The sequence below is a fragment of the Notolabrus celidotus genome, chromosome 7 (assembly GCF_009762535.1).
Source record: "Notolabrus celidotus isolate fNotCel1 chromosome 7, fNotCel1.pri, whole genome shotgun sequence".
NCBI classification, from domain to species: domain Eukaryota; kingdom Metazoa; phylum Chordata; class Actinopteri; order Labriformes; family Labridae; genus Notolabrus; species Notolabrus celidotus.
In genome coordinates this window covers 19,157,201-19,262,430 of record NC_048278.1, presented here as the reverse complement: position 1 = coordinate 19,262,430, position 105,230 = coordinate 19,157,201, and the positions used below count along the sequence as shown (strand labels likewise).

The 105,230-nt window shown below is 40.6% G+C and overlaps 10 protein-coding genes and 1 long non-coding RNA gene across 20 annotated transcripts; 6 read left to right on the top strand and 5 right to left on the bottom strand.

The window, feature by feature from the left end:
- Nucleotides 1-6,249: 6,249 nt before the first annotated feature.
- LOC117816261 (interleukin-8-like) lies at nucleotides 6,250-7,884 on the top strand (the record flags this gene model as incomplete). The annotated part of the gene is made up of 4 exons (XM_034688450.1): nucleotides 6,250-6,277; nucleotides 6,392-6,521; nucleotides 6,610-6,696; nucleotides 7,294-7,884. Coding segments are annotated over 4 exons (261 nt in total), but the record flags the coding sequence as incomplete, so codon positions are not given.
- Nucleotides 7,885-10,543: 2,659 nt separating this feature from the next.
- fbxo10 (F-box protein 10) lies at nucleotides 10,544-17,589 on the top strand. Of its 3 annotated transcripts, none has more exons than XM_034687225.1 (11): nucleotides 10,544-10,886; nucleotides 11,287-11,916; nucleotides 12,538-13,359; nucleotides 13,544-13,693; nucleotides 13,838-13,974; nucleotides 14,429-14,499; nucleotides 14,660-14,812; nucleotides 14,893-15,243; nucleotides 15,326-15,636; nucleotides 15,764-15,951; nucleotides 16,425-17,589. In XM_034687225.1, exons 2-11 carry the CDS (start codon nucleotides 11,332-11,334, stop codon nucleotides 16,603-16,605), a joined length of 2,949 nt encoding a protein of 982 aa, XP_034543116.1. In that variant the 5' UTR covers nucleotides 10,544-10,886; nucleotides 11,287-11,331; the 3' UTR covers nucleotides 16,606-17,589. The 3 variants fall into 3 exon arrangements, with proteins under 3 accessions (XP_034543116.1, XP_034543119.1, XP_034543117.1); XM_034687228.1 differs by having other exon boundaries at nucleotides 10,647-10,886; nucleotides 15,329-15,636; XM_034687226.1 differs by lacking the exon at nucleotides 10,544-10,886 and adding an exon at nucleotides 10,940-11,037.
- Nucleotides 13,749-16,636, bottom strand: LOC117815485. Its single transcript, XR_004631829.1, has 2 exons — nucleotides 16,173-16,636; nucleotides 13,749-15,521 (listed from the first exon to the last, which is right to left on the bottom strand). It is a non-coding gene; the product is annotated as an uncharacterized LOC117815485 (long non-coding RNA).
- polr1e (RNA polymerase I subunit E) lies at nucleotides 17,543-21,725 on the bottom strand. The gene is made up of 12 exons (XM_034687233.1): nucleotides 21,593-21,725; nucleotides 20,307-20,410; nucleotides 20,092-20,168; nucleotides 19,908-19,993; nucleotides 19,652-19,707; nucleotides 19,412-19,556; nucleotides 19,174-19,278; nucleotides 18,951-19,047; nucleotides 18,730-18,860; nucleotides 18,562-18,643; nucleotides 18,204-18,335; nucleotides 17,543-17,788 (listed from the first exon to the last, which is right to left on the bottom strand). Exons 1-12 carry the CDS (start codon nucleotides 21,666-21,668, stop codon nucleotides 17,623-17,625), a joined length of 1,257 nt encoding a protein of 418 aa, XP_034543124.1. The 5' UTR covers nucleotides 21,669-21,725; the 3' UTR covers nucleotides 17,543-17,622.
- A 387-nt stretch (nucleotides 21,726-22,112) lies between these two features.
- Nucleotides 22,113-31,183, top strand: LOC117815483 (zinc finger and BTB domain-containing protein 5). 4 transcript variants are annotated; one of them, XM_034687229.1, is made up of 5 exons: nucleotides 22,113-22,374; nucleotides 22,483-22,620; nucleotides 24,443-24,656; nucleotides 25,907-26,746; nucleotides 27,100-31,183. In XM_034687229.1, exons 2-5 carry the CDS (start codon nucleotides 22,613-22,615, stop codon nucleotides 28,246-28,248), a joined length of 2,211 nt encoding a protein of 736 aa, XP_034543120.1. In that variant the 5' UTR covers nucleotides 22,113-22,374; nucleotides 22,483-22,612; the 3' UTR covers nucleotides 28,249-31,183. The 4 variants fall into 4 exon arrangements, with proteins under 4 accessions (XP_034543120.1, XP_034543122.1, XP_034543123.1 ...); XM_034687231.1 differs by having other exon boundaries at nucleotides 22,114-22,374; nucleotides 22,483-22,874; XM_034687230.1 differs by having other exon boundaries at nucleotides 22,335-22,365.
- Nucleotides 31,184-31,188: 5 nt separating this feature from the next.
- grhprb (glyoxylate reductase/hydroxypyruvate reductase b) lies at nucleotides 31,189-34,080 on the bottom strand. The gene is made up of 9 exons (XM_034687224.1): nucleotides 33,718-34,080; nucleotides 33,185-33,318; nucleotides 33,025-33,097; nucleotides 32,772-32,888; nucleotides 32,600-32,688; nucleotides 32,408-32,512; nucleotides 32,030-32,165; nucleotides 31,653-31,783; nucleotides 31,189-31,514 (listed from the first exon to the last, which is right to left on the bottom strand). Exons 1-9 carry the CDS (start codon nucleotides 33,888-33,890, stop codon nucleotides 31,393-31,395), a joined length of 1,080 nt encoding a protein of 359 aa, XP_034543115.1. The 5' UTR covers nucleotides 33,891-34,080; the 3' UTR covers nucleotides 31,189-31,392.
- A 2,642-nt stretch (nucleotides 34,081-36,722) lies between these two features.
- Nucleotides 36,723-47,186, top strand: uba6 (ubiquitin like modifier activating enzyme 6). 2 transcript variants are annotated; one of them, XM_034687316.1, is made up of 32 exons: nucleotides 36,723-36,818; nucleotides 37,340-37,431; nucleotides 37,568-37,662; nucleotides 38,183-38,211; nucleotides 38,359-38,453; nucleotides 38,573-38,684; nucleotides 38,832-38,912; nucleotides 39,055-39,177; nucleotides 39,374-39,497; nucleotides 39,708-39,811; nucleotides 39,924-39,986; nucleotides 40,070-40,146; nucleotides 40,310-40,376; nucleotides 40,473-40,616; nucleotides 40,785-40,931; nucleotides 41,022-41,102; nucleotides 41,208-41,285; nucleotides 41,816-41,997; nucleotides 42,163-42,268; nucleotides 42,431-42,520; nucleotides 42,621-42,701; nucleotides 42,989-43,117; nucleotides 43,229-43,280; nucleotides 43,414-43,477; nucleotides 43,562-43,631; nucleotides 43,708-43,779; nucleotides 43,867-43,990; nucleotides 44,127-44,320; nucleotides 44,696-44,823; nucleotides 45,031-45,118; nucleotides 45,237-45,331; nucleotides 45,518-47,186. In XM_034687316.1, exons 2-32 carry the CDS (start codon nucleotides 37,391-37,393, stop codon nucleotides 45,657-45,659), a joined length of 3,078 nt encoding a protein of 1,025 aa, XP_034543207.1. In that variant the 5' UTR covers nucleotides 36,723-36,818; nucleotides 37,340-37,390; the 3' UTR covers nucleotides 45,660-47,186. The 2 variants fall into 2 exon arrangements, with proteins under 2 accessions (XP_034543207.1, XP_034543208.1); XM_034687317.1 differs by having other exon boundaries at nucleotides 36,811-37,217.
- Nucleotides 47,187-47,639: 453 nt separating this feature from the next.
- On the bottom strand, nucleotides 47,640-65,267 carry polq (polymerase (DNA directed), theta). The gene is given in 37 exon segments (XM_034687111.1): nucleotides 47,640-48,460; nucleotides 48,562-48,659; nucleotides 48,939-49,074; nucleotides 49,181-49,305; nucleotides 50,031-50,142; nucleotides 50,230-50,331; nucleotides 50,425-50,507; nucleotides 50,598-50,698; nucleotides 51,304-51,424; nucleotides 51,581-51,755; nucleotides 51,833-51,961; nucleotides 52,048-52,241; nucleotides 52,333-52,540; nucleotides 52,686-52,891; nucleotides 52,979-53,119; nucleotides 53,437-55,069; nucleotides 55,161-56,733; nucleotides 57,765-58,008; nucleotides 58,283-58,407; nucleotides 58,746-58,939; nucleotides 59,100-59,242; nucleotides 59,550-59,739; nucleotides 59,826-59,968; nucleotides 60,090-60,300; nucleotides 60,402-60,523; nucleotides 60,526-60,549; nucleotides 61,315-61,456; nucleotides 61,565-61,582; nucleotides 61,585-61,768; nucleotides 61,871-61,962; nucleotides 62,043-62,219; nucleotides 62,301-62,431; nucleotides 62,512-62,688; nucleotides 63,905-64,131; nucleotides 64,238-64,623; nucleotides 64,699-64,789; nucleotides 64,938-65,267. Coding segments are annotated over 37 exon segments (8,343 nt in total). The 5' UTR covers nucleotides 65,009-65,267; the 3' UTR covers nucleotides 47,640-48,346.
- A 2,949-nt stretch (nucleotides 65,268-68,216) lies between these two features.
- ptpn9b (protein tyrosine phosphatase non-receptor type 9b) lies at nucleotides 68,217-79,415 on the top strand. The gene is given in 15 exon segments (XM_034687110.1): nucleotides 68,217-68,327; nucleotides 71,466-71,609; nucleotides 72,488-72,577; nucleotides 72,760-72,884; nucleotides 73,119-73,224; nucleotides 73,321-73,431; nucleotides 73,533-74,063; nucleotides 74,065-74,432; nucleotides 74,588-74,604; nucleotides 74,607-74,686; nucleotides 75,396-75,465; nucleotides 75,572-75,650; nucleotides 75,841-75,991; nucleotides 76,216-76,423; nucleotides 76,662-79,415. Coding segments are annotated over 15 exon segments (2,337 nt in total). The 5' UTR covers nucleotides 68,217-68,294; the 3' UTR covers nucleotides 76,886-79,415.
- A 929-nt stretch (nucleotides 79,416-80,344) lies between these two features.
- Nucleotides 80,345-93,585, bottom strand: adamtsl7 (ADAMTS-like 7). 3 transcript variants are annotated; one of them, XM_034687810.1, is made up of 15 exons: nucleotides 93,484-93,585; nucleotides 91,377-91,451; nucleotides 87,907-90,553; nucleotides 87,714-87,757; nucleotides 86,782-86,911; nucleotides 86,509-86,684; nucleotides 86,275-86,383; nucleotides 84,205-84,390; nucleotides 83,805-83,934; nucleotides 83,051-83,273; nucleotides 82,020-82,193; nucleotides 81,688-81,861; nucleotides 81,331-81,510; nucleotides 81,102-81,246; nucleotides 80,345-80,849 (listed from the first exon to the last, which is right to left on the bottom strand). In XM_034687810.1, the coding sequence occupies exons 3-15, from the start codon at nucleotides 88,091-88,093 to the stop codon at nucleotides 80,695-80,697; spliced, it is 2,013 nt and encodes a 670-aa protein (XP_034543701.1). In that variant the 5' UTR covers nucleotides 88,094-90,553; nucleotides 91,377-91,451; nucleotides 93,484-93,585; the 3' UTR covers nucleotides 80,345-80,694. The 3 variants fall into 3 exon arrangements, with proteins under 3 accessions (XP_034543701.1, XP_034543703.1, XP_034543702.1); XM_034687812.1 differs by having other exon boundaries at nucleotides 90,414-90,553; XM_034687811.1 differs by having other exon boundaries at nucleotides 93,490-93,576.
- Nucleotides 93,542-104,129, top strand: melk (maternal embryonic leucine zipper kinase). 2 transcript variants are annotated; one of them, XM_034687808.1, is made up of 18 exons: nucleotides 93,542-93,682; nucleotides 93,903-94,015; nucleotides 94,111-94,196; nucleotides 95,571-95,687; nucleotides 95,803-95,946; nucleotides 96,073-96,141; nucleotides 97,730-97,822; nucleotides 98,073-98,171; nucleotides 98,516-98,584; nucleotides 98,854-98,952; nucleotides 99,295-99,381; nucleotides 99,513-99,644; nucleotides 99,758-99,904; nucleotides 100,032-100,323; nucleotides 102,382-102,478; nucleotides 102,703-102,859; nucleotides 102,942-103,045; nucleotides 103,142-104,129. In XM_034687808.1, exons 2-18 carry the CDS (start codon nucleotides 93,937-93,939, stop codon nucleotides 103,317-103,319), a joined length of 2,049 nt encoding a protein of 682 aa, XP_034543699.1. In that variant the 5' UTR covers nucleotides 93,542-93,682; nucleotides 93,903-93,936; the 3' UTR covers nucleotides 103,320-104,129. The 2 variants fall into 2 exon arrangements, with proteins under 2 accessions (XP_034543699.1, XP_034543698.1); XM_034687807.1 differs by having other exon boundaries at nucleotides 99,758-99,922.
- The last annotated feature ends 1,101 nt before the right edge of the window (nucleotides 104,130-105,230 follow it).

Sequence of the window (105,230 nt, the reverse complement as noted above, 5' to 3'; positions counted from 1 at the left end):
TACAGTAAGTGGAACTGATGCATCAAGAGCTCATTCATTACCTTTGTGTTGACATGTTTCCCGCACAAGAACAGATAAACAAGCGTTTAAGAGCTACAAGAACACTTTCAAGAGATATTCAATACTTCCCCGCATGTGCCAAAAAGGCATGTTTATTGATCTCTATCATGGCAAGTCAGCAGCCTGCAGAAGTTTATTAAGGTTTGTCTGGTGTCACATGTATCTGTCTGATTTTGTCCGTCTATTCCTTGTTGCTTTTTTCTATAAACTAAAATTATTAAGGCAGATGGTCGTCCACTTGGTGCCAAGATTTGAATGAGGTTTCCATTTATGAAAAATCTGTTTTTCCAATGGTAAATGTTTTGTATATGTGACCTATAGCTGTACTATATATGTAAGGTGTAATTGTATAATTTGAGTTGTGATTTGACACAATTTACAAAAAAAGAGGTGGAGAAGTGGATTGAATATTCTTTACATAACATACACGCACCTGCCTTCCTTAGTGTGCCCTAAAATGCATAACAAAACAAGTCACAAACTTTCAGTGGTGTACTCAGAGAGGGGAAGGGGGTGTAGGGGAGCAATCCCCCAGGGTTCCCTCATGCTTGAAAACAACCCAGGTGAATGACCTCTTAGATCCCCCTGTATTAGATCAAATTCCACAAATAACCTTTTATGGTGCCCTTTCAGTGAAAAACACATCAAAATGTTTTTTGTGGTCCCCCTTTCCGGTGGTTAATACATTGATAAATGCCTTCTGGATGCCCCTCCAGCAGATAAAATCTAAAAAAAGTGCCCTCTGGGTGCCCTTCTACAGAACTTAATGTAAAAAGTGTCCGTTGGATGCCCTCCCATGTTGATAAAATGTAATAAAGTGCCTTCTGCATGTCCTTCAATAAGATGTTAATAAGTGCCCTCTGGGTGCCCCTCCAGTGGATTCAATGTTCAAAAAAGTGATGTCTGGAAGCTTCCCCATTGGATTGAATGTTATAAAGCAATGAGTGGATGCCCTTATAGAGAATAAAATGTATTTGAGATGTTTGGTTGTCATGAAAGGTTTGTGAGTTAAGTTTATCAAAGTGTTTAATCAGTTCATTTTACCATTCCATTTATATTGAACTATTCTACTAAATAACATCAAATCTTCCTAGAATGTGAGGGCCATACAGGGAGTTGAATTCTTTTTTTTTTTTAACATGTCTCAATAATTTTGTGTCTTCCTTTTTAGATATTGCTTGCAATAAAATGAACATTTGAATGCAATCTGTGAATGAGTGGCTGAGGAATGTTTAACTCAGGTATAGTCATCTGAAGTGGACAGGAAGTGGAATTGATGCATCAAGAGCTCATTCATGACCTCTGTGTTTACATGTTTTCCACACAAGAACAGCTAAACAGGTGTTTAAGAGCTACAAAAACTCTTTTAAAAGATATTTAACACTATTTCATAATTTAATTTCTACCACAAATGGTCACACAAAAATGCACCATAATATAGGGAATTAAGTGTTATGGATCAAGATTACCTGGGGGAGGACCCCAGGACCCCCCTCTTGTTGCCTCTGCCTCGACATGTTTAATTTAGCCCTAAAGTGGGATTTATTGTGTTTTTAACACCACAAGGCAAATATGACACTCATCAGAAAGTCCATGAACTGCTGGCTTATGTGTTTGACATTCCTGAGGAAACGGCAGGAGATGTGCCAAAAACTTTTTCATGGGACTTCACCCTGACACAACCTCAACAAGCTCCAACACATCTTTCTGTCTGGCAGTCACCACTTCAAGTCAGCCATTCTCACAAAGCAGAATCCGATGGAGTAACTTCTGAAGATGGGGGGGGGCTAAGCTTGAAGAGTTTACACATTATTGTTTAATTATTGATGCCCCGTTTCTCTATTGAAAAGAAACTAAGATGTAAAACCCTAAGCTGGACAGAAGTAATGACCAGATATCACAACCACACAGTTCTTTTCCTTTAATTGTGACATCTACTTTAAATGTGCAGCAATAAAAACAAGAAGTGTGAAAACCTGGTGAAAGAGAACACGTGAGGCACTTCACTGGAAAGTTTTTAACTTAATATTAAGGTGAAATGGCATGACTGGCAACATGTGTCCTACACTAAATGGGATACATTTTTTGTGGAAGTGGTTTTCCCCTAATATCACTTGTTGTCACTAAAAGTGGAGTACTGGTATTAGATGGTTTAGGAATTAAAAATTTCCAGAGTGCAACATAGTGAGGAGAAAATGTTCAGAGGTTGTGCATTTGTTGTATTTCCTGTTTTCATCTATATCAAAAAGACAAGTCATGAACACCGGCACTCCTGTAGAGATAAAGAGAACATTTTATAGAGCAGAAGTAATGTCAAACTCACAAAAGGGAAATCATGCTTTGTGAGAAACTCAGGGGAAGTAAGATGATATCATGTTTGACATCATGACTTCTGTTAAAATCAGCAAAATGTGTTATCATTGCAAAGCATAAAACTGCAGAAATAAGGAAATATTCAAACTCAAAACTAAACAAACGCAAGTGGCCCTGCATCGGGGTCATGGTTCCTCAGTTATGAAATCTAAGATGGATTTCGGTAAAGAGATGGCAAGGTCATCATCAGTAGCATTATACCACATTGGTGCATACTGAAATGACTGTAACACTAGACGTGGTAATGCCTTCATACTAAAAACAGATATTTAAGATTGTAAAAAGATAAACCAGTTATGTTTTGGATTCCTTTACACTTTCTCTGGTTTAAACGTTCAAACTTTTCCTGTGAAATTTGAAACATTAATCTAACAAACTGGCACAAAGATCTGGTTCAGACATTAAGGGTTTTCAGACATTGTGTCTTTATAACTTTGGTGATCCTCTAACATTTCATGGGCTTCCTCAGGTCCAAGTTTTAATTTCTTTGCTTGTTTGCTATATTTTTCATGTTTAAGTAATTCAGAAGAGAGAAAAGTCTATAAATATCTGCTAACCTTTGACAAGACTTTGCAACTCTTCTACTACTGGTTCGTTCTGGTATTCTGGTATGTTAAAAGTGTCCTTAGACTTTTTAAGTCAAGTGCTTTGGTCCATATTGCCATCTTCTTACCTTGCATAGTGCACTACAGAAGTGTATAGCATTTAATAACTTGGCATAAACACAAGAGCATAGTGTGGTGAGGTGCAATGGAGAGAGGTTGTTTTATCTTGAATGGCTCATGACTGATAACATTTACTATCACTTATCCTTACCCTATAGTAGCGTGCTTTAAAAGCAGGCACACACTGCACACCGAAACCAAATACAAAGACGGAGTTAATGAGGGTGTAAACAGCAGCTGGGAAAATCAGGAGTGAATCATGAACTTGCTAAGCGCTTTCCCTTCCTTGAGAGGTAAGCTGATAGGTGTGCTCAAGTACTGCTAATTAAGCAGGCTCTTTTGTAATAACTAACAATAAGTTTCAGCTGCATTTAATACAGTTGTTTGTATTCAATATGAGGAAGTGAGAGTCAGCAAAAAGGAAGAGTCACAGGCAGCTAAGAACTTGTGATTACGGGAAATTAGGGGGGACTTCTTGGATTGATAAACAGACACACACACACACACACACACACACACACACACACACACACACACACACACACACACACACACACACACACACACACACACACACACACACACAAAACTTTGAGTCGGGGTATATACATGTGACGCAAGGCCCTGAAAGAGTCAACATTCCACATGTGTAACTGTTGCTCTGACGTTTAGCATCATGTTAGAACATGCTGACTTGTCTTCACTTTCTCCTATATGACAAACATACATTAAAGGCCTAAACTTTTTTTCTTTGCATGCATAGTGCATGGCTGTACACTGCACACTACATACTTGTATTTGCAATAGAAATCAGGCAATATCTTTTCTCATACTTGTATTTTGAAAGGTTTATACCCATTGTGGTTTTAAACCCTAGACATATTTTCTTCAAAATTGTAACTTGTTTGGACGAGAACAGATGTGAATGTACTTGTTGACTTTGAAAGGCTTTTTTGAGGTTATATAGCAAAAACAAAATATTTCAAAATACTAAAGTAAAACAATAAAAAGACAGATAATATAAATAGTGTGTTGTTTGGCACACACTGTTGTATTCCAGTTATATCCATGCAGAGTGACCTCTGCAGCACCAGATAATTTGCATTGGCCATTGATTTTCATTTTAGATCAAATCTATTGAGAAAGAGATTCTGGCCTGTAGGCTTACAAAGAAAGCTATTGTTTATTTGCACAGTCTCAATTCCAGAGTACTTCCAGTGAAGTGATATCTGCTGCCCCAATGTGGAAACATTCCCATGCATTCTTTTTTTAACAGTAGTCTACAAAATGGAAAGCTTGTACAGTCATGGACAAAAGTTTTGAGAATGACACAACTATTAATTTTCACAAAGTCTGCTGTTTCAGTTTTTATAATGGCAATTTGCATATACTCCAGAATGTTATGAGGAGTGATCAGCTCAACTGCAATTAATTGCAAAGTCCCTCTTTGCCTTGAAAATGAACTTTATCACCAAAAACACATTTCCACTGCATTTCAGCCCTGCCACAAAAGGACCAGCTAACATAATTTCAATGACACACAGGTGTCACACACATTAACACAGGTGTGGGTTTTGATGAGGACAAGGCTGGCGATCAATCTGTCATGATTGAGTGACTGGACACTTTAAAACGAAGATGGTGCATGACACCATTGTTCCTCATCTGTTAGCCATGGTTACCTGCAAGGAAACACGTGCAGCCATCATTGCATTGCACAAAAAGGGCCTAACAGGGAAGTTTATAGCAGCGAGTAAGATTGCACCTCAGTCAACCGTCTATCGAATTATCAAGAACTTCAAGGAGAGAGGTTCAATTGTTGCCAAACAGGCTTCAGGGTGCCCAAGAAAGTCCAGCAAGCGCCAGGACCGTCTCCTGAAGGTGTTACAGCTGTGCAGTGCAGAGCTTGCTCAGGAATGGTAGCAGGCAGGTGTGAGTGCATCTGCACGCACAGTGAGGCCAAGACTTTTGGAGGAAGGCCTGGTGTCAAGGAGGGCAGCAAAGAAGCCAGACTGATATTCTGCAGAAGGTACAGGGACTGGACTGCTGAGGACTGGGGTAAAGTCATTTTCTCTGATGAATCCCCTTTCCGATTTTTTGGGGCATCTGGAGGAAGGCTTGTTCGGAGAAGACGAGGTGAGCGCTACCATCAGTCCTGTCTCTTGCCAACAGTGAAGCATCCTGAGACCATTCATGTGTGGGGTTGCTTTTCGGTCAAGGGAGTGGGCTCTCTCACAATCTTGCCTAAAAACACAGCCATGAATAAAGAATGATACCAGAACGTCCTCCCAGAGCAACTTCTCCCAACCATCCAAGGGCAGTTTGGTGATGAAGAATGCCTTTTCCAGCATGATGGAGCACCTTGCCATAAAGCAAAAGTCATAACAAAATGGCTCGGGGAACAAAACATTAAGATTTTGGGCCCTTGGCCAGGAAACTCCCCAGATCTTAATCCCATTGAGAACTTGTGGTCAAGCCTCAAGAGGCGGGTGGACATTAAAAAACCCACAAATTCTGACAAACTCCAAGCATTGATTATGCAAGAATGGACTGCCATCAGTCAGGATTTGGTCCAGAAGTTGATTGACAGCATGCCAGGGAGAATTGCAGAGGTCTTGAAAAAGAAGGGTCAACACTGCAAATATTGACTTATTGCATGAATTCTGTGTAATTCTCAACAAAAGCTTTTGATACTTATGAAATGCTTCTAATTGTATTTCATTATACCATAGAAACATCTGACAAAAACACCTAAAAACCCTGAAGCAGCAGACTTTGTGAAAATGTAATATTTGTGTCATTCTCAAAACTTTTGGCCATAACTGTATGTTGACTAGAACACAGAAATAGTATTACATTACAAAATGAAGACTCATTTTCTGTGGAAGAGCAGCTTTGAATTCAGTCCAACAATCATGACTCCTCCTTTATCTTCTCATGTTTTTATTCTTGGATTTATGGAAGGAGGAGAGAAAAAAGGAGAGAAACAGGCACATAAAAGCAGACTTGCGTCACATTTTTTACAGCTTCGGAGGAAAGAGCTGAACTTGGTGTGACTGTTATCAGTCTGCTGATTGACACAAGTCCTGACAATTAGACAATTTCTCAGACATCAGCAGAGAAGATATGTCTGCCATAACTTTTTTTGGCACTTTTGGTTTTCCTGGTTATCCCTGAGGGTAAGTCTTTGTGCAATATATTTAAAATAAAAGAGAATAGCTTGGAATTTTACATTTAATATATGCAATCTGTGTTACATTGAGCATCTTCTGCAATACCTCTCACAATCTCAGGTATCAGCTTCAGTGATCAAGGATTGAATCGATGTCAATGCATAACCAAGGAAAGGAGATTCATTGGACGATTAATAGGAACTGTGCAGGTGATCCAGCCCAGTTCCCACTGCAAAGAAATGGAGCTCATGTGAGACAACTCTTTATAGTTTATCTCCTATTGTCAGGAAAGCTTCAGAATGTGTCTGTTCTGTTATAACCTGTCTTTGACTCTGCAGTGCCACTCTTAAAAATGATGGGAGAAGGATTTGTCTGGACCCTAAAGTTCCATGGGTCAAAAAAACATTTGAGAGACAGCAGGCACAGTAAGTTCATCTTCACTATGATTTTTGCGATTGATAGATTATGAAGAGACCTTATTCAAACGAGAGTAATATATATTGTTAAGGTTAAGGGTCTGCAGTTGACAGCAATGCAATGCACAGAGGCATGTCTGTATTCACAGGGAATCTAACAACCACATTTATTGCAGTTTAAGGCAGTAATATAAAAAGCCATTCCTAAAGTATTCAGTTAGAGATAAGGGTGTTTTCATGTGCAGGAAGCTGCTACATTTTGTCTGAATTGGCCATATGAGCAGGGCAAACCAGTACAAACCCAGAGGCAGCTGCTGCTGTCCAGGCAATCAAAAGAAAATGTAATTACCAAAAAATTGATCTAATTTAAAAAAGAAAAACAAGCATAAATTGAGATTTAAGGCAACAAGTATCTTAATTCAAGCCACAGTATTGAATTTAAATTGTGTATTAAAAGTCTTGTTGCTATTTCCTTCTTCAAATCGTTTGTCTTTATGATCAGGTGTCATCTAAATAGTCGTTGTCTATCAATTTACCATATTCAGGATGTTTGATAGTGAAGTGACACTGCCTACATTTAAACATTTGTATTTTTTTTCTCTGTAGGCACCTTGAAAAATAACCTTTTTAGATGTGACTCAGAGAGAAGAAGCTTTGCAACACACATTTTCAGCAACACTGAAGCTCAGAGTGGTAGCATGGATGGCAGAGGTGGAGCACAAGGAGCTTGTTCTGCTTGATGAGAAAGATTTATTTGGCAACTGATGAGTGAGTCAAGAGGGTTTGTTCAAATCACCCAACAAACTTTAAATCTTACAAGTGCCTGCAAAAAATGATGGCAGGGTAAAAGCAACTTGTATTCAAAGCTAAATGTATTACACATAATTTTTTTTTACTTTAGAAGGTGTTGTCTGTTGGAGTTGTTACAGTTGGAAGAAGGTTAGGAGATTTGTTTAAAAAATGTATTGACAATGCTCAATAAAATAATCACATAATGTCTTAATAACATGTACTGTATGCAAATGTATCTGAAATATTCCATTGTACAAATCTGGTCTTCTTTCTCGGTTCTTGTCTTCTGAGATTATTTTAAGAGTTCAATGTTTCTACTGAACACTGCTCTGTTCTCTATATTTTAAAGACATGTGTAAGTGTTCTTTTCTCATTCTTCTGCAAAGTTTTTTGAGAGGTATTGTTGTTATTTGTCGAGGGGAAACACAATAAATTGACTTAAAAGCACAGTTTGTCTTTAAAGTACTCTGTGTATATTTCTTTAGGACAGCGTGCATCGCCACAGGGAGTTCTCAGTGGAAGAACATTGCCACCTATTGGACAAATATGCACACCAGCAGGACTACAACTAGCTCTCCTATCACTGACTTCATATTGTTTTAGTCCAGCATGCCCCTAATTTAAATACACTTTCAATGTGTAATGTCTCAGAAACATCTGGTTTCTGTCCCTTAAAGTGATTAGAACAACAGTCAACAGCAACAGCAGTATAATATTGCTGTTACTTTCCCAGCAATCAACAATGCAATCTGGGACTTCAGGAATGAAGGCAACAAAATTCAATGGGTATTCTTGCTTTTCTGGGGTCATTACTCAAATCAGTACTGGTGCCTTTCGCAAAGTCTATCATGTAAAGGTCAAATTATATTTTGTTTCTTTGAGAAACTTAGCTTAATTTAACCTTTACTAAGAAGCAGTTCCCTTTTATATTGATGTCTAAGACTAAATACTTTATTGGCAAATCATTGAAACTTTGCTCTGAGCTGTAAAATATGTATTTATCAACTGCAGAGATATTGCTGTATGTGGGAAAATGTAAAACAGAATAAGGAAATTATTTGGATTGATAATACCAGTAAAAGCAATGAACTCTTGAAAACTGTTTAAGACACTGGGTCCAAAAGGGAAGTTATTTCCTGTCTGTCTATCTCCACCTATTTAGGCAGTGATATAAACTTACATAGAGTAAGACAAAGAGACAAAGGAAAAGAGGAAATGAAAATGCATTAAGATGCAAGCTGGTGTGGAATTGGGAAATGATTCAAAATGTTTTGAAATCCAGGGGTCAAAGCACTTCCGTCTCCGCATCATCCTTTTATTAATCCCATGTCTGTCTCATCTGGCACTAACTCTCCAGCCACTCCCACCCGTCCTCCATTCACTGTAGTTTTCCCACCATTTACTTGACACACGTGACCATCAACACACCTGATCCCTTTCATCAGTTAAGCTGGAATTAATTCCAGCTCATCCTTATGATACCAGCCAGACAACATGATGTTTCGTCACAGCTGGGTGTTGATCACCAAATAAGGCAGACCTATGTTGTTGTCAAAATACATGTTCAACAGAAAACATTTTAAGGACTTCAAAACCGGGTCAGGAGACACAAACAGTGAAGAAAAGTCAGGCATTTAAAACAAAGGTGTAGATGCCTCGCCTGTGGTCATGAGCTTTGAGTATGAAAGTGTAAGTCGTCAGATATGATGCCTCAATGTTGAAGCAGACACATATCACTGCAGGGGGAAACATACCAGTTTGCCAACTGTAAATGTTTCCTTCAGGATTTTTTAAATTTGTAACACAATTTTTTAGAGGTTAAACATTTTTCATTATTTCCTATGCCTGTCATCAATCATTTCTGATTAATCATAGCATTTGAACCATTACAAATGATTGATGACAGTCTCTATATCTTCCTATATAATGCAAATTGTGCGAAGAATGCATTTCAGTTTTTCAATTATTTCTGTATACTTTTTTATAAAGTCTAAATCTAAGAGATATAACATCATATATTGTATTAAAATACTCTGATTTTCCTAAAGCGCACTGAGTAGCAGTGTAAACATAATATGTAAAGTAGCTATGAAAATGGGAGAGTAGGCTACATCATTCTGTTGGTTTAAACCAACAGAATATATCAAGGGTTAAAGTGCTCATGTCTCAGCAGGGTGCAGAAAAACTCGTCCATGCATTTATCTTTAGAAGACTAGACTACTGTAACGGGGTCTTTACAGGACTCCCTAAAAAGTCCATCAGACGGCTGCAGCTCATACAGAATGCTGCTACTCGAGTCCTAACAAGGACCAAGAAAGTACACCACATCACTCCAGTTCTTGGATCTCTACACTGGCTTCCTGTCTGTCAGAGAATATACTTTACAATCCTGCTGATGGTTTATAAAGCACTGAATGGTTTAGGCCCAAAATACATTGCTGATCTGCTACTACTTTATGAACCACCTCGACCTCTGAGGTCATCAGGTACTGGTCTGCTTTCAGTCCAGGTAGAGTCAGAATGAAACATGGTGAAGCCGTGTTTAGTCGTTATGCACCACATATCTGGAACACACTCCCTGAAAGCTGTAGGTCCGCTCCAACTCTCACCTCTTTTAAATCAAAGATTGATACTTTTTTATTTATCACTGCCTTCCTATCTTAGCTTATTTTAACTCACTGTAAATTAAAAAGGTTAATGTAATTTTTAATATATTTCTAATTTTCCTTTTCTTTTCTGTTTTATTATATTTGTCATTTTAATTGTGCTCTTTTATGCCTGTCTAAATGTTTCCAATGCTTCTAATGTTTTAATGTAAAGCACATTGAATTGCCTGCGTGTATGAAATGCGCTATACAAATAAAGCTGCCTTGCCTTGCCTTAAACTGGGAATAACATAGCCGTGTTTTTCAATAAGCTTTGTATGAAACGTATGAGTCATAAAAACATTGGGGGCACTTGGACGACAAAGATTGTATTGGGAAAGACACTCACTGTATTGTTTGTTGGGCTAGACTGGATGCAGATGTGAGAGGTAAGATGGGAATGAGGACAAAAGCGCCACCCACTTTCCTCAGCATCAGGTCAGCATAAAAACATATAGGCCTATATTACATGATGGGTTTAAAGTGGTTAACAACAATGTTAACAGCAGTCCATGCTCATGAGGTAAACGCCCACTTTTGGAAGCGGAAAACGGACCAGCTCTCTGGTCGTTTCCAGTGTCTGTAATCTGGAAGCTCCTGAACTCCATTATGATGATACATCTGCATTGATCAAGGGTTGTTATGGACCCTGGAAGGAAGCAGTGAGAAAAAGGTCGCTATCGTAGACATGTAAAAACAAGTAGAAAGATCTGGACCTCTCCCATGTGTTGATGCATCTCACAATGGCAAGCTCTTGAAAGGGTAAGGCTTTTTGTATTTGATGGCTGCGATGCTTTCCTGTGCTGGATGAGATGGCATGCTAACACCAGCAGGCTAAGTTACGCAGGAGCAGGCTAACAGTCTTTGCAAACGTTCACCTTATTTTGCGGAGGAAAAAAACACGATCAATAACGTAAATGCCAAACATCATGTTACTGAAATGACAGCGTTATTTTCACTATGAATATTTTGCTGCGAGTCGTTTTCCTGCTAAATTGACCCATGCTTGCATATCATAGCAGCATCTGTCCACAGTAGCAAAGATAATGTGTCTGTTTGTGCATTTAAAACTCATGTTTGCATGTTTAACTGTGTTGTTGTGTAACAGCAGCGGCTTCCTGTTGCACTTACTGCGCCTGCGTGTGTGACTGACTGTTTCCAGGTACCCCTCCCGTCACGGTGCTCTCCAGCCGGTGTCTCTGCTACCATGGAGGTGGGCATCCTCCCGGTGGAGCTGTGGAGGGTTATCTTAGCCTACCTGCCTCTCCCTGACCTGGGCCGCTGCTGCCAAGTGTGCCGTGCCTGGCGGGAGCTCGTCATCTCTTTAGATAACACCCGCTGGAGACAACTGTGCCTTGGCTGCCCAGAGTGCCGACATCCCAACTGGCCCAGTCAGCCTCATCTGGAGCCTCCATCCTGGAGAGAGGCGCTGAAGCAGCATGCGCTGGCTACCCGGACCTGGACTCAGAACGGGCCAGAACCTCAGTCCTCTGCCTGTCTCCTCTTCTTCCGCCGCCGGAAAGACCGCAGGGTTTGGCATGTGGGGCCAGGGTGTGAGTTTGAGACACTGCGAGGTGCCCTTGGAATGGTGGGACCATATGACCGTGTGGTTCTCCATCCAGGAGTTTATGAGGAGCAGGCTGAAGTGGTGCTGAAGGTTCCTGTGGAGCTGGTTGGACTGGGACGATTGGGGGAGGTTGCCCTTCTGGTGTGTGTGGAGCAGCAGTGCCCTACAGCCAGGCTGTGTAACCTGGTGTTCATGCCACCCTGGTTTTCTACTGTGGTCTACAAGGTAAAGATAAGCTTGTTATGACACTTTTTAATTCAGCACTATTCAGTAGTGAGTTTCTGACCAAGAAATTTGATTGGAAGAGCATTTCATGAGTGCGTATGTAGAGTAACAGTCTTTGATTATATTACTTCAGCTGTACCTGGAATCACACCAACCACCAAAACAACTGTCAGAGTTTTTTTAAGTTTTTAAAGGGAACCATGAATAAAGTGCATGACAGAAAGGAGGTGGTGTGGTATAAACATGGGCCAAGTAGTAAAAGTGCAGGTTTGTGTCGCTTGGCAAGCTGCATTGGTGGACTTCAATGTATGATTAAATAAACAAAAAGTAACAATTTATTGTTGTCTATAACTGTTTACTTTGTGCCCCATTTTCAGCTGCTTCATGAAACAGTATATGGCTTGTAATATGAACTGAGTCAGGACATCTGTCATTATCTAAAGATTTGCAGCCCTGACAATATTCAGTCAAACAGCACTCCTGCTTGTGCAAAAATGCTTAAATACGTTATTAACAGTTGAAATTAAAGTCTACAGTATCTTAAATTCAGATCTAACTACACTTGTTTTTTTCTCTTGCACATCTTTTCTTGATTAATTGTGTCTCCTTGCTTTGCTGTAGACATCATGGGGCCATGTCCAACTCGACAACTGCAACTTTGAAGGGGCTCAGTTACAAATCCGTGGCCCAGGAACCTGCCAGGCTCGCTTCTGCTCCTTCTCACAAGGCAGCTCTGCCCACTTGCTGGGTGTTGTCCTCAGTTTGTTTGACAGCTGTGACTTCTCTGGTAGTGACACCGCTTCAGTGACCGTTGAAGGTCCTCCAGTTTCAGAAAGGAACTGGGCTTGTAAACACTTAGCTGCCCTGGCTAGGACGTTCCCATCTTGTAGCGTGTCTGGGAGTTACAATTGCCCTCAATTTGCCGGTTCCACTGGTGGGCATAAGAAAGTTGGAGCTAATGCCAAAAAGGAGTCTGTAAGTCCAGAAGACTTTCAGAGGAGGACTGGGGTAGGCCCAGCATGTCAGGGCACAGTCATTGAAGATTGCTGGAGTGATGGTGAACACAGTGAGGGAGAGGAAGAGAAACAAGATGGGGGAGAAACTATCAACACAAAAAACCTATGGAAATTGGATTACAAACTCCCATGTGACCATCATGGCCTTTCCCATTTGCTTAAACCTCAGCTGGATGGCTCTCTGCCACTGGCCTCCTCCCCAGATCCTCCATCTGCAACCCCTGAACCTCTCACCCTTCAGCAGGAATTAGACAGGGACCCAGTGGCTCAGATGTTGGCAGCATCCACTCTTGGCTGTATCCTCAGACGCTGCCTCTTCAGGGAAGGGAAGGGTGGTGTGCATTTGTCTAATTACGGACGAGCTCGTCTGGAGGGGAATGTTTTCCGTGGGTTGAACTATGCTGTGCGCTGCATCCAGAACTCCACGGTAAATAAAATCTCATTTATATTTTTTAGAATAATGAATGTCACTTCTAATTATCTTAAAGCAGCATGCATTTTTAAGAGCTGTATCAAGTGAAGGAAGAATACCAGATGATGAGTAATTAATCACCAGTTGCTTATTCAAAGAGATACCTGACCTGCCTCTGTTTCTTTCTCCCCTATTTTAGATAGTGATGCTGAGAAACGAAGTGTGTGAGTGCCGTGCCTCAGGTGTGTTCCTGCGCCTCTCTGCTCAGGGCCTCATTGCAGAAAACAACATTCACTCAAATGGCGAGGCAGGACTTGACATCCGAAAAGGAGCCAACCCCATTATCTTGGTATGGCTGCTGTCCATTGAAGCCAAATGTACTAAAAAGATCTCACAGTTAGTTGTAACGTCATGAAACTTTAATGAGACACAATTAAAGTAATGGTGTACAGAGCTAGTTCTCTCAGTCTGTCTTCTGTCCTTCATTCCTCAGTGCAACAGAATACACAGCGGTTTGCGTTCAGGGGTTGTTGTCCTTGGCAATGGGAAAGGTGCGATTCGGAGCAACCAGATCTTCAGCAACAAGGAAGCAGGCGTTTATATTCTCTTCAGTGGGAATCCTGTGGTCAGGTAGGCAGGACTGTACAAACTTGGTCAAGAAAGTGAAGTACCTACTTTCCTCAATTTTACTCACTGTTTTCATGTAGCATATAGAGGTTTTTAACTAAGAGCGAATCATGGGATTTGAGCTGTTTTTTTAATGCATCATGTTGATGCTGTCTTTGAAACCATCACTGCAACAGGCTGTTCAGACTTTTTTAAGGGGAACAGTTCCTTCACTGCAAACCACAGTGAGTTTGACTGCTGTTGTGCAGTGGTTAATTTTTTCTGCAGCACATAACCAAGCACTTTATCATTGAGGTGTGATATAAGCAATGCTGTGTAGTGTTGTAATACCTGATTTTAAGGGTTCAGCTGGGAAGTATAAATACATCAACCCAGCCAAGTGTTTCTGCACAGAGACCAAGCCTGTTCAGTTTGTGTCCCTGTTTTACTTTATTCTCTGTTTGCTTTCTCTCCTTAGTGGGAATCACATTTTCCAGGGCCAAGCAGCAGGGATCGCTGTAAACGAGAATGGAAGAGGGATGATTACAGGTGTGTGTCTACATCTGTCCCACCTCCTCTAACACGGTGCACATCAGCATCTGAATTATGTTCTTGATTTCCCCCATATTTGAAGTACCATTTATGGAAAATAAAAGCACCATCTAGTGTTTTATCATTTTTTACAATTAAAAAAAAAATCATTTTTCAGAAAATGTGATAAAAGAGAACCAGTGGGGAGGAGTGGACATCCGACGAGGAGGTGACCCCATCTTGAGGAACAACTACATTTGTTATGGATATTCAGATGGTGTTGTGGTGGGAGAGAGAGGCCGCGGACTTATTGAGGGAAATCATGTCTACTGTAAGCACTTTCAGTCTGACAGTAATAGCGTCAAATATTTCTCTTGACATAAAAAACTCATCTTTGATCCCATCTTTCAGGTAACAAAGGCTGTGGTGTGTGGGTCATGTCATCCAGTCTTCCACAGCTCCTTGGAAACTACATTACCCATAACTGCATGTACGGATTGGCAGTGTTCTGCAGGAAGGACCCAGAGAACATCGAGGCTAGGGAGGGGAACTGGCCAGCGCAGGAGAGGATCGGTGGAGACGAAGGCAGTGGGGAGAGGAGGGGGGCGGAGGGAGAAGGGAGAGAAGGGCAGGAGAACTTGAATGAAGAGGGGGAACTGTTTGCATGGGAGAGTGATCTGGACAGTGAGGATGAGCGACACTCTGCCCGTCGTTCCATCAGTGTGGCCCTCGTGGAAAGCAACTGCATAAATTACAACGGAGGTAATAAATAAACCATATAGTTTCAAGTACAAAAAGTCTCTCTCTCTTTGTCTCTAATGTTTTCTGTATCATCCCTCCTTAGCAGTTGGTCTGTACGTGAAGAGCAGTGAACCCCTCAATGTTTTTGCTAACCTGGTGAACAGTAACCGTGGCACTGGAATTGCTGTGCTGCAGAGCAGTCAGCTTACCCGGCTGGTCACAAACTGCATTCTTGAAAATGGTCGAGGAGGGGTGACTGTGGAGAAAGACTGCAGGGTGGAGCTTCGTGGTAACGGCATCTATAAAAACAGTGGCCATGGAGTCAGTTTCAGTGGTAACGGGCAGGTTTTGGAGAACGATGTGATTGGAAACAGTTCTTATGGGATCCAGGTCTCTGGCAGCGCTGACATTAAGGTGAGACTGACTGTGATACAAGCAAAGATTGCTTACTGAACATGTATAATATAATATAATATAATACAATATAATATCAGCACATCTCCTATGTTTATTGTACTGGTTTCTTTTTTCCCCTCTTTAGGTTTTGCGCAACCGTGTTCAACCGGCACAAGGCTGTGGCATTGCTGTGCTGGGGCTTGTAAAAGGGAATGTCCATGACAATCTACTGTTCCAGGGCCACCCTAAAAACAATAAAGCGCTGCTACACATGGATCCTGGCAATGAGGGCTGTGTGCTGCGCAACAACAGTGTCCTAAGGCATAATAACAGGTAACTAGGCAACTGAAAGTAAGTGCTAGATTCAAAGACCACCAGGAGTTTTATGGTCTTTGTCGCCCGTTTCCCTCTGCTGTTCTTACACTTAAAGCAGATGTCATATCCATTTATCTTGATGAAATACATTTAATGAAAAAATGAAGACAAACTTAATGAGGTCACCTGTAAATGATGAACTGTTCACCAAAATTAGCCTGGATGGATTTGTAGCTTACCTCAGTTGATATCCTGTGCACTGCTCAGCACCAAAAGCCTGGGTGAGCAACTGGCCAGTGAACACTTAGTGGTGCCTGCAGCAGCCAAGAAGTCAAGCATCATCTGTCCTGACTTTAAAAGATCAGTGACAGAGCTAGGAGAGTGAATATTTGACATGCATGGTCGCTCAGTGGCCAGAAAAATTACAGTAGCACCTCTCCTAATATGATTTACATTTAATTAATATCGCTTTGTCTTTTTCTTTTTTTCAGCTGTACATCCGCTCCTCCCTGGGTTTTGGAAAACCCTCCCCCTCGTCCACTGGCCAGTTCCCCCTCTGGTCTCGCCTCATCGCAATATCCTTCACGACTTGGGATTTCCATGACGACCAGGATCAGTGCCACAGTAGAAAGTGGTTGCCACAGTGGCAGCATGTTCTGTACCATCCTGTGAACTCTGGCCAGCCCATAGAAGTCAATTTTACAAGAAGCTACTTTTGAACTGGGATATATTAAACATTTTGAGCACTCTAATCGTCTTCAGAGAAGACCCTGCAAAGTGATTCCCTCCCAGTTAGGTGGAGTTGCTGTCCCAAGATGGAAGAGGAAGAATAACCACTGAAGGGTCGCACAAGTCATCTTTTGTAATCTTATCATGTAATTCCTGTGCATCCATACAGTGAAGTGAAGCTGGAGAAAAACATGTTCTGGCAGCATCCCCTTTTTACATTCCCATACTAAAGCTTTAACTCAATCATGTCCTTTTTCATGCAGATTTCATATTCATATACAACTGCTGTAAACTTTGTTGGTTTTGTAAGTCTGCTTCTGAGACTCCTTGGATAGGAAGTGCACATTTATAAATACTAACAGGAGTCTAAGGCTTCAGAGATGCCAGCTCCAACCATGATACAAAGTAAAGCTGTGCCTTGTTTGACTTTTTGATCAATCAATGATTGTAGCTAGAAGAGGATTGTTACAGTGTGAGGTGTTTATGCAAAATAAGCCAAATGGAAACTTCTGCCTCTTGCACAGAGCAACCATTTCCTGCTGAGTCTGTGTTTTTGTGTCACGTCCATCATGTTGTTTTAACAGGATGCGCTTGAGCCTTTTTGGACATAAGGAGGGAGAACTTTAATATCATTCACAACTATTTTCACATGCCAGGCGGGGGCGTGTAACCACATAGACTCACCTGGTTACAAGCAGCTAGAGAAGGATTTTCAGTGTGCAATATGTGCTGTCTACAAATGTGCCTACACGCTTTGACCGTCAACGCTAGATGTTTTCTCTCATCTAGAGTTTGTTTACAACCCCATTTCTCTGCTTTTTTGTATCTTCCACAGTAAGCATTATGTAAAATATTAATGTATAATTAAAAACATCACCACTTTATTTGTCTACAAAATGCTTTAATAAACAATTCTTATTTGTTGTATTTCCACCACTGAGCCTGGCCTTATCTTTATCTTCATCTCATTTTCTTGCGTTTCCGTGTCTCAACGAACTTATCCTGTTTGACCAGAGGTACAACCAGGAAGGCCTGTCTGTTTTCCTCACTCTGCCCAGCGTCATCCCCCTTCCCCCGGGCATGCCTTGACAGCGTCAGACCCATCGACTTTGCTATATCAATCATCCTGTGGAACAACACGAAGGATTAGTTACTATATGCAGGCATAGCTCCTCTAATAGAACTCTTGATAAGTGTTCATCATTTTATTAATAATAATTTTATTTATAGAGCACTTTCATCCAAAGTGCTTGGGGACAGCCAGAAGACCAGTCCCCTGTGCAGGCATATGTCAGTTTATCTGGTCCAATGAGTACGATGGTTCACTACCATTTACTATGTAGGTTTCCAGCAGCATCTTAAAGTCTGCTCTAGCCTGAACAAGAAGTCAATGAATGGGCCAGCACTGGAGTAACATGATCATATTTACATGTTCCAGTCAGAGAAAAAATTTCCCTTCCTCTTGCTTAAAGTGAATGACAGGTGTACTTTTGGGTGCTATTCTGTGCTTGTGTGACCCTGCCCTTAGCCTTTCCTCTTACCTGGCCTCAGTGATTCCCAGGTCACGGTGCAGTAATGTGAGGTCAGCAGTCATATGACCCATATGAAGCAGCAGGGCAAGAGAGAAAGCTGCTAGTTTGACCCGCATTGATGAAGACACCATGTTCTGGACCCTATGGGCAAACAGGTAGAGTTAAAAAAAACAAAACATTTATATCCTTACATGCAAGCCAAAGAAGAGAAAGTATAGAAACAATAAAATCAGTGCACAGATACATTGATAACAACTTTTTTTTTCCAAATTTGATTTCTGCAAATGTGTCTGCAAAACACTTTTAGACAATTGACTGCTATAGATATTTCACATTGTGAAGGAAATTTACATCATCACCATCATACCTTCCATTTTTGAAAGACTCCACTGTGAATGTTCTGAGCAGTTTGTTCTGAACGATGCGAGGGCAGCCTTCCTCCTGGCCAACTGTGCATATAGATATAAAAAGCTATAAGCATGTTTGTGTGAGCAACTTTGACTGGTGTATTGTAAAGACAGAGGCCATTACTCACACTTGCGGTTGATGCTTCTTTGGTGTGCCAGATTGAGGAGCATAGAGAGATAAAAGGCACAGCGCACTGTTTTATCTCTGGCTTCACTCGCAGACGGCAGGTTCCCCAGGAACTTCAAAACACTCAGGCACCTCAAGAAAAAGTACAAACAAAGATCTAAAAGGGCACAAAATGTAGCTTCAAAAAGTATCTTAGCAAGAGTAAGTATTTTTTCAGCATACCCTCCTTCTTCTCTCATCTTCAGCAGCTCCTCTGAGGTAAGTGCTGCCATCTTGGAACCAGCCTCTTCTAAAGCTTCAAACTCTACTGGACTCAGGACTGCATATATTGATTAAGGAGAGTGACTGTAACACACTGTCGCAGCTTTGAACTCAAACCACACCATCTGTTCTAACATTTGGAGTTCCTTTAATCCCTTATTGGCACACACTTGATAAAAGATACGGTCATCAAATGGGTAGACGTCCTCAGGTTCGTCAGCACCTGCATTGCAGGGAGGTAAGTGGAGTGCTAGGTCTTCCTGTGACTCAGCAAGTTCTTGTTGTAAAACTGAGGGGAGCAAGATGAGAACAAGTTTGAAAAATAAGACATAAAATCAGAAGTTGTGTCAAGGGTCAGTTATTACTGACCAATCATTAATATAGATCTTATTATTTTGCTATATCTAGACAGTGTGCCTTACCTTCCAGGCCTTTCTGTTCAATCACACTAGTGGCAGCTTTAGCCACAGCTTGATGCAGTGTATCACTGCCCACCTGATTTAGCCTGCGAGAGCTTAGGGCTCTCTTCTGTTTATTGGTGCCAAACGCCTCAATTAAAGAGTCAACCTGAAGAGAAATTGTGGCATAAGATTATGTCATTCAAGTTTATTATTACTTGAGCCTTTTGGTTTTTCATAAGATAGGATGGAACATCATGCTACCTTGTCTCTGTAAGTCTGAGTCATGTCCTGGGCAGTAGCAGTCACCGTCTCCTCTCCTGATAGAAAACAATGTTGATACATGTTAAAATTTCCAAACCGCATTTTTAAGTAAACCATACAACATTTTTGTTGAAGATATTATTTTGTTTTGATCGTTACAAGCAACTTCTATTCAGAACACTCCTCACAGGTAGCCATAAGACATTACTGTTATATTTAGCTTTCTAGTAATACATTCTTGATGTTTTCCTTTTACCTGGTATAACAGGTTGCATGTTGAACAGCTGAGCACTGTGCACTTCCATCTGCATAGTCTGCTTGTTCAAAACTCCTACATAATATCTAAAGAGATAGCAAACAGTAAATTATATAAATCATTCTCTTCTCAGAGCAGTGATTACCACATTCACAAGATCTCTCAATATGCTTAAAGAACCTACTTGCAAAGGTTGTTGCATTTCATGGATCCTGTTCGAAAATTATTTCCAACATACGACAGTCTCTCTGTCTCAGCAACCTATTCAGAGGAAAACATGACCCGTAATCTATAAGTATCATCAAAAGTAATTATCAAACCAGTAAGTTTGTCAACACATGCTAAACAAGTTATCTCAACATATTGTTTAGGAGATAGAAGACGTATTTTCTCTCTCACCACTATCCGTCTGCTGCTTTTCCTGGGGTTTCTATCATCAGTGTTTTTGTACATCGAGAAATCCAGTTTGTCTGCATTGTTGATGATTCCGTTAGTAAAGCGGACTGTAAAAAGTAGAAACACAATAAAATCTTGTTGATAGTAAAATTCAAATTCAAATTAGCCTTATTGGCATGAACAAAGAGATGTTATTGCCAAAGCACATACAATACACTATATACATTCACAACACACTACACTCACCATATATACATTAATCACACACCATATTCATTACATATTATATTCATCACATACATATCAACCATATATTACATATATTACATATTCTATACGCATTAATGTATGATTACCCATACAGCATATCTCAATGTCCTCACCCGTTGCGGCACGCTCACAAAACCCCCACCCAAAATCAAACACCATGGGATGGTTCGTCCCTCAGGCTGTGACAGACAGACAAATTTAGCAGCTAGAGGAGCTGCTGACCCTTCCCCCAGGAGAACTGACAGTTTCTCTTCTGGGGTTAATGTTGGGAAGTTTGGTACCATTTTAGTAATGTCCCTGTAGTGGGCATCTCTTAGAAAAGAGAACTTGCTGCAGTAGAGGAGGAAGTGCATCTCTGTCTCTATCTCCCCTGTAGAGCAGTGAGCACATAGACGCTCCTCTCTGGGCAGCCATGTCTGTCTGTGTCTCCCCGTCTCTATAGCCAGCTGGTGGTCACTCAGCCTGTATTTGGTCAGGATACGTCTTTGTTTTGTATCTCTGACGCTGTACAGATATTCAGATAGTTTATAATCCCGGTTTAGGGTCAAATAACAATTCATTCTACTTTGGGTCTTTGTTTGGTTTCTCCAGTGTTCTAAATACAGATCTTTGGAGTGCTTCGTGATGAGTTTAATTTGGTTGTGTTTTGGATCAGTGCTGACTGAAGTCTGGCTGTATCTAGTGTCTGTGTCATAATAACACAATAAACACATTGAGAGTAGATTTACAAAAGAAACTTGTGCAGACAACATTGCAAGCAGACATATAACAACATTGAACGTCATTTATAAATAACATTAAAAAACAGAGTAAAATATTGAATACATATAGGATTAAACTTTAAATCTCTTGATTAGTTGGTCTTGTTGATAGATAGCAGTCTATGAGAAGCACCCACGTGGGTGGTTTAAATAGCTGATAAAAATGGAAAGCAAATGCATGACCACATTTTAACTTGCAAGATCTTACGTGGAATTTTGTTCTAAATAATTGGTAAGAAAAGTAATAAGTATGGTTACCAATAACAGCTTTATCGGAATCGTTTTCCTCTCCACAACACACCAACGAACAGGAGGCAGCCATTGCTGTTGTCATGAATATACAAGTGACGCAAGAGGACTCACTCACTGGTACTTCCGACTTCGCTGAACGCTGAAGGACGACGTGCAAAACACGGATTATGACATTCAATAAGTACGGAAGAGGATTAGGGCCACTGAAAAAAAAAACAATTAAGGTCAAAAAATGTTTTTTAATTATTATTCTGAGATTAAAGTCAGAATCCTGACTTTTTTCTCAGAATTCTGAGATCAAAGTCAGAATTCTGACTTTTTTCTCAGAATTCTGATTTTCATCTCAGAAGTCAGATTTCTGAGAATAAAGTCAGAATTCCGACGTTGATCTCAGAATTCTGACTTTAATGTCAGAATTATTTTTTCTCAGAATATTTTTTTTTTTCAGTGGCCCTAATCCTCTTCCGTAAATAATGAAACCGTATATACATAAAATATCCAAGTCTCCAATGACAACGGAAGATAATACAATATTTCCTTAAATGAGTTTATCAAGAGGGACGCTGGATGAGTTTCGACCATAGGTTTCGACATGGGAATGAATTAGTACCAGGGCATTCTCTTGACACCTTGTTCTATCTTCGGGTCCACCAGCTCTGAGGCTGCAGCAGCGACAGTCTGTGGTTAAAGTTTATATTGCAGCCTTTTACCCATTTTATACAGTCTATGCTTTTACCTCGTCCAGGTCATGGGCACGAATTGACGCACAGCGCCACCCTGTGAGTCTGGTTAGTATTACCCCGTCTGAGTAGTATAAATAACTAGAAACCATAACCACAGCATGTTAAACACCGATTGGGATTGAAAGTTATCAGTATGTATCTGAATTGTTACAGGACACTTTACATGACCGTGTGTGAGAGTCACAGACGGACGTGTCCAGCTGCTTGAGACAAACATCCACCGTGAGTGACCTCACATCACAGCAGCTTCCGCCCCCACAGCCAAACCATCACACGCGTGTGAATGATCAGGTAGTGTGGACCGCAGGGGATGAGGGACGTAGCAGCAGAAATGTCTGTAAGCTGAAGGCTAAATTTGGTATAAAACCTTCGACGTAGACTCGCGGTCCAGCCAGGTGACTGAATGCTAGCTGCTATATCCCTTTTGGCTAACTTAGCTAATCAGACAGTTTTCTGGTTAGTAGCCAGCTAACTTTAGCCTTGTCAGTTTCTGGCCAAGGCCCCGTTTCTACCTCTACTTTGCCTACGATTCTGGAAAGTTCAAGGTAATATTACACATCAATGGGTCTCCCGATCCAACATTATGACGTGTTTTTTGCTATTTAAAGATAGTTACATCAGCTGACTGGTCCTGTTTGAGCCAATCTTAAATAGCCAGCTGATTGTCTATTATCTCTTTAACTTCACGCTATTGCGATGAAAAGTACGCCCTCTGCTCTTGTAACGCTATTTACTGTGTTAATGCAAGGACCACACTAAAGCCTGAAGCATAATAGCCAGCTGGAATAGCTTCAATGCAAGTTATTTTTCAGTTTTTGACGTATCAGTGGAGATGGGAAAAGTGTAATTCTGCTCTCGCATTTGTCCCAAGTTTTGTTGTTCTTCCACAGTCCCTTACCCATACGACAACTTTTTGGGGGGTTGTGGGGGATATTGTTCAAATAACATTGGAAACTCATCGCACCCTGGTCACATTTTTTTTTAACTGATGCCATCAGGCAGGAGGTATAGGTTCATGAAAAGTAGGACAAAAGGACTGTTCTACACCACAGCCATCACTGCACTGAACGCTGCTAAAACATAAATTCAGTACTGTGATATCTTGCCTAAGGGAATTGTGCAATGAATGTCCAATGTAGATGTTAGGGATGCACCAATCCTACTTTTTAGGTCCCGATACCGATATCGATACCTGGGCTTTGGTATCTGTTGATACCAATACTAGCCATTCGATGCCTGTATTGATTTAACAAACTCTATTCCATGGTGTGAGGATAGAATCCTGTTTTGGCAACTTCAGGCTTTTCTGACTTGATGGTGAACTGTACCTGGGTTCCAAGTGCTGAACCGCAGGGTGGAATCCCTTCATTTCAAGGATCCGGAAGAGTTAAATCCAATAACCTTTTTCACACTTTGAATCCATTAATAAAAGTTTTTTTCCTTCTTTGCAGTAGGCTACAACTGACATAAACTTCTTCGTGTGTAGAAGAAGAAGAACTCATAGAACTGAGAAGAATAGATCTGCCATATGGATTGGCACTATATATTGGCCCTTTGTCACCGATATCCGATCTAGCTTTTTGAGTCCGATCTAGCCGATATCCGATACCAGGATCGGATCGGTGCATCCCTAGTAGATGTATGTGTGGGTTTGTCTGTCTTGTAGGTTTCTGTGTTTTCTTAGCACTTATTTGTTTTATATATATTATCTATTGCACTGAAAAAAGATTGCACTTAATTTCGTTGTACTTCTGACAATGACAATAAAGATATTCTATTCTATAAACACCTGAAACAAAACCAGCTCACAGATCTATTTGATCTTTTGTTAAATCTCACTCCAAAGTCTCTCCCTTGCCCACAACTATTCCTCTCTTTCACAAGTTGTAGGCCTATGTTATACTCTCACAGTTGCAGTTATTATTTTAATAATTAGTCAATTTGTTTCTTAGTTGCAGGATTTTATATGAAAATAGTAGAAAAAAGCTCATCACCTCTATGCCTTCAAATTTGAGACGTTAAAAGTGAATATATCTATTGACTAAATGCTGCTGTTTAAAACATCAAACATTTTCCACTCACCTGTTCAACATTTACCTTCTTTTGTCTTCAGCACCATGGATTTTCCAGGCCACTTTGAGCAGATCTTCCAGCAGCTCAACTACCAGCGTGTCCATGGGCAGCTGTGCGATTGTGTCATTGTGGTGGGCAGCCGACACTTCAAGGCCCATCGCTCGGTGCTGGCAGCCTGCAGCACCCACTTCAGAGCCCTGTTTACTGTTGCAGAGGGAGATGCTAGCATGAACATGATCCAGCTGGACAGTGAGGTTAGGACCTTGATAATTTTGCATAAAAGAGAAGAGGATGATGTAATTTCATTATGGGTGTAAAGATACAAAAGTATTTGATTTAGTTTAGTTCTGTTCTCGTCTTTGAAGTCTCTGGTTTACTAATGCAGAATAATGCAGAGGCCAAAAGTAACATCCGCGCCAAATGCAGGTGGTTTTCTGTTTGTGCGTGTACATTTCAGAGTGCTATTTATCTCATAACAAGCAAATATGTATATTAAAACACAGGTGCAACTTAAATACGAATGTGGTAAAAAAATTAAAAAAAATCAGTTCACGTTAAGTTAAGCATTTCAATCCATTTTGATTTAAATTATCATGATTTTGGCTTACAGGTCATGAAAATCAGAGATCCAGTATTTTAAAATTATTGGGACAGTTTTTAAAATCAATCAAATAAAGTATTTAAAATACAGAAGTGTCCAACTTCTGAAAAGTATGTTTACATATACACTCTATAATACCAGTATGAATACGTGTACCTTTACAATCCTACATTGCTTTTATGTTTGTTGGTGTGAGTCTGTGATAATGGTGGTTACAAGAAGAGGGAACTAAGAGGAGAGGGACTTTTCATCCATCCCTCCATCCATTTTCTTCCGCTTCTCCTGGGGCGGGTCGCGGAGGTAGCAGTCCAAGCAAATAGACCCAGACATCCCTCTCCCCAGCAACATGTTCCAGCTCCTCCTGGGGAATCCCGAGGTGATCCCAGATCAGACGGGCGATATAATCCTTCCACCGAGGTCTGGGTCAACCGCGGGGCCTTCTCCCAGTTGGACGTGCCCGGACGTACACCTCTAAAGGGAGGTGTCAGGGAGGCATCCTTATCAGATGCCCCGAACCTCCTCAGCTGGCTCCTTTCGACGCGAAGGAGCAGCAGCTCGACTCCGAGCTCCCTCCGGATGTCCAACCTCCTGACCCTATCTCTAAGGCTGAGCCCAGCCACCCTTTGGAGGAAACTAATTTCAGCCGCTTGTATCTGCGATCTTATCTTTCAGTCATGACCCACAGTTCATGACCATAGGTGAGGGTTGGAATGTAGACTGACTGATAAATTGAGAGCTTTGCCTTCCGGCCCAGCTCCCTCTTCACCACACTGGTCCGGTACAATGCCCGCATCACTGCTGACGCTGCCCCAATCTGCCTGTCGATCTCACTTCAACTATAGGTAAATGGTATTGGTATAAAAGTTTTCAGATATGATCAATCTTACTCTTTTTCTCCTGCAGGTTGTGACTGCTGAAGCTTTTGCTGCTCTGGTGGACATGATGTACACTTCCACACTAATGCTTGGGGAGAGCAATGTCATGGATATCCTCCTTGCTGCCTCACATCTACACCTCAACAATGTAGTCAAGGCCTGCAAGCACTACCTGACCACACGCACCCTGCCCATGTCTCCCTCCTCAGAGAGACCCATCCATCACCATGCTCAGCAGGAGCAGCAGAGGCACAGACAGCAGCAGCAAGTAGCAGATTTGCCAGTGAATTCTTCTCTAGCAGTTAATGCAAACCTCACTGCAAATGCTGCCACATCAAAGATGCAGCGCACCTTCCTCCTGCAGCAGCTAGGGCTCAGCTTGGTTAGCTCAGCTTTAGGTGGGATGGAGGAGGACGTTGGTGGAAATGTAGTGGGAAGTAGAGTTGAACAGAGAGCCTCCTTCCCTATCCGACGCTTTCACAAACGCAAGCCCTCACTGTCCCTTGGCCTGTCAGAGGAGAGACCCAGGCAGAGGCAGCGCCCCTCAGCCCCTAATCTGGGGCTGTTAGCAGAAGGGGGAGGGAATGCAGACCGAGTGGATGGAGAGCTCCTCTCCCCTGATTCCCACAAGTTGGGGGTTGACTCAAAAAAAGATGGCGTTATTACCGGCCTTGTTGGAGTAGTGGCCCAAGATGATCCTCAGATGCCCAGCCAGTCAGACAGCGGACACTGTGAGGGGGAGAACTTGGCGAGACTGCAGGGAGGAGTGCGCAAAGAGGAGGACATGGAAGACCAGGACCATCAAGACAACGGATCGGGGGTTAAGATCAAATCTGGGACAGAGGAGGATGAAGAACAGGAACAGAAGGTGTGGCTTGATTTTGTCGTTTTGATTTTACTTGGACTCAAGGAGTTAAAGGTCCAATTTAGATTGTCTGACTTGTTGTAAAGTTCCATATTTCAATTTGTAGTTGGCAGCTGTCTAACGTTGTCACTGCTTTGAAGCTTGAGCCCACTGTGAGTTTACACTCTTCTTAAATCACTCTTTTTGATGGTGAAGAGGTTGTGGTTTTTGAGTGAGGCCGAAATTCACAAAAGCATTTACACCTGAAACTAAAGCTGCTGTAGTTTTGTTTCCACTTTGCAGTCTTGCAGTTTGACCTTTTGAAAATTCCTGATCTATTCTGGCCTCAGATGAAATTCCTATTTTTCTTTCCACAGGTGGTGGTTAAACGGGAGCCTCTAAGTTCACCTGAGCCAACGGATGAGGTCAGCGACGTGACATCGCAGGCTGAAGGCAGCGACCCAGCTGAGCCTGGAGGCCAGGAGGAAGAGGAGGAGAAGGCAGAGCTGAGTCCAGAGAGCAGTGACCGAAGCTTCACCTCCGAGCCCCAACCCAGCTCTGATTCCCTGCTGCAGCCCAGCCCCCAGCTTCTCCTCAAGAGCAGTTTGGGAGGAAGCAGTGGAGGTAGAGGAAGCTTTGGGTGTACTGACGGACTGGGCGGCAAACCGGGTTTCAGTATCTCTAGCTTTCTCAGCCCTAAGGATTTTGGAAGTGGCAGTGTAGGGATGATTTCTGGAGAGGATGAACTCCCCAACACAACCACTGTTGATGCAGTAGCACATCACTTCCTGCTCAGACAGGAAGCTGCTGGACCATCTGGCTCTGCTTCCTCCTCTATTCTGCAGTCAGGTCCACTTGGTGCTGACAGTCACAACAACTTTGGAAACAACACACAAGCTGATTCTCTATTCCTCCGCCCCCTGCATGATGGTTTAGGGAACCCCAGAGCAAGTGGAGGAGTAGATCCCTTCAGTTTGGACTTTCAGCGGTCAAGTCTGGGGCTTCACTCCTTTGGGCGACCAACGAGAGGGGCTGGAGGAGCAAGTTCTGCTGCTATCGGTTTCCCAGGTTACAGGCGTATTGCTCCAAAAGGGAACGCTGGCATGGGAGGAGATGAAGGAATAAACGGTGTCCTCCAGGATGCTGCCTCCTCCTCCTCAAGCTTTGCAAACCCTATGCTCCCAAACAAGAATGGTGGATATGACATGAACAGTGGCAGGCCCACTTCTCTCCCACCTCAGCTGACCCGGGCTTCAGCAGACGTTTTGTCCAAGTGCAAGAAGGCTCTATCAGAGCATAACGTCCTGGTGGTGGAAGGAGCTCGGAAATACGCCTGTAAAATCTGCTGCAAAACCTTCCTCACTCTGACTGACTGCAAGAAACACATCCGGGTCCACACAGGAGAGAAACCCTATGCCTGTCTCAAGTGCGGAAAGCGCTTCAGTCAGTCCTCACACCTGTATAAGCATTCCAAGACCACCTGCCTGCGCTGGCAGAACAGCAACATGTCTAATGGCCTGCTGTAGGAGCGAGGTCACCTGAATAGAGTGTTCAAACAAGATGAAACTATTAGAGATGTAAAACCCCCAAAATGTTAAGGCTTTTTTTTTTAAGCGGTGGGATCTGATCAGCTGATCTTTCCAAACAAACCGGTTTTGTTCACAGACCAAAGATGGAGATGGCAATGTAATCATGCTTTTGTTTTACAAGAAATCCAAATTTAGACAGTAGAAAGATATTAAGGATGCAGGACAAACAGAGCACCACATATTCTTCATAATGCACTACAGATTAATTATATGCTCTACTGCAGCAGACATGTAACAGTATTTTCCACCTATGTTAATACATGTGGCCCATGGACTTCGTATAAAAAGACTATGGCTCTAGTCTAACCAGAGCTGCCACACTGTTGGCAATCTAAAGTTTCTAGAAGGTCTCAGATGGGCCCTCTTAGGTGAGCTTTGGACCTGTTGAGTTGTGTCTGTTTTGCTTTTGTGGTACGATAACAGGCATATTTAGCTCAGTAGAAGGCAGCTGTGCAACACTAGCATTAAAAACAAATATCATGTAAAATAGTTTACTTATAAGTAGATTTTTCATTGCACATTTGTACAACATGTAGCATTATCTCACATCAGACTGTTGAATCATTTGAACTGAACATATTGACTGTGCCTTGTTTTGTGCAATGGAAGCAGTCATATAGACTGAGAGCTAACAGATTCTGAATCACTTATGGCCCCCAGATAGTTCATTATCACTCCTGTGAATATTTTAAGTTACAGGTCTCATGGTTGTGTTCTCCATACTTTTTTAGTGGAATTTGAATCGGCTTCAGTCATGTGAGGCAGACTCAGGCAGTGCTAAAAACTGACATTTTTTTAACAAGCTCAGCTGAAAGGAAAGATTAAAAAAAAAAAAACAAGTGCCATGTTTTTGGCCCTGTTGTTGGTATGCAGGGAACATATCATTTAAAGGATTTGTGATATGACCTGTAAAATAAATCTTAAGTGATCCAGCTTGAGATGATCGACATTTTGAACAGGGCAGATGCTCCTGTAAAATAATTAGTTCAACTGCCCAACCAATTCCATTGTGACTGATCTAAGGTTTTATGTTGAAAAGTTGCCTTTGAATGACCATCATTGGAAGTGTAGTTGAGCTAAGTTTAAATCCAAACCAGATAAATCATGTTGTACTGATGTGGACTACTTGTATTCCATTTATTCAGTGCTATAGTTTGTGCAATGACAAGTTTTGTAGAAACTTCCACTTGCTCTGATCAACCTCCTGCCCCAATTTGCACTTTCAGACAGAGCTACTAACCCTAGAATAAGTTGCATTGTTTGAAAAAAAACAACGATATCATTGTATTTGAATTAGGGAATCAATCTGCAGTCATTTAAACCTTTACATAAAAATATGAGATGTAAGTGGACTTCATTATGTGTTACGATGTGCAGAACTTGGAGTTTGTTGTGTTTTTTTTAATCTGAATTTGACTGAAGTGCACTAAGTGATTTTCCCTCCATGTTCTGACTTGGAATGGCAGCAAAAAGTCAACCAGGAGCCACCGTCCTTGGCTTCCCTGGCTTCTGGAGTGTACAGATTCAGTCATTTCTTCAAAAAGCAACACTTTTACAGCTCTGTTCACAGGCAGAGCTGAAAAAGTTACACACTTGTGGTCAGTTCCTTACCTTTCTCTAGTAAAATAGACAAAACACCTCACAAGGAATTCAGTATTTGTATAAGTTTGATAATGTTCCTGATATCAGTGCTTTATAAATGAATCTTTATACATCCAATGTTGTATATGTTACAAAATCACTTGGACAAATCATTCTTTTTAACTAAAACGTTAACTGGGACATCTAACTATGTAAAAGAAGTTGCTGCATTGCAATTTTTCAACTCAACCAGCTCTCAAGGGTCCTTGTTTGAAAGCTAAGGGTTGTGGCATTTTTCTAACAGGTGATCTGTTAACACATAATATCCCACAGTTTGTGAAATGAAAAAAAAATACTGTGGGTCAGAGTTGTCAGTAAGAGCAGCTTCATTGCTTTGGGCAATGGTTAGTTGGAATCAGTGTTTATGCAGTTGTTGTATAGTTCTGTTTTAGTGAACCAAGATGAAAAAATTATACTTTAAGTACGTGTTTGCCTTTTTGTAGACTTCTCTGCTTGCTGTGTTGTGTCACCCACACTGTCAATAAGAAACACATGGTCATTGCTTTAATTTCTTGTTGGCCCCTTATTGTACTGTAGAGTCATTACACTGTCAGCCTGTACAATGTCAGTGTGTTTCAATTCAAACACATTTTTATGGTCAACCTTGACTTGTGAGTTCAGAAGAAAAAGATACCTTGTAAACATAAGCTAATTCATGGTTTACCCTGTTTGTCTTGACAGTATGGAATCAAAAGTGAAGTCTTTAAAGCTTGGCCACTGAATAAATGACACTAATAAGTAAATATAAATTCTAATCATGCAGTTTTATCCTTGGTGAAAAGAGGGTATGTCAGATATTCTCTTCATGACCGTAGTTTTTTAAGCTAATGAGAGATATAGTCCTCTAAAATGACTTGTCTCACACATTAGCCTGAAAAGGATTATTATGGTGCTGTTTTTAAAAGCCGTTATGCATTAACAGTTAATGTGAATTTCTGAAAAATGCACTGACTGTGTTACCCCTGTATAAATATGCCGAAATGTAAGAATATCTAAAAGGCCTAAATTCATTTTTTAACTCACTGCCTTATGCCCCAGAACTTGAAAAGCTGGGCTTTTATCGATAATGATGCCAAATCTGAAGTAACTGTGTGTCTGTTTTTGTGTGTACCTAACATAGTGTGACCATTGGAAGACTAAATGTTTGTCTCTTTGCTGGTAAAGGCTATGAAGATTGTATAGTATGTTCAGTTGTTGTAAAAACTGAATTAAAAAAAGACAATGAAATACATTTGGGTTGTTGATTATGTTTTTATGAAATATGGTGGCACAGAAAATGACCCCAATTAAAAAGAAGAATCCTAATACTTTAACTTAGAAAACTTTAGCAAACTTGGAATCACAGTATTAGCTTAATCCCCATTAAGAATGATTAAATACATTAGTAGATTTGATGGTCCAGTATTCAGCAGGTTTTCTTGATGGGGAGGCCACTTTCCTTCAAAGTGGGAGTTCCTTGATCATCGGCTCCCCCCGCAGGCCAAGGAGGAGGTTGTTTGCTGCCAAGCTGGACATGGCATTACGGGTACTATAGGAGGCACTAGCAATATGAGGGAGAATCACTGCAAGAAGATTTAATTAAAAATTAAAAATAGCAAACAATGAGAAATTAGCACATTGATAATATTCGAAACTTACAGGGATTTCTAGAAAACAAAGTTTAAAGGCAGTTAAAGCAACAATAATTCAGACACACTCACCACAGTTTTTGAGGGTAAAGAGTGGGTGGTTTGTGGGCAGTGGCTCAGGAACAGTGACATCTAACCCGGCTCCTGCAATCTGCCCTGTGGACAGTGCCACATACAGGTCTTCTTGGTGCACCACACCACCTCTGACACAACACAAAGACCAGAGTTATGGACCCAATCAGGACCATTTTTGTGAGGATACAAACAAAGCCATCAGTTATGAGAATGAATGAGTGATGAGAATGGTTTGGTTAGACACCCTTAAGCATTCATCCCTTGTACAACTATTCAGGCTTTGGAACTTAGCAATTTTAGTTTTCTATTCATATGTTACAATATGTGTACAATATGAGTTAAAGCAATCATGTTTGTATTGCATATAGATTTACCTGCTGGTGTTGATAAAGATAGCACTACTTTTCATCTTGGAGAAGAGGTCCTTGTTGCAGATTTCCTTTGTTTCTGGTGTTAAAGCGCAGCACACAGCCAGGAAATCTGACTGCTTTGCTAGCTCATCAAACGAGACTAGAAAGTGACAGAGCAGCTGAAGTTCTCACTTTGTGCCAAAATCCTTGCATTAAACTTTTATTTCCTTAAAATGCTTATACAACATAACAAGACCTTAAAAGTCAAAGAAGGACAAATGACCTTTGCCTATGAGTAGCCAGTAGAGTAAATCAGTCATTTACTGCGCCACCATGAGTCTTATTGACATTGGCATGACATTTTTTTTAAATTGAAACCTGTAATGGATCTATAGTCCTTACCGTACTCTGCATTGATGAGATTGGCCAGTTCAGGCCTGGGGGCCACATCTGAGTAGATGAACTTCTTTACTTTAAAAGGTGCCAGCCGCTCAGCAATGGCCACACCTAAAAGAGCACAAAGACAGTACTTATCTCCACCAGATTCACAGAGATGGCCATTTTATGTCACACTAAAGTGCACATTGTGTTTACCAATCCTCCCCAGGCCCAGGATCCCCACAGTGCTGTTAGCTAGTTCATATCCACACAGCCACATAGTTCTCCATGTGCCCCAGCCACCACTGTGACACAAGACACAAGGAGAGATGAGTATTCAATGGATAAACATGAGCGCATGTGTGTATGTGCCAGTAAGAAGCATTACATCTTGGCTTCATGTGTGGCCTCTATGAGCCTCCGAGAGGTGGTGAGCAGCAGAGCTACAGTCAGCTCAGCCACAGAATCTGTCAGAACATCAGGGGTGTAACCCACACGGATCCCTCTAAGGGAAAACACACACACATTACTTACACAGTTATATGCACATGTCACATTTAAAAAATTAAAAAGTGTTGGGTTAGCTTTGGTTTTATCACTGTGGAAAACACACTACAGTGAAATACAAGAATATGATTTACCTTTTCTTCAGCTCCTCCAAATTGAGATGGTCAAAACCCACTGACATAGTACTGAGGACTTTCAAGTTTGGACCTGCAGGAGTAGAACATCAGAAAACTTTGATCTTTATGGTTATATTACAATTGTCATGCTATTGACCTGTAAAGAGTGCCAACCAACCTGCAGCATCCAATAACTCTGCATCTATCTTCTCTGTCAGCACGCAGACTAGACCATCGACACCTTTGACCTTCTGGAGAAGCTCCTTCCTGGGCACAGGGGTGTCATCTGAGTCCCACAGCTCAAACTGCACCCTTTTGGAAAATCAAAAAACATGGCTAAAGATCCCAAATCTTTCTTGTCTGAACCCTCAGCAAAGAGATTTTTTCCGTAAATATTTAATTTTAGCTCCAAGAAATAGTACCTCTTGCTACAACATATACTCTGCAGACCTTCATAGAAACCCTGGGATATGGAAAGTGAACATTTTCTTCTAGCTCTGTTCTGGGGGAATACCCTTCAGGCTACCAGTCTTATCTGGCTAACCTGAGGGCAAACATTTGCAGTCCTGTTTACTTAAAGTAAATGATGAACTTTACAAAACATGCATTTAACATTCAGAAAAGTATGAGTGTTAAAACTTTGTCATTTCTTGCCCTTAGTTAGTCTTGATGATGAATATAAAGCATTTAATTGGGAACTCTATCACTTACTGTCCAGATTCATGGAGGATCTTCAGGCCGTCAGGTGGGATCTGCCGGGTGACATACACCCGCTGCATGGTTGACATTTCCCTCTGCACGTTGCTTGTGAGACCCCCGGTGATATTCAAAGGAGCAACAGCAACCTGCTGGAGCCGCCGCAGTGCCATACGACTACACCACATTTTCAGGAGAGTGTAAATCTGTGGGCAGGTGTCTGAGAGGTAGAGGTGGTACTTTAAGTTCAGAGTCTGATGTGTGAATGTGCAGGTTTTTTGGCTCTGGCTCAGGGGGAGGTTCCTGCCTGTCCTGTCCAATATGATATGAGGGAGGGTATTTCCAAATTCTGGAGTTGAGGGAAAATACAACTAACAAAATTAGTGTGTCATAACTGTACTCAGCTTCAGTGTTAAGAGAAATTTGAGATAAATTGTCCACCTCAAGCAAATGGATTTTGAAAAAGAGAAACAAAAGGAAAAAGACAAAAACAAAAACAAACTCTACTCAAACTCAAATGTTACCTCACATCTTTGGCTCAAACAAGGGTCAGTAGGATGTAAATGTTTCACTTGGTGGTTGACCTTTGTTTCTTCAAACAGTAGAATACCCAAACTGTGTTTTAAAGTTTTCGTTCTCTCTTTGGCATTAACTAGATCAACAGTCTTACTACATGATGAAGTCTCATTTTCCCAATTATTTTTATAGAGTGCTATGTTGTTGGATATTTATCCGAATCGAACATAACACACAACATATTTGATTATCATTATTGAAATTATAACAGGTGACCTGCATCCAACACTCGTTGATTCTTATTGTGCTCTTTAAAAAAAATGTTTTTTTAATTAAACAATAGCCATATAGTGCGTTTATGTGAGCACTGAGTACGTTTGTGAAAGTAATTTTCTTGCTTATTTATGTTCTGAATAAAATATACACTACCGGTCAAAAGTTTGGACACACCTTCTCATGCAATGGTTTGTATTTATTTAAATTATTTTTGACATTGTAGATTAATACTGATGACATCAAAACTATGAAATAATATGGTTTTGCAATAATATGGATTACAACAGGAGTCAAATTGAGCTATCCATTGTGTACTAGCCCTACCTCTGAACAACACAACTATTATTTATTTCATGTATGTATTATTTAAAAGGACCATGCATATTAATAACACATCTGTAAATATGCCAGAGTTAGCCAAAAAGCTAGTTTACATCCGTAGTCCCTTGCCAGATGTTAAAAGGGCTCCCTAAAAAGATCAAGATTAAACAAAAATTGATGGTCTCAAACACATAAAGAAGGTAATAATTCTACAAATTAACTCTTGACAAGGCTCATGTTAATTAGAAACCATTCAAGGAGAGCACTTCATGAAGCAGACTGAGAGAATGCCAAGAGTGTGCAAAGCTGTCCTGAAGGAAAAAGGGGGCTACTTTATAGAATCTAAAATATAAAACATATTCTGGTTTGTTTAACACTTTTTTGTTAGTTAAATAATTTCATATATGTTCTTTCATAGTTTTGATTCCTTCAGTATTAATCTACAGTGTTTCAAATAATTAAAATAAATAAAAACTGTTGAATGAGAAGGTGTTTCAAAAAAGGTGTTTCAAAACTTATTCTAATTTGAAAGTTCTAATTTCATTTTTCCCATTGATATATTTTTTTTTGTAACAATATTTGTTATTAATTTTCAATAAGAACATACAGAAAACATCACCACATACCACACCAGTTGCAAAATAAAATACAAGCCGCTTTCACTGCATACACACAAACACACACAAAAACAATAATAATAATAATAAAATTAAATTAAGAAAATTAAAATAAAATTGTCACACTCAATAGCCTTACAGATAAGTATAATCTACTGTTGCCTGAGAAAGTCCATTAAGGGTGCCCACACCTCTTCAAATTCTTGCATTTTACCCCTAATTACATAGGTTAACTTTTCTAGTGTAACACACATTGCCATCTCTCTAATCCAAGATTGTGCAGAGGATACTTCAGTCTCTCTCCAAGATAGAACAACCATCCTCCTGGCCTGCAGGAGGCCAAAGTTGATCAGAGTCTAACACTTCGAGTTAACAGGAAAGCAATTTGGGTATATTCCTAAAATACAAAGTTTTGCTACACAGGGTACCTGAAAACCTGAGATTTTACTTAGAGTGCAAGCAACCATTTTCCAAAAAGCTACCAGTTTAGGACATTCCCATACACAATGAATCAAAGTACCTTTCTCAGTCGAACATTTCACACATGTATCTGGAATATTAGGGGACCATTTAATGAGTTTCTCAGGTGTTATATATGTCCTCATTTACCACTTGTGTTGTAACATTTTCATTCGAGTATTAATGGTTTGGGATTGAGCTTTTAAACAAGCCGTCGCCCACTCGGCTTCTTCAATATCTTCCTTAAAGGTGCTGTGAGGAACTTTTGTTTTGTATCAATTCTGGCGCCCCCCTTGTGGACAAAGTGATACCTCTTATATCTTGTCCTATACATGCAAAAGTAGTGTTTTCAACAAAAGCCTCATCCTGTTGTGTTCAACAGTCAACTTTATAAGGCAACATGATTATTTTCCATGAAACAGTCAAAGAAAGGCTGTTTCTGAAGCAGGATGTCCATCATCTGGTCTGGTCTGGTTGTTTCAGGCATTAAAAATTACAACAGAGAAGGAGTCAGTGTTGCTGCTGATGGACTTTTTTGCTATTGAAGGTTATAAAGAGGCATCAGTATCATTTTCAGTCTGTTTCTCAGCCATTTCAAAACTCCTCACAGGGTCTTTAATATCTAAACTCCATGCCCTTCCTCTATCATGAATAGATTCCTCATCATGTGAGACAAGTGCTGTATAGAGTATAGAAATTCGCCGTTTCCCATTCACTTGTTTTAACACAATGCCCTCAAGGCATTCCCATTGACATTTAAGGTGGCAACACTCTAAATAAATTAATTGTATCATAAATGTAGTCCTGAATGAAACTGTCAATCTGTTGGATGACCTTGGTCATGTGACTGTGGTAACCCGGAAATAATCCACATTTTTAACCAGTCACAGCCATTCATTCGGTACAGCTCTCCGCGCATACTGACAGGTAGCTACGTATGATTATTTCTCACATTTTAACAACATTCAAAGCGACATTTCTAGTTCATCTGGTACAGGGACAACATTTTAAACTTCTGTATTCTCCAGGATGTTATTTGTGGTCTAACGTTTATGTCATCACTTTTTAACGAGTTTATGTGTTAGGTGTCCTCGCCACCGGCACCGGGCAGCTGTACCGACACAGAGTGCTAGCTAGCTTTAGCTGCCTTAGCTGAGCTTTCCTCAGCAAGTTCTTTATTGAACAAGCATTCATATGGTCGCTATTATCTTTGATTGTTAGAAACTGTCACTTACTTAGTACAAGACAACCACCTAAACTTGGGAAGCGACTGACAGTTTTCACAGCAACAACACTGCTGACAACTACAGTTAGCTGACACTGACTGTAAGTTAGCCATGTAGCTAGCTCACTTACACCGGGGCGTTGGTTTTAGTTCAGGATAGCTAACAAGAATACTTGTTTCTAGAATTGATCATCTCTGTTTTTACTTGTATATGTTTTGATAGGTATAGTCGGTATCTATCAGACAGTTACATTCCCCCTCTTCCCCTCCCGGCATGGCTGCAGACTCCATGGAGATTGACGACTCTCTTTACAGGCAAGTCCACACATTTATCTGTATATATTTATTCAGTGTAGTCTCCCTTCAGAATACATCAGAAACCATATATTGATCTTGATCTTATTGGCACTTTCCCTCACTCTTTCTGTTTGTTCCTTTCTCCTCTGTCCAGCCGCCAGCGATATGTGCTGGGAGACCGTGCTATGCACCAGATGGCCCAGTCCTCGGTCTTCCTCAGTGGAATTGGGGGACTGGGAATTGAGATAGGTAAGAGGAATATAATAATGATAATAATAATGATAATAATAATAATACTTTATTTATATAGCACTTTTCAATACAGGTAACAAAGTGCCTCACAGTGGGCAATGAAAACAAGAAGTGCAAAGCAAAATGGAGCGATAAAAACTAAAATGAAATAAAAACTAACAAGCATGCAAGCTTATAAAGCAGACCCTTAAAAACAGAGTTAAAATTGAATAAAATCACACAATAAAAGCTTTTCTGTAAAAATGTGTCTTGAGTAATGACATAAAACAAGGGACTGATTCTGCAAGCCGGATCTCCTCTGGCAGGCTGTTCCAGAGTGTAGGAGCCCTGACTGAAAAGGCCCTGTCCCCTTTGGTTTTCAGTCGGGTCCTTGGAACAGCTAACAGAGCACTGCCAGAGTATCTCAGACTTATGAATATATGAATATAACATGCAAAAGAACACTGGAGTACATGAAATTCCCTATTGAGTGGCCATGTGATCAGCATTGACTTAAGGCAACTTTCTGGTTTTACAGCAAAGAACATTGTCCTGGCTGGTGTGAAGGTATGTACCCTCACTTAATATCATGACTGTCCATCAACATGACAGAATAGGAAGTTTCAATGTGGAGTTTCTTAAGAGTCAGCCTTTCTCTGTCCTGAACTTTTGCAGTTGGGTGAGTAAGTTATCTTTGTGTACGTGTGTGTGCAGGCAGTCACCCTTCATGACACAAAGCAGTGTGAGACCTGGGATTTGGGCTCCAACTTCTTCATCCGCAAAGAGGATGTGTTGAGCCAGAGGAGGAGGTAATAACATCTGACTTTATTTGTACTCGCATGCAGGAGCAAACCATTACCTTTTGTCTTAATCACCCTGTCTGTCTTTCACAAAGGTAAACCTGTCCTCTTTCATGTTTCTACCACAGGGTGGAGGCAGTGTGCCCTCGGGTTGCAGAGTTGAACCCATATGTTCATGTTGACTTGTCTTACTCTCCTCTGGATGACAACACTGACCTTAGCTTTCTCAGAAAGTATCAGGTAAAGTATTGTTTTTCTAAACCTGGGTTATGACCAACTTATCAAATGTGTGAAATTTTCAGTGGATTTTTCAGCTGTAGTATACCTTTTAAAGGGGCTGTCAACTGGTCACAAACGTGTTGATATCTCCTGTGCTTTCTCCTCCAGTGTGTGATTCTGACTGAAGCCAGACTGAGCCTTCAGAAGAGAGTGAATGAGTTCTGCCACTCACAACAACCTCCCATTAGGGTAAATCTGCAGTACCAAAGCTGTTATAAATTACGGATCATTAACTAAATCATGTCTTTCTAATGTGTAAAACAAACAGTCAAATATTAACTAAATATTTCACATGTGAAGTAACAGATTGTTTTAATTGTGTCTTTGCCAGTTCATTGGCTGTGATGCATATGGCATCTGCGTGCGGGTATTCTGTGATTTTGGAGAGGAGTTTGAAGTATCAGATCCCACAGGAGAGGAGCCAAAGGAGATTTTTATACAAACAGTCTCTCAGGTAATCTAACCTCTTCAGGCATTATTAACAGCCTTGTAGCATCCATATATTGTGCCAGAAAATAAAAGTTATTTCTTTTTTACTCTCATTTTGAGTGGATTTATTTATTCCTATTGGATTTTAAATGTGAAATGTAATAATGGACTACATTTTTTTAAGGTTTCATGTTATCTCCTTTTTAAATTTTGAATTGCAGGACAATCCTGGGGTGGTTTCCTGCATGGACAACCAGCCACATGGCCTACAAACGGGCCAGAGTGTTGTCTTCAGAGAGATTAATGGTATGGTGGAACTCAACGGCACTGTGCGACAGGTTTCAGGTATTTATCTAACATAGTAGGTTATAAGTTTAGTTAAGCTAATGTTTTCTTGAAGTCTGATCTTGTAATGGAGTAAAACCAGAACACATGAATTACATTACTTTTGTGATGTTCTGTTTTAAGGAAAAATGGTCCCCTAATGTAAGCCATGTCTGTCTGCTTCTAAATGTATTTGTGTGTGTTTGTGTGTGTTTGTGTGTATGGGATAAGTCATTTCCTCGCATAGTTTTGCAATAGGAGACACATCTGGACTACAACCATATGCACATGGAGGTTTCTTTGTTATGGTGAAAACTCCCAAAACATACAGATTTGTAAGTGAGCTAGTCGTTAGATTAACAATTGAGCAAAATGAAAGCATATATTTCGAAATCAGTATTTTTCCATTTACATATGTTCCCATCTTTGTACACTTGTTTAATCCAGGAGACATTAGAGAGACAACTGTGTGATCCTCAGGTGCTGACTCCAGACTTCAGTAAACCAGAGGTGAGGATTTAAATCTGTTTCTGGTGACTGCATTTCAAAGCAAGATTATTAAACCACTATTCCTTTTGAATTCTACCCACCAGGCTCCGCTACAAATCCATGCAGCTATGTTGGCTCTAGACACCTTCCAGGAGCAGCACAGTAGACTTCCTAACATTGGGTAAACAAAATACTTCTCCACTTTTCACCATTTTAACCTACAGCTCTACTTATGTGCTCAAAGGCATTCAAGGACAGAATTTGTCATGACTGCGGTTTTCCTTTTTGCAAAGCTGTTAAAATGTGACACACTAGAGTGAGCAGTTTCCCTTTGATGCTATCAGGTGTATACAGGATGCTGAGGTTTTACTGAAACTTACCCAAGAAGTGAATGCAACTCTCAGGAACAAAGTAAGTATTTATTTTTCCTGGTATATCTCCATTTTTTTGTTCATAGATCACCTAACATTTCCTTCTCTTTTTCCCTTTGCTCTCTTGTTTTTCAAGGCTTCTGTGAATACTGAGTTGGTGCGCTGTCTGGCTAGAACAGCAAGGGGAACTCTTCCTCCCTTAATGGCAGCTGTAGGAGGTCTTGCCAGCCAGGAAGTTCTTAAGGCTATCACAGGGAAATTTGCACCACTGCAGCAATGGGTGCGTAAATATTGAACGTCTTTTCTGCTGTAGTTTGTGCTATTTGATTATTTAACCCCAGCTATACATCAGTGTAAACCATTTCTGCAACAGGTGTTTACTCAACTTATCTTTAATATTTATACCACAGACTGTTCATTTATTTCCTCCTGTTCTTCCTGTGTTAAGTTTTATCTGGATGCCACTGAGGTGGTCAGGCCACTTCAGACTCTTTCTACTGAGGAGTTTACCCCACGGGGCGATCGATATGATGGATTAAGAGCTTGCATTGGTGAATCAATGTGTTTAGAACTGCAAAAGCTCAGGGTCTTCATGGTAGGAACTGTGTAGTAAATACACAATTTGTTTGCATTGAACTATTATAATGTTGATATCTGAATATAACCTGAAATCTCTATCCTGCAGGTGGGCTGTGGAGCCATAGGCTGTGAAATGCTGAAAAACTTTGCTCTGCTTGGAGTGGGATTGACTAAGAGCTCAGGAGAAGTGGGTTATTTTGCAAGCTTACCATCATTTGTTTGCATGTTTTTCCTTTATATGCTGTATTCTATTTCTTTGTGATATGTATGAAGTGCGTCTTTCAATTTGCAGGTGTGCGTCACAGACCCAGACCTTATTGAAAAGTCAAACCTCAATCGTCAGTTTCTCTTCAGACCACATCATATCCAGGTGAACAGATCCCATTATCTCCTTTTGATTTTGCTTCACACTTCTCTCCTCCCCTTTCTTTGATCCTTGAAACTCAACACTTTCATATGGTTCTGTATAACCTTAAGATTTTGATTTCCTTGCAGTTCAATGCAATATTTCCTCTCTTTCCGTAGGCGTCAGAAACCTTGTATCTCCATATGTAATCTTTTTTTTTTTTTTCCTTTAATCAATGCTATTTATCTTCTATTTTTCTAAAATATAATAGATGAAAGTATTTTAAAAAGCTTATTGCTGAATCTTCTGCAGCCTTAAGTTATGGTAAAAGCATTCCTTTTTTTAACTTTGGAAAGCAGTGGTTTTGTAGATACACGTTTTATGTGAGTTGCTTAAAATCTGTCTTGTCCTGTGCAGCTAGTAAAAAGTATGGGATCAGCTGGACAAATACCTCAGCTAAAGCACTTGAAATATTTTTGATGTTATAAAGAACCCGATCAGATTCAACCACAGAGAAAGTTCAGCTTTTTTTTTCTGGTTTTCTGTTGTCATAGACACCGAAGAGCACCACTGCAGCAGAAGCCACTCGCGATATCAACCCAGACCTGCAGGTGGATGCACATCTAAACAAGGTGTGCCCGGCTACTGAGAGCATCTACAGTGACTCCTTCTACTCCCACCTGAACATAGTCGTCACTGCGCTGGACAACGTGGAGGCTAGAAGATATGTAGACAGGTTGGTGAAGATGTAAAAGTTAGATGGTCCATACTTTCTGAAGCATTAAGTGGCTTTTTGTAAGTTTTCCTGAACAGTGACCCAATTAGTTTTTATGATACACAAAACGTCTGCTAATTATGTCACCAGCTAATGTAGTATTGATGAATTTATTATTTTTTTCAGCCGCTGTTTATCCAATCAGAGACCTCTTCTTGACTCTGGCACCATGGGAACTAAAGGACACACAGAAATAATTGTGCCAAATTTGACAGAGTCTTACAATAGCCATGTGAGTATCTTTGACAGTGTGTTCATGTAAGACTACGATTATGTTTTATTTTTCTCTAGATTATTAGGTGTCTTTATAGCAGTCTAATACCAGACCTGCATCAAAGAAACAGACTTAAGTCTTGACAATGCTTTTACATGATCCTGTTCCTTTATTCACCAGAGGGACCCCCCAGAGGAGGAGATCCCATTCTGCACTCTCAAGTCTTTCCCTTCTGTTATCGAGCACACAATTCAGTGGGCCAGGGATAAGGTCAGAAATATATATCATTAAAACTAGTGATTATATTTAGGAAATGTGCGTAAATGTACTAGAATCTTACACTTTGCCCTTGTTGGGTTTTTTTTTTCAGTTTGAGAATGCATTTGTCCACAAGCCCTCCATTTTCAACTCCTTCTGGCAGACCCACCCCTCTGCTGAAGTGGTGTTACAGGTAAGACTGCACCACAATTGATGATCTGACTAATATGATGCCTTTTATATTGACCTGTGCCAGCAATAAAATTATTCACTTACTTACTTCACTTAAAAAAAAACACTGTTTTTAAAGATCTTACTCTCTGTGTGTGTGTGTGTGTGTGTGTGTGTGTGTGTGTGTGTGTGTGTGTGTGTGTGTGTGTGTGTGTGTGTGTGTGTGTGTGTGTGTGTGTGTGTGTGTGTGTGTGTGTGTGTGTGTGTGTGTGTGTGTGTGTGCGTGCGCGTGCGCGTGTGCGTGTGTAGAGGATGCAGACAGGGGAAAGTCTGGAGGGCTCATTCCAGGTTATTAAGCTGCTGAGCAGACGGCCTAGCCAGTGGGAACAGTGCATCACTGTTGCACGTCTCAAATTCGAGAAGTATTTCAAGAGAAAGGTAACAAGTCTCTTTCAAAAATATGAATTCATTCCATTGATTGAATCGGTATACATGTTGTTGCAAGCTCCAGGATATTAATGTGTACATATTTCTGATGCTTTTATGTAGGCACTACAACTGTTGCACTCCTTCCCCCTCGACACAAGGTTAAAAGATGGAAGTACGTTTTCCCACACATGCATACCTTTCCAAAACAGTTACATTTAACAATTTATGAGCAATATATGTAATTTCAGTAATGTAATTTGTATTCAAAAGAAACTTATGAAGTTTTTTTTCCTGCTCTTTCTCAGGTTTGTTTTGGCAGTCTCCAAAAAGACCTCCAGCACCTTTTGATTTTGACTTGAACGACTCTTTGTGAGTATTCTCTCATATGACTTCTTAAGCCCTTCTTGTAGCTCTTTCTCTATATCTAAGCTCTCTTACTTTCCTATCCCACAGGCACTTCACTTTCATTGTCAGCACTGCCCGGCTCTTCGCTGAGACTTATAACATCCCTTACTCAGAAAAGGTATTTTCTGACACTCTCAAAAACACCTCTCAAACACAGAAATTCAGACTGACTGGACTTATGCCCCATTTTTCAGGATCTTACTGAAGAGGCGGTTGCCAGGATTCTCTCAGAAATCAGGATTCCTGAGTACAGTCCTTCAGAGAAAGTAAGCCTCTCTATTAATCTGATCACAATCTCTGTCCATGTTGACACATCCTAATCTTGTTGATTGTTTTGGATCCTTTCCATCCAGAGTATAGAAACAGATGAGACAGCAAAGAAGCCGGATCACGCCAAGCTGCCGCTGAGCAGTGAAGAGGAGAGAGAGGCCATCACACAGCTGGAGCAGGCCATTGCTTCTGACAATGTCACAGCAGGTACAAAATTTCATAAAACACAACAAAATCTCAACAGTAAAGAAACACTCTTTTCACATCTTGTTGACAGGACTAACGCTGTGAAACTACACTTACTTAGTAAATATTGCTGATGTGTGTGTGTGTTCCCATGCAGAGAGGTTACAGATGAGTCCGCTGCAGTTCGAAAAGGACGATGACAGCAACGGCCACATGGACTTTGTGGAGTCAGCATCTGCGCTCAGGGCCAGGATGTACTCCATCGAGCCCGCTGACAGACTCAAGACCAAACGCATTGCTGGCAAGATCATCCCTGCTATTGCCACGGCAACAGCTGCTGTGGCTGGATTGGTGAGAAGCATTTAAAATGTTGACATGCATTGATGCACTAACTCATTGCCATTGATTTAAAACCTCTATTGAGCAATCTCAAACTCGGTTTCAAACAGCAGAGTTTGATGTTCAGCTGAATGCTGCTGGGTGTTATTCCTATCAGTATTTCAGCTTGAAGGTCACACTGAACATTCCACAGGACCCTTCAACCCATCCCTGTGGGTGGTTGGGCCCTTGCATATGCTGCTGACATCACAACATGGCAGAAAATGTTTGGATGTTCACATTTAATAGGGAGTCAAAGTAGATGTTTGAAAGTGTGGTTTAATTGCTGGAATTCCCCTGTTCAAAAAATAATTGTTTAATTTTTTACTTTTGTTTTGATGTGCCTAGGTGGCTCTCGAGTTGATCAAGGTGGTCGGAGGCTACGAGTTTGAGTCTTTCAGGAACTGCTTCTTCAACTTGGCCATTCCCGTAATGGTGCTCACTGAGCCTGCCCCAGTGAAGAGGACACACATCAGGTAGGAAGCAAGATATCGACTTCTTTATTCAACTATTTGAAAAAGTAAAGGCCTTAGTAAGTTACACTGAGACCATACCAAACTGTTATTTCAACCAGCACAGAAAACTGATAACTCAGTCAGAAGATGACCCACAAATCAGACCCTGTAGCCACATGTTTTTGTTACATTTGTACTGTAGTAAAATCTCTGTGACTTATTTCTCAGGGACAACATCTACTTCACCATTTGGGACTGTTGGACCATCTTTGGGCATGAGGACTTCACACTCTCTGATTTCATGAACGCTGTTAGGGTGAGAACCATTTAAATTTAAAACAAACCCTGCCATGTTATTCTCATTATGGAAGCTTATGATTGCTCTGGAATTTATTGTTGTCGGCTAATTATCATCTTTTTTTTTTACTCTCAAGGAAAAGTACGGAATTGAACCCACTATGGTCGTCCATGGTGTGAAGATGCTCTACGTGCCTGTGATGCCCGGACACTCGAAGAGACTGAAACTGACGTAAGTGTTTTCTGATTCTCATGTGAAATTGCTTTTTAAATTTTGACTTATTAGAATACCTTCCCTTTGGCTAACCTCAAATCTGTTTGTAGCTGATTTGAAATTGTTCTCCTTAATAACTCAAACAGAAATGGCTCATCTGTTGTCTTACCTGAGCAAATGCCCTAAACCTCTTGACTCCTCTAGGATGCAGAAGCTGATCAAGCCATCAGTGGACCGCCGCTACGTCGACCTCACTGTGTCATTTGCTCCAGAGGCCGATGGAGATGATGACCTCCCTGGTCCTCCAGTCAGGTACTACTTCAGCCGCAATGGAGAGACCCCCTGACACCTCCTTAGATGTCGTCTTCAAACCTCTCGTGTCCTTACTTCGCTCCTCACATGTAAATTGTTGTATCCTGATAACCGGGGCCAGGGCCAAGAGCTTTCCCTCAGGATGTTATTAACATGAGAAAAACTCTTGGCCCCAGCTCAAGCCCCGCCCCCCCTCCCTTGACTTCATGGGGCAAGAAAAGGCAAGACCTACTTCCAGTACTTCTTGCCTCAGATCTAGCCAGTGAAACACGAGACTGCTGAAGTAGCACTTAATTGTACCTGTGTACATATATTTTCTCTCTTCTGTTTTCTACTCTGGTGAAATGCACAGCTCTGCCTGTGTCGATGCCTTAATTGATCAATAACTTGTTTTTTTTCTGTTTGTGACAGTGAGTCTGACTAAAACCTATGTTTACAGAAACCTGCATACTCCCAACACACATCAGTCTCATTTCTGTTTTCAGTCTGCTAGACCCCAAAGGGGGCTGTGTAGGACTATTGGAGCAGTGAAGTGGATCTGTAGTTGGTAGACATCACATCTTCTTCTTCCTCAGAGTCCTCTCACTGGCTTTAGAGTTATTGCCAACCACAGGATTTGCCAGTCACCTCCCCTTTTAGAAACAAGTTAAGCCAAAATTTGGTGTTATTTAAGTGCAAACAAGGTCAGTGGAAAATGACAAACCACCAAAGACACTGATTATCTTTGTGTGTGCAGATATCTGTTTTCTTCATGATCCCTTTGACTGCCTCATAAATCACGTTTATATCAGGGGGGACGGGTGTTACCCAAGTATTCAAAGGCAACACACACAGAGAGCATCTTGATAAACTCCCATCACAAGTTGGTGTTTAATTTCATCAACTCTTTGGGATAAAAAAAAATTGTCTTTCATCTCACATTGCCCCTCAGTCACCTGAACCCATGACAATGCTGACGTGTGTTGCACTTAACACTTGGTAACACTGCTTACTCATTGTAGCTGCTAGTCATACCTAAAACAGAGGTACTGACAGCTTCACATTCAGTATAAAAATGTTAATTATATCAAGTAATAAAATGAGTTCATTGGCTGACAGGATATTGATTGACATCTGTTACAACTTCTGGGATCACAGTCCTTCCATTTTAAAACCCTTTTTTATCAAAAAGAAAATCTTTGCTGTTAATTCTTCATTTGATGCATTTGTTTGTGGATGTGTGTCCATGACATGTATTTATTTACTTGTTTTTCATTTTTGTGTCAAATTGAGCCTGTGTTTATGGGCTCTGTGGAGTGATGGTGCACTGATTTATTGTGCATCAACAATAAACAAGTTATTCTAAAAGTGATTACCCAACAATGTAATTTACCCTTCTGTTCAGTTCCACTTGAAGGTTATGAGGAGTTCTTATTTTTAGATCGTCTGCATTTGCTTACATTGGGTTTGAAAGGAATTGTTTAAATTGTGAGTGGGTTTTTTTTTAGATCCATCTAAAGAGATTCTACTGACATGTTAACATCTGATTCTTCAAAGTAATTAAAACTAAATTCAGACAAAATTGTTCCCCAGACACATTTATTTTTTTCTCTCATTACCAGATGGTTTGCTCCCAAATTGACAAGATTTCTTGTGCAGCGAGTAAGTGTAAAACGAAGCAGTGTTAATGAGTGACTGATGAAGATGTATGTTCTTGTGACACAAATCAACCAATGGTCCAATAAAATGTGAGATTTCAGGATGTCCTCAATACCAAAGCTGCTCTGTGTCTTTCTTCTGACAAACTGAATCATCTGGATGATTGTTTTAATAGTTTCAGTCAAAGAGAAACGCCAAATACTCATGTTCTTGCCTCTAGCAGTCGAGGATGTACTTCTTTCTTGACCTGGATCATTTAAACTGACTATTTGGAACAATAAATTGACTTTATATTAAGTTTTTGGTCGGTAAAGATTGTAAACATTGAATCCCAAAAAGTATTAATACTTTAATTGCTGATTAAATAATTGTTTCTTTATAGCCACATATAGCACAATCAGACACATAAACATAAACATTAAAGCTACTGTAAAGATTTTTTTAGCTGATTATGAAACAGACTAAAACTAATACTAATGCCTCTCTATGACCAACAGAGACCTTTAATCAGGAGATTACTTTAATGTTATTGGTAATTCCTGAAAAACCTGCTGCAGGGTAGGTGTCAGATGAGGTGATGAACAGCATGCTGCATAGACATTATTACATTTTCCTAAGCTAAATATTCATTTGAGTTCCATGTAAGACATTTAAAATGAAAAAATACTCTATTTTATTGTATGAAAATTATTTTTATACATGTACTGGACAGAAGCAACAAAGAGATTAACTTTCTTGCTTTGGCCAGGGTGAAAAATTGACATGACCAAAAAATTTCTCACAGGAGCTTTAAGTTTACACAATTTCATGACATTCATCAGGATGTTTGCAATTATCTTTTCCTTTTTTTCATGTTAAATATTTGACACTGTACTTTAGAAAACAAAAGTTAAATACATTTTATAATTTATTTAGAGTTCATAGCACAATCATAGACTGCAGGCTTTACATATCATTACTGTTAATGTGTTAAAAAATATAGGCATTTTTATTTATTACAAATTATACTATTAACATTCATAAAATATTCTCACACAGTGTGCATGGTATTACATTCTGATACCATATGTCTGATTGTTCAGATTATATATCCACGTCCTGCAAGTTGCCCCAGCTGGGTCCCACCTTGACTTTAGCTTTAAGCTTCACGTAAAGTTTCACTGCCGTCTCCATCTCCCTCTTGACTATCTGAGCAACCTGATACAAACAGGAGTTGTAGTTATGGTTAAATGTGTGGTTTTTTTTTAAAAATGTGTTTCTTGTGATGTTGTACAGACAATCTAAAAAAACGTTCTTACCTGTATGAGGTCTTCCTCCGGGGTTTCATAAATGAGCTCATCGTGCAGCTGCAGTACAAAGTAGGCTCCTCTGAGTTGACCCCTGCGCAGAGTGCTGGCTGTATAACAGACACCATAAGACATCATCACACACATACCTATTATCCGTGATATTATGACCACTTACAGGTAAAGTCAGTCATATTATCTCTTAACAATTGCATCTGGGTGGGATTCTGTATGCTGTGCAGCAAGTGAATGCTTTGGATCTCCTAATGTTATGGCTGTTCAGCAACTTTCATTCATAGACTTTGAATAAAACAGGGGTTGCACAGGAAGTTGTAATTTCCTGGTGTGGTGTTTGTACACAGTATAAGAAATTGAGAGAATCAGGTCACCTGAGTGTGTGTGCTGGTGAGAGAGTGGAGCAGCAGGATACGTTTTTCTGAGTCGTCTCTGTATGTTCACTGTGGCCAGTTTAACAATGTCTGCTGCTGATCCCTGAACAGTTGTGTTCACTGCCTGGCGCTCTGCCTGAACAAGAGGGGAATAGAAAGACAAAAAGGATTAATAAATGATGCAATAAATCACATGTAAACAACATTTGACAGCTTTAATTGAAACCTGACATTAAGCTTACATGTGCTTTGATGTGTGTATTAGTGTTGGTGATCCCAGGTAAGTATCTCCTGCGGCCCATCAGAGTCTGAACGTAGCCGTTCTTTACACATTTCTTTATGGTTTCTCTGAGAAAAGCATTGATTCCTGAAACACAAAACATTACGCACAGGTATTCACCGTTTCTATGTGTGAATTTGAAACTTGCAGTAACTTTTTCATGCAGAAATTCTCCTACATCCCACTGCTTTTATCTTTGATTTTAAGACAAGACAAGACAAAATTATTCAAGGTGTGGAAAATAATGAGTGTGTGTTTGCTTGAGACACCGTGGAAACCAAAACATTTTCTGAGATGGTTCTGTTATCAACAACTACTGCAAAGGGATAGAGGGGCCCTGCAAGTCATTTTGAAATGTGAAATTGCCCTGGAATGTAAGATATTCCCTCGGATGTACAGTAAAGAATGGTTGAAAAAAGAGAAATACTAAATGAATGTACTTCTGGTTTCCTATAAAGAGACTCTCACTAGAAAAGCTCAGCCTTAAATACATGGATGGAAATTACTATGGAGGATAACAGTATTTGTCAATCATAAACTGAAGTCATTTCTACATTTTGGTATAAATTGATTAATTACGCAACTCCCCAGACACCTGATATTATTTCCATGAATGAGCATCTGTGTTGTAAAGACAAGACTCCCTACTTGCACAGTGTTGTATTTTTTTTGTCTTGCTTTTACCTGTTTCCTAATATGCAAACACCTTTGTTATGTACATTTTGGGACTCATGGCAGACAAATATGTTTAACAAATATCAATACAAGAAGAAAATTAGGAAATTAAAAATAATTAAAAGGAAAATGTATACCTTTGTATCTGGCCTTGAAGCTTTCTATGTAGCAGGCTGCATCATTTTCCTCCACTCTCATTTGCTCCCCCAAAGACTTGGCTCCCATCCCATAGATAATGCCATAGCAAATCTGCAAAGACCAATGTATGAAAAAACTAATGAGCTTAATGGACAGAATGCATGTATAGCAAATGCTCTCTGTCCTGCTCAGTTGTACCTGTTTTGCCTGCTGTCTTAGGTTGTCGTTCACAGACTCTGGATCAACACTTTTCCACTCAGCAGCAATGCAGCGAAACACATCTGCTCCTCCGTTCAGCACCTGTGAAAACAAAGATAATCAATTCTTTGTTTTTACAAATGTTTTGGTTAATGTATTTTTTGTTACTATCCACTGGGCATCTAAAACACTGACCTGCAGGAGGCGCTGATCCTTGGAGAGGTGAGCCAACACTCTCAACTCCAGCTGAGAATAATCAGCTGCTAGTATCATCCCACCTACAGTTCAGCACAGTTCAACACAGCTTATAGAGCAGTCAGAGATGAAGTAACAAAATACAAAGGGTAAAATTATATTATCATAGTCACCTGGAAAAGGTACAAAGGCATGTCTCATGCTGACAGAGAAGGCTGGTCCTTGTTCTGTATTTCCAGCTGCAGCTGAATGGACCAGGGAACGTCTTTTCTTCCTGTAACAAAACAGAAAGGAAGATGAAACAGCTCCCTTGGTCATTACTAGTGATTTAGAGATTAACCAACGCTTTAGCTGGCCAATGGAGAGAGCCTCTAAGAGTAAAGTGCATTATTGTGTTCACTCTTTATCTACCATAATCTGCATCTGGCTTTGTAAACCGGCCCTTGAGTGAAACAATTCTTCTCTTGATTATATTCTATTTCTGACTTTTGCTTAAAAATGTACTTTATCTTCATTTTCTTTAATTACATCTTAAGGTAAGACTTAATGCAGTGAAGCATAATGGTTGTATTGTATTTTTATTTACAAGCTATAATGTATATTGCAGTATATGATGCATATTACCATGGAAGAGCAGCCTCATAGCCCAGCCAACCAGAACACTGCATAAATTAGCTCTGATAAAGATATATTTACCCTTCCAAAAATGTATGCTTAGCAGATTTTTGTAAACTAGATTTGATTGTAAAAAAATATATATATTTAAGTATGTAGAATATGCAATATTTTTCATAATGCAATATTTGAATAATCGCACATTTTTGCTTGACTTTCTTTGTCCAATTATAACTAAGATGCCCCTGACCCCTGTGAACCTACCCTGGTTTGGTGTTGCGGCAGCTGTCCTGTGAAGCTGGGCTCTCACCCACCTCTGTAGGCAGCTGAATCTCAAAGTCTTTTGGGACATTCTGTATGTTGGGTTCAGTGAAGCTCACCCTTCCTGACAACAGAATAAGCTGGGTTATTACATGATGTTTACATTTATAAATACATTGTATATGTATTAATGGCATTGCAGAGTGTCAACATGAAACACATCTCATTCTGTAAAGACAGATACATGTAATGTCTTTGTGTAAATGTCTGTTAATGTTACCTGTGGCTGTGTGTGTCTGGGCGATGGGGTATATTCTGTTCATGTTCAACGTAGGGTGGTGCTGCTTCTCTCTCTGCAGGGGGAACACCACTTTGGTCAAGGCGTTCGTGATCCGCCTCCACTCCAGAATCACGCCTGGTAACGGATGCATTTGGCGAAGCTTCTCCAGGACATCCTGTCATCATCACTTTATTAGTAACATAGTTTATTATTACATTGATTACCTTTCAACTCACATAAAAGAAGTTTCACTTTGGTTGTGCTGAACTGCTTCCCAAGTCGGACTCTGCCAGCTCCTCTCCTGGCGTAGCCGAGAGTTTTTTTACTCTTTGATCCATTAATGTCACCGTTTGGAGGCAGGTGGAGCTCCAGAAACAACACCTACAACACAACAGTTGGAGTTATTATTTGAGCAGTTTAAGATGATGTTTCAAACCATGTCAGGGTTAAAGAAGAGGGGGGCGGACCTGAGCGATGTCATCAATGCTGGTGAGGGAGAAGGTGTGTCCAGCCAGACTGTAAGCCTGAGACTCCAGCTCTGTGAGTTTTGCCTGCATCACATGCTTTTGCCTTTCACATTCTTCCACACTGAAGCCGACGCCATTCAGTTCCAACAGGGCCAGACACACCTGAGAAGGCATCTCAGTGTTCCTGAACACATCTGACACATGCAAATAAAACATTACTTCTCTTTTTTTCAATGCATACAATTTTAGAAATATTGTGTAAATGTCTGTGTTTGTGTTTTGTACCTAACATGCCATCTTTCTTAAGCAGACCAGTGAGATGGTTCATGACAGCGTGTACGAGCACACTCTTAGTAGCTGCTCTTACACGAGGACAGTGCGAGTGAGGATTCCCGAGGCCGACCAGCAGAGGTAATTCTTCAGGACAGTAGACAGTCACCATGTTGGGAAGAGTCCTCTCCTCGCTGCCGGGGTCAACCAACCAGCAAGCAACCTTTCATAACAGAGATACTTTTGAATCCCTTGGTGAAGTTTTTTAAGGTATTGCAGTGCCATTCAAAATTCTAAATGTGGTCCAGTTTTAGTTTGAAGCTGAGTGTACATGTATGTAAATTAATGTGAGGTATGATTTCTTTTACCTTGGGGTCTTCACAGTTCCCCTCCAAACTGATACCACAGCTCAGCACAAGCCTCTTGTACACCTGGATTATGTCATACATGACTGTCACGCCTCCTTCTCCATCTCGTGTAGACGGCCTCCTCAAACAGCCCTTCACCTTCGCCACCCTCTCACTCACTGGCAAATCATCATCCAGTGGAGGAGGAGCAAGACTGGCGCTCAAACCTGAGGTGTGACAAACAGGCTTTACTGAGGAAAAACTTTAGGATTAATGCCTGCAGAATACCAATGCATGGACAGTGTATGCTATACCCTTGCTCTGCTCCTGCTGAAAAGATATGTAGTATGCATCCCTTGCTCCCCAGCAGACTGACAGTCCAATCAGCACCAGTCCATCACTGTCTCTTAATGGAAACCCCTGGAGATTGTCAGGTTTCTGAAGGGCTGCTGACGCTGCAAAGAAAATGTCTGCATGGATAAAAGTGCATGCAACACAGACTATGCTGTACAGTTCAACATGAGGAAACTGGGTTTTTTACAACGTCATAGAGTATGTGTATCTGTAGGGTAGATTTGAGGAAATGTTTGAAACCAGGAACTAAAAGTATATAACTGTTCAAAATGAACATCAATCAAATTAAGAGTTGACTTATTGTAGATAACAGATCAAAAACACAAGTTCAATAAAGATGACTTCTTTGCGGCACCTGAAAACAATACAGAACAACATAACTGCAAGTTAATGTGACTTCTTCATGTCTTTCAATTACCTCTCCTGTGTTTCCCTCCTATTCCCCCCTCAGGCTGTTCTCTGTGCTCCCTCTTCTCACAGGCCAAGGCCAGAGAGAAGCGCTCCTTTGTTCTCCACTCAGTGATGAAAGTCTCAAAGAGATGCCTGTCACTTGCCACGTCTATAATGGAGAAGATGCCGGAGTTGCTGGAACAGAGTGAAGCATCCTGGGACAGCTGGAGAGTAAAGCCTTCAACGGTCCCAGGTGATTCTGCATCAGAGGTAGGCTTTGGTTGGGGGGAGGATGGAGAGGCAGGGACTGGTGGAGGGCTGAGATGTTGGTTGGAATGTCGAGACAGACTTGTCTTTGAATCGGAGTGTGAAACAGGTACAGTCTTCATGTTCTTTTCCTGTATGTGTCTTTCATTAGATTTGATATTCGGCTGTTCAAAATTCAAAACAGCTTCTGACATATTATCTCTGTATCCTGAACAAGATTGAAGACCTTGTGTGATTGCTGAGGGGGTTGACTGGTTAAGCGGGCGAGCCATCAGAGGTGATTGGACAGATGAGGTGGTCAGTTTGACTCTGGGAGTGACGGGTGGTGTCTCCTGAGTCGGCGGTATGAGATCAGCAGCAGAGCTTGCTCTCTCTGTTGCATGTGCATTATCATGTCCGGAGTTTTTTTCCTCCAAGGAATCACAGTCAGCAGCAACTACCTGAATGTTTGGCTTTCTCCTTTCTCCACTCACCTCAGGCACATGTGCTGTATTTGCAACAGGTATCAGTATGTTACTGGCTTTGTGGCCTGTTGTTGTGTTGTTGCAGGGCTGGTCAGACATGCTAGGCCAAAGGTCAAAGATCTCCTGCAAACCAGGGCTGCAATGAAGAGTGCTTTCAGGTGCATTCTGGACCTGTGGGTGTTTTAAAACTAAATTATGTGACGATAAGACTCTCGTTCCCTCCCCTTCTTTAACTCTCTTCTCTACCTGCCCTGCATTTTCACCCTCTTTTTGTATCATTCCTTCTCTGACGTCTGCTTTACTTCCATCCTGTGCATTATTATGCTGTTTGATTTTGGATGTACTGCCTTGATCATCGCTAGCTTTGACCTCTCCCTGCTTATTTTGAGATGTAGTTTTAGTTGTAGACATGTGCTGTGCCTGCATGTGACTAGGTTCAGTTTGTGGTTCTGACACCTGTCCCTCATGCACAACACAGTCTGCATTTGGTTGACTTCCGTCTTGGTCTTTTTGAACTCTCGGACTATGTCTGTGCAAGCTCTGCCTCTCCAGAAAGTGCTCTCCTACCAAGAGCGAGTCGCCCCACTCTGACAGGTTAAAGGAGGACTCGCCCCACTGGATCGCCTCCTGATCTTCCGCTTCCTGATTGGCGAGAAGCTCGCTGCGTCTTCGCTCCTGGGTTGATGGAAGAGGGAACTCATCTCTGATCTCCTGACCAACTGATTCCTCCTCCTCCTCCTCTTCTGATTGGTTTAGGACCTGAGATGGACTTAGATCAGCCAGCAGGGAGCTGCTGTACAGGCTGTCAAAGAGTAAGCTGCTGCTCCTATTCACACTCTCAGAGGCCGCCTGGTCAGCAATGAGGGCCTGATTATCATCTGTAACTTCGTTATCTTCAGCTAAATTTTCAGCAGCTTCACCAGGAGAAATCTGTGAAAGCAATGTCATAGATTATGATTTTTAAGAAGCTAACTCCTGGAGTCCATTCCTTTTACTATCATGGATCATTCATGCTACTCACCTGTTGACTGGTGTTAAGGATGAGCTCCATCTGACTGTCTGTGAGAGAAATATTAAATCTGGGACATATATTTACAGGAGCTTCACACCTCCCATCATTTGTATCCATTTCTATCTCTACGGCTTTCTCAATTGTTTCCTCCACTCTTGTCTTTCGTGTTTCAGCCACCTGACTCATTCTCTTATCATTTCCATTTCTTCGTTGCTCTGCCTGCTGAACAATGATTCTTTCTGTCTGAGTGTCCAATTCGAAACTTTCTCCAAAACTGTCCTCTCCTTTTTTAACTTCTCCATCAGCCTGGTCCTCTCTCTCGTTTCCTGCGTACAGCTCAGGAGATGAGAACTTATCCACCTCTGTGCTGTCTATCCGTCTTCGCTTGGCTTCAGGAGAGAATAAGGGAACTGAGGCAGGAGAGGTACACAGAGGAGAGTCTATCATATCTGCGTTAGCTGGTGTAGAAACTCTGGGTGGTTCTTGAACAGTCATAGGTACTTGACCTGCAGGCTCCAAATGTTGGCATACAGTGGGCGTTGAATGGGATGTCTGTGCAGCCTCTACAGTATCTTGTGGGCCTTTGTCGGTCTGTATCGAGTGGAGCACTTTGCTTAGAGCTCTTGAGTGTTTCAGTCTGCCTGGCTGTACAGGTGATACAGTGATCCTCGTTATGTGTTCTTTTGACACCACCTTGTGTTGTTCTTCTGCGCGGGACACTGGAGCTCTAAATCGAGGTGGATGCATTGGGGAATGAGGGGGCTGAGGAAGTAGTGATGGTTGAGGTAGAGGGCTGGATAAAATCTCAGCCAGTTCCTGAGTCAGGCTTCTTTCAGGAACTAGGCGATTTCTTTGGTGTGTCTCTTGACAGGTTGAGTTGATCTCTTCATTTGGACCCTTTTCTTTTGGCTCTGCTGTTTTGCATCCTGTGTGCTTTTGTTTTTCTGCTTTTGCATCTGGATCCTCTGTATTATTTGCTACCAATATGTGTTCATTTTTCTCATCTTTCTCTGATGCTTTACTTCTTTCAACTTGTGCTTTACTGCCTGTTTGTTTGTTTTCTGCCCCTTTCCTGTCTTCCTGTCTGTACTTGCCCAATTTTCCATTTTCTACCTGCTCTTCAGGCTTGGACTTCCCCTCCTCTCTTTTGTCTTCTCTTTTTGCTTCTTCTTTTTGACTCTCAGACATCCTTTCCTCACATTCATATCCCCCCTTCCTCTCCTCCTCATTACTGTCAACATCTCTGCACTCGCTTGTTTTTGCCCTTTCTTCTACTTGGTGATCACCCCTGTCACCTATATGTGCATCATGGGAGCTGATATTGGATGCAGACGATGTGTCTGAGTGCCCGCTGTGTCCATCCTGTGAGCTGTTCACAGCAGGAGGCTCTGGAGGAAGTGTTGCCGGGTCCCACTGGATCCCCAACTGTGCCAGGTCTTCCTGTAGGAGGAGTCGTGCCTCAGACACTATCTCAACAGCTGCTTCCTGCTCCGTCAGGGCTCGACCGCCAGTGACCCAGACGCAGCGGAGGCTCCGTCTCTCAGCTGCCTCCATCTCGCTCTCATCCACTGCTCGCTTAGAGCTGGGGGACACACACAGTAACTATTGGCGTTAGATCTAGGATCATGTTTCTGGGAGACAGTATCATAGAGCACTGATGCTTTTGTTGTAATTACTTAATGCAGGCTTTGGGTTTTTTGATACTTATAAAATACTTTACATGAAAGTACTTTTATCTCTTACAAGCACTTTCTGGGAAATGTGCTCTTTGCTTGAGTGTTCATTGTGCTCTTTTGCTTGAGTGTTCATTGTGCTCTTCTTGATTCATCAGCTTTAATTTAATGAGAAGTTTATTCATTTAACAGGCTAGATGGTTAACCACACATCATCATAAAGCCTATTACACTATTTGTCGAAACAGCTTTAGCAGGTATTCATAAAAATGTTGGCTTCATTGATCCATTAAAGATAAGAACACTGTCCAGTTTTCCGAGTTGTGGTCTGGATTTAATGTGCAGGCTTCACTCTATCCCTTATGGCTGATTTCAAATGCATCTAAAGTAATTACACTTCTTCTGTGGTAGCAGTTTAAACATTAAAGAACAAGCATCCATTTGAAACCACATCAACTTGAAAGACTGAGATTAATTTCGCATTAGGGTGCCTTATACTATATGTCAGCAGCTATGCCAAATGTGCTAGTTCCAATGGGCTGCTTTTGTCTAAGATCTACATTTTGACTTAAAGGTAGAAGGGAACATTGCATCCATTAATATTGCCACATTATTTTTATGTTCCCAAATGTACGTCTACATGTTGAACTCTTCAACTTTTGAAAGCTCTGTAATTAATCAAATACATTGTAGACAGTAGGCTGCATTAATTCACTGTTGAACCATTAAACCCTTGCTTGTAGTGTTTGTTGAGTTGATAGACACAGTGGGACCAAACTAAGGGCTTATTCATTTACTTGTCTCAGGTATTGTCTCAGGTATTGTTTCTTACTTTGGTGTTGCCTGTGTGCTGTAAAAAGACTGGTATTATTGTTCACCATTATCCATAACATATTAATATCCTAATGAAACACATACAAAATAATAAACAAACATCTACCTCTTAAAAGGCACAGCATTCCTCAAGGCTTTCTCCACATCATCTACAGTAGCTCTGGCTAGTTCTGCTACAGTGCACAGGCCTTGAGCGTACAGAGTTCTGGCTCTTGTTGCATTCAGGAGAGAAACTCTGACAAGGTCAACCAGCTCCCTTTGGACTCCAAAGCTCAGCCTGGTCTGGTACTGAGACAACAGCAGCTCCATGTTGTGCCAGCCAAGGCGCTTGCAGAACACTGTTACCATACCTGAAGGGAAGAAGACAAAAAAACAGCTCTTACCAGCCCTCTCAAAGTAACTTGATGCAAGAAGCATTTGCACTTTAGAATGATGGATACATGGCTTTGAAAGAAGCATGCATGTGCTATAACATCAGCTAATGGAGTCTTGGCTGTTTATCCATCAGTTTTAAGTGCCTCTCCTTTTAGGATCCAGTTACTTTACCTGTAACAGCCCTCTCTGTATAATGTAAAGTCTTGTGTTGGATTTTCAGTGTACTCCAAAGTGTAACATGAAACCTACCTGCATATGTAGACGCAGACTGCTGGAGAGATTGCAGCTGCCCACGATTGCAGTTGTATTTGGATGCCACTGTTGCCAAAGGAACCTCATTAACCAGATCCTGGAGCACGAGGGTGGTGAAAAACCTGTGAGGAAACAACAGGATGATACATTTGAGGCAAAGGGGGACTTTTTATCAAAACAAGTTTGGAAACTTTATCTATTGATGAGATCAATCCATGAAGATTCTTTACAGTTTCACTTCTCTGTCAATTTTATCCAATGGAAAAATGTTGGGAATCAGTCTGTTTGAAGGAATAGGAAACAACAGAACAAATATCCGACTGAAGTAACAATAAACTACTAAATTCATAATAATTCATTAAGTAAAACCTCCCTTTACATGCCACGAACAATAGCCTAATTGGGATTTCTTCATGAGCTGTCAGTGGCTATTAAAACATGACATAAATGTGTTCACTACCTCTTATGAATAGCCATCTGTCGCCGCTGCTTCTCAGTCTTGGCAACCAGTTTGCCGCCAACAGACCGTGCGAGAAAACCCTCTTGGATGCCCACCAGCTCTGCCACCCTCTTCATGGATGATGACAACTGTTCCCACAGACAGAAGAACTGGTACCAGTCTATGGTGGTCCACTCTGCGTACAGCGGCGTGATCTGAGGAGCATTTCAACACAAAGTGTTTTGTGATTCTTTGCAGGACTAGTTTGGATTCTGTGTTTTAAAAGGTCTATCAAGAATGTGTTGGTGATGATATAAGGAGTGAGTAAACCAGGAGGAAACTCGTTATATAAGTAATCATGCAACATATGTGTACCAGGTACAGAATGTGTAAGTCATTTTCCAGGACAAAGCCCTTCATGGCTCGCTGGAGGTCTGCAAATATTCCCAGAGCTTCGGGAGGGGAGAGGGACGATGAAAGGGTGGCAGCACCCAGCTGGGTTGGACAATACCACTCTTCTGGACATGCAAAGACACCAAGAGGATTCAAAGTGGTTTTGCAGATGACTTTGTCTATCCATGAGGTACAATTAATTTCAACAGCTATCATCATGTCACTTACACTATATTGATTTGTCATGGCATAAGTGGTACACTTAATAATGTCACAAAAAAGCTTGAGATTGAAAATGAACTTAGTCTATTTTATGAATTTTAAATGAAGTAAGAAAATGTTCTGCCAATGGTTTAAATAGTTTCAAATTACAAGTTCTATCATTTCAAAAATGTTGACTAAAGGTTAAAATCACAGCATTAGATGCAGTACCTTGTTCCTCTTTCTGGATATTGATAAATTCATTTTCCATCAGCCATTCCACACAAGCCTCAATAGCTCCTTTGTCGGTTCCTTCATTTGATTCGTTCTTGCCGTCACATTTCATGCTGGCAGCCAGAAGAGAGCAGGAAGCGTACAACCTCACATCCTGTGGAGTGCTGGCGACACCCCCAACAATAATCTGCAAACAGAGTTAATCTTGATCTTTGTACTTCACTTTTTGAGTTATTTCCAGTGGTTCTCGGGCGGTTCAGTTAACAGCCTTACCTCTAGAATAGCTCTCAGCATGCTGGTGGTGACACCGTCTCCCTCTCTTCTCACCAAGCAACTTTTGATTGGCTGAAGTGAACCTATCAGGAGACTGACACCTTTCTGCCGCTCTGCCTCCTTACACACTAACACACTCTCACCTGAAGGAGGCAATCAAATAAGTTGTGAGACTAAAGCAAGGTGTTTTGTATTTTTTGATAAACTTTTCAACTCATTATCAAGTTTTTGTATTCCACTTTTGGTCCAATCGTCCCTACTTACCTATGGTGTCCACTCCCTTTCTTCCTGCTCGTCCAGCCATCTGTTTGTATGTGAGTGGGTCCAACAGGTGTCCGTTGAAGGTCGGAGTTCGAATGATGACCCTGCGGGCTGGGAGATTAACCCCTGACGAGAGGGTAGAGGTGGCAGCCAGGACTCTGACCATGCCCTGACGAAAGGCTCCCTCCAAGATATCTCGCTCATCAAATGTCAACCTGCACACACAAACTTAATCTCGTTATGTATTTAAAAGAAAATCAGTCCCCTTTGTCCCGCCATTTGTTGTTGTTGTTAAGAAGTTGTCTGCATGTGTTCACCAGCATGATGGAAGGCCACTCCCCATGGCACAGTTCGCTGGAGGATGGGGTCTAAACCAGCTGGAGTTCGTCTCAACTGGGCAATAACGTCCACCAGTCCCTCCTGGTCCAGACTCACTGATTTGGCTCTGCTTCACCCTGAGGATCTGAAAGCATGAGACCAGAGTCCAAAATCATGGATATGATCCTCGTCACCAACTCATGGACTTAAATGTAAGCCATCATTTTTATGTAAGTCATATGTTGTGTCTAAGCTATAGCTCAGCCAGCTGCCAGATCTGTAGCTCCAGTTCTGGGCAAAGTCCCTTAAGTTCTGCTACCCTGATGTAAACAGGCACAGAACAGATGGCATCTAGGAGTGCCACCTTGCTTGTCAGTATTTTGATTTAGAAAATGGAGATAATGTTGTTTTACGCTGTTAAACTGGTACAGAACCACTTGACCAGAGCAATGCATAACTAGCAAAGGCATGTGTACGTTAATCTGCAAGGAGAGGGGTCACACTCTGCATACCAATTTGACATTGTTTACCTACCGAGGTTGTGATTCCCTGTTAGCCGTGTTATATAAAGAGTGATCACTTTTGACTGTTTCTAAATGTTTTCTTACTCTTCCTTTACACACAACAGCTTGTTGGATTTCAATTTGTTTTTTAACAACAAGGAATGAGTCACTCGAGAACATCCCAAAAGATTGGAGTTGTTACTTTTTTTTTTTTAATAGCAAGTTGTTTCCAGGGGGAGATTGGCACTGGGCTCTTCAATTCAACTTGACATGTTAACCAAAGAACAATTCTTATATCACATAAGGCAGCACAAACAGTCTTCAGAAGATACTACAACTTGACCTTGCTCACAATTAAATATAGTATGCACAAAGTTGAAATGATTTTATAAATAAATCCAAAGTACCGATGTGTCTGAGGTTGTAGAACTCTCTTGCAATGCTGTCGGCCAATTTCTCACACCAGTTCTTAGAGGGGCAGAACAGCAGCACAGAGCGTCTCTCTCTCACTGTCTCATAGCACAGGCTCACTATGTGGTCATCATCACCCTAAAGCAAAGTGCAAATTTAAACAAGCATCACATTTTAATGGTCATGAAGGAGAAGGCATCATCACGATGACGTGCGTTGGATCATTTCTAAACTACATGCACTTACCTTAATTTGGAGTGCAGGATGGTGAACGTCCGGACCACCGAGAGGCTCTTGTCATAGATTTTGCAGCCCACCTTGAGGTGCTCCTGAAGGGGTACAGGTCTGTAGTCTGTCTGGTAAAGCTCTGCACCTAACCAGCTGGCCAGGAGGGACAGGTTGGGCAGGGTGGCGCTCATACCTATGATCTGAACACCCTCAGAAAGAGACCTGCAGAGGTAGTTGTAGAGATAGACTTACTCAACCTGTAGCAGAAGACAGAGGAATTAACTGTAAATGAAACTCAAGACAAAGTGAAGTAACTGCACAAACCCGGTGATGTTCTGCTTCTTTGCAATAAAGCGGATCTTGGTTAAGAGCAGCTCCAGTAGGTATCCCCTTCCAGAGTCTCCTACCATATGTAACTCATAACTACCACCAGACCTAGTAAAACACATTACACACTTAAAAATATTATACGATTTCTTCTACATAATAAAGACACACTTATAACTGGTACGTTACCTAGTAGACCCATGCTGTCCTCTTCAATGAGCCTGTTAATGAGAGAATTAGCCTTTTCTATGGTGCAAACAGCCACATCCAGAGCTTTGAATCCTCCTGCAGCTGAGGTGCTGCCCATGTATCCCTCCACACAGACTCCTGCCTCTTCAAACACACTCTATAAGTCCAGAAAAACAAGCCTGTTAGACGAACAAAGACAACACAATGTATGTGTTTGAAGAGGCTACCTATCTCTCACCTGAAGGTAGTGCATCTTCTCTTTGGCCACAGAGACAAACGGCAGAATGAACAGAGCTTTTCGTTTTGTCTCTAGCACACGCTTCAGCATCAGCAGCTCTGACACCAGAGTTTTTCCAGCACTAGTCGGGGCTGTAGAGAGAGGATAATAAAGACTGACTGAAGTGACCGACAGTGTAAATCGCTGTGTAGAGAAACGTTTGGTTTCTTACCAGAGTATACCAGGTTCCCTCCCTGAAGCACCTCTCCCACAGTGAGGCACTGAGCCTGCCATTCAAACATGTGGGTCACTCCATGTTTCCCATATCGCTCAAGGACAGGCTTTGGTAAACCCCAGCTAGAGAGCAGCAACTTCTCAGCTTGTCCTGCAGGAGCATGCAGGGCAATGCCTACAGTGAAGCACAGAGAAATGTGACAGCAATCCATTAACTCATTGAAATCCAATTGTTTTGCAATGTAGGGAGACTTGGACAACAGATCCCTTCTCACAAGGTGCCAGGCTAGACTACAGTATGCCATATGTGCCATGGTGGATGGTCTGCCACTATGGGGCCACACTAGTGTGCCGATCCCCCTCAGAGGCATGCCACTCACCTAGGTGTTGCTAAAAAGTGGAAGACCACTTTCATGCTGTCACACCTGTACTGTCTATGTTCACAATGCATATAATAATTAATACCAGAAGTCTTGCTTTATGACAGTTACTGCCATAAATATAAACTGTACACTTTTTGTCTTTTACAACAACATATGTTTAACATAGTAAGGTAAATAAAGGAATGAACATACGTTTCTCTCATCTGTTCTGTGTGCCACACCTTTGATGTGTGCCTCAGTAAGCTCACGGCACATGCAGTGGCACAATTTTTGGCTTACCAAATGCTGCTTTTTTTCTTTCTTTCATTCTAGGCACTGCAGGGCATATCACCCACTGTGGAACTTTGCTGAGAAAAATGCTAAATGAAAGGCTGTTTCAGGAGCATTTTGTCAATAGCCATGCTCAACTACCTGGTGGCATTGTTTGAAAGCATAAAAATTAACTATAAAGAAAAAAATCTGTCTCCTTGCTGATGGTCTTCTTTGCTAATAGTTCATACAGATTCAACAATATTAATTTCAGTCTGTTTTTTATAAGAAACATACAAGTCTACACCAGAAGTTTAAGGCCATTCATAACTTGTGCTGCATTCCTTTACTGATTTACTTTCACTAAACCTACATTTAGTGTAAAGCACTTGAATTGTAATATAACACATCTATACTTACAGACCTTGCCTTACTTGAGATCATAATTCAAATAGTTTCTAAACACCACTACAACTCAGTATCATTTAACATGGCAGGAGACTATATCAAGGTTGGTCTAAGAAACTTGGATTAATTCTGGTTTTAAGATCTTTTTTACTTTAGTTTTGAGCTTAACCATTATTTTGATGACCAATCAGAGAAATGTAGAAAAGATGTATGCAAGGAAAGAGAAAGTCCATGAAGGCCCAGCAGTACATTTTCATCCTGGTAGCATCCTAACCAAACCATGACAGTGTGAAAGGCAGCAGAAAACAACAGCAGAAGATATCGCCCTTGATTGGACTGTAATTCCCTCACCTGGCTGATGTACGGTGTCATTCAAACCACTGAGGTCTAGCCCACTGGGAACTGTGAGCACAGAGGCAGACTGGTTCTGCATCGTCTGCTGGAGTTTGGCCTTCTTCATGGCCGCTGCGAGGCGGGTAGGGCTGAACAAGATATAGTCCCTGGATACATCCAGAGATGGATTGGCATTCGTGTTAGTCCCACATTTGCTACGAGAAGAGTTGGTTGTAACATTATGCCTATTAAAAGGCATAAAGAAAGAAAAAAAATGAAAATAGAAAAGTATAGCTGCACATAATAATAAACACACTTAAAATGAGCATTAATGTACGACATAAGATTTACTTGAAGGAGAAGCCATGCTGCTGGTCGTTTTTTGTTTCTTGATCCTCACTGAAGAGAAGCCTCTGAGCAAGATCTTTGCAGTCATTTCTCCATCCTGGTCTTTTGCCATCACTACTGTGACTGCAGACTACCTCCTGATTACTGCGGCCTCTGTGAGAACCTGTGGGCTGCAGTTCTTCATCACTCTTCCTTGTATTGTGTGAAACTGATGCAAGAGGCCGTGGCAGGGCGGAGACGGATGATGATTCTGGCTCTTTCTGTTCATCCCTGCCAACTGCTACTGGACAAGCCGCAGGCTTTGCAGGGTCTACAGAGTCTAGCACCAGCAGCATCTCTTCATCGAGGGCTAAAGTGGACTCTCCCAGTGGAAAAACAGGTCCTCCACCCTGCCATTATAGTAATACATGTCATTTGTGAATGGAAATTAGAGAGCTGTAGTAGAAAAACTTAGTCACACTAACCATATCGACTGATCTGTTAGTTTTCCTGGATAGATTAGCTTTTTCACGCTGCGGTCTGTCTCTGTCTGGTGGATCATCAGGAGCTCGGAAGCTGTCAGAAAGATGTATTCATCACAAGATAAGACAGGTAAGGTGTCCACCGATAGGTGAATGCATATCTTGGCAACAGGAGCAATTTAGGCAAAACTAATACAAATTATATATATATATATTTATTTTATTTTTTTATGTATTTTTACCTTTTTTTCTTCTTGATCTGGTGTTGTCCCATGTAGCTTTTCTTCTTCAGAAGAGGTCCCGTGGTGCTCATATTGTAAAAGTGTCAAACCCGTGAATTTGATTTAGCATGACATCAGTTTGTTTCTTTATATAAGTTCATAAACTACATTTAACGATGAGTATCAAAGGAAACGAAATAAAAACACCTGTCACCTTTTGAAGAATTGTTTGGATTACGAACTGTCAACATTTTTCATCAGCTCGACAGCACCGTAAAGTCAAAAAAGCCGCCGCAGCACTGCTATCGTGCTCTACAAAAACAGTCCGACGGAAACAAATGCCACAATACAATTGTTCCCATTGACCGCATCAGTTCTCACATTTTTCTATTAATATACCAGTCAACGAAATGATGTTTTGCACATTATCTTTCCCCTTGGATAAAGGTCAAGTATAACGTACGTGTGAGCCATGAAAAGTCCATTATAAACAATACACCAATAATGTTTATCTATGTTGTGCATTTAAGTTGAAATATTTTTCGCAAAAAAATAATAACAAACATCGAAATAAGTCTGTAAAGACTTTGCTTATTCTATGTCAGTGTATTTCAATGTTAACACCTTAACACAACTGATTTGATCTTAGTTTTTCCGGTTTTGTACAGTAGCCCTGAAGGGCAAAACACAACAACATTTCAGGAAACACAACATTTCAGAAAACACAACATTTTAGAAAACACAACAACATTACAGAAAACATAACAACTTTTCAGAAAACATGACATTTCAGAAAACACAACAACATTTCAAAAGACACAACAACACATCACAAAACGGAAAGGGGAGGGACAACACTTCTTGTTTTTGATTGGACAGATAATAGACATAATTTCCTGTTTCTATTACTACTACTCAGCTGAGTCCCTGCACACATTTAAAACTTAGTTGGAAGGAATAGATGAGGAGATGGAAGTAATAAAATAATAAAATAATATTTTCACAAAGGATACACATGTTATGTAGCCTAATACTTCTATGGTGTAGCCTACATATGAGGATATCCTCAGGTCTCGGAGTCCAACCTCATTTGAAAAAGCATCAGGTCTTTTTCACTTCAGAAGCAAAATTTTCCTCTTTTTTCACATTCTGATTACATGTGATTTGATTACTCTTTGGAAAGTACTCCGATTACATGTAATCTAAATGCTTTTGGGAGAGTACTCTGATTACATGTAATCTGATGATTTAAGGAAAAGTAACAGGATGGTATTTTTTCTGACAGGCATGTCAATTGTGTTGTGGTTAGCACGGACAATCTTTAACATAATAATTCTTGGTTCACATCCTGAACTCAGGGTTTCCATGTGAGGAACAATTTTTTCACAATGTCTAACGTGATTTTAAAGTATCCCAATAAAATGTTGAAATGAAAACCCCTAAATCTTAGTTAGATAAGCACTGCCAGGCAGGCCTGTCGTGAGTGAGAATTTTCAAAGTAGGAAACTTTCCATGAGAATTGATAGGAATTTATGGGAATAAACGGGAATAAACCAGGAATTTACTAAATTGAAGGTTGGCTCTTAATAAGGAGCTTAAATATAGTTGGGAAAATATATTTTAGCATAATCCCGACTAAGACAACCAGATTTCATGCAAGAAGATGCTTTTTTATTTGCATGTTGAATGGGACTTTTTTTAGGAGGGAGAGGGGCTCTTTTCATTTAACATTTGTGTCGTGAGACTGGGTGGATGTTTATTGTTTATTGTGTTTATACATGTATTCTTGTACAGACGGTGACAACAAATCTCCTTATTAAGGACAAATAAACATCTATCTATCTATCATTTTGAACAGGACTTTGTTGGGATTGCATTTTTGTTAATTTTTTAACAGGTTGGGTCAGGGGGATGAGTAATATTTAACTCAACATTCATGTTTTTGTTCTTCAATGAAAGCATTGATTGTTCATTAAAATACTTAACACTTGATAAAGTTCTGCTTACAAATGTAATGAATCTGTTTTAATTGTGTTATTTTGGATGGATGTGTGCGTATAACAAAACAAATATTTATGGCTGGATATGATACCTTTCCGTTAAATTACCCTAATTCTCATCAATTCCCATGGAAAGTTTCCTATTTGGAATATTTCCAAAGTTCCCCAGCTTAACTTCCCATGGAAATTTACCGAAAACTTTCATGAAATCTATCTGAAATTGTCCACCCCTTTGCAACCATACTTGTCATACTGGAAATTTGTATCTTTCCCAATATTCAACTCATTCTGACTAGGACAAACTCTCTCATGGATTACTAAAGCATATTTACTGACAGGACTGCGTTTGCTGTAAATTTCAATTAGAGGGTATTTTTGGAACCTGATTTTGAACTACAGCTCATTATTCATAGTGAATGTCATTATAAACACATTTTTGTAAAGGTCTATGGCAGTGGTGTCCAAACTTTTTTCAAAGAGGGCCACATTTGATGTTGTCAGAATACCTCAGTACCAGTGGCTCCTACTGAGACTTAGGAATCATAAAGTTACATATGAAATATCTATTTAATAACAATTATTTTAATTTTTTTCTCAATAAAACAGTAACTAGTTAGTCCTCAGTTCTCCATAAGCCATGTAAACATTAGAAAACTATCTTCTTCTGGAGGAAAAGTTTTTCATTCAGGTTGGGCAATGTGGGAAAAATATTGTCTCATTATTTTCCTATGGCAGGATCACAATCTGGATTTCATCACTTTTCTTTTTCATGTTGTTTTTAAGACTTTTCTGACCAGCAGACAACATTTTATAACAAAATAATTATTTTCCTGCATTCTGAACAATTTTTATGCACCAAATTTTGCCTTTTCTGCACAATTTCATAATTCTGATCTTGTCTTGTGTCCTCTTTTGTGTCTTCTGAACTTTCAGTGTTCATCAAGAACATTTTCACATCATGATAAAAACATTCATTTGAAAACCTGTCAACTTTAAGAGTTCTTGTGTTTCTTCTTTATTGCCGTCTTGCAGAATTCCCAGTGCTTTGGCTTTACACAGGTAGTCCATATGAAGCTTTTTGAGACGTTTCTGGATTGACTTTAGTTTTGTTTGTGCTCTTGAAAGAAACTGCAAATGTACAGATGACTCAGAATGTGATTAATTTATTTTCTATAAATAACATAATTTAAGATGGAAGCTTGGGGCCATGAATAAATGGACCTTGGGCCGCGATTGGTCCCCGAGCCGTACTTTGGACATGCCTGGTCTATGGTAAAGTGAAAGCACATGGGCGGGGCCTCGGCCTCTTTCCCGGGGTGTAGGGCGTGAATGAAGTGGCTGGTGGGCGCGCCCGATTCGACGTTGCGGAGGCTTCAAGATGGCGGAAGCCCTGACAACTCAGGAGCAGCTGGTAAGGCTCTCTTTACGATTTATTTTCTTATTTTCCTTTAATGCTGGGCGTGTCTATATCTCATCTGCATTTACTCATCAAATCGGTTGTATTTTTGATATATTTCGTGAAGCTGAATCTTTATGGGATCGATGTGGTCTCGTAAACAGTCCTGGCCCGTTCGCACCCTCTTGAGTCCGGACTCCGGTGTGACTGACAGCACTTAGCATGTGTGCTAGCATGATGGCGTTTGCCACTAGCAGGGAACACACAACCGGCTGTGGATCTGAAGAACCTGCACCCTCGAAAACCTGTATTTCCGTGGACCCCAAAGATATACCAGTGTCTCATTTTTAAACCACCAACCCTCGGTCACAAATAGTTCCCCTCGTAACATGTGACTTCTGTAGTCTTTTACGCCATCGTTAGCCGTCCAGCTGCCACATGTAACCTAGCCGCTAATGCTAACAGCTATTGTTGACTTGCAGGGAATTTCCGCTCTCTTGCTAAAGGTTAATAATCATGCTTGACCCGGTGTGCAGGTTTAGACTGACTAAACTCACAATGCTTTAATCGCCGATTTCAATTATTTGCAATGACATCGTTAAATCACACCAAGATCATGAGTCTCCTCGATCAACCTGAGTGTTTGCTGTGAGCCCCTCAGCTAGCAGAGGACTGCCTATCAGATTTACGGTCGGGAATTCACAGAAGCGGTCCTCCAGTTCCTAGCATTGTTGTTGCCATCACTTTCTAGTAAAGGGGTGGGCCTAGCATTGATAGCATATATCAAATGTCATCAGGATGTTCGGCTGACATCTTCACTCTGACTGCTTTGATCTTCATTAAGCTTTCACAAGGTTAGATTATCTGGAGGCGAAGTCACAGGTCACGCTTGAACTCTTACCTGGATTTGCAGATGTTTCTCTTGATAGCATTCTTCACTCTTCCAGATCTACAGACATCAGTCGTTTTATTGCCCCGAGGAAAATAAAACACGTGGAGTTTCAGTCTCTGTTAAAATCAAGGACTTGTTGCACTGCCTTGGACTATACTCCAACAGTGTCCAAGTGTCCTCCCAGAGCTCCCTGCATTTTACCAAAGCTTACTTACTGTATCCAATGAGATGTTTTCCCTCGTTCAGAAAACATGTTGTGCAGTTGGAATATTTAAAAGGAATGGTACCTTCTGCATCACAGATAACTTGATTTGAAAGACAAGGGTGGTACAGAAATATGACTGTACTGCACTTCCGGGCTTAAGCATCTTTTACAATGTAATTGTGTGTCTGCTTTTGACCCATCTTTCTCCTGCATCAAATGCCAGAACTGGAGGGATATGCTACACTTGCAAGTTTGACATTTTATATTTTAACCATCATGGCTAAACTTAGAACCTCAGTTTGAGATGAAGCATATCACAGCACTGGTTATCATCTTCCTTTCTAATCGCAGGTTTAAATCTCCCAACTTGATCAGAATTCAGATAAAAGGGGGCATGGGTAACATTTTCTTTTCTTTATTTTATTTTGGACTCTTCCTCTTCACAAGTTGACGTGATGGCACAGTGTTTACATGTATTAGGTTGTTATACTGAAGAGCTATTAATAATATTTTCAAAACATAAGGAAAGGGGAATGCTGGCAGATGTTTACAAATAATCTGGTTTGTATTTTTTCCTCCCAGTACATGCTCAGTGCCTTTTATTTAAATGCAAGATGGACTGCTCATAAAAAAGCTCTTAAAATATGTCTTACATACACGCATGTTAGGGTTTTTATGGTCTTATAATGCCATGTTTTCCACACTTCTTTTGCTTGAAGCCACCCTCTCGTAAATTCTTAATTCGTTGTATGCTTTTCATGATTTGTTAAATTGAATACTATTCAACTATTCATCAAGAAATATGCTGAACAAAGCAGAGATGTTGTTTGTTTTATATCAACACTATTAATTTGAAATGGGTTTTTTATGCAGACCTCAAAAATATAAATAAACACGAGACAGCTGCTGTCTGGATGGTCCACCAGATCAGACCAGGTCAGCTTTATTTTCTATGTCCTGTTGAAGCAAATGTATGTGTAATTTATGGCAAGTGTTAACGACTGTAGTTATATATATTTGCTACAGTATAGGTCTTTTCTAGTCTCTCTAGACCAAGGGTTCCCAAACTTTTCAGCCTGTAACCTCCAAAGGTGCCAAAGACTCGCGACCCCCCCTCTGTCCCTCAAAGTAATTTAGTGTGGCTTTATTTAGCAGGTCTGCAGAAAATTAGCCTTCCTATATGAGCATGTGGCTGTTTCCTGTGCCGTTATGAATTAACCTGCTGCTACTGATGCTTTTGATAATTAACTGTTCACTAACCCTAAACTTAGGAGTCATCTGGCAACAAAGAAAGGCAGAAAACTCATTACATTTCTATTCTCAAGGTTTTATTTAAAGTTTAGCAACTATTTTTGTCGCTATTTTTACTATAAGTGTAAAATGTACTATTTTTAGATAACTTAAAAAAAAAACATTCCAGAAGACATCTCACGAACCCCCAGGGGGTCCCGACCCACCTTTTGGGAACCCCTGCTCTAGACTCCTCGCAGAACTTTTAACACCACATGTCACCTTCACATTGTATCATACAATAAGAGCAGAGGCCATCCTAAAAAGCAACCATGGTTAAAAACTAAATTGTATTCACATTCATTAACACTGGGGTTACTTTTGGGTTCAAGTGAACTACAGCATGTAGGCCACAGGAGCTGGGGATCGAACTATCATCCTCTGGCATAAAGAATGACCCACCCACGAGCTGATTATATCAAATCAGTTCAACTTTTTCTCTCCTTGTGCTTGTTCCATATTTGGAGGACAGATGTGCCTTGCATGTGCTGATACAGGCTGACTGTTGCCTCCTGGCAGATGATTATTCTCATCCAGGGCATCTTCCAGGATTACAGCCTGCTGCTGCCATCTGTATCACACTTGATTGTAACATTGGCAGTTAAGGAACTACAAAGTAGACATCATACCCCTTGTCATTCCAATCTCCTTGTCTGTATGATCCTGATGCTCTACCTTATAAATTCCAAGCTTTTGTTAAACTCTGGTCTCTCCCTTGTGTATTGAACCCTTTTTTTCTAACACCTCACCTCTCATGTCTGTCCAGGCTGTGGAGGAGTTCCTGAGTGAGGTGCGTAGCAGGGAGCAGCCTCACAGTGCTGGGCTCGTCTCCCAACCGACAGCTGTAAAGTTTCTTATGGCCCGCAAGTTCGACGTCACCAGAGCCATCGACCTCTTCCAAGCATACAAGGTACAGCCGTGCTTTTATTGGAGACAAAACTGAGATCACTGACCACAGGGTTTAGCTGAGGCTGAAAGTGTGTGACTGAGGGCTTCAGCTGACATAAACTTCTTTTATTCTTCTTTTGCTGCTGTCCTTAAAATCATGAATAGTTTCATTAGGTTTGTATGCTTGTAAGATACACTTGATAGGTTTGTATCAATAAACACAAAATTGACTTTTTGTAAATTAAAGGAGTAAAATAAGTTAATGCAGCAGCCTGTTAGAGATCAGCAACCTGTCAATCAACACTAAATAATCTCATTTGGCATGATATCACAATCACCCCTAAAATCCAATAAAAAGTCAAACAAATAACCATCAACAAACACTATCTTTTGGAAGCTTTTTGCACATGTTTGACTTCATAAACCCAGGTGATGAAGTTTTGCTATTTGAGTTAATATTTGCCCACAGTTCCCCCTGCCACAACTATCCAAACAGGATTGGCCCCTGCTCTAATTTGACTGCTAGTAAGAGATGGGCAACACATTAGTAAAATATGATCAACAATTTCAGTCTTGCTACCAATCATGCAAATAATGTAGTTTAGCTTTTTTTAATGTACATGGGATACTATCTATGCCAGATTATCAGTTGCAGTAGGCTGTGATGATGCGTCACATCTACCTCTATACTGTAGATACAAAAAGGAAAAGCTTGTGACCATTATTAACATAAATGTAATAACGGTCTCCCATCAAGATTTTTTATTGCCCAGCCCTAATGAAATACTAATGAATCAAAGGCTATTGTAATCAGTTTTTTATGCTGTTTGTTCAAATGCTATTTTAGTGACTAATGGCTGTGCCTGTGTCTCCTGTCTCTACCGTCATGACTCAAAATAGAACACAAGAATCAAAGAGGGCATCATCAATATCAACCCTGACGAGGACCCTCTACGCTCTGAGCTGCTGAGTGGCAAATTTACTGTCCTGGTGAGTGTAGAAGCCACAGAGGTACTGCAGCTTATCATATCTCAAGTGCACATACTGTCCATTACAGAGTAACTCATTGTCTCTTTTATAATAGAGGTGGTTATTCTATTTGACAGTTTTACATACTTTACCATTTTGTCTGAATGGTTTTATATAAAAGTACCTGTTTATGTTCCTACCAGCCTGGCCGTGATGCTAAGGGTGCTGCTCTAGCACTCTTCACCGCTCGCCTCCACAGGCCAGACGTCACCACTCACAAAGCTGTTCTGCAGGCCATCATCTATCAGCTTGACAAAGCCATAGAGAGGTGAAGCTAAAACAATTTACACAGAAACTGATTTTTGCACTTTGTCCATATCGTCTTGACAGCATGCTCCTTTCAGTTTGTCATTTTTCTTTACTTTACTGTTTATTTTTCTCTTTCCCATTTTTGCACAACATATTTTATTGTTACAATTTGGAGATTTTATGTATTTATATGACAACATTTTGATCTACCATGTCGGATTTTAATTTAAAATTCTTGTTCATCTCTTCTCAGTTTACAAACTCAAAAAGACGGGCTTATTTTCATCTACGACATGACCAACTCCAGCTACGGCAACTTTGACTACGAGCTCTGTGTCAAGATCCTCAATTTGCTAAAGGTAAAAGAAGGAATATCCTATAAATGTTTGGTGTCAGACTTTATCTGCAATTAGAAAAACAATCATCAGTCTTTCTCTTTGATGCTTGTTTCCTAGGGAGCTTTTCCAGCTCGTCTAAAATGCGTCTTCATCGTGTCATCGCCTCTTTGGTTTCGAGCTCCTTTTGCTGTTCTCCGCCTGTTTGTGCGTGAAAAGCTAAGAGAGAGGGTACGTATGTATGTTTTCTTTAGAAGTTGTTTTATAGTGTCCACAGTGTTTAGAGGTAATTTGTCATCTGAGTTTTGTTTTGTGTTTCCTCTGTTGACCAGGTGTGCACAGTGAAGGCTCATGAGCTGGCGGGTCACATCCCAGTCTCCTCCCTCCCTGAACACCTGGGTGGGACATCTCAGTACAGCCATGTGGCTTGGATCCAGTCCTGTGTCAACACACACACAAACACTGTTCAGGGCGATACACAAGACCACGACACACACGATTGTGTGGGAAACTTGTTGCGCTCCTACAGCTTGGAGTGCAGCAACACAAGCGCAGGCGCTACACTGTCCCACACTCATATCAATACACAGTTGGGCTCTGAGCAAGCCGTGGCTAACTCAAACTGCTATGATGATAGCAATGCTAACCCACACAACCACTGTGGTGTGATGGAGGGCAGGACTCGAGGACAGTGCCAGCAGAGCCCGCAGTCTGCTGCAAACAGGCCGCAGGGGAACCACCAATACTGGAACGGCTCAGCAGGGATGGCTAATGTTGCTGTAGGCAGCTCTAGTCCTAATGCTAATATGAATGGTCGTGGTCACCAAGCCCCTCCCCAGTCAGACACACCCCCTGACACACCGCCAGTCCCAGATAGGGGATGGGGATTCTGTTGATGGAAAGGCTACAGACTCTGCAAACATGTCCCAGAATGAAGGTGGAAAGGAGGAGGAGGAGGATGGTGAGGAAGAGGAGGGGGTCCCTCCCTTGCCCCAAAAATCTTTGCCTCGCCCCCCTCACCAGCCTTGCTCCCAATCCCCGCCCCTTTCTTCATCATGGGGTCCTGATGATGAGGACCACTGCATCGAGGCGTCGGTTCACATGCCAGAGCAGGGAGGCATGACAGTGCGTGAGCTGGTGGAGCATGTGAAGAGGAAGAAGAAGAAGGGGATTTATCAGGAGTATGAGGAGATCCGCAAGGAGCCGCCAGCAGGCACCTTCGACTACTCCAAGTAAGAGATGTAAAAATATATCCCATATTCCACCAGGCTGCTTCTTTGACTTTCTAATTTTCAGATGTTGATTACAAAGATGGAGGAAAATGACACAATTGAAAATACATGAGTGAACTTCGTAGTTTACCTAACTCTGTTCTCTGCTGTTACAGAAAACTGTCCAATCAGATTAGAACAGGTACAGCGATGTTCTCTGCCTGGATCACTCACGGGTGCGGCTATGTGAGCTCTGTGATGATGAAGATGATGAGGTAAAAATGAATAAATCAAACCACATTTGTCTCCCATTTGTATTGACCTGCTCATTAATTTCATTCAACAACGTTCTGTAAAAGTTAAGATTGAGGAAATTATTTTGAGTGTTTGATGCACAATTTAATGAAATCCAGACAAGGAGTGTGTTTCATCTTCACAAGGACAGGTTGCGTTTTGTTTAATATCAGCTTGGTGAAAAAATGTTATCAGTTTAACTGCCTTCAAGACTAGCATTTGTGTGTCTTTTCTTTGTGATTTATCTCTACTGAACCTGATTCATGAGATTGGAAACTGGAATGTTTGACTATCACACGCAGGCATTTTTATGTGGTTTAAAAGGGCAGGCCTGGATTTTTGCAAGCTGTTATATATTTTTTTTAAAAACAGCCCAATGTTATGGTAATCAATGCTGAGAATGGCCCAAAGTATGAATACACACCAAGGTTGTAAGAAGTCCTTCAGACAAATAATGGCAAATGTTGATATTGGCAAATAAATGACTCTCATGAACTGGAGGATCCAAGGATTGACTGAATCTGTGTTGGATTAATAATGTATTGTATAAATTATCATTTTTATGTTGATTCTGTCTGGATGTAAAAAAAAAATGGATCCACAGAGTAGTAGCCCCTCTATCAATAGAAATGTTTGATTTCCTCCTGCAGGAGGCAGTAGATCCTATCTAACCTGTTATGTATTTCACAGACATCAGATTACATTAATGCCAGTTTCATGGATGGGTACAAGAGAGGCAACGCCTACATCGCAACTCAGGGTGAGCAACTGTCGACACACTTTTGTCCCACTCTTCAGATTATTTTAAAGTCCTCATGATGTCAAGTTTGTTGTTACCGTCCCCTGAAAGACTGTTTGTCCCTCAGGTCCTTTGCCAAAAACATTTGGTGATTTCTGGCGCATGGTTTGGGAACAGATGGTACTTATCATTGTAATGACCACCAGGTGAGACATCTTTCATCAATATTCTAATAGTCATATTGCCAGCAAAAGGTGTGACATTTCCACCTCTGTAAAATTCAGTTGCTACTGTCAGCGTTACTGTCGGGACTCAAAGTTGGTAGCCTGGGTATTGAAATATCATTGATTGGCTGATGGTGAGGTTTAAAATGATGTATGTGGTTGTTTACCTCAGGGTGGTGGAGCGTGGGCGTGTGAAGTGTGGTCAGTACTGGCCTCTGGAGGAGGGCAGGACTGAGCAGCATGGATGTTTTTTAGTCAGGAACACACACATCCAGACGTTTCAGGACTTCAAACTCTCCCACCTCGAACTTTACAACACACAGGTAAGTCATGACGTCCACATAAGTTCATCTTTAATAGATCTGTTGATTATGAAAGTTTAAAAAAGAGCCTTCAAATTGTCTCATTGCTTTGAGAAGTACACAATTCTGGTAGGTGCTGATTTGAACTCATTCTGATGACTACATTGTTACTTCCCTTTTAATATTACACATTTTTATGTTTCCTTTTATTTATTTTTCTGTGAATCTTTTTGCCCTTCCCTCAGTCTGGAGAAAGACGGGAGGTGTACCACTACCTCTATCTCAGCTGGCCAGACTTTGGGGTGCCTAAAAGTGCTTCAGCCATGTTGGACTTTCGTGAACACGTACTTCAGAGGAGGGAGGCTGCAGTCCAGAGTCTGGGCGCCAGCTGGACAGGGCCTCCTGGGGGCCCCCCTGTGGTTGTGCACTGCAGTGCTGGCATTGGCCGAACAGGTAAACACACAAACAACAAAACTCTGTTTAATACAAAAATGTAGTTCTTTTGAATTTGACAAGCATCATGACAGCACACTGAGGAGTTTTTCTAAAGATTCTCCAGAATAAGGCAGTTCTGAAAAGTAGTCTGTGCCAAAACGTTTCTGAATGCAGTTCAAGCCAGTGCAGTTTTTTACTTGGAACTTTTGTAACTGCTCCTCTCATCTCACTCTGTCCTTCCCTGCTTCCTGCCCAGGCACGTTCTGTACACTGGACATCTGCCTGTCCCGGCTGGAGGACATCGGCACAGTGAATGTGCGTCAGACAGTGCAGCGGATGCGTGCACAAAGGGCTTTCAGCATCCAAACCTGGGACCAGTACTACTTCTGTTACACAGCAGTCATTGAGTATGCCCAGCGCAATGGGAAACTGAGCCCTGTGCAGTGGTCTGACTCAGACCTGGAGACTGACAGCGAGTGAGAGACACACACATATCTACACAGATAGAAAAGCAACATGGGATTGCCAACCCAAACCGAAGTCATCGGAACGAGAGAGAGGAACAGCGTTTCTGAGTAGAGGAGGGAGGGGACTCTTCTGCCGTAAGGTTCAAGGAGACACAGATCTAGTTTTGGCTCTTGATGTAATGATGCAGACTCCCACAGTTCTTTACATGAGCAGACAACCAGAGGATGTGATGCGCTGGAGAAAAAAATAATACAGGGAGTGGAGACTGTGCATTTTGTCACTTCTAAACAAGCTGTCCTGCCAATATCCGAGCCCCTTTTTATTTAGCAAAGTACAGGGGGACTGGGCCTGTCTTGACCTGAACCTGTCTTGTCAACGAGAAAGTTGTACGACTTGTAGCATTTTTGTATTGACTTGCACATGAGGAATGACAAACTTGAACTTTACCCCTTGATGCCCTCTAAACCCCAGTCCTTTTTATTTTTAAATTTCTTTTTGTTCCTTTTTTACCCTGAACGAGTCTGTGAACACAGACCAAATGTGAAGGGTATGACAGGGCCACACTTGAAAAAAAAAAAGGTTTTCCTTTGTCTTTTGTTTTTTAGAGGAAATGGTTTCTGTGTGAGCAAATGGTCCTATGTGACAGTAGATAAGTGTGTGAGCCATTAAGTCCATTTCTTTTTTATTTTCAATTACCATGTCCTCTTTTCTATGGTGCATTTTCTACGTGTGTTTCATATTTGTGCATATGTAGACTAACTTTTCAAAGCCAAAGTCCTCACCCTGAATGCTTGGATGTACTCCTTACTGAGATATTCTACAGACTGAAGCCCATGTATATTCGTGTAACATACATTTATACATTATTGTGCATATTAACAGCCTCTGACATAAGAGCAAAAGAAGCCTTGTTTAATATAATTGACTTAACCGTGACAAGAAATAACTTTGTAGCAAGCCAGTCAATGACAAGACATAGTAGAGTTCTGATATTTAAACCGATATGTCATAGCAGATCTGTTCGATTTGTTAGGTCTAACATCCTCATTACTGTCGGAGCGTTCTGATTGGACAATCTTAAGTAGTTTGGCCTTAACTTGATTCACTGCCTCGTTGTTCTCAGACCTACACCATAACTGAAACTTTAAAATTATCTTCTTCCCTTTTGTTCTTTTCCATGTTTTGAATCTTACTCCCATGATACCACAACTGTTGTGTTTGATTCCTGAGGCTTAGTCGGCCTCAGATGATTGTGCCTTCAAGTATTCCTTAGCTTAACGTCTCGGTAGTGTAGTAATAACGCCCAAGCCAGTGCACTTGAAAAGTACACATTGACTATGTGTCACACAGGACACCCACATTTTGCCTACAGTCCTGTGCATAGTTCACTTCTTCTAAACAACATAGAAGTAGTGTGTTACCTGGGACTAAGCTCTGGTTTGAGACACGGCTATTCTTTTATCATTTGACCTCAGGGGGTAATTCTAGTGTTTTTTGCCTAGTGTCAAAGATCTGTTTCTGAGTTTGCCTCTGGTAAATTATCATTTAAGAAAAAGAAACTATATCGACTTTATTTTGTATTTTTTACTGTATTGTAACCTACTATATTTATGTCTTTGTAAAACTTCTACAATATTGAAATCAGTGAATGTTGGTACGATGCTACAAAGAAAAAACAGTTATTGCATTTGATAAGCTGAACAAATCACATGGGGATTGAAATATATATTTTTTGTTCACAATGAAATTTTGGTGGAAAATGTGCTTGCCAATGTATTTTCAGAAACTGACTTGGGTAAATGGTGATTGTTCAGTTGTTGGACAGAAGAGGGGGTGGGGGGAAGCTAATGATTATGTTTTTAGAGAGCGTATTGTTAAACCCTTCAGTAACAATTACATTAATGTCTTACTGTCTGGTACTCAATGCCAAGGACAAAGCAAAAAAAGAACTATCAAGGAAAAAAAAGCAAAAAAGACGAGGGGCTGCCATTTCTGTTCACAAATCCCCAGCTTGGTGTCTTTGATGAAAAAAGTATATATAAATATATGTAGAATGAGTTAAGGTTTATCAGCATGGAAAGAGAGCCTTGAATGTTTTTCGGGGTAATGGTGTCCGATCAATTTTAGGTGGAGACAGTCACAGATATTATTGGTGAATGTGGAACCTGCATCCCTCAAAGCCAAAGGCCCAGGCTCACCCTTAAGATTTCTGCCCTGTTACACATCCTCAACAGCCTACTAGCATGGACCTACCAATGCAGCCTTGCATCAACTGACATGGAAAGACTCGGGAGCACCTCGGGAACATTACTAAAGATTATGTATAGTTACACAATGGGAGAGTGTGTATGTATGTAAAAGAGTCCCCATGTGACTTCTAATATGTTTTATGAGTAACAGAGAATGCAATGTGCATTTGTCATCAGTGTTCATTTAATGTTCCTGTGCTTTAAGTTCTCGTGATTGAATTATGGCCTTTTACATGCTGTTAGCCCGGCTGTCCCATTAAAGCAATGGTATTACTATCTCGGATGAGTACAAAGCTGATGTGATCACTTCTTGACTGGGTTGAATGGTACATAGTTTAAAATTAGAGATTGAACTTAAACTTTTATGTAATTTTTTTTTTTTTTTTTTGTCAAGACCACATGAGCTGCAGTCCTGAATTCAGGGCTTTAGTGTCCGAGTGTCTGTGCACACACTTTAATCACCTAGCTAGCCAAGCTAGCGCCCTATGTACACCATATTTTGTATCCCTTGAAATATCAAATTGTCTCTGGCCTGCACACACTAGGATAAGAGATGAAAGTAGGTGGTAATTGTTGGAGCCCATGAGAACACTATGAACATTTATTCCAAGGAAACATATTTTCATCCAAAGTCTTTCATGGTTGAAGAATGTTCTGTCCCAGATCAGCATAATAGGCGTGCAGCTATGGTTTTATAGTTGTCCAACTTGTCAAGTCCTGCATGAAGTAAATATTTAAGATACTTTACTTTTTCATTGGATGACACCTTAAAGGGATAACTAAAAAAGCAACACTGATTGCTAGGTATTGACTAGTGACTTCTCAAGTGAAGATTTCAAATTGTAAATCGTCTAATTGGGTTAAATAAGAGGCATTATTGAGACTACACAGTGATCTTTTAGCAGATAAACTCATGAAGATATAACAGCAAAACAGCCAAAAGGGGAATTTTTCGGCAAAGATACTTAGAGCTGTGTAAATACCAACAGAGACTGAGACAGGCCGGCCTCCAGACTTTATGCTGAGTTTAGCTTACCATTTCACCAGCTGCTGTTTAAAGGCAGCTGGGCTTTACATACGCAAATAATTAAGTTATTTGCTTTCGCTAAAAATCAGTCAGGAATCATTATAAATTCATATTGAGAAGAGGTCAAACGATATGAAGTTGAAATTCAGTACTTAAGCTTTCTTTGCAATTATTCACAATAACTTAAACAGAAGATGAAGAATACAGCCTTTATTCAGAATAAATACAAGCATAGCATTAGTCCAGTTAAAAGTCACAATTAGAATGAAACATACTTTAAACCTATACATAAAGAAATCCTTATCAAAAAACTGCTTTATGTTTCTGTTTTCCATTCCTAATAGGAATGTTTAAGTTAACTTTGGTGTCATGTGTCACTCCTACAGAAGTGTTAGTGCTTTGCTGGTGCGTGTGGCAGAGTTCAGAAGGAGGCAACTGATTACTGGGTTGTGCTTTTGACTGAAATCACTCTTCACTGTCATTTTCCCAGGGCTGTATTATTACTGAGTCTAAGGTCAAGGTGCTTTAACCTTTTGTTGGCATCATCACCTGTGTATGTAGTTCTTTTGAAATGATTTGGGGAGGGATTTCTGGGAACGGGAGCAGGAGGCACAGCAGACACTTCTGTAGTAAGGGTAAATGCAGAGTCGAGCTTGAACCACCACTACGCAGTTATGATACTGGTCACTGCATGATGGGTCTGTGAATGAGGAAAGGGAACAGGTGAGAAACACTTCGAAAATGGGAGAAGCAAGTCTATTTGGCCTACTTGTTGTAATTGTTTTGATTTGGTTCACCTCAGTAGCATATCATGGTTTGAGCTAGAATAAAAGTCCATGTTGGCCTGTGGTTTCATAGCCTTCACCCATACATTCAGCTACATTAAGCTCATTCTGATGAAATGCATGATTTTTAGGTAGTAACCTAATACAACCTCACTCAGTAGACTTACTGATCTCAGCTACACAAGGTTGTTTGTTGCATTCTTCTCGAGTCTCTGGAGTTAAATCTGGGTCACACTGGTCGCTTGGGGTAATGTTGTCTGTAAGACAACGCACCTCACGTACTCTGTATCCACTGTTGCAGGAGCGTGAACACTGAGGTAGAGGAAGAAGAGATCAGGAGGCAGAGATAAAAAGTTAATGATTCAATAGTTTCAGTGCAGACTTTGGGATACTCACTGCGCTCCAATCTGTGACATACCACTGGACACCACATGGTTTCAGATGGCAGTGCTGAGTGGTGATTGGCTGAAGGAGACTGGAACATTTTAACTGGTCCACAACCTCCTTCACACCGTTGTTGTTAAAAATACAAGCCACACTCCGGGTCTGTGTACCATTGCCACACTCTGCAGAACACTACACACACACACACACACACACACACACACACACACACACACACACACACACACACACACACACACACACACACACACACACACACACACACACACACACACACACACACACACACGTAAGGTGACTCTTCAAATTGTCAGTATTTCATTATGTGTATGTGTGCATGTAAGTTACCTGACCCCAGGGTCCTGTGTACCACTCAAGGCGGTCCTGACAGGGGCCCGAGTCACATGATGTCACCTCTGGTGGGCGTTCCCCTTCACAGCTGCCCAATGGGAGATCAGTCACATGATCTACCAGGCACACTATTGCACGAGTTTGATTGCCTTGGCCACAATCTGCAGAGCACTGGGGAATATCAAACACACACACACACACACACACACACACACACACACACACACATAAATAAACCCCTCAACACTACCTCGTCATGGATTTATTTTTTCCCCAGCACTTTATCACATTCCCCTTCCACACACAAAAACTAACAGTTTTTACTTTACCCGTTGGCTCCAAAAAGAGGTGAACCAGCTGCGTGCACAGGCTCCCATGTCACAGTTCTGTAGTGTGTCTGGCCTTAAGTTCATGTTACACTCCTCATCCTCCTCCACATCACCCTGGTTGCTCACACACACAACCTCCCTGCTACGCTGGCCTACCCCACATGGCACCGAACACTGGGTGACAGGGTGGGAGAGAGGAAAACAGGGAGGTATAAGTGGTGGGCTCTTCTTTTTTTGAAAAATGTGTTTAAAAGCCTGATTGTATTGATGAATCTGTTGCAACATTACTTTTGGTTGCATATGCTACCTTGTATCAGGGGCATCTCCAGACTTTTTTGACTGGGGTGGCCCAACCGGGGCACTGACATAGGCAGTGTTGACCAGGGCTATCAATGTGTTGTCCCACACATACATTAATAGCATTTGCACTTTATGTCTTTGCTGTCTACTTTCACAACATTCATTTAAGTATAAGTCAGCTGCTACATCCTGTGTATCATTTTTTGACTTTAAAAAGAAAGACAACATAAAAATAATGTAAGCTTAATTCATTCAGGGCTCAAAAAGATACCAGCCTGTCATTAAACAGTCCAAACAGTTGATTTTAACATAATTCCTGCCTCTGATGAGACAAATAGCTGATCATAGTTCAGGATTTTGGAGATGGCCAATCAGATTTCAGGGGGCCAGTGCCACTCCTGAAACATAAATAGAGATCAATCTGCAAAAAAAGCGGTGTATTACATCAAAAGCATCTTCAATGTTAATGTAATGTTTAAAATAGTCCTATCATCAAATTAATGTGTTTAATTATTGTCTTGAAAGGGAAAATGTAATACAGATATTTAAATATTGGTTCTTAAAGAACAACATTAATATTCTTTAATGTCTTTGATTTTTGATTGCAGACTCCTGTTTGTAATTAAGATAGATAATTATCTAATGATGACACTGATGTAAAACAGAGGTAAATTATTTTCATGGTCAGGCATCAATGATACTGAGGTGTGTGTTTGTGTGTTTGTTCTCACTGGGCTCCACTCAGATCGGATCTCCCACTGGCTACAGATCTTTAGCTGACATGTAGACTTGGTTACTGGCATATCAGACAGCCCACACATCTTTGGTGCCACAGTAACTGAGGTCTCCGTCCCATTGCTGTGAACATGAGTGACATGGCGGCAGATGACCTGGCGCTGCTGATTGCCAGGTCCACACCTCCTGCTGCACTCTGACCACTCCCCAACATCCCAGCTGTCAGCCAATCACAGGTGACGGAGATGCAATCAGAAGAAACACATAACAGATGTAGTCACAGATATTAGTTTTGCATTGACTTTACCAGAGTTTTTTACCTGGTCAGTCCTCAGTTTGGCCACTTATTTGTTGTTTTTCCTGTGCTTCGTTACTATAGAAGTTTCAGTTTTGCAATTATCTGATGATGCGCTCCCAATTGGGAGGTCTCACACAAACATACTGTCAAGGATCACGGACACTGTGGGCAAAATATTTTTGAGATCCACAACCAGACATGCATTTAATGCACTAGCACCCGGCTACATTAATATCTAATGGTTTTTACCACAAGTAATGGAAACCAAAACCACTACAAACTGATTCAGTGTGGTTGACTTTGACTGACTTATGACTGGAATGTGAGAGAGAGATGAAGGTTTCACCCTGAGATTCACAGAATCAAATGAACCTAATGTAATGTACACACAAATGTTGCTCTGTATATCTGTTCTGAGTATGGGACATAAGCGGTGTGTGTGGTTCGCTCACTATGGGGGACATGGCTGAGTGTTGCATTCTTCTTCCTTGTGTGTTGGTTGGAGGGTTGGGTTGCAGAGGTCAGCAGGAACTGTCACCTGGGAAACTCTCTCAACACACTCCCACATTATCTGCCACCTGCCTAGCAAATGTACATACACACACATAAAGAAAGAAGTGACACTAAGTGTGTGTTTGTCTGCAAAAATATTACAAAAATGTGCACATTTTTTATCACTCAGGTCTTTATCCTTAAAGCATTCTAAGATATTTGTTTAAATGAAGGGTTCAGTTCACATTGAATGACCCTCGTTGTTATTTGGAAATTGTTAAATAAATAAATAAGCTGCATGCAGATTTAGAAACCTAATATTTATGTTCACTGACACTACAATTACATGTGTTTCCTCACCAATGCCACATGTTGTGCTGCACTCTGAGTGTCCTCTCTTTGTCCAGGTGTAGGTGGTAAAAGGAACTGATGTCACACTGGGGTCCGAGGGAACCTGGTTAGGGTGGGTTCCCTCTTTGATGTCATTGTTAGTGTTGTCACCTTGGTGGACCTTCTCACCTGTGTTGGATGTAGTTACTGCTGTCACTGCAAGAAAAGTAAAGATTGTTATGACGCCACTTGACACTGAAGTAACAGGGGAAATGAGGTCATTTGAAATGTTGAATGAAGGTCAGAAAACAGAATGGAGCCGTAAATCGAATAAAGCAATGTTGAGAGCCCTGTTCTTACACTTGCACACAAACTCAGACATTAAAGCTGAACTGATCTGTTTTCAATAACCTTCATTCTGTTTCAGCAAAAACAAGTATGTTTTGGCCAGAAAAGGTTATTATTGTTCCATTTGGGATGTTGTATTGTGGAGTGAAAGAGAAAGGAAATATTTTGTCATGAACAGAAAATTCAACAACACTACAAAGTGAATAAATGCCTTGAATAATTGGAGCATGAGATAGCCTACCAGGGACTTGTTAGAATGCAGTCTATTATAATTACAAAGTGAGGTTCCTTTGTTAATACAGTCTGGTGGTCTCTTGTAACTAATCATACTAAGAAGGCTGCCAAGTTAATATATATATATATATATATATATATATATATATATATATATATATATATATATATATATATACCAATGTGCCATCATTACACAACAGCTAATATAAACAAAAAATCATCATATGCTAAAAAGTGGCTGAAATCTAACAATTTCATAACGGTACATCATATAAATGGGTTAAATGCTTTCATAGCTGTTGTGTTATAGTAGCTAACTGGTTGTTGAATAATTTGTTCTTACAAAGTGGATTCTTTTAAAAAAAAATTCTACCTTACCTTACCATATGTAATGGTACAATGTTTGGCAAATTCCTTTGTAATAGAACTGTTAGCTGAGAAATGGCTTAATGCTAACTTTACTTTCGACAGCATTGTGCGGCATAAAAGGTGTTACTTCCTAATTGGTTTTGTCATTTACAAGGATTGAGTGCATCTATGCCCCTGCATTTTGTGTGTGACCAACAATATCAAAAGTATTTTATCATTCAGCAACCTCCTAGCCACAGTTTTGTCTGCTGGTAAGTAGCAATGTGCTATACTTGTCTTTAAGCTGTAAACAGATTATTTTATCATAAAATAGAGTGTAACCAGATGTCCCTCCAGATGTTCACTAGCCTTCACTATCTTATCTGTTACTGATCAATTTGGAATAGTAAAATAATAATGATCTTAAGCTTTTATATATTTATTCAACTAACAACCTGGAACACAGAATTAACACCATCTGAGTTTTCCACCTTGAGTATGATATAATTGGAAAAATGTCCACCATGTTAATATAATCAATTCACAGCAAGGCTTCATCCAACCTTAACCTGATCAGCTGCCATGGGTGTTCACATCTATGTGATGCTCTGGGCCGTTAATAACTTTGACTGTTTTTGTGAAAGTTTTTGAGAAATATCTTTCAATTAAAGAAAATAATTTCCAGTGTCAGCAGAAATTTAAACAAAGTTCTTATCTCTTCAAGACTAGATATTAAGTAATTAAAAAAATTCTGTCCAAATGGTTATTGTCTAAGTGTGAGGTAAGGAGCTTTTTGCCAAAACAAAGATTGGCTGCTTTAATGTATCAAATATCATCAAATTCCTAATCAAATTTTTAAAGGGACTATTTTGCTGAAAATAATGTAATTTGGATTTACCAAGAAACTGGAGTGAAATCTGAACTAAACTGAACACACACACACACACACACACACACACACACACACACACACACACACACACACACACACACACACACAAGGCTCTGTACTGTACACGCAGACACAAACAAAGCATCTGTTATGTGTTATACTCCCTGATGGCAAACCAGAATATTAAGTCTGAGAGAATGACACTGTGGTCATTTAAGGTCACTCTAATAAAGTTTTAATTGTGTGTTCATGCATGATAGTGTGTGTTCACTCACCCGAGGGTATAATATCAGTAGGTGTGACTGGCTTGTGAGTTGGATGTGTGTTTTGTAAAGGCACACTGTATTCATAGTATACACTGGGACCTGGTTGCTGGTAGATCAACTGTGGGATATACAGACAGAGAGAGACAAAGAGAGAGAGAGAAAGATAGATGAGGGTTATGTTGTATGACAACAGGTAGTATTGTAGCTCAAGTAGTGTTGTTTGGCACAGTGAAAGTATCTTACATAAACATGCAGGTCCTCAGTGAGTGGTCCAGGTGCAGTGATAGACTCTCCGTTGCGAGAGCGGATTTCATTGGGTCGTTGGTAAACTAGTTGCGTTCCCAAAGCAATAAAGAGCCCTGGCCTGTCAATCACCCAGTTTCCATTGATGATGGAGACACCAGTTTGTGACCGCAGAGCTGAAGGAAAACCAAAGGTACATCCATCACTGTTGTGCTTATTTAAAATGTGTGGTTGCTTTTAGATGTGTGTTTCCTTGTGTTTTTGTGTGTGTACCTAGGTAGTTTCGGCTCTTTATCGTCTCCTGTATGCTGATGTTGCGTGCTCCTGCAGGAATCTCTGTAATCTTATGGTAGCCAACGCGAAGGAAAATTTGAGAGAAATTCCCCTTCACCACCTCAAATCCCTGCCAACACACACACACACACAGACACACACACACACACACACACACACACACACACACACACACACACACACACACACACGAACATTAACTCACCTAAATTCACACAATGACAGAGGTACAAAAGCTTGGCATTACATGTGAACAGCTACCTGCACAACTGCACAGCCTAAGAGCCACCATCACAGGCTTATGTTTGGACAGTATAATCCTCAGTTCCGCTGTTTCACATTAGTTCTCTTTCCCCCTAATTTTCACTCATACATCATACTCTCTAACTCTCTCCCTCTCTCTTGCTTGAATTCCCACAGCCCCCTTACTTAAGTCCAACAGTTGGTTTGAGTTGGAGAACTTTTCTGCTCTATTTTTCTGCTCTCAATGCAGTTCTTTATTTTGGAGTATGCCTCTTCTGTCCTCTGTATGTCATGGATTTTAACAGCCCCTCAAGCCACTATGATTTTTTTTTTCAAAATCAGTTAAAACTGGATGTTTGTGATAAATTTGCCTAGGTCTTCCAAATGTATTCATTGGCCGGTTGTGCAGTAATTCCTCAAATATCCTTGCCTGATTTTAGCATTAAGGGTGTAGTTTTTAAATGCAGGGCAACTGTTAGAAAATTAGATCATTCCTCAATGTTCAAAAGATTAAGGTATGACTTGAAAATATTTGGGAGGTTTTGCAAATAATCCACCAACACAACCCTAAAAGCTTGCCTAAAATTAAAATACACCATGTGACATGCACATAGCTTTGTAAAACTGTTACTCTTCTATTATTTCTCATCGTCTTGTGGATGTCTTACCTCGAGAGGGTGCTTGCTGGTGTTTGTATCCCAAGGAAGAGCGCCTGTGGGCGGGTAGAGAAGACAAATGAAGTAGTGGAGAAGAGCCAGCGCTTGGCCCTGTCGCAGGGAACCGAGCTGCTGCCACAATCCAGCCATGGAGAGACTGAAGAAGGAGGACACTTTACACACACACACACACATACTTACTCACATGTTTCATGGGGGAGTGTGTGTTTGTGAGGCAGGGCTGGCTTAAGGGGTGGGAGGGAGAACAGACCAAATTTGGGGGAAATGTTTGGAGACAGTGTTGGATAATTGTAGAGGCATATTTCTTCGAGTTGTTTCCAGTCGCGGCCACTTGTATTTTGCACCTCAGTATGAATGTTGTGACAGCTCATGAAGTGTGTTTATGGCAAGAGAGCAGGCCCCTGAAGTGTTTGCCGTAGCCTTATCCAAAACTAATAGGTCTCCCTGTGAAGCTTTGGACACACATCACTCTTGATTGTGCTCTGACATCTCCACCCTTTTCTTGTTTTCACTTTCTAAAGCTTGCTCTGAAGTTTTCTTTTCTTTGACAGACTATGGAAAAAATGAAAGTTGAAAATCTAAATTAAAAATACCACAATAGCCTGGACTGATGATAATCCAAAAATATGTCAAATGTATTCACAACATATCACTCCCTTCTTTGTCTCTCTCTATAAAGAACACAATTCATTTATAATGGAGTTGATTTCAGTGGTGATTCAATACTCTTTCATCAGTGATTCACACTCAAGGGATGCCAATTTTATTGTGACTCAGATTAACACCATACTATGTCGGGAAACTACAAAATCTATTCAGACATGACTGTAAATCCACTGGCCAAAGATCAAACCCTCAGAGTGACACACACTCAGATGCTTCATCTGGATAGGTTACGGTAATATTTGCATAAACGTTAATGATCTGGGGGCATTCACACACATCTGGGTGTAATATATTCCCCTCACTGGGTGTTTCAGCTCTTGGCAAAGGACCCTCTGAACAGACAATGAAGTGTAACATGTCTGGGTCTTTAACTTTCCACTGTTATATGGTGCAAAATGAGATGTGAGTGTTTTAGATATCATAAACTACCTTGAAAGTTCACTAACTTGGCTATGCAGTGAAAGGCATTTAAAGGGCGGGAGTAGAGTGGATGTGTTTTTCCTACCTGTTTTGGGCTTGTAGGGAGTCACAGAAACCAAAACATGTCCAATCTTACCCTTGTTGATCGACACTGCAGCTGTTCAGAACATGAGTGTGAAATTACCAGCACTGTGAATTTTCCCAACTTATCTAAAGTACCTCTGTTTCTTTGTGATTGTGTGTGCGCTCGTGTGGATGCTTATGTTTGTGTCTGGAGAACCACAAAGATATATGAGGCACATATGTGTGAATAAAGCAATAAAGGATGATGCAACGTCTGTTAAACAAGGGGAAATGATCAGGACTGTGAAAGCAGCATAGTGAGTAAGAAAAGTCTCATAAGGACATCCTAAGACATAAGGGGAGAGACAATTCGTGTGTATTTCTTGGACCACTCTTTTGCTCTGTATGCATCCATCTTGACCGCTTGACCTGAAACACACGAAAGGACTCTGACCTTGCACCACAAACCATTATTACTGTATTCACCTATACAACTTCTAGACTACACTTTAATGTTTTCTTTTTATACATCTCTATGGGACACAGCCAGGTCTCAGACGCCGGCCCCCTGCAGAGAAACGTCACTGAGCTATGACACAGGCACTCAAGGAGCCTCCAAAAGTCTGTCAGGGAATACCAGGAATTCTGTCCAAGACAGGAACTGTATGGGCTACAACGTCTGGTTTCCACTGGGACAGCTTAATAGCTGATTCTATACACACGGCATGAGTTCCTGAGAGCGGCTTTAAGTGGTGACTCCTTTACACACTTATTTGTTAAATAAGTGACATGTAAGAGCAAGAAGCCAGACATTCATGCAGTACACGGACAAACCAAGCCCAATTCAAACCGCGAAGGTGCAGGTTTCTCACGACACATTTCTCAAATATGTGTAGTTTTAGGCTTTCAGCTTTTTGTGGGATTAGTACGGATTTAGCAAAACCAACTGAGTCCCCCTAACTGCAAAGACTCAGTACTAAAGTTTGTGTATGTGAAACTGAACAGGCAAACCCTCATCCAAACCCAGGCTGGCCATGGCCATGGAAGGCCTGTGATGTCTGTTAAAACCATTGACTGTAACAGAACTTGCCCTCCCAAAGCATTACAACCATTTTTTTTAACTTGCGAAAGAAGAAAAACATTTTTCCTGAATTGCATCTTATAAAAGGACCCAGCGGGGGAAACACCCTCTGGCTTACACGTTGTTACAGTTCATTGAAGATATGTTTTAATGTGCAGTAAAAATTGTGAGCTCATGCAGATTTGGGAATCAAGGAGCTCTTGCTGATGGATTTCAAAAAAAAATTATACAAAGCCTACAACAGTGCTTTTTAGAGGATCAAACATGTGTGAGTATTCAAAATGTGTTTAGTTAGTGTCTCTCCTTACTGGCCACTCTGACCACAGAACAGTGAAGAACAAAGGAAGATGAAATAGAAAAAGACAGTGAGAATGAACAATACAGTTTAAAAATTTAGCTCAACACTAAAGTTAAAGACTTATCCGGACATTCCCTGTTTTTCTACTCTTTTCTCTACTTTCCTAACTTTGACATCTTCCTCTTCACCCCTTTTCTCCCATTTTTCTTGTCTCCTCTCCTCACAGTCTTCTTCTTCTCCCTCTTTTTTCCCTCCAGCTGTGGGTTGTTTGATGTCCTTATGTCCCGTCCTGGCCAGCTGCCTCTGAAACCAAATGAGGGGTTCTGTCATACCGCTGACACCTGGATGTCCCTAAACCCATGGTTACTTCCCTAACAACCAACCCCTTCCCTAACGACCATGCGAAACACTGTTCGACCACCGATCAATCACGGAAATTCCTCTGCAGCTGTCTGTCAGTGTTGGCAGAGTGTCAGAATGTGATATTTCCCCTTGATAAACATGCCTTCCTGACTTTTTACAGACTAAAGCATGATTAGGACATCCTGTTACAAGACCTAAGGCGCAAGATGCATTACTACTCTTTCAAAATTTACAAAAACAGATACAACTAGCTGTCCCTTAAAATGCATCTATGTAAGATAATAACCAAGAGATAAGAGTAACCTATAGCCTACAGCCAAAAGAGTACTGTGACAGTGAGAGTGGTTGTTTACAGTCATTACAGGTCTGTTAAAATGCATCTAGTGGTTTCTAGGTTAACCTCTCACCCCTTCTTAATTACAGGCTTGAGTAGCTGCACAGGTGAAGGCACACACACCTTCTGAAATGAAAAATACACCTCTCTGGCCAACTGATGCAACCACATACTTTTGGGGTCAACAGTCCCCACAATGACACACAGGGTTTGCTTTCCATCCAGGGTTTATATGCCAGCCTATGAAAGTATATTGAAGTAGGAACTACAGATAAAAATTCTGCTTCATAAATGTTTATTTATGCTGTATGTGCATGGAGTAAAACATTATGAAGAATTTAAAACATTTCATTTCGGGAATTTTGTCAATTAGATCAGCTATGGCCGTACCAAATGCTTTAAATAGCAGATCGAGGGCATTTAACCTACCCACTGTTTGGTTATGTGGCCTCTGCTGAACTGTTCTCTGTATGTACACCACGTTTCCAGCAGTCTGCATTTCAGCTAAAAAGGACACATTGACAGAAAAGCAGTTGCAGTGTGTGGAGTTGTAACATTCATGCTGTAATTCAGCTCATCAAAATACCCAACAGTGTATCAACTAAAAACAAGCTCCCACTTCACCACATGCAAACTCAAAATTGTGAGGAATTGGTCAAATTAATTATATAATATAACACATAATAATGAAAAGGTTTAAGATAGTTCTTACTCTCTACAAATGTAAGTTAATGGTTGAAAAGAAATCTTATTAACACTCTTAATTTTGTATATTTATCATAGGTGGGGGAGTTTAATTCTTGAAGGGCAAAAAACATGTATGCCAGTGTAGGCTATCTATTAGCAATTCATTTTATTCTTTGATTTAACCTTCATCATTGAAAGTAATACACAAAAGATCTGCAATAACTGATTGTATGTTTGTTCTATCAGTAATGATTTATCTTAATGTATAAAAAAACGTATCAAAATGTAATCATTGTAAAATTCACAAGATTTATTCGGATAAAACCTTTTCAGTTGGCCCTCGTTAGTTTCAATAGGATGATATGTTTTATTATGAAACTGATTCAACCCTAATGGTTATTAGGGTTGTTAGGGCAAAATTCCCGGAATTTTCAGAGTTGGAAACTTACCATTGGAATTAACGGGAATTTATGGGAATAAACCAGGAATTTATTAAATTGAAGGTAGGCTCTAAATAGGGAACTTAAATATAGTTGGGGAGAATATATTTTAGCATAATCCTGACTAAAACAACCAGATTTCATGGAAGTACAGTTGAATTTCTATGCTATTCCTCAATCACATGCACATCGCACACTGCTTCAAGAGTACCCTACTGCAGGGCTATTGAGACCACGCCCCCGACATGTACTTTTTATTTGCATGTTGGATGGGACTTCTTTGGAGGGAGAGGGGCTCTTTCCATTTAACATTTTGAATGGGACTTTGTTGGGATTGCATTTTTGTTAATTGTTGAATGGGTTGGGACGGGGGGATGAGCAATATTTAAATCAACATTCATATTTTGGTCTTCAATGAAAGAACTGATTGTTCAATATAATATTTAAAACTTGATAAAGTTCTACTTACAAATAAATCTGTTTTAAGTGTATGATTTTGGATGGATGTCTGCTTATAACAAAACAAATATTTATGCTATAATTTTGATATAATACCTTTCCATTAAATTACCCTCAATTCCCAGTTAATTCCAACAAATTCACATAATTTCCAAATATAATATTTCGAAAATTCCCCAGCTTAACTTCCCATGGAAATTTACCAGAAACTTTCCGGAAATTTACTAGACATTTTCCACCTCTTTGCAATCATAATGGTTATTTGGGGTTTTTAATATACCACTCCAACCCATCTACATTTATGGTAGTTTGACACCATAGTGTCTGCAATCAGACTGTTTAACACCAGCACTGCTGTGTCCCGTTAATCATCTGTTCTCATCTTTCATTCCACTACATGGAAGTTACTATGTGAATTGGCACATTCACAAATAACTACTGTATCCATCGAAGTCGCACTGTTTCTTCATACTGTGTATGTTTGTTTTTAAATAACCTGGTGCAATTTTTATCGTGCAATAACTTACCTTATCTATTTATCAGATAAAATTGTACATAGTGTGTATATATCTGTAATAGCTGCCATATTTTATTTAATTTTTATTTAATTTAATTTAATTTAATTTAATTTTACCCTTGTCATTGCTATTATTATTGTTATTATATTCTTTAACTATGTTAGTACAGTTTTGTATTCCCCTGTCCCGTGTTGAAGCTGCTTTAACAAAAGAATTACCCCCAACAAGGACAAATAAAGTATATCTATCTTATCTTATCTTAGTGGTGGGATTTATTTCGACAAAATACTGCCACTTAGACCTCATCAAATTAAATCCACATCTTTCTAAAAACTGTAGACTACATCAATATTTTTTCTTGAGTGACTGTTTTACCCACAGATGTCTATGGTTTTGGATTTTACCCATAGACTGTAAATAAAAAGGTTTTACCTTTACCCATGGTCTTGCCTATTTTCGTTTTCCACCACAAGAGAGCAGGCGACGCACAAACCGGAAGCAGGAAGTGAAGTCAACGTGCGAAATTCAAACTTCTGTAACAAACATCTCGTCCGGAGGGTTTTTCTCTATGCTTGCATATGGTTGTTCACTGAGTTTATCCGCTTCCTCTTCAGTTTTCAAACATATTCAGGTACTTTTTTCAACGCCGACAAGCGTCATGAAGTTATCTTGTGGAAACATACGTAACTTGATGGACTATTTAAATTATTAAGCTGAATTCAGTTTTCTGCTAATTGACGGTAGCTCACGTTTATCTGCAGACGAAATGTTTTTTTTAATTATGTTTGTTTTTAGTGTTTTAGTGAGTAGATGCAAACACTGCTGCTCTAAACCCCATTCTCTTCTCGTAGGGAGCTTTATCTTTGTGCTGCTGAAACAGGGAGGATGCCTGTGGAAAGGACTGAACACCGTGGAGTCGATGAGCTCTACAAATACTATGAGGTTTACGAGACTATCGGCTCAGGTAAACTTTGACGTTTGTCACTGATTAAATAGCTCAGTCATTACCATGTATTACTATTTTCCTATTTGTGTTATGAACCTTGTCTGTGTTTTCAGGAGGCTTTGCTAAAGTCAAACTGGGTCGACACATCCTGACAGGAGAGAAGGTGGCCATTAAAATCATGAACAAAAAGGATCTGGGAGTAAGTCAAAGAGCTTCTGTCCACTATATGTTTGCACTTCACAGTTGGCCTGACACAATGTGATATTTTCATTAACAATAAGTACCTAAGTTAGAAGAGTCCATAAAATATTTAGTCTTTTTATAAAGTTAAACAGAGTGATGAATGGCTTAGATCAGGCAGGATTTGCTCAGATGCTGTGGTCAGCAGCCCCATTCCTAAGCACTGACATTTATATGGTATAATGACTAGGGATGCACCGATCCTACTTTTAAGGTCCCAATATCGATACCTGGGCTTTTGGTATCTGCTGATATGGATACTAGCCGATCTGACCCTGGTATTGATTTAACAATCTCTATTCCTTAAAGTGAGGATAGAATCATGTTTTGGTAACTTCAGGCTTTTCTGACTTGATTGTGAACTGTACCTGGGTTCCAAGTGCTAAACCAGAGGCTGGAATCCCTTAATTTCAAGGATCCGGAACAATCAAATCCAATAACCTGTCTGTTTTTTCACACTTTGAATCCATTAATAGGAGGTTTCTTGCTTCTTTGCAGTAGGCTACAGCTGATGTAAACTTCTTCCTTTGGGCTCCCATTATATTTTTCAGCGCAACTGCCATCCGTCGAAACATTAGCACTGCACATGTTGCAGGTTTCTGGCAGAGTTGTTAGCAAAAGAAGCATGCACCCAAACTGCAGAGCCTCTGTAGTTATCCTCCATCATGCTCCACTGGGCAAAAATGCACAGACCGGTCGGCGCTGATGACGTAGGAGATGCAAATGGCTGTTTTAAACACAGAAAAGCATAGAACTGAGATGAATAGATCTGCCATATGGATCGGCAATATATATCGGCCCTTTGTCACCGATATCCATTTTGAGTCCGATCCAGCCGATATCCGATACCAGGATCGGATCGGTGCATCCCTAATAATGACCAAACAGAGACGAGCTCATTACATAGTTCTCTAAAGTGTTTAGCTTAACTGAAACCTTGGAAATAATGCTGAAATATTGGTGCTTCAGAACTGGAGTGTGTTTTTATGTAATATCCAGCACCATATACAAAATCTGTGAAAAATCACAGCAAGAAATAATAAAAGTTACATTAAGCCAGAAACTCTTTGTCATAAAACAAATATTGTTGTAGTGCCAGATTTTATAATAATACATTTTTAAACAATAGGGTTTCACTGAGAGTTAAAAATGTGTCATTCAATATGTCTCAAACTCTGTTCCTTACTACTCTCATCAGCCTCATTTCCTTATTCTTCATCATACATTTGGATGGCAGTGATGGTCTGCATGAAAACATTATGGTTCATTCATTATTAAAAAAAGTTGCACTAAATAGATTGTGGAGCGTAAACAAAACTGCTCCTCAAACTAGGATGACCTGCCAAGAGTGAAGGTGGAGATTGAGGCCATGAAAAACCTGAGTCATCAGCATGTCTGTCGTCTTTACCACGTCATAGAGACCTCCACCCAGATCTTCATGGTGCTGGAGGTAAGTGCACACACCCAGAGATTGTATGTGTGTTGGTCAGTGTGAACATGAAATTGCTCTATCCACTTATTTGATTCTACTTTTATTCTTCTTCTATTCTCTCTTTCCCTCTCAGTACTGTACAGGGGGGGAGTTGTTTGACTACATCATAGCAAAGGACCGTCTGTCAGAGGAGGAGACCAGGGTGTTTTTCAGACAGATTGTTTCTGCTATGGCCTACGTCCACAGCCAGGGATATGCGCACAGAGACCTCAAACCGGTAAGAACAACAGCTGATTACTGAATGAAGGCGTGATTGAGAGAAACTACAACAAAATGTGTGTACTTGTGTGTGACAGAATATTGATATTAATGTCTGCTGCAATGCTATTTTCTCTGAATTTAGGAAAATTTGCTGATCGATGAAGACCATAACTTGAAACTGATTGACTTTGGATTGTGTGCCAAACCCAAGGTACGTCTTACTTCACTGTTTCGTTGTATTTGTGATACAATTATTACTTCAAGTTATATAGTAATTATTAATCCAAGAAATTACAAAAATAAACACACTGGTAAAAATGCCCCTCCAAAAACAAGAAAAAAACTTATTTCAAGGTACTTTTACCTTGAAATAAGCAAAACAAATCTGCCAATAGAACAAGTGAAAATTTGCTTGGTAAGATTTCTTAAAATAATATGTAATACTTAAAAAACTGTGATCTTAAAATTAGCAGGGAAAACTTATGTGCTAACAATCAGTATTTTTTCACTCCAAAAAAGATTTTGCACTATTACATTTCATGTCAACTTCTTCATTTGAGATATATTCACCTTAATTTGAGTTGTATTACAGCGGCACTTCTCTAGGTTCAAGACCATCTTGTACTTGACATAAGATTACAAAGTTTAATTTGAGCATTGTGACATATAATGTCTTCTCAGTTAGCTGAATATACTAACATTCAGTCATGTTGTTTTTAGGATAAGCCAGCTATGCCCATAAGTAGGTGTTTCATTGTGTGCATGCAGTTTGAGGATGTATATTTTCATCTGATTTAGAAGAAACAGTGCCTGACCACTGTAACACACCCTTAAAAAACAACTTTTCTTTCTTTCTTTTATCAATGGAGCCATTTTCTAATAGATTCTCCAATGAAATGCATTTACTTAAATCAAGTAAAGTGTTTGTCTTAAATCAAGATAATCCATCTTCTACAGCTAAGATTTCAGCTTGAAAAATATTTCAAATTTAAAATAAACCTTGTTTCTTCTAAATTACAACTCAAAACAAGATAATTTTAAGATTGTTTGACATAACAAGATATTTAAGATGTATTGCCTTAAAACAAGTCCCTCTATCTTGCTCAAATGTTACTTATTAAGTACATTTATCTTAAATCAAGTGGGATAAGACATTTTGACTAAAAATGAGACAATTTCATTTTGTAAGATTTTGAGTTTTTGCAGTGCAAATATAGTGTTTATAGGAAAAGTTTGAAGTAACAAATGGCAGGGAGATACACTGATCAGCCATAACATTATGACCACTGACAGGTGAGGTATCATTGATTGTCTTTTTTCAGTGGCACCTGTCAGTTGGAGGGATATGTTGGGCAGAAAGTGAACAGTTAGTCCTTGGAGTTGATGTGTTGGAAGCAGGAAAAATAGACAAGTGTAAGGATGTGAGTGACTTTGACAAGGACTAAATTATGATGGCCAGAGGGTAAGAGTATCTCCAAAACTGTTAAATGTTGTTTGGTCAGCTGTAAATTAATTGCCTTTCTTGGGATCAATAAAGTTGTCTGAATCTGAAAACTGCAGCTCTTGGGTGTTCCCAGTCCACAGTGGTCAGTGCCTACCAAAAGTGGTCAAAGAAAGATCATACTGAAGAGCTACTGGAGCCCAAATAGCTGAAAATGTGTATGCACGTTCTGGTAGCTGTTTTTACCCCCACCTGATATTGGAGGGCTGACATTGTTTGGCAGGCGGTCATAATGTCATGGCTGATGGGTGCACATATATGTCATGTCTTCACATGGTGCTCCTTTTTTTTTCCCCAGGGAGGTTTGGGGTATGAGCTTATGACATGCTGTGGGAGCCCTGCGTACGCTGCTCCTGAACTCATCCAGGGAAAAGCATATATTGGTTCGGAGGTGAGGGACCCACTGTTTACCTTTCATCCAATCAAGGTTGCAAATTCAAGATTGGTCCATATTGAAGTCCCCAAAACTTGCATTTGTTTTTCACTTGAGGCTGCGATTACCACTCTGCTCCACATTTCTACTTTTTCATGGTCTCCTGATCATATTTGCTGGTGCATGACTTGGTGCAACTGAGCTGTGAAATCCTACCTGTGACACTTGAAGCTGAAGTAGTGCTATGTGCTGATGTGTGAACCTCCAGGCTGATGTGTGGAGTATGGGAGTGCTGCTGTTCGCTCTGCTCTGTGGATACCTGCCCTTTGATGACGACAACTGCATGGTCCTCTACAGGAAGATTACAGTAAGAGTGTTGGTATTTTCCCCATGGCCTGATATTTCAGAAAATTATTTTTGATATCTTGAATTGAAATGCATTTTCACTCTTCGTATTCTTTGTACGCTTCGTATTTATTATTTATCATTTAACCTGTGAAAGCAAAATATACTACAACAGATTCAGACAATAATGATCTAAATTGGTGTTTTGTTAATTTTCTAAAATTGTATATGTTTTTTAGTCAGACATTTTTTGGAACTATTTCTCATCAAGGCAAATCACAAAACCAAGGAATCATTGTTTGTTTCTATGTTCAGTCTAATAATGTCTCATAATGTGTTGTTTTTGTTTGTCCTTTTTGTCTTCAGAGAGGTAAATATGATAACCCTCAATGGCTCTCTCCAGGGAGTGTCCTCCTCCTCAACCAAATGATGCAGGTATGAAAGAAGTAATTTATACCCTTTTTCTTTCCACTCAGTTTCCTCTTGTATTTTTCAGTCTATAAATCAGTAGTTAATTTTGCACTCTTACCTTTCTGTCTCAGTCACATTGATTTAACCTTATCAATGAAATAAAGTAAATTTGAATTTAAAGTGAAAATGTGATGTTAATAAAGCGTGATTAGAGAAAATTGTATTAATTTGCACAGCATGACATTTTGTAATCCTTTGCGTACTGAGTTGTAGTGTCTGTGTTTGACCTGTAGGTGGACCCCAAGCGGCGTCTTACTGTTCGTCAGCTGCTGGACCATCCCTGGGTGATAAAGGACTACAATAGCCCTGTGGAGTGGCACAGCAGGCAGCCGGTACACACACACACACACACGCACACTCACGCAAATACATAGAAACATGAAAACACTGTCTTACCGATCTCATCAGTTGTTCCTAGACAAATATTATGGCTTTGAAGCATTTTTGTCCACTTTTATTTCTTCAGAATGACTCTAATGATAGAAATCTAACAATCTGATCTAATTTCCATTTGTCTGTAATTAGCTGTAGCCACCACAAAAGTAATTTCCCTGAAACGATTCCATTATCTGTCATATTGCTTCTGTGTTTTAATTAAAGAGTAGTTTGGGTTTCACATATAAAGGAGAATCTGCCTCGTCTTTGGTGTGCTTTACGGGGTCTCTTTTCTACAGCTTGGCCACATAGATGAAGACTGTATCACTGAGATGGCTGTCAATATGAAGCGATCCAGGCAGAGCACGACAGCGCTGGTCAAGGAGGTGCTTTGATGTTCATTATGATGATCAGTTGATGTTATTGTGATTTAGATCTTCTTGTTTTTGTATCCTATCTAAACATCTTAACATAGTTTGTATCTTATATGTAGTCTAATACATCTTTTCTCCCACAGTGGTGTTATAATCAGACCACAGCCACCTACCTGCTGCTGCTGTCGAAGAAGCAGAGGGGCAAACCTGTCCGCCTGCGCCCCGAACGAGTGGTCTGTGAAGACTACTGCTCTCCGCTGCACCAGGGATTACAGGTTAGTCAGAACCACAACTCCCAAAATGCTGTGGGCTTTTGACTCTCTTTAAAGCACTGGTTTGATGTGTTGCAATAAATCATCTTGTTATTTCTTCTCTACTTCTCTACCAGACCAGAGAAGCCCTTCACTTCAGCGAGGATGAGGATGCAATGATTGTTGGTTCTCTAGAATTTGGGTCGGAATACATTGATGATTGCCCATGGGTGTCAGTCACAAAGTGTACACCTCAGGGGGTCAGAGGTCAGCCAGATGGAGCTGTAAGCACCAAAGACACAGTATGTGAAAGTGAACTGATTGCATGTCTTCGCTGTCTACCTTGATGATTCTTTTACATCAGAGAAATGTACTCATATTAACATTTATCCCTTTCTGTTGTTTCTAAAGAGAGTAACGTCTCCATCGGTGGAGAGAAGATATGGTCACAGCGGAACCCCAGAGAGAGGACGAGCAACGACACAGCAGCGCCAGGAGCGGAGGGACAGAGACCAGGAGCGAATCAGTGAGAACAAGGAGAATGTGACAGTGCAAGAAAAAGATGATGAAATGTTCATGCTGCCTCCTCCACGAACTCCTGCATCCAACAAGAAGAGTTCCCGACCCAACAAGAATGTGCTGACCACACCCAATCAAAATGCTAACGTGAATAGCATTAAAACCAAACCAGTCACACCTAAAGGTAAGAGAAACGTCTCTGTTACTCAACCAATGGGAATAATGATGTACGGGCTGCAGGGTTGGGCTCATCAGTCAGTTTATTTGTACACTGTAATTGTTTTTCACTCGAAACAAGGGCTGGAAGTAAAATCTCTATTAGATTATTTGCATTAGCCAACTGCCCCTCTCAACGTTGCTCTCTTTTTCATTTATCTGTCCCTCGCTCGGTCTCATGCAGCTCTCATAATCACAAGTGCCACATCCACATGCCCCACATTTGCAAGTAAATTGTCTTCTGGTAATAAACTCATTTATTGGTCCAGTTTTTTATACTCCAAAGCCACTCATATTTCTATGATTTAGCTGTCATAGCGCTGCTGCAAAGTGGACACACACACACACTCGAACGCATACTCACTTATCACTTATCTCTGTCAACACAAAGGTGAGGTTATAATCAGGGACCTAATTCTATTCACTTATCTATAAATGAAGGACGCTAATATGAATAGAGGATCATTTATGTCTTAATTATTTATCAGAGTGACAGAGACGTACTGCTTTATTGGATCTTCTTTAAACTCGGCCTCAGGGAGACCAAGTCCTGCAGCTTACCTAGCTGGTGTTAAACCTGCTGGAATCTGGCTCATGCTCCGTGTTCACCCCCCCTGCTTTCAAACCTAGAGTGCAGACATGCTGCCTCTGAAACACACACACACACACACACACACACACACACACACACACACACACACACACACACACACACACACACACACACACACACACACACACAACATGGTCTGTGTGTGTCTGTCCCTAGGCGTGTGCTGTGACAGGTGTAGCTGTCTCTTTCCTCTGCTCACTGTCCCACGTGGGCTGTAGTGACATGTGTTCTCTTGCCACTAAAGCCTAGCTCTGTCTTTGTGGTGTGTGTGTATGTGTGTGTGCACACGTTTTTGTCAGGCTCCTTGTCTCTGTAAACCAAACCTTTGTGTTCGCACCATCAATGTTAAATCAGGCCAGTTCCACGCATAAGAGCAGAGGACCGTGCTGGTCATTTTCTTTTTGAGGCTTTGATGTTTACAAAACATTTCAGTAAGTTTTGTTTATTTTTAATTCCATCAAATACAAAAAGATTCAACGGTGCCAGACATACTTATTTCATATATGACATACACCAACTACTCAGTTTTCAGTGACCTCTTCTAGATTAAGAAAAGGATCTTTGAAAAACAGGACCTCTAGGCCATGACCAAAATCTAGATCTCTAAAGCGACAGTCATGCCCACCTTTCTGTACAGATCAGAAACCATCATTAGAGATGGCTTTTGAGAGAGAGAGAGACCCACTAACACCAACTTCCTCACTGAAACCCAACACCAGTTTAGATGGATCGGTGATGTCATCTGTATACCCGCCTCCCTAAACAAGTCCTGTATTCCCAGCTGCTCACAGGACACTGTGCCCCAGGAGGCCAAAAAAAAAAAACTATCAAAATGAACATCTACATAGACACCTGGGAGACCAAAGCAACCAACAGAGCCTCTTAGAGAAAGCTAGTCTGTGAAGGTGCTGCATTATATAATGATGACCTCCAGAATGCTACAGAGATCAAACGCAGACTGAGAAAGAAGAGTTCCTTCATCAAGAAGGTCCATACGAATTTCAACACCACCACTGCTCCCCCTACCCACACTGCTCTTTAGTATATGGGCCAAGAATCGCACTCTGAAGACCCAGATCGGCCAAGAAGGACAGTCATAACTGACCCTGAGTGACCACAGCTGACATATTTTTTCACAGATTTAGCTTTCGATTATATATTTTCTTCTATAAAACACCCCCAACATGCCAAATACCACAGTTTCTTGGAAACCATAGATACTTAATCATGGTTCTTCCTCTCTGATCAACAGTCAAAACCAAACACTTCTTAATGTGTTTTACCATTAAACAAGAAGAAAAACTGCATTGAATGCGTGAAATAACTGAACTAAATTGATTTGATATAAAATACATTGTGGAATAATTTTCTGTCAAGTGTGTTAAGTGTATGCTTCTGTCCTGTGTGTTTTAGGTGGTGACAGCACCCCCAAAGAGCAAAATAAGAAGAAAGCAGCAGACAACATGGAGAGTGCAAACATTGAAATCATGGCCTTCAGTCCTGAGCGAAGGTGAGGGTCCAGCAGCATGTATGGAGGTCCTGAGGTGCAAGAAAAGAAGTCAGAGGAAGTCACAGTTACATTTAGATTGAGATTCAGTATGAAAAGATAATAACAAAGATATTTTTTTCAAAAATTGAGACTCAGCAAAAGAGGGTCACATTATTGTTTCCTGTCCTAACACTAAGTTGTAAAATTCTCAGAGGGCTAAACATCAAACCTTGTGTGCTCTCCAGGTCTCGGTCTTTGGACATGGCTGTAACAGAGGACAGTGGAAGGAAAAAGAGAGGTGGAAAGGTGTTCGGTTCTTTGGAGAGAGGTCTTGATAAAATGATCACTATGCTCACTCCCAACAAAAAACGAGCCCTGCGAGACGGTCCACGCAAGATCAAGGTAAACACGAGTTTCATAGCTCATATTATCGATCCTTGTCACACATGTATTGTACACAAAACATTTGTTTCTTTTCTCTTAGGTTCAGTACAACGTTACTCTGACAAGCCAAACCAACCCAGACCAGGTCCTCAACCAGATCCTCTCTATACTGCCAGAGAAAAATATCGACTTCACACAAAAAGGGTAAATGAAAAACACAAATGATCCCCCTCTCTAAATAGCAGACCAAGTTTTAAATCCAGTCCTGATCTTTCTGCATCTTCTTTCCCCTTCATGTAGCTATACACTAAAGTGTCGGACTTATGGCGACTTTGGGAAGGTTACTATGGAGTTTGAGCTGGAGGTGTGTCTGCTACAGAGGCCGGAGGTGGTGGGGGTCAGGCGCCAGAGGCTGAAGGGAGACGCCTGGGTTTACAAGCACCTGGTGGAAGATGTCCTCTCCACATCCAGCATCTAAATAATGCACTTCCTGGGGCTATCACTGTCTGATTCAGAACCCATGATTGTTGGCTCTCTGCACTACATTTGTGAATGCCTTTTTCAGTTTGGGAGTGTGCACCACAAAGGGTTAGAAGTCAATGTCAGATGGAGCCAGAATCAGAAAAGACAAAGTGTGTGAAAGTTGGTAGAGATGTGTATTTTTGCTGTCTTTTTGACAGATAAAGTTTGCATCAAATAACCGTGTCTTAAAGCTTGTTGTTAGAAGAGGTGGTCCTCACGCATTAATGATCAGTCTTTGATTATCAACTGTAAATATTTAAAACTGTCCTCAGGCCAGCCTGCAATCCCCAGAGAACATGTTACATGAAATTGATGAGCATTACATGTCAGGATCCTGTACAGAATTTCTTTTTTATGTAGCATATTGTATTTTTACTTCCCTTCTTCCTCAGCTGAATTTGATTTTGGTCAATCCTCCGGAGATAAACGTGTATATGTATGAAATGTAACAACAGTATTTACAGCATATACCCTCTGGCTATGTATTACCATATTTATGTCTGGATGTTGTTATTCTCCCCTTTAGGTGCTAAACTTGATTGAATAACAGAATAAAGCAGAGCATTACTAATTTAATGTCATTGTTTTTTGATGTACGTGTGATTGGAGATCTTCCATTGTGACACTTTTACATGGTTGTCTTGTATGGAGCGTCTTTTTCTTACTTCTTATCCATGCTTGTCTTGTTTTAACCTGTCTGTCACGTTGTGTCTGTAAGAAGTCTACTGACATATAAAGGAGAAAAATAAACAGTTTGTTTAATATGCTTGTGTTTATGGAAACAGATGATTGAGATGCGTTGATATACTTCCTTGTCATCAGATGTTGATTTTTTTTTGTTTCTTCATTCAGCAGTTTGATGGAGCAGTGGTGTGTATTACTCTCTGTCATAGTCCTTCTGTTCCTCTTCTTGTCTTCACTTCTCTCTGGCGCTCAGTTTGATGGTGACTGTTCACTTTAATGACAGAAAACATTTACCAGCCAGTTGAAAACATGAGGAAATGTCATAACTTTGGTTTTGAATCTACAAGCAATTATTTATCAAAATAATTTGAATTTTCAGTGTTTTTATGCAATTATAATTCAAATGCTTGTATTTTTCTCTTGGCTATGTTGTACCTTTTCTGGGAACTGAAGAATTGGTAATCTATCTATAGTAATTTCCCTATTTGACTTGCTTTTTTAGCTAAAATGAACGATCATGATGAGTCTTTGACACTCTGAATGGTGTGATGATGATTGTTATGACAGAAGCGGCTGCAGGAGCGTGATTGTTATGACTAACTGAATGGCTAAATAATGATGATCATTGCCTGCAACATCTGAACAGAAAAAAAGCTCTGCTCGACTCCCCTCCTGTCTGCAACGCAGAGATGCCACTTAGCCAATAACAGTGCTGCTGTTGACTGGTGGTTATTAGTGGCAGCTTCTCCTTGGTGTCTCAGCAGGAAGGAGAAGGTTAACAGTGGGTTGAGGTAATGGTAAGGGGGGTTTAACCTTAATGGAGTCTGAGAGAGTGAGGGTGGTGGGAATGATAGCTGAAGAAAGGGGTGAAGGGTAGAGGGATGGGGGGGACATCCATCCACCTCAGGCATATTCTCCATATTCTTACAGTGGTGGTTAAGACTCCTGCTGGGTGGGGGTTGGAGGAACAGAGCTGTGTGTAGGTGTGTGTGTGTGTTTAGTGTGTGGACAACAGCTGGAGAAAAAGGAAGCTGACACCTTTGTCCCACGTAAGAAAGACTTTTCCCTCTTCCCTCTTTCTCCCTCTCTGTCATGTACAAAATACTGTAAGTATCTAGTGCCGCTACATGAGCCTACATAATTAAAAAAAAAACAATTTCCTGTGTTTCCTCTGTTAAGTGTT

Bases quoted from the DNA above. Each gene is read 5' to 3' on its own strand.
- fbxo10 (XM_034687225.1), top strand. From the start codon at position 11,332: ATGGAGGTGGGCATCCTCCCGGTGGAGCTGTGGAGGGTTATCTTAGCC. The intron at 13,975-14,428 runs GTAGGCAGGACT...TTCTCTCCTTAG, and splicing joins AGTGGGAATCCTGTGGTCAG to TGGGAATCACATTTTCCAGG. The intron at 15,244-15,325 runs GTAATAAATAAA...ATCCCTCCTTAG, and splicing joins CTGCATAAATTACAACGGAG to CAGTTGGTCTGTACGTGAAG.
- polr1e (XM_034687233.1), bottom strand. From the start codon at position 21,668: ATGACAACAGCAATGGCTGCCTCCTGTTCGTTGGTGTGTTGTGGAGAG. The intron at 19,557-19,651 runs GTAGCATGATGT...ATTTCTCTTCAG, and splicing joins CTCAGACTTACAGAGACAAG to GTTGACTCTTTAATTGAGGC. The intron at 18,861-18,950 runs GTATGCTGAAAA...CTTTTTCTTGAG, and splicing joins AAGATGAGAGAAGAAGGAGG to GTGCCTGAGTGTTTTGAAGT.
- LOC117815483 (XM_034687229.1), top strand. The intron at 24,657-25,906 runs GTTAGGACCTTG...TTTCTCCTGCAG, and splicing joins TGATCCAGCTGGACAGTGAG to GTTGTGACTGCTGAAGCTTT. The intron at 26,747-27,099 runs GTGTGGCTTGAT...TTCTTTCCACAG, and splicing joins ATGAAGAACAGGAACAGAAG to GTGGTGGTTAAACGGGAGCC.
- grhprb (XM_034687224.1), bottom strand. From the start codon at position 33,890: ATGTGGTGTAGTCGTATGGCACTGCGGCGGCTCCAGCAGGTTGCTGTT. The intron at 32,166-32,407 runs GTAAGGACTATA...GTCACTTTCTAG, and splicing joins TCTCATCAATGCAGAGTACG to TCTCGTTTGATGAGCTAGCA. The intron at 31,515-31,652 runs GTGAGTGTGTCT...ATCTTCTTGCAG, and splicing joins CTTTACCCTCAAAAACTGTG to TGATTCTCCCTCATATTGCT.
- uba6 (XM_034687316.1), top strand. From the start codon at position 37,391: ATGGCTGCAGACTCCATGGAGATTGACGACTCTCTTTACAG. The intron at 43,632-43,707 runs GTATTTTCTGAC...CCCATTTTTCAG, and splicing joins ACATCCCTTACTCAGAAAAG to GATCTTACTGAAGAGGCGGT. The intron at 45,332-45,517 runs GTAAGTGTTTTC...TGACTCCTCTAG, and splicing joins TCGAAGAGACTGAAACTGAC to GATGCAGAAGCTGATCAAGC.
- adamtsl7 (XM_034687810.1), bottom strand. From the start codon at position 88,093: ATGAGCTGTCACAACATTCATACTGAGGTGCAAAATACAAGTGGCCGC. The intron at 83,935-84,204 runs GTGAGGAAACAC...TACATTTGCTAG, and splicing joins CAGCACAACATGTGGCATTG to GCAGGTGGCAGATAATGTGG. The intron at 80,850-81,101 runs GTAAGTCTACTG...CCTCATTCACAG, and splicing joins ACCTTGTGTAGCTGAGATCA to ACCCATCATGCAGTGACCAG.
- melk (XM_034687807.1), top strand. From the start codon at position 93,937: ATGCCTGTGGAAAGGACTGAACACCGTGGAGTCGATGAGCTCTACAAA. The intron at 95,688-95,802 runs GTAAGTGCACAC...TTTCCCTCTCAG, and splicing joins AGATCTTCATGGTGCTGGAG to TACTGTACAGGGGGGGAGTT. The intron at 98,585-98,853 runs GTATGAAAGAAG...TTTGACCTGTAG, and splicing joins TCCTCAACCAAATGATGCAG to GTGGACCCCAAGCGGCGTCT.